This window comes from Cyclopterus lumpus, chromosome 12 (genome assembly GCF_009769545.1).
Source record: "Cyclopterus lumpus isolate fCycLum1 chromosome 12, fCycLum1.pri, whole genome shotgun sequence".
NCBI classification, from domain to species: Eukaryota; Metazoa; Chordata; class Actinopteri; order Perciformes; family Cyclopteridae; genus Cyclopterus; species Cyclopterus lumpus.
The window spans coordinates 5,092,370-5,205,684 of NC_046977.1; the positions used below are offsets into that span (position 1 = coordinate 5,092,370).

The following is a 113,315-nucleotide window of genomic DNA, read 5'->3' on the forward strand; positions in this document are numbered from 1 at the left end:
AAAAAAAGAAGCAGAAACACAAATCTACAACCACTATCATCCTTTTGTTTGGAGCGTCTCTAACTCGCTCTGAACGAGGGCAACGCTGCAGGTGTGATGGAGCGCGTCTGCTCACCTGAGAGAGCTTTCACTGCACAGAATACACCGCTTACAAACAACGTCTGTGGCAGGAGGTGAAGGTGTCACCTGCCAGACGGGAGGCGCTCATATCATACAGTTGAAGGAACATTGTAGCACAAATTTGTTCTTTTTCACGATTGACCTGCGTGGACGCAACAAGACCCCCCGCCCCGGCCTTGAAAGCTGAGGGGGTGATTATGAAGGCGTCGCAGGCTATCAGAGCTGCGTGTCTTCTTTGGCGTCTGTGCTGGACTCGTGTCTCTCTTTCAGGCTGCTTCTGTGGACCGGAGGCTCTTCTGGGACGTGAGCCAGAGGGTCTGAACGAATCAAGTACCTGAGAGAGAAATGTGAGATAGGCGTGTGCATCAAGTAAAAGAGTTGCCACATGAGAGCGATTCATACTCACCAAGCCTGCAGTACAGAAGTCACGCGAAGAAGAACGAGGAGCTGAATAAAAAGGACTAAACTATGGGATGCACTTTCCGCTCTCTATCGTGAACAGGAAACTGTCGTCGCCACGGATACTGATGGGTACTTTGCTCGCACAGCTGTTTAATTCACATTTAATCACATCCCTGTAATTGTCTATTTCCAAAATAATACGCAACACAATTGTCAGGTTATTTTGTGGGAGAACAGGCCAAGTTGTAAACATCGACATATTATCACTTTATGAAGTTCTCATGCGTGTTTAGTTTTTTTTTCAACTAATTACCTATTTACTCATCCAGTAGACACATTTGGAGTCGTGTTTCTGGGCACCTGACACAACATAAGCCCAACATTCACTCTCAGCCGGTTGTGTACAAGAGTGTTTTAAGAGTTTTTCTCTTTTTTGCTGGATAAAAGTTGATAAATTAACAAAAACAGCAACAAACAATATGTGAAATCATGTGACGGCTCTGCAGAGAACGGCCGGCTCAGACAAAACATTCATTAGGGCTCATTCTAAGTTTCAGGTCATGATGCACTAAAAAAAACAACATAATTAATCCGCCTAAATCTTACACAATGGCCATTGAAGTGAATTGGGAATGAATGATAATCTTTAAGAGCAAATTATAGTGACAAAGCGATCCGTTTTTTGTTTACCTATTTGTAGATACACTATTAATTTTTGTTGAAATCAACTGTGAAAAATCAAACCTCATTGTTTTCTAATGAAATGTGCAAAGCATTACACATGCAAGAACACCCACAAATAAGATACGCTTTGATAGGAAAGCTGCTAAATAAACAGTAGCAGCGGTGACTCAAATTTCACACGACAACGCTTACACAACATCATTGAGCTCCAGCCTGGTGTTGGGAGAAGGGTTAATCAGGACGTAGGACAGGGTGTTCTGCTGATCTTCTGCTCATCTGAAACACAACACACCAACCTCAGTAAACTGGAATATTAAAATCTGTATTACGGTATGATGGTTCCATCCTCGTAATGCACATCTTTACCTTGCAGGTATCCCAGGTTGACTCTGTTCATGACATCGCTGGCCGTCAGATTAGTTAAGTCTTCTACAAGAAACAGACCGACTCTTAAGCAGAAGAAGGACGTTTTGAGAAAGGGAAAAGCTCAGAGCGGAATGCGTCCGTCCTCACCGTATCCGGAGGTGGGGAGGCCCAGATGCCTCATGCGGTTGCGGACCAGCTCGGACAGCTCCTCCCTCTCGGAGCGTCGGTAGAGGTTGAGGCGCTGCTGGGCGATGCGCTGGGCGTGGTCCTTGCTCGGGTCCCGGCTCACCCCTTGCCACCTCACGCTCTTCTTGCTCAGGCGTCGTGCCCACTGCATGCTCTTCTTCCTCAGCAGGGGGTGATCCGATTGGTCGTTGCTGCGAGACTCGTCCCCCTTGTCCTTGGTGTCCTCGCATTCGTCGACACTGACCGACACCTGCGACTGGGGCGGGTGTACAGGAAGTTCTTCTTAATAGCCTCTGAGGACCATGAATGTCTGTGCGAAATGTCCCTTCGATCTATCCAATAGTTATTGGATAGATCGAAGGGACATTTCGCACAGACATTCATGGTCCCCAGAGGCTGAAGCCTACTGACTTTGGTCATCCCGAGCCATTTTCTCTACAGCCAACCAGCAGGTCAACGTTTTCAGCTATTCTAAGAATGATGAGAACAGCTTCTAGATACATTGGTGCACATTTTGTCCAGGCATTCATAGTTCCCAGGGGATTAATCCTAATTACTTTGGTGATCTCCTACCTCCACCCTTTGTAGTTTTCAGTAAAATGTCTCGACAACTACTGGGTCGAGCGCCAACATTCATGTTGCCCGCAGGCTTCGACATAAGCTGGATGTTCAACTTGATGCAATGTACAGCATCATCTCGGAGGTCTCACCTCAGAAGTCGGGAAAACGTGGGATTCTGTCCGATAGATCCCGATGGGAATTTCGGCACTCGAGGAGCAGAGTTTCTGGAACAGTCTTCCGTAAGTACTAATCCACAGATCTTCTTCTGTTATTTTCATCTGGAAAAACGAGATGCTGTGAGTTAGATAAACTGCAGCATTTGGCACTGTATCAGCATCATTTTACTTTACTCACAGCGCAAAGGAATCCTGATCCCGGAGTGGTGTCCAGGCCCAGCAGCAGCCTCGCAATAAGGATCATGTAGTCCTTCACGAAGGACTGACATGGAATCACAGAAAGGCACATTTTTATAACCAAATACACAGTGGACATTGAACACAAGGGGGCACTATTGCTCTCTGCCGGTGCTGCTGCTCCGTTTCTCCAGGTGACAGTTTCTCTGCTGCTGTGAGACACATTCATTTCTTGTTTTGAAAAGAGGTATTTGAGGTGCGTAGGTGTGTGTGTGTGTGTGTGTGTGTGTGTGTGTACACAAACCTGATACAGCAGGGTGTCCAACATGCTGATGCTGAACACTCTCCCCGCAGCGAAGGGTAGGCGAAACATGAAGGCCAAGTTGGAACCTTTATCACGCTCTTTCTGTGGGGGAGAGCCAGGACACACACACACACACACACACACACACACAGTCACTTTTCTGAATGTAGAAAGTCAAAAGGAAATGGCAAACGTATTAAGAGCATGAAGAGTGGCTGCATCGTACATTTTCCACATCTAGTCTTTACAATCTTTATAATTCATTCTATACACCCCCTTGTTATGTCTAACCTTCTCCAGCTTGGAGAGGGCCAGTGAATAGCAGTCCTTTGCTCTAAACTGCATGAATCTCATGTTGGATGGATGAGTGAGCTCTGTGATAATGCTGAGGCTGGGAAACAACCTGGAACGGGACAAGGGTGTGACATCAAAAGAAAGAGTCAGAGGATGAGACTTCATGAAGCTCAGGTGAAAAAATAAAGACCGTGTCATGATTAATACGTGATATATAAATCTGATTTAATTACCTGAACATCGTCTGCACATTGACAATAGTTTTGGCATCGGCCATGTAGTCCTCCTCGGCACTCATTGTACTCTCTTTATCCACAACAACCAAATTATCAGCGTAGATAATGCCACACTGTAGGAGGCTATCCAGACTGAACCACACACACACACACACACACACACACACACACACAAAAACAATGAGCATTTTAACAGCAGACACCAATTTGCCAGGGACATACTGCACTTCCAATTAAATCTCAAAACAACATATTCCCCTTGAATATATTTGAATGGAAGGATAATTGTAAAATACACGATACTAAAGTTATACTGAAAAGCAGGATGTTATAACGTACTTGTCTATGGTCCCAGCCATGTAGTAGACCATCGGAAAACAGCAGATGGCCTCCAGAAAGTGATTATCTGGCCTACAGGAAACATGATTTATGATCGAGAAAAAGGAGTTCCTTTTTACTCCACACTGAAAATATTTGTAAAAAAAGATTATTTTTCTTTTAACATGAATGATACGCAAATACTGAAATCACACAAAGAAACATAAAATATTGCCACTCGCTTGGAGAAAGCCTTGAGGGTAAAAAAAAAAAAACACGTTTCTTGCAGTAAATGTGAGGTAATGGTTGCTTGTTTTGTGTCATTTGAAGATTACACAAGCTTTTATATCATTTCTCATTGTTTTCAATTACCTCGACGTAAATAGCTGCGCTGCACCAAAAGGTACAAGAAACAAAGATCCAATCAAAGGACACAGCGTTCATTAGGTCTACTCTTATGGCGTCTGGGGGCTGCTTTTTTTTTTTTTAATGATTTACGCAATTGCAACCAAGATTTTTCAACTGAGTGACCATTAAAAACACTGAAAAAGACTTGATGTCGGCTTTAGAAACGTAAGTGTTCGTGTGCAATGTGCGTATGTCAATGTGAGGATGTGCAACAGGAAGCACCGGGTCCTCAGGACGCCTCTGTGGTCTCTCAACTCCCTACTTGGTGCGTCTTTAGGCCGAGGGGTGAGTCCGTCTGGTGCTGCGTATGCTCAGTGAGATGTCGTTGCTTCATCACTGCCTGTTCACCACCACACTACGTTATGCATCTGCCCAGTCCTGCTGACAAGAGACCCAAGGCCGTTGTAGTGCTTGAATTGCGTATCCAAGTGCGTGGGTGTTTGTATTTGAGCGAAGGGAAGGGAGGTAGAGAGAGAGAGAGAGAGAGATTTATGGGGGGTGGAGGGGAGTTTATTGTTTTGTGTGTGTTTCTATGAGAGTCCTAAGAGCTCACATGTGGGGGCTGAAAAGGGACACATCAGGGCTGTCGATGAAAGCCTGCTCGGCGTTCTCCAAAGAAATCATTTTTCACCCCCCCCCCCCCCCCGTAGCAATATATATATCATTCAGGTTCAAGGCAAAACAAGTTGCTATGGTTACTGTCTGGAGCTACAGAGTGCAGCGTTTTCTTTTTTTTCTTCTTTTTTCTTTGTCGCCCTCTCGAAACACGGCGTCACCGTGAGCGGCAGCGGTGACCTAACATCGGGGCCGAGGGCGGAGCACCACCTCCACAGCCCGGTCCTAAGTGAGCGGCTGCCGTGAGCTCTAATGATTCCCAGCGTGAGATGTTCAATGTCAGAGTGAGACTTGAAAAGAACGATGTGTGTGTGTGAGAATGTGAACTCACGGGTTATCTAGCAGCAAGACGATGGGGTTGAGTTCCTTCCTGGGTCTGTAATAAGCTCTGAGAGGCACGATGAAGTTATAGAGGCCGTTCCCCGCCGTCTCGGCAGACACAATGATGAGCTTGTTTTTAAAACCGTACGCCTTGGCGTCCTCGAAGCTGTTGTGCCTGCAACCCTGAAAAAAATTGACACAAACAGGGGAAGGAATGTAATGATGGAGGCAGTAAGACATTGAGTGACTAAGTTGGCCCAGCGACTGCCCACCTGGTCCAGACGTAGGCAGCAAAACGGAGCTTTCTCAGCCAACAGATGGCACAGGGTGGGCGAGCTCCCAATGTACGGCGAGTTAGGGGGATAACCTTTCACGTACCTGTAAACGAATTCCCCCCCCCCACCAAAAAAAAGCATGAATGACACATTTCATGGCAACAAAACGGTGTGTTTTGGAATTTATTGTCCTAAAAGGCTGAAGCTGGTTTCCTTAAATTCACTTATTCATTCGGGTTACTTTGGAAATTAGCAGCGCACTAGGGTTTCACCTGCATAGAGTAAAGTATTCACAGAATGATAACAGATGAGGAAATGTGTCTGTTTTGGTTGAGTAATCGGGGAGGTTAACATTAACATTGATACATTGTATTTTATTCACTATTAAGTTTTTACTTACACGTGTATATTTCACCACGACAAAGCTGACTTCTACCTGAGTAATATTTAAGCCAGGTAACGTCTGTTTAGTTCTTCTACTGCATATAAAATGTTTTCATCATCATGTTACAACCTGTATTTATTATCTCCGCCCTCCTCGTGGTTATGATTCGACGTTATGGGCATTTTCATGTAACAAACAAAGACACAGAAACCTTACTCGGTGGACGAGTGGCCCTTCTCATCCGTGAACACGGAGTCGTCCTCCGATTGGTCGCTGAGGAGGTCGCACGGCAGAATTGAGGCGGAGTCGGCGATCTCCTGAACCGGGGCGATGCTCGGCCGGCGGCGCCCTGTTCCATTTACCGTCGGCGGGACCAGTTTACCGCACGGGACGTCAGGCGGACTCGTGTTCTGGAGATCCATGGCGACGGTGCCTGTGATAAGGAACATAAGGAACCAGCCGTCAAAAGTCACGAATACCTACCAGGCCTCTTTCATCTGCCAGAGCAGCCAATCCCTCTCTCACCCATGCTAGCTATGATGCTGTGCACGGGAAGCTGCAGGGGTCCGTCGAAGACCCCGCCGGGAGTGCGGCCCTTCCTCTCCTCCTGGTTGAAGATGAAGGCCGAGTTCTCCTCCTTGCTGATGTTGATGTAGTAGCAGGTGTCCGCGGCGGCCATGATGTGGCGCGGGCCGGGGTTCAGCAGGATGCTCTTGTTGTCTTCGCCCTTGATTCCGATCAGACACACGCCGTACCTGCCCGTCACACACCTGCTGTTAGCGTGGACTGACGACACTTATCTGACAACACATTACATTTAAGGCTGTAAAAAAACATTAGACATTAATGGCTTAAAGGAAAGGCCAAGTGCATAATATTTGCCTTCTTGCTGAGACTGAGCTTAGTTTAGAATAAAATATAGCGAGGCAGCTTTCCTGGCCGTGTCCACCGTCTACCTGCACCTCTAAAAGCCCACGAAGGGATTTATTGTTATTAAAGTTACAGTCTAGAGATTGTTGTCATTTCCCACAGAGCGCCACTTGTGATTTTTCCTGTGAATGTAGCCACAGACACCCAGTTCATGCAAGGGCTTCATCGGAGGGCCATAGGCGCAGTAACTGTTGTCTTAATGGCCAGATATAACCAGCCCCTCGCCCCCAGAAATCTGGCATTTTTACACTTTATGTACAGATTAATCAATTCCATCAATTCCAAATGACATGCCTTCGGTGTCATTTCAACGCGTCAGCATCTGAAGAAGATGTCGACTCACTTCTTGTGAGCGTGGAAGGAGGCGTATGTAAAGCTTTTGCCGTTGTACTCTCCGAAGAACTTGCTGTCACACACTCGGATGTGGTAGACCTCGTTGCCAGAGCAACACCCGTACATCCTCTGCCACTGCTCCGGAGACTGTTGTCCTTCTCTGCGTTCATTCAAGAGTAAAAACAAACAAACAAACAACAACAACACAAGGACCTCTGATAATTACTGTAATTGCTCAAGCGCTTTGATGGAGTTTAATGGCCTACGAGATATGCTCAGAACAACCCAGAGGTAGCTTAGTACTCATTAACATTAAGACGAGATACATATTTCACACTCCATCCATGCAACTCAATATAAAAAGACAAAAACATTACGCTCATTATTATCACTATCTCTTGGTCCCTTTTAAACTTATTTCCCACTCAACTCCTCTAAATTCATGGTGTGCACGCGAGGACGCCCACACGTGCAACGCAAAGAGCCTGAGCACACTCCCTCATAAACTACAATGCATATTCATTAGTACAGCTTTTGTATGATTAATGTGTTGCAATTTAAAAGCCCGTTCGCTTTTCTCTGATAAAGATAACACACGCTTTCAAAAAGAGTTGTTTTTTTTCTTCCCAGGAGCGCAGCGGACTTCCCTTCATTGTGGTTTTCCTTCAGCCAGACGACATCGGGGGCTTTTTTTAAATTTTTTTTTTTTTTTTAAAGCGAGCCGTTTCGCACGCTGTGAAAAATCATTTTCCAACAGAATTTTTCACACTTTTCTTCTTTCTTTTTTTTTTTTTTTTTACAAAGAGCAAATCTTAAAAGTCCATTTACTGTGCTGCCTGGTGTTATTCCCCCCCCCCCCCCCCCCCCCCCCCCCCCCCCCCCCCCGAGCCAGTTCCATGAACACATCGGCAGACATGAACATGTGAAAAATGTTGTTAAACTTTTTTTTGACAAAGGACGCATGCAAGATTACTGACCGACCGCGGGAGGTGTGCACGAGGAGCGTGACCAAGGTGGAGGTGGCAGGACACACGCAGTTGAGAGCCAACATGGCGTACTTGAACTCCTCCTCACACACAACGTGATCTGAAAAAAGGATCCCGGTAGTAGAGGACATTTCTTTTAGCACGCGTTAAAACAGGAACGGTGCATTTATGAGAGTGAAAAACAAATCTTCCCAGGAATAGTTTCGACATTTTGGAAATGTATGCCTATTTGCTTTCTCACGGAGAGTATCTGACTCAATACCTCTTCCTCCTCCTCCTCCTCCTCTAACATGATCATGTATCTGATCGTGTGCGCAAATGCAGGAGAGCGAAACATCGCTGAAAGAGGTGATATTCGGCCTGAGTGTGGGCAATTCCAGATGGGGGTCAAAGTTCACCAAAGTTGAACTCCACCCTGATGCGAAGATGCAAAATTGCAATTTTTCAATGGAAGCTGTTGAGATGAAGCAACGCGGCGCCCGACACCTGGTGACGGGCAACAATAAGCTTCAAGCAATAATAATGTTTTGGTGTGTTCCGCTCCGTCTTCCTGGTGAACGACAGGCCAGAAAGCAAATAAGCGATTCACTTCAAAGTTTTAGAAACTCCCACCTGCAAATTTGACATGGAACTTATTTTCCGGTTTGAGTATCTGGACGTAAAGGGGGCAGTTTGGAGCAAAGTCCTTCACGGCCCAGGCTCTCAGGATGGTCTGATGGTCCTGTTGGGGCGGGGGGGGAAACCATGATGCAATTTCAATGTAATCTCCTTTTTTCCTAATGAATCGGTAATCGTCTTCACGGTGTCTGTAAACAATGGAATGACGACTCGTAATTGGAGTGCATTAAATTGTCGCTCTTCTCACCGCGGCCATGCGATCCACCTCGTTGCGACTGCTGAGAATGAAACAGGCCTCGGCGTCGTCCATTCTGACCCGAAAAGGTTGACGAAGAAGAGCGTGAAGGAAGATTACTCAAATATACCAACAACAACAACAACAACAACAACAACAAACAGCCGGAAGGAATCATCAAAACCTGCCTTCAAAAGTCAGCCGGTCAGAAGAGACAACGGCAACGTTTCTATTAAAAAATTTTAAATTGCGTACATGAAGACAAACACGCAAAGAGCAACCTGAAGGGGCCGTGCACTGTATACGTGCTGTAAACTGTGGAGCTGTTTATGCTTATGATTTAACGTAGACAGCAGACCGCAGAATGCACAACAAGCGTGGGAGGATTTCTGTGCCAGATGCAGGATGTGAGCGCGACACAACACCATGTCCTCTAGATTTAATCGCTCTATTCCCTGGAAAATGTTTAGTGTTATATAACCGATACTTTATGGTACAACTGTTGCACAGGACTATTATGTATTTTGTACATGCTATTCAGTTGTTTTTTTGTATTGCACTTTTATTTCCTGATACATTTAATGAAAATAAATAAATATTACTTAATTAATACAGGGTTTCTAATGGCATTTGAGAGCTGCATGCAAAGGTTATGGAAATAAAGTTGACGATGCCCAGGTTGACAGCAGGTACTTTCAACCCTTTCATCTGCGTTGAAATATTCGCTTTTATGATTCAAAAAGGGAACAATGGGAGACGGATCATGTTTGCTTTTCTCAGATAAAGAGGTCCATTTAAAAGCTGAGTCTTTTATATATATATATATATATATATATATATATATATATATATATATATAAAAATGAGCACAGCTTGAATGAATATTAACAATGTCGTCTCAGTATGAGGCAACTCGATCGCTCCGATAACCGTATTCACTCGGAAAGGAAAGAGGGAGTATTTGGGCGACATAAAAGAATGTAAGGTAAATACAGATTTATGTCCCGCTGATGGTTTAAGGCAATTATGTATACCTGCTTAAAATGCAATAGAATAATTAAACGTTAGCATCCAGTAAAGACTATTTGATCACAGCAATGCAGCTAGCGCAGGTGCATCAAAGGAATCCATAGTCTTTATTTATGTCAATCTGTCATCCATTCTGTAGGCCTTTTGGTAACAGATATATCAAAATGAGAGGATTTGTTTTAACTTTAATTATAGCAATTAGGCAGATCAATGTAATTATAGGCACGTCAGCAGCACTGCAGCAACAAGAGATATAATATTATACTATATCCTATGGTGAGATTCCCAATTCCCTGAGGCAACAGAATTACCCAGATACAAACAAGATATTTATTATTTCCCTATGCCATTGCCATATTTCTGATATTGCTTAATTTGCCCCCTAATTGCATTGTTAATAAATTACACTTGTATTTGGTCCTCCTGCTCATCAACCTGGTTCTTCAACATCCCTTTTTAATGTTTTCCCTTTATATAAAATGGTGGCATTACATGTAGCTGTATATGCATATTTATGTGTATAGGTATGCATATATTAATATATATTTGTATGTATTTTGTTGGGTATCATATACACTTTATTGTATCTGTGGACTGACCGACAGCCAGAACAAAGTGTCAGTGCCACTTACTTGGCTCTTAGCAGGTCCTGGTCTTTGAGAACGGACCCTTGCAGATAGATGACCCTTTGAGACCACAGAGGGATCTGCAACACTCTGCGCACCTGGAGGTCCATTTCACTGGGGCACAGGATCACCACGTAGTAATCCTTTGAGATGACACAACAAACCACTGTGGAGCGTACGGAGACACCTATTCACATCCTAAATGTGCACTCTAGAGAATAAAAAATCTTTTTTTTTTTGGTACCTGCAGTCTGGGATGGGCGTAGAATTCGTTGAGAAAATCCATGAGCAGGTCTATCTTCAGTGCGCTGACACACAGCACCACGTGTTTCTCCGTCTGCGCTCTGTGGCGGCTGTAATTCCCTCCAGACTTCTGTCTCTCCATCCACAAGTACATCAGCTCCTCGAACTGACGCGCAGCAGCGAAGCAAACTGAGTAAAAAGTCACAAAGGAAGCATTTCGGACGGCATATATTTGGGCATCTTCTCCTTCCCTTACCTGCAGAGGCAGAACCACCAGAGCCACACAGATCATGATGACCACCAGCAGCTGGGAGGGCCATATGCGGGGAGTGACGTCTCCAAAGCCCACCGTGGAGAAGGTGACGATGCAGAAGTAGAAGGAGTTGAAGAGCGAGAGGTTCTTCCCCGCTCGCTCCAGGTGCTGGATCCCACACGTGCTGCAGGACGAGTTCCATAAACAATGTGACAATGTGGCATTTATGACGACCGTGCACTATTCACATTAAGCAGGGATAAATTCAACCCTTTATTCTAACGGTCCAAGTATTTACTAATATATTATTTCCTGGAAAATAGCGATGTCATTTGGTACTAATTGCAGGGAATATTTGTTGTGCTGAGAATATCATTGTTTTCAAGAAGTATTTCCTTTTCAAACAAAGTAAAAAAATTATTCTATATTCATTTAAATTCAGAGAATGTTCTGTTTTTCTGTCAATAAACAAACAAACCTCCAGTGAATCACACTGAAGCTTATGCTGGCAAAACTTCCAAGGAAATTATTAGTAATTTATGGACCTGAAAAGTGTAACAACATTCCCTTATTCCCCCCCCCCCCCCCCCCCCCCCCAACTTTACTTGTAGCTTTTATGATGTTGAGATTGTATATAAGCGTTATCAGATACTAAGCATCATATACATTTCTAGTTGAGATGTTGATGCAGATAAAACATTACAACTTTAATCCAAGAAGCAGCCTCACCCGGTGAAGACCAGGCAGAGCAGGGTGCAGATGAGAATGAGGACCTGGTTGAACATGGCCGAGTTGGTCCTCTGGATCGCTCTGTGGACATCATTCTACCCGATAACAACAGCATACTTTACAATTGCAACTATACTCAAAGAAAAATAAGGACATAAACGTGCATCCATCACAGGTTTTCTCTGATCGTTGATGTCAGGAAAGCTTTAGAGATGATGAAGCATGAGATGACATTATAGTACACACAGAACTACTACCATTGACATGTTGATGGGGAAAAACCCGGTCGTTAACGGAAGCAATTAAAAAAACAAGTTAACGCTTCTCACTCACGATCATGTTCTCCAACGCACACTTGGCGAGCCAGCAGTTGAGGAACACGGGAATGAAGATGTTTCTTATTGAGGGCCAGAAGATCTGAGGGGGAAGCGAGACATTTCTCTACTCGTCAATAGATCAGATTTCATTCTGTATCCCACATTTAAAAAATAAAAAAAACTGTAACATGCTCTCGCAATTAGAATACTAACATGCTGATATTTAGCAACAATGTGTCCCGTGTTTACCACGTTAAATTAGCGCGTTAGCTACTTTTTTCTTTTGCCAATCAACACTATATGTATAAAATAATGTCCTGTAGGTACAACTAGTGGGAGTATAAAAGAGTATTTCAGTCCTGGTTACCGTAATGATGAAGGGAACTGTGTTGATCATCTCCAGAAGAAAGGACACCTGGAATATCTGCTCCCAAATGTTCCCCTTGAATAAAACATAAACGTTTTTGTTTTTGTTTTTTTACCTGTGAGCACACAATAGACGCTGAGTCACCGCAGTCAGAGATGCAGTTCTTAATTGCAGTCTGTCACGTTGCACGACCACTTAATCCTTCACCTCAACAAGAGTCCTGTAATTATCATCTGATGCAGCCGTGATAAATGACTTTGTCTAATTACACCGCATATGGATTGTCAATCTCACAGACAGCAAGTGACTAATGCACATATTGTATTTGTTTAGTCTTACCTTGTAGCTCAGATACATCAGTAACATAGTCTCCAGGAAACTAATGATGGCTACAATCACCTGCACAAAAAAACCGGAACAGGGATTAATGAACGCAAGCTCACGAATTATTAACAGAGCGAGCAATTCAGAAATGACACTCTAATAATTAATAACAATGCCTCAATGTATTCTCACTCTCATTCTGTCGCGACTCACTTGAATGGCCCACACGGGAACTTTTCTGTCCACCCAGAAGATCAGCTCCCTATAAAAGGCAGAGCACAACGACAGCAACCGTAAATATCCTTAAAAATCAATCAAGAATCGCATTATTATCTGTTCTGAAATAGATGAAACAGTCACACACACAACAAAAAAAAGACTTGCAGATGGCCAGCAGCCTCAGGCGACATAACCATGTTCTGTATACTGAAAGGACCCCGTTGACCGACATCACACCTTCTACTGCTTACCAGTTTATTTCTCTGTCCTGCACGGATCCGTTCCACTGGCAGTCGACACTGTTAGGAACAACAACAACAATTAGAATTTACATCCATCAGAAAACCTGAAAAACTGAATGTTTTTCTCATTTTTATTTGTTAAATGCTCGCTGTTGGACCAAAAAATAATTAAAATGTTATTTCTAAGAGCACTTAAAAACGTTTGTTTTCATTTCTTTTGGGGGGCATTTTATTGCCATTGCTTTGTTTACTGCGCTTTTATTGACAAACCATTTGTTGTTGCCGCTGGGAGCGTTCTGCTGTCCTGCGCTGTGACTGGTGCCCTGAACGGGGTTATCGGTGACCACTCGGATGATGTACAGCAGACAGGTGAGCAGCTTCAGGGAGAAGTTGAACACGCGAATCCGAAGGCCTGAAAGCGAAAAAGAGTGAGCCGTCTTCCACACGAATACTCACTACAAACAACACTACCAACATCAGTTTGTTTAAGTACTTACATTTGATGATTGACGTCTGCAATCAGGGATAATTATCATTAAATCTGTGGTTGCTAAGCGAGACACACATTCCTCTCTAGGCATTTGGTTCTGATTGGTCAATATTGCTTTTAATTAGTTGACCTTTAATGGAGCCTTTACGCAACCAGCCATATTCAGGTGAGGGAGAAGACAACCTGCACACATCCACTTACTTGATCTTTGGTTTTTGATGAAGAAGAGCTTCAGACGCTCCTTGAAGGTGTTTTCGTTCACATAGAACTCCACCTGGACCCTGACAGGGACGAGGAGGAGAGGAACCGTCACACGAGAACCAGCCGCGCAGATGTTCTTCCAGAGCAGTTTTGAGTGTATCGTGTTTCACACACAGCATGAATATTCATATTGATAATCGTCTGCTCGAGGAGAGTTTGGTTTCCCACTTAAAAAGACAGAGGTGATAGATGCAGAACTTTTCTGCACAGTTATAACTGACAGATAAACAAACACACACACACACACACACACACACACACACACACACACACACACACACACGGCCAAACGCATTCTAAAGATAAAAATAAATAAAAAATGACAATCTTATTTCGACATTTCATGCTTTCATGCAACTTTAGAATAGTGACAACCAACTTTCTTGTTGAAATAAAGAAAAAAAAGAATCCATTCATGTTTTTTCTTAATGAGTTGCAGGCTGTATGTCGCAATTCAATTCAATTCAGTTTATTTTGTACAGCCCAAAATACAAAATTACAAATTTACCTCAGAGGGCTTTACAATCTGTACACATGCAATATCCCTGACCTTTGACCTCACATCAGATCAGGAAACACTCCCCAAAAAATACAGAACAAAAAAATTTGTGTTGAATGGACAGATGCAATAGATAGTCATGTGTACAGATGAATAGCGTTACAACACATTTAATGAATATGACAGAATGAATGAATAATAAATAATAGGCATGGACCACGATCCAGACCTCCACAATCCATGAAACAGAAGGAGGAAGAGAGGAGAGGATGGGGAGGGAACATACATGAGGTTCTACGTGAGCCATCAGGACTAACTTTCTTGTAAATACTGCCTTACTTATTGTGAACCAATAGTACATGTTGGATGTTGACTTGTGAGACAGAACAAAGCACACAGAGAGAGTCAGTCAGAGAGAATAAGAACAACTCATACAGCAGGTAAAGCTTGGCAACACACCGAAAATATGTGCATGGCTTGTTATGGTCTTCACAGTCCTGTCTGCTTAGAGAGTGCGGACCGGTAAAAATGAATAGACACGAGACAGATTAGAATAATTTGAGGACGGTTTGAAAGCATGCGAGGCCGCTGCAGTAATCCCACGTTTCAGGGCGTGGTTGAAAGGTTCCCCGTGGAAAAAGGCAGTGATGGGTTGTTTGGATGCACAGACATCCTTCGGTGTGTGTGTGTGTGTGTGTGTGTGTGCGTGATCATAAAGCTCCACCAGGGAGATGAAACAGAGGGGAACACTAATGATGGAATCTGAAAAAAACAGCCGTTGCATCTGGCCAGCAGGGCAGAGATGAGCTATGGGGGTGAAGGCACTTCAACTGAAGGCTGTAACACACAAGGGTCCTCGAGATTGCTCTCTGTCAGTCTCTGTGTCTCACCCCTCCACCCACACACACACACCCACACACACACACACACACACACACACAAGTCAAGTAATGACCCTTAATCAGCTCCCGTTGAGCACACAATTACTAGCAAAGGAGGTCTGGCATTAGTCGTGCTGCATGTCAAATCGAAGTTTCAGGCAATGCGGTCGCTCTGGAAGTAATTAGATATGGACTGGAAAAGATGCCTGCTTCTATCAAGTCAACTCACCCGGAGGTGTCCATCAACACCAGAGAACGGCCGGTTGCTCTAAAGAGATAAAAGCTGGTGTTTGTTCATGTTTAAAGAGCTTCAATTCGTTAAGTTAATTAGTAGATCAACAGGAAATGAACTATTATTGATAGATTATTCAGTTGACAGAAAAGTACTTTTTATTTAAACACTTCTGTGTTAGTAAAACGGACAAAATAAGCAATAGAAAGACAAAAATGTGATCACTATTTTTCAGAATTCTCTGACATTTTGTAAAGCAAACTATTAATTGAGAAATTGAGAAGTGGAATTAATTGATTGTGGAAATAATCGCTATATACTTGCAGATCTAAAAATTAATCCACGGCCTGCAATCACTGAATGGGGAAGGTGTTTTAATTCATTGGATTTGTGCATTTTGTATATTGAATTGAGAGTGGACAGGATGTGAGGGTATAGAGAGAATTGGAAGGTTATGTTATGTAATCACGGTTCACCCCTCTGGACATAGCAGAGGTCTTCATGAACAACATACCAGTGTCCTTTGTATATACAACTTTAAGGATCTGCTTTAAATAAAGTTCAAATATTAGGAAATTATGAATATCATTATTTCTTTTTGGCTGACTTTGCCTTTGAATTTCTCAAATGCTGTACAGTAAAATCTCCTGAAAATAACCACGGACATAGCAGAGGTCCTCATGAACGACATACCAGTGTCATCTTTATATACACTCTTAAGGATCTGCTTTAATTTAGGTTCAAATATTGTGGAATTATGAATATAATTATTTCTTGTTAACTAACTTATTGTTACTAAAAGCTCGTGAAAATAGACGTGGACATGGCAGAGGTCCTCGTGAACAACAATCCAGTGGAAATATAATATAACCTTTTAAAGATATGCTTTAATAACAGTTCAAATATTTGGAAATTAACAATATCATCTTTTCAATTGAACTGACTTTTCCTTTACTTTTCAGTAAAATCTCAATAGAATAGACATGAACATAGCAGGGGACCTCATGAACAACAATCAAGTGGAAATAGAATATAACCTGTAAGGGATCTGCTTTAATAACAGTTATAATATTGTAAAATTATGAATATAATCATTGCATTTGAGCTGACTTTCAATTAAAAACAGTAGAGTAGTGTGACTTCATATGTTTATTATAATATTATTTCATAAAATGTCCAAATTAATGTTGTTTTTGACTTAAATAAGGGTCTGTCTCTGTGCTGTTGGGCCGTACAAGCCTCAGTACCGTAACACCATGAACAGAGGCGCATTACATTTCACTTTATAACGAGTATCCGCGGATGCCGGCTCACATGACCGCAGTCAATAAGTCGACCTGGAAATCGTTCCCCCCTCTTTTCTGCCTCTTAAAGAACCCGAAGGGTCAGAAAAACAAATCCATCATGACAATCGTTACTTTATACTACAGCAGTTACGTTAATACAATAAATAACTCACTTTCAGGTCACTCTATATGAATAAACATGCAGCCATGGCTGAGCATCTCAGCGGTTTTTGGGCACGCGTTTTGGAGGTGCGCACTTCCTCCTTCGCCCGTCTGAAAATGTCTTGCAGGATTTGCAATTGCATAATTAGTCACCGTTGAAAGATAAAAAAAAAAAAAATACCAACCATAAAAACTACTCATAGCCTACCCTTCGCTTCTCATTCAGAGCATCCAGCACCAATCCACTGACATTGAGCATCATGCGCACTTAAGAGGCTCCACGTGGCCCTACCTCTGCCCGGCATCACCACCAAGTGGGTCCGACTTCCAGGTCCCCACGGTCGGATTGGCCCAGGTTGGAATGATAATTCTCGGATCCATTGAGCTGGAAGACACCTGAGTCTGCGTCGCTCAGTCAGTTATTAAGCGGTCTAAAACAACACCGCTGTAACACCGCTCTAAAACAATCCAAACGAGTAAAAAAATAATAAAACTGAATTCAAGGACAAATCTGTGTTTGATTAATCTTTTATTTTGATGACCGAAGTGCTTATTTGAATATTTTTAGAAATGTATAAAATCTCTCTCCCTCTCTTGATGCGCGGCGGCGGGCCTGTTGCCACAGCAACGTTGCTACAGACAGGAATAGCTCTACATGATGTTGCTGCTGCAACGTGGTCCTCTCCAGTGGCTCTGCAGCTCCTGACGAAGCTGTGAGCATTCACTGTGACATCGGGGAGGAACGGATCGGCCGAAGAGAAAACACTGATGTGTCTTCATGTGTCATCCGAAGCCTTCATGCTGTTACACCAACGAAGCCCAAAATCTGCCTTTGTGATTTGCTCGTCTGTCAAGACAAAGCTCTGCTGGTGTGGAGGGCTGCAATAGAACCATTTTTTTCTTTTGGGGTTTTGAGAAATTGCAGACAAAAATAACCCATAACGATGCTCTCTTTTGCATCCCTCCCACCGGTTTGTCTTCTCTTAATTTGCAGAGTCTGAAGCAGTTATTTATAGATGACCTTCTCCATGAGTCAGTGTTTTTTTTGTTGTTATTTTTTTTTAAATACCAGAAGAGGTCACTCCACTTCAACCCACCTTCGCCCACATGCGGAGCCACTCAACGCGGAGCATGCACTCAACGCGTCTTTCCAAGTTCCACGAGAAGACCCTGACGCCACAACTCCCCGTCTGTGAAATATGGGACATTTTTCACTTGTGCATTATGCATTTACGTATCGCTACGTTTATCTCAGAGAGACTTCAGGTGTGAATTATGAAGACGTTTAAAAAGGAACACATGCGATGAACAAAGTGAATTGCACCGAAGGCGAACAGAAAGTGGAACGGCGGATGAAAGGAGAAACAAAGGGAATATACAAATGAGAGAAAAGACTATGCTTCAAATATGACTGATAGTTTGACAATACTGTGTCCATGCTTTTGTGTGTTTCTTCCCAAGCTTGCATGTCTTTTGAGAAAAGAACCTTTGGCAATGGATGACTCCATGGGAAAATGTGACCAGTGACATTTGGGAGTTCACAGACACACAAGCCTGCAGGCCTCCAACAACACGATCTACCGGGGACAGAGGACACGGTTGATTTGCTGCTTAAGAGCAGACAAGAGATAATAACCATCTAAAATAGGAGTTGAAAATGTAGACAGCTTTATCGAGCAGATAAACAGTGGTTGTCGCAAGGACAGCTGGGGGCAAGGTCACATCTGACTGAAAGCATTGGCAGAGCGTGTTGTTTTTCCTCGTCTAATAGATGTGTCAAATATTACAAACAGCATTTGCGGTCTCAAAGGTGTATGCATCTCTAAAATTACATCGGATCATCACTACCCTGAGGTCCATCTGGCAGAACTCAAGCTTGCATGCAGATTAAATATCTTTAAGGAACGCAAATATGAGCATATTACTAACTGCTCTTGATTGTTAAAATTCAGAACTCTTCCAGACCACTGCGATAACGCATGTTTGTTCTTTTCCAAGTTATTTTTCGCCTAATTCTTGCCGTACAGTTTTGAATCTATAGACAAAAACAAACAGATTCTCAAATAAAAAGAAGACTGTTTCTGATCTTGTCTTTTGAGCTCGGAGGCCGCAACGGAGTAGACCCCGAAGGTAAAAGAGGAGACAGTAAGGACGAGGAAAAGGTAAATAACAGAGGTACCGATGGCAAGATCTCATCTCAAATTCTTATTGTAAAATGGATGGTGTTGTTTCAAGTAAGACTTTTTGAAGTTTTGAATACATTCTTGTGGGAATGTATGAAACACTCTATCTGTCAAACACACACACACACACACACACACACACACACACCACACACACCACACACAGATGTATACTTCACACAAAAAATAGTGATTCAGATACGTCTTATTATTCAGCACCATGGACAGCACTCCAACTCTGACGCGCTTCATTTCCTCTTTTCAGGCTGAAGGAATCCAAAGAAAAGCGCCTCTTATATACTCCATGTAACGGGGATGGACAGCCCTTCAAACTGTACGTTTGGTGGGGGTTGAATGCTAATGGAAGTATTTGTCAGCTGTACAGAAAAGTCTAAATATAAAAAAAGAGTCAATCTGACAATCAGCACTGTATGTTTTGTTCATATGCCAAAGGAAATGCAGACAAATAGACTAACACACAACTGTTCTGAGGTTACGAATCCTTTAAAGTGTTAGAACTGAGACCATATTCGTTCTCATCTCAGTGAACCGTTCCTTTGATTACACATTTTGGTCTTTATAGCTGTCAGAAAACAGTGAAAAGATGTCAATCACACTTGCTGTATATAGATCCTGAGATAATATCTCTATATGTCTTGTTTTGACCAAACAAAAAGTCCAAAACCCTAAATTATCACATTTTCCATCACCAGAAAATTAGGTTAATTAATTAATTATTAAAGTAGTCGCCAATTGTTTTTCTGTCGATGGACATGGAAAGATTGTGAGAAGCTCAGCTATTTAATAAAAAAATCATAATCCATTAATTGCGTAAACTTTAACACCTGAACGCTACAAGCTAGCTAAAAGGTTTTGAATAAACAGGGGAAACAGTTATGTAATAAATGGTTGAAAGCGCTGCTTGAGTTCATCTGATGGGACTGTGGGGATATATTTTGAAAAAAAACCAGTCACTGGACTGTGTTAACAGTATATTGTTTATACAGCATCTTACAATGTTCCACTTCTTTTCCCTTTGGACCATCACGGCTGCCTACCTGTCATCATTCTGGAAGCTCTGGTCCCCGAGCAGCAGGTCTCTGAAGCGTAAGCGGAGAGGCAGCGGAGGCACCTCTTCGCTCTCCTGCTGCTCCATCTGCAGAGCGGAGATGTCTAAGATCACCCCGCTGCTGTTGATGTCGGTCTGGAGTGCTGCCGGAGAGGAACTGGAGGACGAGAGAGGGGAAAAGTAAAGAAGCAGAAGAGAAACGAAGGGGAGAACAAGAGGGCACATTGCTAAAGGGACGGGGAGGTGGAGGGGGCAGGAAATGTCAAACGGGAAAAAGGAGAGGATGCAAGGAAAGGAAACATGAGATGTTCACAGGATCCTGAAGAACCAGACCATAAGTTCATCTATGCATACTAACTGCTTTACTATGCAGATGCATTTAAAGTGCATTTCGTTGTTGTTACAACTCTGTTTAGGTTAAGTAGGATTCTAGATTCCAGACACAGTTTCATCTTAACATCAAATGCTACATTTTTTTTTGTGTGTGCATATTATCACAGTAATTACTCATTACAGATGTAACAGTTGCATTGTATTATTCAAATTAAGTGTGCCGTGGTGTGACATTTTCTTGATTAATAAGGAGAGGTGTTTTTTCTCTTCCACTGAAGATGAAGAAGAAGAAGAAGAAGATGATGAAGAAGAAGAAGATGAAGAAGATGAAGAAGAAGAAGAAGAAGAAGAAGAAGCTAAACACAAAATATTATCTATAAAGAGAGACTGTAAAGCCCTTAAACCTCTCTTTCCTCTAATTTCTCAGCTCTCCTCTCCATCACCGTCTGCATGTTTGCTCTCATCCATTAAGCTCGTCAAACATATTGCATAAAAGATGAAGGGGTTTATTTCCCATGTGGTTTATGAGAAACCGATCCGTCTAACTAAACCCAAACAATAAGCCTGCACCGGTCTCATAACAACGCAGTGGAGCTCACAGGTCATTTAAGGCATCCGAACGCACAACGAAACACATTGAGGGAGAGATTTTATGGGTTTGAGCTGGTGTGTAACAACACAACTGTGTGTCTTCTTTTGTACTTTTAAAATATTGACAATTCTCTTCGCAATATGTAGTTTTTTTTATTGAAAAGTAATGTTCCAATGAAGAAACACAGATGCAGAATCCAACAAATTACACTACTTCATGTGATGCACTATATGTCTGCAGTATAGATAATAACCAATACTGAAAGAGACAAATGAACAGCTGAATAGTGATGACAGTACATGAGCAAACTGTATGGATGGAGCTAAAATCAGCATGTTTACACACAGCACCAAAACTAACTGAATAAAAAACAAATTCAAACGTCCTAAAACTTAGATATTTGGCACTTTTCACTGTTTTTATTATTATTATTCTATGTTATTATTCCTCAAAAGCACTAAGTGGGTTATTCTTCATAAGTTTTCCTCCTCCCCGTCTCTCTTACCGTGCCTTGTGGTCGTTCACGGCCCCATTGTCGTGCACAAACGTCTGGTTCACGTAACACTCACTGCACATCTTGGCCGAAGATCCGGCGCCGCCGTCGGACTGGAGAGCGGCGGTGGTCGGCGCTGAGTCCCCCGTGACAGCGTCGTCTTCACGGCTTAATTGCATCGGAGGTGAGCTGCCATATAAAAGGGAGTGGACACCCCGGAGAGATGCACGCGCTCTTCTCAAAAGCACCGGCTGGTGTGTGTGTGTGTGTGTGTGTGTGTGTCCCCTCCTGTGTGTTGGATGGATGGATGGATGGATGCTCCGCCGCCCCCCCCCCCCCCTCCTCCTCCTCCTCCTCCTCCTCCTCCTCACCTATTCAGGTAAATCTTGGAAGAGTTTTTTTTTTCTTCCAGCCAACGCAGATAAAGAGGCTGCAAGCAAAGTGGCAACTGGCTAATGAACTCTTTAAAAGAAAGATGAAATATGCAGATTAAATCAAACTATAATGTTACAGCGCGAGAGGGGGATACTGATGGAGATGCAGAAGACAGGTCTGCAGCAGTGAGCAGCTTTCCTTCCGTACACCTGATGACATAACTGTTGAATATATTCACCTAACTGTTGATGAGGAGGGGCATTAGCGCCATCTGCTGGAGGCTCTGGGGCTCCGGGAGGAACATCTGAAGTTTAAGTGACTCTTTTAAGCCTAATATGAAGAATAAAACAATAACCACACCACTGAAAACACACTAAAATAAAAAAAAAGCTTCATTATTTATTATTATTATCGTTAAAGGATGTTATTTATGAGAGTGCTAGTTATTTTTAGGACGTTCAACCATGTCAATCATACATCAAAATAATCACTGGCGGGCTCAGATCCTTTATTTAACTAATACAATAAAGTACAAATACAACAATGTAAAAAAAACTGCATTAAAAGTTGAATCCATCCATCCATCCATCCATTATCACCCGCTTATCCGGGGTCGGGTCGCGGTGGCAGCAGGTTCAGCAGGCCGACCCAGGCTTCCCTCTCACCCGCAACACTTTCCAGCTCATTCTGGGGGATCCCGAGGCGTTCCAAGGCCAGCCGGGAGATATAATCCCTTCAGCGTGTCCTCGGTCTTCCCCGGGGCCTCCTACCAGTTGGACGTGCCCGGAAAACCTCTAATGGGAGGCGTCCAGGAGGCATCCTGACTAGATGAACCACCTCAGCTGACTCCTTTGGACACGAAGGAGCAGCGACTCGACTCCAAGCTCCCCCCTGATGTCCGAGCTCCTTACCCTATCTCTAAGGCTGAGCCCGGCCACCCTACGGAGGAAGCTCATTTCGGCCGCTTGTATCCGAGATCTCGTTCTTTCGGTCACGACCCAGAGTCCGTGACCATAGGTGAGGTTTGGAACGTAGACCGACCAGTAAATGGAGAGCTTTGCCTTCCGGCTCAGCTCCCTCTTCACCAAGACAGACCGGTACAGCGCCTGTTTTACTGCTGCAGCCGCACCGATCCGCCTGTCGATCTCCTGCTCCACCTTACCCTCACTCGTGAACAAGACCCCGAGATACTTGAACTCCTTCGCTTGGGGTAGGCAGTTTGCCCCCACCTGGAGGGAGCAATCCGCCGGTTTCCGGCAGAGCACCATGGCCTCAGATTTGGAGGTGCTAACTCTCATCCCTGCCGCTTCGCACTCGGCTGCAAAAACGCCCCAGTGAATGCTGGAGGTCACAGTCCGAGGAGGCAAAAGAGAGGCGATCCCGAGACTCCCGAACCGGATCCTCTCCGCCCCCTGTCTGCGCCTAGATATCCTGTCCATGAAGGTCACGAACAGGACCGGTGATAAAGGGCAGCCCTGGCGGAGGCCAACACCCACCGGGAACGTGTCTGACTTACTACCGAGGAGACGAACACAGCTCCTACTGCAGGCGTACAGAGACCGGATGGCCCGTGCCAACGGGTCCGGCACCCCACACTCCCGCAGCACCCCCCACAAAAACCCCCGAGGGACCCGGTCGAAAGCCTTCTCCAGGTCTACAAAGCACATGTAAACTGGTTGGGCAAACTCCCAGGACCCCTCCAGTAATCTTGCGAGGGTAAAGAGCTGGTCCACTGTTCCACGACCGGGACGGAATCCGCACTGTTCGTCTTGAATCTGATCTTGAAGCGGTCGGAGCCTCCTCTCCAGCACCCTGGCATAAGCTTTTCCCGGGAGGCTGAGCAGTGTGATACCACGATAGTTCGAGCACACTCTCCGGTCCCCCTTCTTGAAGATGGGAACCACCACCCCGGTCTGCCAGTCCATGGGCACTGTTCCCGACCCCCATGGGACACTGAAAAGGCGTGTCAACCAAGACAGCCCAACAATGTCCAGCGCCTTCAGCATCTCAGGGCGTATCTCATCCACCCCTGGCGCCTTGCCACCAAGGACCTCTGCCAGGGATATGGGTGAATCCACCCCAAAGTCTTCCGGCGCTGCCCCCTCTCCGGGGGACATGTTGGCCGGGTTTAGGAGTTCCTCAAAGTGCTCTTTCCACCGCCCGACGATGTCCCCTGGGGGAGCCTGGGGTAGACTCTGCTTTCCCTTCCTGAGCCGTCGGATGGTTTGCCAGAAGTTCCTTGAGGCCAACCGAAAGTCCTTCTCCATGGCCTCCCCGAACTCCTCCCAAGTTGAATCCTGCATTCATAATCCTACTTAAAACTGCGATTATGAGATGCATGTATACTTTAAGTATCAACATTCAAAGTATTTTCCCATGTGACATTATTAGGTTAAATTAATTAAACAGTTAATGCTGTTGTAGCTGGTCGAGTTGGAGCTATATTGAACTAATTAAGTTAAATTGTATACATATAGTCTGTTCCTGAAATGGCCTTACCTGTTTCTTTTCTAGTTTTAAATGTTCTCTTTTGTAGTAGTTTGCTTGTTTATGTAATTTTAAATTTCTTCGATTGTCTGTATATGTTTTATTTCGCTTATTTTTTTATTTTACAGTCTGTGCGCAAATATTTGCAACAATAGAGTATTGATAAGAGAGGTCTATTGTGGAAAAACAGATTGATTTGTGAATTACTCACAATAAACTAAGTGACTTATTTCCCTCTGATGTAGAGGATTAGAAGTATTAAAACAGCATAACATTTAAATACTAAAGAACAAGTATACCAGCAGCAGCTGTAGGATTCATCAGGTCGCACTGAGGATGAGAAGTAATGCTTACGTGGCATATTTGAATGAAATGCCAAAAAAAAGGATGATTGCAGCCCAGTCCGAGTTTGGTAAATATTACACCTGCACCAAGAAGACCACCAAGGTTTAGAACATGTCAGTCTGTGTTGTAATTGTCTCCTTCAGGAGGAGGACACTAACACTGAATGGTGAAAACCATAAAATGTGTGTCGGGAAGAGAAGCCGAATAATTTCCAGGAGTGCCAGAAGAAGAACGTGAAAAATAAGATGTCAAAGAGAAAAAAATTGACTGACTGGATATTTGATTATATATTTAACTGTTTATTTGATGACGCAAACCGGAGCAAGTGGAGGAGACGTGGGAGAGGCGGTGTGATTCACTGGGGTGACGCCGGTAAGAGGTGGTAGAGGAGTTTTTAACTGGTGATTAACTGGTGATTAACTGGTGATTAACTGGTGACTAACTGGTGACTAACTGGTGATTAACTGGTGACTAACTGGTGACTAACTGGTGATTAACTGGTGACTAACTGGTGACTAACTGGTGATTAACTGGTGATTAACCGGTGACTAACTGGTGACTAACTGGTGATTAACTGGTGATTAACTGGTGATTAACTGGTGATTAACTGGTGACTAACTGGTGACTAACTGGTGATTAACTGGTGATTAACTGGTGACTAACTGGTGATTAACTGGTGATTAACTGGTGATTAACTGGTGATTAACTGGTGACTAACTGGTGATTAACTGATGATTCGCTGTGACGCGGAGTGGGAAGTCCTCTTGTTTTCACTGCTGGAGAAGAGAAAAGCCACATCGGGGACATTATCCCTCCAGGGTTTGTCAGCAGATTAAATAAATATGTTCATACGGTCACATTTATGTGATTATTATATGAATAATCCAAAATTGCGTCACTTAAAATCGTCACAATGCATAATTGTTGACAAGATGATGAAATAGAAATACTATTTATATTTAAAATGTAACCTATAAGTAAAAGAACAAGCATCAAAATATGCTACGAGTAGACATACTTATTATGCAGAATGGTGTTTATTAGAATAACATATATTATACAATTGGATTAAAATTGCACATGCATTTTATATTGCAGCTGGTGAGGATGGGGCTGATTTGTATTACTTTATATACCGCTGAGTAGCTTGCGAATTTCCTCCCAGGGATCAATAAAGACTTATCTTTACCTATAATAATTCCTATTAGTGTCTGCAAAGTAAGTAGCGATTAAATGCATCAAATAAATGTTGTGGTATTAAATAAAAAAGTCTAATATTTACTTCTGATTTGTGGTGGATTAGAAGTATGAAGTAGCAGAACATGGAAATACTCCATTTAATATGTAAAGCACAGCAGTAGCTTTGTATGTGCTGCAATTCAGACCTAAATATTGTAAACTATATGTATCATTTTATATATATATATTTATATAATAAATGTTGATATCCCTATTAGTATAAATTAATAATAATAACAATAGATAATAGAAGTAGATACATTATAAATAAAGCATCACACGCCTTCACATGTGTTATGTTGGCCTAAGATACATTTATTTAAATTTTCCCTCATTAAAACCCACTGACAAAGCAAAAAAAGGATTTCATAAAGTTTTTTTATTGATCATCTTTGTTCCTACGCCTTGAGGGGAAGCCCACCTGGTCAATTCTTCTGATTGGACACACACACACACACACACCTGTCTATATATAAACAGTTCTTATCAGACCAAAAACCGAGCCATGAGGTCAAAGGAGTTCAAAGGCAGGATTGTGATCCGGGAAAGGCTCCAAGAAAATATTGCTGCATTGAAGGTTCCCAAGAGATGTGAGAAGTTCGGAACAACCAGGACTCTTTCTGGAGCTCATCAAGAGCCACGATGGCTGAGCCGCAGAGATCCCGTAGAAACCTGGATAATCATCATCAACTTGCCAGGCTCGTCTCGTTAAATGTGCTTAAACCGAGTCCCTAAGGGTCTGAATGTTAACGTGATTGTTGTCTTTAATTTAAAAATAATCTAAAACCTTGTTTTTGCTCTTTCATTGTGAGAGTGTAGATTAACAATCATTTTTATGTACCTTTAGGATTAGGGGTAAAAAAAACTTTTACTTAAGTAAATCTGAGCATTCCTTCAACTAAGTTTCAACAATCTGAAACTGTATTTTTGAGCCTTTGTCTGACACCTGATGGACTCGAGCGGTCTGAGGGGAACGGAGCTGAACTGCTGCCCTCTAGTGGAGATGATCTCAAATTCAGTCAGACCCATACACTATTTATCTATATCTACCAAGGGCTTTTTTTAAGACATCAAAAACAGCTACGGCAAATATTCCTGATGTGTGCACGCACATATCTGTAGTGAGAGAAGTTGAGATATGTTCACCTTGTTCTGGAAGGCCGGGGAAGAACCCGCTGTGGTCCATAATGGCCAGTTTCCAAAGAACCTACTTTGGACCAAAGTCACGCAGAGCTGAATTGTTGTATTGAATAACATATTACGCCACGTAAACATCATGTGTTTTCTTGGAGAAGTTTTCTCAAGGTCAGTCTCTGGTCTTGCTCATTATACCCTGCTGTCACAAAATATACTGACGGCCTCAGTGACTGAGGGCTGGAGTGGTCACCATCTCAATGTCCGTGGCTCACGGAGGAAAAAGACAACAACAGATTTACAAAAATGATCGAAGAGCAGAGATCGGGAAGTTGTCTGTTGTCAGCTGACACTGACACAACCGCATTGGCTTTTATTGTAAAATAACCACGGGGAGTAACTTAAAAAAAACATAAAAATGTCTTGCATGACAAAGAGTTTCCCACACGGGGCTCATAGCCAAAACATCGCCGCAGCCTCGTCCCTACCAACTGCCAACCCAGACTCCGAACTAGGCTTTATACTTCAGGTGTTACTCGTAGTGGTCTGCTTACACCCACAAGCCCAGTTTAGCAACCAGAAACTGGCAACACCACCTTCGAATGTAGCCCCCCCACCCCCCCTGCCCCCGGAGACAACTGCTCTCCCCACATTCACCACCTCTCTAGCCCCACAAATCAACTCCAGGAGGAACCTCGCTCGAAGGCCCGAAGAGAGACAGAACAACGTCGATTCACGTTGACCGTGCACAGTGCCACAGGAACTCAGGCACAAATACACACTCCTGAAACTAATCTACGACTTGTATTTCAAAGCAAAAAAAAAAAAACACTCACCCCGTCCATGTCTCCCAAACAACCATAATGCGTTAGTCATTCACAAAAAGAGGCACCCACTACTAAATCGGACAAGAACCTACTTGTCAACCGGCCGGCTCGAAGGCTGCCACAGAAATGGAACGCCAGGCGAGTTTACAGTCAAAGTAATAAATAGATGTGTTTGTTTACAACTTCCAAGCAAGGAGTCTCTGTCTAGTCTGTGGGAATGGGCCGTTGCATATCTGGAGAACCATGCATCTGATCTACACGTGGGAGCGCTGTATTGAATGCGGTGCAACTTGGCAGCGTGGTGGCAAACAAACCCCATGTTTTGGCCTGTGACGTTTGAACCGTAACAAAAAAGATATTTTTTCTTGTTGTTGTTGCTGCATCTCCTACAACCTTTGAGCAATCGGGACCAAATTCAGTACAGAACATCACTGGACCGAGACAGAAAAATATGACTATTTTGAATTTTGTAGGTTTCGTAAAGTTGTGCTATAGCTGGTCCTCAGAGTTCCCTCAAATGCTGTGGTCACTGCTTACAAAAAAAAAATAAAAAAATCTTCCCAAGCCTTTTGCTTTTGCTTTTGCATACATGTCATTTGGCCACTAGGTGGGACTGTAACAGCATCATCCGACAAAAGACTATATACATGTGGGAATGCTCTGCGGGTGTGTATGTGGATATGGATGGTCGTGTGTGTGTGTGTTGATATGGATGGTTGTCTGTGTGTATGTGGATATGGATGGTCGTGTGTGTATGTGGATATGGATGGTCGTGTGTGTGTGTTGATATGGATGGTCGTGTGTGTGTGTTGATATGGATGGTCGTGTGTGTGTGTGTTGATATGGATGGTTGTCTGTGTGTATGTGGATATGGATGGTCGTGTGTGTGTGTTGATATGGATGGTCGTGTGTGTGTATGTCAATATGGATGGTTGTCTGTGTGTATGTGGATATGGATGGTCGTGTGTGTGTATGTGGATATGGATGGTCGTGTGTGTGTGTGTGGATATGGATGGTCGTGTGTGTGTGTGTGTTGATATGGATGGTCGTGTGTGTGTATGTGGATATGGATGGTTGTCTGTGTGTATGTGGATATGGATGGTCGTCTGTGTGTATGTGGATATGGATGGTCGTGTGTGTGTGTGTGGATATGGATGGTCGTGTGTGTGTGTGTGTTGATATGGAGGGTCGTGTGTGTGTATGTGGATATGGATGGTTGTCTGTGTGTATGTGGATATGGATGGTCGTCTGTGTGTATGTGGATATGGATGGTCGTGTGTGTGTGTATGTGGATATGGATGGTCGTGTGTGTGTGTATGTGGATATGGATGGTCGTGTGTGTGTGTGTTGATATGGATGGTTGTCTGTGTGTATGTGGATATGGATGGTCGCGTGTGTGTATGTGGATATGGATGGTCGTGTGTGTGTGTGTTGATATGGATGGTTGTCTGTGTGTATGTGGATATGGATAGTCGTGTGTGTGTATGTGGATATGGATGGTCGTGTGTGTGTGTGTGTGTGTTGATATGGATGGTCGTGTGTGTGTATGTTGATATGGATGGTCGTGTGTGTGTATGTTGATATGGATGGTTGTCTGTGTGTATGTGGATATGGATGGTCGTGTGTGTGTGTGTGTGTTGATATGGATGGTCGTGTGTGTGTATGTTGATATGGATGGTCGTGTGTGTGTGTGTGTGTTGATATGGATGGTCGTGTGTGTGTATGTTGATATGGATGGTCGTGTGTGTGTATGTGGATATGGATGGTTGTCTGTGTGTATGTGGATATGGATGGTCGCGTGTGTGTGTGTGTTGATATGGATGGTCGTGTGTGTGTATGTGGATATGGATGGTTGTCTGTGTGTATGTGGATATGGATGGTCGTCTGTGTGTATGTGGATATGGATGGTCGCGTGTGTGTATGTGGATATGGATGGTCGTGTGTGTGTGTGTTGATATGGATGGTTGTCTGTGTGTATGTGGATATGGATGGTCGTGTGTGTGTGTGTGTGTTGATATGGATGGTCGTGTGTGTGTATGTTGATATGGATGGTCGTGTGTGTGTATGTGGATATGGATGGTTGTCTGTGTGTATGTGGATATGGATGGTTGTCTGTGTGTATGTGGATATGGATGGTCGCGTGTGTGTGTGTGTTGATATGGATGGTCGTGTGTGTGTATGTGGATATGGATGGTTGTCTGTGTGTATGTGGATATGGATGGTCGTGTGTGTGTGTGTGTTGATATGGATGGTCGTGTGTGTGTATGTGGATATGGATGGTCGTGTGTGTGCGTGTTGATATGGATGGTTGTGTGTGTGTGTGTGTTGATATGGATGGTTGTGTGTGTGTGTATGTGGATATGGATGGTCGTGTGTGTGTGTATGTGGATATGGATGGTCGTGTGTGTGTGTGTGGATATGGATGGTCGTGTGTGTGTGTTGATATGGATGGTCGCGTGTGTGTGTGTTGATATGGATGGTTGTCTGTGTGTATGTGGATATGGATGGTTGTCTGTGTGTATGTGGATATGGATGGTTGTCTGTGTGTATGTGGATATGGATGGTCGCGTGTGTGTGTGTTGATATGGATGGTTGTCTGTGTGTGTGTGGATATGGATGGTTGTCTGTGTGTATGTGGATATGGATGGTCGTGTGTGTGTGTGTTGATATGGATGGTCGTGTGTGTGTGTGTTGATATGGATGGTCGTGTGTGTGTGTGTGGATATGGATGGTCGCGTGTGTGTGTATGTGGATATGGATGGTCGCGTGTGTGTGTGTTGATATGGATGGTTGTCTGTGTGTATGTGGATATGGATGGTCGTGTATGTGTGTGTCAATATGTTTGGTTGTCTGTGTGTGTGTTGATATGGATGGTTGTGTGTGAGTGTGGGCATTTGTTGATGTAGATGTTCATGTATGTGGAGATTGGCATTTGTACGCGTTGTGGGCTGGACTATGGATACTGATACTACTGTTTTGATTGTACGCTGTTTGTTTAGTTGTGTTTATGTATTTACATGTCAAGGATTGCTCTGTTTTGTTGAAAATTAAAAAGTAAAAAAAGAAGTAAAATAAAGGAATACCCTGTATTTCCTCGTCCAATATTGACTTACTGGCGAAACAAATAAATAATTCTAGTATTAAAGGCGTCATAGCAGGTCAGCAGGAGCATAAACTATTCTCATGTTAAAAGTTTGACTTCTAAATCATCAATATGGTTTAACTCTCAGATTGGAATATCCCAAAAAGCCCTTGAGCCGGTTGTTTACTGACTTCCCCGTACCAACGAGGACATCTAGTGCCGAACATGAGGCACATACATTCAGTGTGCATCCCTAATCTTGGCTCTAGCCTGTGAGGAAAACTTACATAAATGCTGTGCACACTTTGGCCTTAAGCCCGCTAACGGGAGCTGACCCAACAACATGTTTGGATGTTCTACAGACCTTCTCTTGTCTGTTTTTACTGCCAGTGGTTCACACTTCAACTCTCTACTACTCCGCCCTTGGCCGGGTTCCATTGTGTCTGCAAAGCTGAGCCCGGCTGCCTGTCTCACCTCATCAGACGAAGGTATTCAAAGAAACCCATCTCAGCATGTCTATAATCATTCTGGCTGGCAACCAGTCATAGCAACAATTTGTCTGGCATACGTCGGAGTAAACTGGGATCGCTCTCCAGGATTAATCTGGATTAATTAGCATCAACACCTTGCATTCGTGGCTTCAGCACAACCTGGCCTCTCACATCTGGACCTGCAACGCCACAAAAATAGAAGCTTTCGCATAAAACTAAACTGCACGATAAATCCCAATTTTTTTTCCCCCGGATTACGCTTGCAGTTGTAAACGGGTTTGAAGCATGTGGTTAATGTTTTAAATTTTAAAAAAAAAATGCTACAAAACTATAAGGGAAAAAGAAAATCAGTGCTGTAAATGACAGAAAAGGACGCAAATATGCAGCAGTCTCCTCGGGGAAAGTCCTGTGTTTACCTCGTTTACCTCAAAACTTTTTATTTATTTATTTATTCTTACATGAATACATGAATATCACAGTGCAGGAAGAGACAAAAAGCCAACTGGGCTTATTTGAAGCCTCCACCTATATAATATTTAAAATGTTACAACATTACAAACATTCACACTGTTGTTTTTCGTTGTATGGGAGTATAATGTTCATTAAGCCTGGCCTTGCTGCCTTGCCGTGATGCTTCGGTTTTAGACCTTTTACATTTTAAGGTTGCTACCATCCCACTTTTCTTTCTTTTTTTTTGTGAAGCTTCAGTCTTATTTGTTAGTTTAACTTATGGGAGCTGGAAGAAACTGCGAGTCTGAATCTGTCCAAGGCAGATGACGGGAAACACCATGAGGTCACTGTGCCCAGCCAAGGAATAGTCCAGCACTTAACCCCCCCCCCCCCATAAAACCTCAACTTTAAAAAATAAAATACGGATTAAACAAATGAGAACACATTTTAATTTCACTGATTTTTCTTCTTAACCTTATGATAAAGTCAAGTCGGCCAATGCAACCGTCTCCTGGCTGCAGGATCATATTTAACGGTCAGATATGAGAGTGCTGTCTTGAATGGTGAATCGGCATATTTCTAAAAAAATGTTGAACTATTCCAGTGAATGTTTTTGATAGTGCAGAGCTTCCTGGCTGTGATCCATGAGGTCCATCGAAAGCTCTAACTCGTGGCTGTCGTGTCCACACTTACAGAAAAAACACATACACCAAAACTGATATTGTGAAATTGAGACTGTTGCCAAAATATTTTGCCAGTGCATTTTTTTTTTTTACGCAAAGTCGTCGACATAACTCAAAAAAAAAAAGAACAAAAAAAAGCTGTCGAGTATTGGAAGGACTTTCCAAGAGAAAGTGGAAACAGGATCTTCAGTGCGGGAGAGCCATCAAACCCCCCCCCCCCCACCAAACCGCATGTACACATCAATGCATGCACACCACACACACACGTGCACAGACACACGCTCCTAATACGGCCTGGAGAGATTGTTAATGTGAGGTCGAGGGGTCGGTAAACTGCACGTGGGTGGTGCAGTGCTCTGATGAATGCCTCTCCTCAGAGACACGCATCTCTGAGAGGAGGACTCATCAAACCAGAGAAAACATTTTATTCAGACAAAACCGGTCTTTGGCTCCACAGGATTTAAAGGGAGAGTCAACGGGAGTTTCAACTGATGAAAGAACTGATTGTCATTTCGATGTTGCATGTGTGTGTGTGTGTGTGCACGTGTCATGCCATGAGAACCTATACACACGTGTGTACAATCCTTATAGTATCTGGTGAGTTTTCATGTTCAGACCAGAGGCTCAGTGTTCATGTGGCCCAACAGCCCACGTTCATTTACGTAGAAGCAGCAACCTCAAGGATAAACCGGGTTCCTTTTGACGACATCTGTGGTTCCTTCTCCTTTCCCTTTTTGTAAACTCCATAATCATTCCTATGAGGTTTTGGCAACATTGCCAAACCAGTAGTGTGTGCTTCTCGTACAGAGCAGTTTGCTTTTGACTCGTGTTTTAATTATACATTCTAGAGCTTCTGGCTGATCGTACAAAAAAAACTCCATCTGGATGACATCAAGTACATCAAACATTTAATATTTCAGTATTCTCTCTGTAACAGATCTGAACCCGTAGAGCTGAAGACTTCTCATAGTGTTTAAAATCTCTATAAAAAATATTTTGGATGACAATAACATTTATTCAGTAAGCCTGCTATCTTGCTGAGAGATTATTCACAATCTCTGGCTGTACAGGAGACTTTATGTCTGTACCTTTATGTTATGATACAGGTGAACAAAACATATATAACCTCCGGGGGTCGCTGCCAAGGTATTAGGAATACTGAGGTCATTATTCAAAATTCCTGCAGCAGAATCAAAACTAATTAAGAAACCTTTTCGCCATTATCCTAATTGTGTAAGAATTGCAGAGTACTTATAGAAAAAAATATCTCAAATGTGTTTTTTATGCATTTCACTATGTGTTTTAACTACGGTTATGATTTAATCCAAGTTTTCTTTTGCTCGACAAGACTACAGCCATGCTAGCGGCTCTGTGAGGCTGCACTCGGTGCTAGCCGTAGAATACAAACGTGAACAATTATGATGTTAAGATGCTGATGCTAAATAGGTATAATGTGTAACTTGTTCACCATCTCAGTTTCATTTGTTAGCATGCTAACATTTGCCTCGAAACCTTGTTCACCATCTCAGTTTAGCTTGTTAGCATGCTAACATTTGCCTCGATCCCTTGTTCACCATCTCAGTTTCATTTGTTAGCATGCTAACATTTGCCTCGAAACCTTGTTCACGTCTCAGTTTAGCTTGTTAGCATGCTAACATTTGCCTCAAAACCTTGTTCACCGTCTCGGTTTAGCTTGTTAGCATGCTAACATTTGCCTTGATATCTTGTTCACCATCTCAGTTTAGCTTGTTAGCATGCTAACATTTGCTTCGATACCTTGTTCACCTTCTCAGTTTAATTTGTTAGCATGCTAACATTTGCCTCGAACCCTTGTTCACCGTCTCAGTTTAGCTTGTTAGCATGCTAACATTTGCCTTGATACCTTGTTCACTATCTCAGTTTAGCCTTTTAGCATGCTAACATTTGCCTCGATTTCATCATTTTGGTTGTCAACATTGGTCGTTGACACAAGAGGGTGGAACTAATTACAACCGGACACTAAATAATATATTTTAAAAAATGTAACAAATAACTTTGCGTGAACTGAAAACATTGAAATGGTTAACGGTAATAACTACTGAGGTAATAAATCAAGTGAGAAGTAAGGTCATTTTCTCATGGACTTCTTTTGGCTTCACTTTTCAGATTTGAAACCAAAGTACAGGACAAATTAAAATGTTGACTATGGCTCATGGTCCCCATTTTATAGTCTATAACCAACTAACTGACTCCCGAGTTGTGATGTTAGCGTGGCTAAATTACCATTTCAAAAAACATGAAGCAACACAAAAACATGTAATATTTTTGTAATTGCAAAGTGAAAACTCCTCCTTAAGTCATTATACGCTATTTCCAAGAATACTTCCAAGGCTCTCGGTGTCCTAAATATCCTTCTTTGCTCTTAAACTTCAGGCAGATCTGCATGTGGTATGCTTCTACTTCTGTACTCCGATGGGCGGGCTCGCCAGTGTACTGAGGCCCTGAATGATTTATCAAAGGGATCCTCAGTCCCTGCTGTCAGGCTCAGTGCTGGGTGGAGACTCAGTCTGTAATAGAGCATATCAGATCGCATGTTATTAGAGACTTGTACTGTATTTGTTGATGGGCTCTGGCGGGGTCATGTGGCATCTTCCCCTCTACTTTGCCTCCTACGCTCACTGCCAGATGATCAACATATCTGCCAACATTATAATCCTCAAATGTTCTTTTTCAGCTACTTACTAGCTTTACAGCTTATTTTGCTATTCATTTTCAAAAGCATTAATATCCTAAATGTATTTAATCTGCAATTAAGACGACAGGCGATCAGTTTAGATCATTTTTGACTTTCTTTTATAGTTTATTCATTCACCATTAGTTGTTACAAGCACTCTTTCTAAAAACTATATGGTGTATTAATGACAAATAACTTTTACATTAATACTATGTAAAGTAAATTAAACAGATACAATTACCATTACAACCACCGCCATGTAATTACATCAAACACATGACATACAGCCATTCAATTAATAAAACAATTGACTGGAAAACAAACAATTAAAAAACTGTATTTCATTTGCACATCAATATATGTTATGTTTATATACTAGACTTTAAGTAAAGTGTTCTTACTATTCCATGATGATTTTTCACTTCTCTGGAAAGAGTCAAAGTGCGAGAGAGAGCACGAGTGTCTTTAAGTGTTTTATAGGGAGGCTTGACTTGTAATATCAGTTATTATACAGCCACGTTTCCCAATAAAACCATCTTATGCTGCAATACATCTCATTACAGCTTCCTCCTCAACAGCTCCCCAGGATATCAGTGTCTTAAATCCATGACAGGGCCAAGGATAGCTGTCTGTAAGTATGTAGGTTCTGCATATCAAACCTTTTGTGGTTACGGTTGAGGTTTAGACATCCGATAAAGTACACTTACCACAGCTTTATACTAGGCCTACTATTTTTCTGTGACTATTGGAACTAGATGCATCCTACAACCATGTCCTACTGTATACTGTTGTTTTGTGGTCAAAACCTCACATAGGAGATCCTTGGCATTTACTTGGTAGTAGATCCTGAAGGGTAGGGTGAAGTAAAAAGCAAAAAGTACAACGTTCTGTGAAATGTGCTTTTTTCATTTTCTAGCGGAGAGCTAGCCGAGACTATTGATGCCGAAAATAAAAATGTAAAAATTTACGAGTCACCGGCCGCAACCGTTAACTCTCTGGTTATCTGGCAATTAGTCTGACCCAATAAATAATCCAGAACACAACGCTCCTTCAAACAACAAATGGTCATGTTTACATCTTTGCTTTTTGTACGATATAAAAAGGTATAACATGTTAATTTGTGAGCTTTAGAGATGCAGTTAGTCTGATTTTGTTACCTTTGGACAGAGCCAGGGGAGCTGCTACCCACTGTTACCAGTTCTTGTGCTATGGTAATCTAACCGGCTTTGTGAATAATGAACATGTGTTACTAATCGTTCTCTCCGCCAAAAAGCACAAAGATATCAAACTATTCCTTTAAATAGTTTAAGAGTCAGGAGAGCGAAGCATCTTGTGGTCATTTGAGATCATTTTCTCTTATGCAGAACATAAACAGACGACTAAATATGCTGTAAGGAATCGCTGTCACGAACTAATCAATCATTCTGAAACTATACATGCAAACAAAAAGGTGTTTCATAGTCAGTTTCACTGATATACTTTGAGTGCAATTGGATCAATATGACTCCTTTCACTCTTATCAAAAAAAGCCTGTGAAGCTTTTAACCTCAAGTGTCTCTAACACTCTGGTTGCTTTGGAGCGACAGCAGTCGCCTGGAGGAAAGTGCATCTCAAGCTAAGGTCAGTGAAGCAATCTTCTCTATTTCTGCTGGCCCTAGATCAGTGGTCCCATTGTCCTCCCCTCAGAATGTGATCTTAATCTGACCTGAATAGAGTTTTGTTTGAAGGAGGACTTTCAACCGGCCAGACGTGAGTTACACACTGCAGTAAGCTGCTTTTCCACTGTGGGAGGTTTTCATAGCTCTGAGATTTGCAACTTCTGCTAGTCAGCGCGTTTTTTACGGGTGTCTTTTATCTGTGGGGATCGAGGGGATCTTAGAATACTTTTTTTATTGGTCCTCTTGCCAGAACTTCATCTTGTGTTTTATAATCTTCTTTTACTGAAATTCCTTTCCAGTTTCATTTGAAGGAGTTTTCAGTGGATGCTCACAGCTTGAGAACATATACAGTCTCTATGGTCTGTGAAGTCCATTGTCTTGAGAAAGAGAAGCAACTTTTCTGTAATGATAGCTCTGACTCAGCTATGCAAGCTGTATTCTTGTACCACATTTATCTGTCTGTTGCATTTTGCTAGCCCTCTTATTTACTCCCCCGTTTGTTCTCCGTTGCATCCTGAAGACGCTTTCTCACAGTCATTGCAACCTTTTGCGATGTCTGCATCCGGACACCAGAGACAGATAGACTGATGGACGGACCAGGCGCTTCCTGTGGCGCCGTGGATGTTTCAGGGCCCAGTGTGATGCTGCTGCCCGGTCCACTCCTCGCTGGTCAGATGCTATGTTAAGAATGCTGTCCGTGCATCTCTATTTTCAAGTCAACGGGTCTTCACTCCATCTCACTTGGCTTCCATCCACTGCAACCTGCCCGTTGCTCGGAAAAAAGCGTTGCAAGCCGAAAGAAGCTATCTAGTTGTGTAATTTGGAAGCGGACCAGGGACTATAAGTTATGGTATCAACACCTCTGGTGTCGTTGTAGTAGCCCTCTAATTCTAGCAAATTGTTTTCTGAATCTCTGAATGTAAAAAAAAAATAGCTTGATTGTTTCAGTCAGTATTTATAGGTATCTTTTGTAGAATAGGGGATTACTTAGAGGTCTTAGTTTGTCAGACACGGGGTGAATATGAGGCACGATAATGTTGTTCCCTTTTTAAAAATATAAAAATGTGTCACACTAGAGTTTTACCAGTAAATACACAATATAAGGCAACATGGACATTTACGATTTAATTTGGTGTTGTTTTTGTCCGAGAGGTTTTCCATATATTGTGGTTCTTTTGTAAACATCAAACTATATTTATATTCCAAAAGAAGAGTTGACAGTCCAGCTGCATTTTACTTACCACAAGATTTCCAAGGGTGTATAACTAGGTATGGAAACTGGATGAGTTATGGAGTTTGAAAACAGAGAAAACGTTGAAAATGAATGAATATTATCTCCTCCCTCTGTATTTTTAACCCGATAGAGAGAAATGACTGCAGTTTTAGGAATATGTATTAGAATTTATATTATTTTTATTATTTATATATTATATTTATTATAAATGTTACAAATGTGGAAGGTAAATGAGTTTTGAATCACAAGACTTCAGGTGACGTCTGCCGTCTCGTGATTCCTGAAGCCTCTGGATTAACGTGTCCCCATACGTCCACAACACTGATTGACACCTTGAGGACACCGCGTGCACCCACATTATCATAAACAATATTGTGGTGTGTCAGGAAATGACTATACATACACGTGAGAATATAGGGAGAGTAGGTTGCCATCCAATTACCTAAATCCCCCTCCGCAGGTGTGAGAGAAGCGTTGTTACCACTTTGAACATTAGTTACCCGTACCCCATAATGCCATACAGTTTAGTGGTATAGGAACTAATACAATCTTCTGTCTCCATGTGAGGTGGCACACACACACACACCACCATGCAGGTGTCGGCCTAACCACTGGGACTAATTAGGGTTCAGTGTTTTGCTCAAGGTGAATTTGAATCAAACACTACATTTAATTTAATCTACATTTAATTTTTTTATTTATTTTATCCACTTTATTCTATTTCTACTCCATCTGTATATATAATATTCTTCTTGTTTTTACTCTTTTATCTTATTTCTGTTATTATACTACTTGTTTTTTACTTATTACTGTGAGCAATGCTGCTGTAATCCTGTAATTTCCGCACTGAGGGCCTAATAAAGGATTATCTTATATTATCTTATCTTAACACATTCATGGCGGGCATAACCTCATTTCTTTACAATATTCTCGAGAATAAATGCCTTATTCAGTTCAATGGGTAGAATTCGAGGACAATATCGTCACATAATCTGAACACTAACCGTAAAATATAGTAGTCAAGAAAAACACATTTTCACACGCGCTCACAGTTGTGTTGATCTAGTGGTGGGGGCCATGTTTTTTTTCATCTTGTAGCAAATACGAGGCCTCCGTGCAGACTATCACTACTCATGTGAAGGAAGGAGTTTTCGTGTCGGCACGTAAACAGATGAGAAAGTCAACAGGCCCGGGCTCAGGGTAGAGGAAGGAGTTAAAAAGCCTCATGTTTCATCTCTAGTTAAATGAAGCCTTTTGATGGATGTTTTTCTGTGAAGCGAGTCTCAGTGATGCCTTAGTGAGTGCCCTTCATAAGGCTCCGGCCCCGGCTCTACACAGGCCTGCTGTTCCACCGGGAGGCAAACACGAAGAAGTCTCAAAAGTCCATCTGTCTCTTTTTGACCTGTTTGGATTTCTGCAGGAAGTTCAGCGGGCTGAATATAGGTGTGACTGACTGTACTATGATATTAATGAGTTTTCTTTTTTGTAGAAAGAGCCCCATTCAAAATAGTCTGTGAAAAAAAAAGAAGAGGAAAAAAGAAAAACACACATCCCCACCGGGATTTCATTTGAGCTCGCATCCTGCCTGCCTCTGAGAGAGAGAGAGAGAGAGGGAGGAAGGAGTGAAATCAACTTTTTTTTATTTTTATAAATTGCACACTTATCTTCTATTTCAGTTGCTGGAAGCAGAAACAGTTTTCTTCCTTTTTTTTTATGGATGAAATAACATTTTCTCTCCCCTCACCGGAAGCAAACACCAGGAATATAAAAGAAAACTGCGCATGAACTCAGAAAAAGAAGATATAGTAAATAGACACAAAAAGAAGTGCCCAGAGGCTCTTTTTTCTTTCTTTTTTTTTTTTTACAGACTCCAGCTTTAGACATGCCTGTAATTAAGGTTTGGTTTACTGGGACAAGTGTGGCGGTTTTAAGCCAGGAGGCTTCATATGAGACATGGCTGCATAAGACTCAATCTTTGTTGGGAAATGACAGTGGCCTCCGCCTGGTTGCTGGCACCAAAAATACACAGCTGGAGATGGCTAAGCATCGGGTTTGGGAACGTATATATAAAGTTAATTATTGTATATGCTCAAAAGTAAAATATAGTAGGCTGTTGCTAGCTTCTAATTTGCTTTCTGTCTCTCGACTATTAGACTTTCGGTAACAAGCCCCTCTCCATGTAAAGAAGCAGATTATTGGATTGTATTTGTTGAGTCGATTCTTGTTTTGGAAACATTGCATTTTTCCAGCCTGTTTTAAGGTTGTGTGTATCGTGTTCAACTGATTTCTTGACACAAATAATGTTTTGATATTTAACTCCAGCTCTTGAATGGACTGACTGATTCTGCAGCGTGCATCATGCACATACAACCACCGGGGGCAGCATTGTTCTTCTGTAGGCCCGTCACTCTGGAGCGTCGCATGAACATGTCTAAAGCAAGTTTTTAAGTTTTTTAAAAATAAATTCTGGTTGTGATGCTGCTGGTTTGTCGGTCCACATGGGGACAAACATCTTATTCCTCCTCCACTCCCACCTTCACGTGAGGGGATCGCAAAATGTTACGTTGTGGCGTGGGCACAGTCGCCAAACTGTCTCTCGGAGCCTTCATTTACCTGGACGCTGAAGATAGTGACAGGTTGGATTACAATGAATGAAACGAGGCAGCCTCATAGAATGAAAGAAAAGGGAACCATCTAATTAGAAAGGAAGTGAGTGGGAGATTAGAGGGACAAGAATAACCATACGAGGAGATATCTAAGTAAGATAATCATATAAAAAGTGACAAAGAGCACATGAGAGGCAGCACTGTGCCCTTCGTCTCCTCCTCTACACCTCAGGGCAACTAACCATGAATCCAGCTTATGTGATGTAACAGTGTATTGACCCTTGGAGGGGCCCCGGGACCAAAAGAGGGTGTTTACTCCGAACACGCAAAGGAGCTCTAAGCCTTTCACAGCCTCCTGTTCTCCGACAGGGCCACTGGAAATGGCACTGGGTCTCTCCTCGGCTCCCCCTCCCTCCCACAGAAATAACAGAGGCACATAGAGACCTGTATTCAATGTGAGTGTAAGTCACTCCACCTCCAGTGGGGTCACATGTGCCAGAGCCGCAGATTAACGTGGCTCCGTACTCTGGGAGTCCGGTCCAACGCGAAGCCGAGCCACGAGCTCCGAGAGAGAGTTGTTTGTTTGGAGGAGAATCGTACTGTCTGTCATTAGCCCGGACACTTCTCTTCCATAAAGACCAATTCACTCTTTAATCGTACGTAGTGTATTATCACCACGGGGAGGATGGCAGTGGGAGCTGATTTCATGTCTTGAAATATCACAGAGGTTTTCGACAAGCTCAGAGAATAGACTTAAAAAATGCTGATTATTGTGCTACGGCATGAAGATGCAGAAAAAGTACACTTCTCTCGATATAAATTTGCTTTTAAAAAAAACGTTCAATAATGCATTCACTTTCTTTGTTTGTTTTCCCATCACTATTTAACTGGGTTTTTTTTACAGTGTGTTTAGCTTGCTACGTAGCAATGCACCTGCACACATGGTGAGGGCAGAAGAGCCCTGAACACATGAGGATGGTTGGGATGCATACATTTTAAATTTTGAATTTATGATGGCCATTAGAAGAAAAGTCAATAAGGAACTGGAACCATAAATATCTATCCCAGATTTAATGGCAATCCACCAATTAAAAAGTAGGTAAAGTTATGGATAAACAGCCACTGTGGCGCATTGTAACCCAATGCACAGACTTAAAGGGTCATCAAAATGGTTTTATTCAGATGAACTTGGATGAAACCAGCTCAGTGAAGACAAAGTGAGGCAAGCTGGTGGAAATGTGCAATAAAAAGCAGTTACAGTGATGTTATGGAACAAGTTATATTTTAATTCCAGGCGCGGAAGTTATTCATAGTGTGTTGTAATTATTTCCTAAATATTTTTGATGATGTATTTACTCGCCTCAAAACTTGCCTTCTGTTTTAATGCTGAGTTTTAAAAATGATTATTTATTATCGAGCCATAAAAAAACATTTAACAATGTTTTACCGAAAGGACATTTTTGCAGATTTAACGTGACCACTGCGGGGCTTTGTGTTTTTAATATCAAAATGTGTATCAAAATGTATATATCATTTGACTGTGGTCATTTCCTGTTTGCTAATGCATGGTTTACCAGACGTGGGAGGACGAAATTGGAATAAGTGCTGTTGCAACGACCCCCCAAAAAAACGTGTGAAAAACAAACAAATTAGTGCAATTGGGGCGCTTTTAATCAACTAAAATAGTGCGTCGTCCTCCAATCCCTGCTCTCACGGCAATGTGAAAATACGTTGCTTATTTTACAGCAACAGCACTAAACATTAGAGGAACTGTTTTGTTTCATGCTCAAGAACAGCACAACAACAAGACCAAGAGTGTTGTTGTTGTGCTGTTCACCGCAGTGCTTTGAGCGCGACGCTAACATCATCACTACAACGAGGACCCGCCATATAAATAATGAAAACTCTGACCTTTGGGGACTTTTAGGGTTAATTCATCCAGCCGTCATGATATTTCACCCTGACCCACAGACGTGAACCGGCATTACAGGGAAAGTCTGAATATCACCAAATGTAGGACACTCTGGGTCATAATGGATGTTCGTACACATCCACGGCGATCAATCAATAGTCGTTGAGATATTTCAGTCTGGTGTACCAACCAGCAGATTAACATTGCTGTCCTTAAAAGCCCAACTGTTAGCGTGGCTTAACACAAGACGTAATCCAGGGAAATGGAGGCCATGTCTAACAATCGGACCTTGAAAACGGGACCAGAAAGCTGCTCGGGGCCAAAGGTGCAGCTCTCAGATTAGAAACGTTAAGACTGAATGAGCGAGAGCAACAATGGGCGCATGCAGAAACATAAGCATACAGCCTGAAGGAAACGTTATGTTCCTCTTATCCTCCAGCCATCCCACATGCTGGGGGTGATGGGGAAGCAGCAGCATGGAGCATGTCTGTCTTTTCATACCTAAATACACTGCGGGTCAATGCAGGAAACCTAAGTATTATCATTACAGGTATTTATTCTGGCAGGTCATTTAATGTTTGTTGGGAGAATAATTGACAGTCTGGCACCAAGAGGAGGAGAGTGTGAAGGGTCCCCTGTGTTAGTCCAGCCAGAGAGGTGGTAGAGCATAAATATGCTACAAATATCTGCTTTATTAAAGCACTATTGAATTATTGCTTGAATGACGTGGTTTCTCTTATACTGCCCCCCTCCCCCCCCCAAGGTATGGAAGAAATACCTTGTATTTTTTGTTATATATATGCTCCAACTTTACAATTTATGGTCATTAAGTTCAGCTAGAGGCATGTGCATGGGACACAGAGGGAGGATCATGTCAAGATGATGGAAGACGAACGGAGCACGGTTTCTCCTGACGTACTTCAAAGTGCCCCAAAAGTCTCCCAAAAGGATAGATTTCTTTTCGTGGTCTTTAATCCCACCACTATGGGATGTGTGGCTTGGTTTGGCTCATGCACAGAAGTACGGATTTTATTTTTTTTTTTAAATGACAGTCACCCAAAACAAATACCATCTGCCAACCAAACTCTGTAATAATATTTAATAATAGTTAAGGGTTAGTAAATGGTCTTTTTAAACAGGTTGTCAAAGGATATATACTTAAATTGTTTGGAATATCACATCAGACAGATATAGTCAAGAAAGGTTTTGCTCAATGTTGACAGTAAACAAAATGTGTACGATTTCGTTGTCACATAAAACAGCTGAAAGAAAAGAGAAAAGAGAAAGAAAGAGCTATGAATATTTATTTACTGCCTTTATTGACCTAAAACACAACATTGCTTGCGTGCTTCATTGACCCTGTTTAAATGATGGCGGTTCTTTCCCTTTGCAATAAGATAACCAAACGTCCTTCAGAATGAAAAAGACCCTCCGTGCAGCAATCCAGGCCTCCAACTGGAGGAATGAACCCGGCCTGAAAAACACAGGTCGCTATTTCTGCTCTTTTACATGATATAAGCCTTCCTATTGCTTGCCAGAGGAAATTAAATGTTTATTATATAACCCCGGGGGCTTCTGCAGCAAGAGTTTTGGTGGACTTAAAGAAAGGATACGCTCTTCCTCTCTTCCCTCCCATCTTGGCTTCCTCTCGTGGCATGTGAGAGGCAGGAGGTGGAGGTAGGGTCACGTAAATAGTAAAAAGAGAACAAGCAGAGCGTATGAAGAGGGGGTAAAGGGGTTATACGATTGGTTGCAAAGTCCTTTACCCTTTAGGCTTCGACCTACGTGCTCCGTTGGCTCCAACAAAGCATGAGCACGGGGGCATCTGCCCCAAAATTAAGCCCTTCTACTCACCAGGGACACCTCTGCATGCAGCATGGAGGATTTCAATGGATGGATCCCAAATCTGTTCAATCTTCATTTTCCTAGAGGTTTTGATAAAGGGAAAGCAAGCTGGTAGATTTAGAAATAAATGCATTTAATGGGAGTGATGAAGGAAGGATTGCCCGAGGGCTTTTTTTTGCTGCAGGAATTCATTTTTCAAGGTCTTATCTGTAAAAGAAAACTATATGATAGAGATATCGTTAGGCTGTGCTTCAGGCTCAGGACTCCAGGCTCCAAGTTAAGGTTTCTTTTTAAGAAGAAATGTTCTGCTTGGCCATCGTAACAGTGGCGACTTGTGTCGCCGTCCGGAAGAAGAAGTTATCTCACTGCTGTGGACGGCACACGGGGTCATACGGCCTCATGACTCGGGTCCATAAGGAAAATTCTTCATTTCCTGCAGTCCACCGCGACCACAGTGAGTGAGATAATATCGCATTATCGGAACCATCTGAAAGTGATTCCAAGGCACAGCCACTGGCGTGGAACAGTTTTTCTTTTTAAACTTTAAACTGCACCAATTCACCCACACACACAGACACACACACACACACACACACACACAGTGCACAGTGTGGCTGCACACAAATAAACACAAGTGTATTTGCATGTGTGCACACAAGCAGCAGCATTCACCTGCATTCACTAACCCAGCCTCCAGTCCCAGTCCCGGTCAGAACACTCATCAGCTGTCATTTGAAGGAAAAGTTAAAAGGAACAGTGTGTAGGATTTAGGGGGATTTATTGTGAGAAATGGAATATAATATTCAGCGGTGTATAATCACCTGAAACTGAATATCGCTGTGTTTGTGTTACTCTACAATGAGTCTTTCATATCTCCGTACGGAGCCGGTCCTGTTCTCAAAGTTCGCCGTGTTGCATTGCCATGTTTCTACAGTAGCCCGGAAGGAACAAACCAAACACTGACTCTAGAGAGCCTTTTTGTGTTGTTATGTTCCCTGAGGAGTTCTCCAAGGGGTATTCAGTTGGCTGCAATCTGCGACCTCACCACTAGATGCCACTAAATCCTACACGCTGCTCATTTGTTTTACATCTAGGGGAAATGTCTCTTCCCTTTCTTGATGACGAGAGGATTAACACCACACTTATATCTCTCCTGTGCTCCAGAAAAGAAATCCCAGTATGTACAACATGTTGTTTGACCAATTCAAAAAAGGGTTTAGTTGTTCTGGAGAGCCGCACACTCAAAAGGGAAAAGCCGGCCGGAATGGAAGAGATTATAATTTTAAAAATGTAAATAACTCCTGGAAAGCATTCATAGTGATGCACTAATTTGTACACACACAAACAATTAATTTGTTCTACGTAGAATGGGGAAAAAAAGGGAGTTCAAATTCTGCTTCCTTTCTCACCTCCTCTAGCACCTATAGAGGCGACATCAAAGACATATACAGATTCAGGTTGGAGAAAAGCTGTCTCTATCTGGTCATTGGTGGTGTGTATGTGTGTGTGTGTGTATGTGTGTGTGTGTGTGTGAGAGTGTGCAGAGGAAGGTGGGAGGGAGGGTAGAGAGGAGAGTAGTGGAGAAGGTAGCTTTTGAGTGAAAGACCATCTGTTTGGAGGGATCTGGGGGTCTCGGGGAGTGACACTTCCTGACTACTTCTGAATTATGTCAGAAGGATAGAGACAGAGGAGCTTCGGGGTAAATCAAAAGTTGAGGTGAGCTTGTCCTCAAAGTATTAAATACTCATACGAACACATATGATGTGTGCGCCGTGATTCCCTGGAGGCAGTGTAACACACTTCTGTTCTTCTGTTGTGGAAATATTATATTTCTTCCCTTTTTGGCTCGAGACAGGAGGGAGACGGAGAGTGGCTAATGGGGTGTGGGGGGTGGTGGTGGTAGGGTGAGCCATCTCTGGGATGCAGAAACACTGAGCCTGGTGTGGGACCTTTGGGTTCCATTGGGCGGGTGGGTGGGGGGGTGGGAGTGGATACAGCATCATAATGACCAAGCCAAATATTTGCGTAGTCCCATATTCTCAGAGCATAATGAAGTCCTTTTACAGAGGGCATCGTTGGAATCTGGACACTGATTTTATGCCAGAGAGAGAGAGAGAGAGCAGGTTTCATCGGCCCGGCTGTTTCCACTTAGGCTACCCGGGTCTCCGGTGGCCCGATCCAAGTCCAATACAGAGCCCTGTGTCCCGGAATAAGAATGAATCCGTTTGACAGATGATACGCAGTGAGTGGATTTCAGGTGGGCTTTCGTTAAAACTGCGAATAGAATGGGAATTTAATGTGAGGGTTTGTTTTTTTTCGCCTACTGTGCAACCTTTTTTTTTTTTTTTTTTTACGGAGGGAGGAGCTTAAAAGCAAGAATTTCACAAGCACCCAATCCAGCCCAATTTCTCTCTCACATCTGAGACGTTGCATGCCATGTGCACACACTTACAGTATATATGTACAGAGCATCTTCTATACACTCACACAGGTGTGGACTAACTTTCTTGTGTGTTGCGCCAAGTTGGTCTCGTGTCAATATTCTCCCCGACTGCCAAAGAAAGTGTCAGGGAGGAAAAGAGGGGAAAGATATACAGCCCAGGACCTTTCTGCTCTAACTTGAACATATTGTAAGATACTTTTCCTGCAGGCTTACGGAGCCTAACCTGCCACTGGTGTGCATTAACACAGTGTTTCGGAACAGGAAAGTATAAGTGACTGGTCATAAATTATTAGGATGGGTGGGAGTGGGCAGAACATTATGGTTAACCTTCTTTTTTTTTTTTTTTTTTCAAAGCAAGGCCATCCTTAGTGTTATTAATATTTTCTTTGGATCCTCCCCCTGACTTCAACTGGAACAGCCTCCATATTGCCACAAAATATAATGTATAATTATTTAAAGGCTACAATTTACTCTACCATTCAGAACCAAAAGTGCACAAAATAAATGAAAGCAGTTAGAACATATACATATATATATATATATATATATATATATATATATATATATATATATATATATATATATATAGTACAAAAAGTCCAGCCTTTCTGTATTTTATATATATATGTATATATATATATATATATATATATGTATATATGTATATATATATATATATATATATATATATATTATAACTGCTTTCGTTTATTTTGTGCACTTTACTATATCATGTCAGTGTTCAAATCACCTATTGCAAGTTTATGATGGTGGCCTTCAATTTAGCCCTCAATATTTTAATGTAATAACAATTTTCACATGGCCACCAAATTGCACAATTATGGGCTAAAAAAATTCTGCATCCTGTTTTCCAAATAGTCCAGCCTTTCTTGTATTTTTTAAACAAGAGCTGTGTGTTATGATTACAGTAAACGTGCATCATTTTAGCGCCTTCCAACCCCTCAAACCTGGACACAAAAATACGAGAAAAAAAAAAAAAAAAAAAAGTGCAAACACTGCAGAAATGAATCTAATAACAGCACAGAGGAAACTCCATTTTTCACACTTCAACAAACTCGGGTCTGTGTATTGTTGGCACTCTGAATCCAGAGTAGAAAGATCTGTTGAGCCTGCCCCCCCCCCCCAAAGGAGCTTGTCTCCCCCCCAGCAGGTTATTCTGGTGTTATTATGAGAACTCAACATGCTCATTATGGTTGTGGCACAGCTTTCGGGGTGGCTGTCTACTGCGGTGTGCCAGCAATGGAAATTCTTGTGGTGAAGGAATGACAGGGGGAGAGAAAGGAAAGAGAGACGGACGTCCAGGAGAGAGAAAGGAAAGACAAAAAGAAGGTATGTGACATATTAAAAGAAAAAGAAGAGACAGACTGTAACATGGAGCGTAAGATAAATCACATCATCACCGGAGCTTGTTGGACCACTTTCCTTCCACCCCCCCGCCCCCACCCCCTCCACACACACACACACACACACACACACACACACACACACACACACACACCGGTGCTTCACCAAACCATCACTACACACACCGGAAGGAGACAGAACCAGAAGCACAAACAAGTGGACACAACCACCTGTAAAGGAAAAACACACACCACACAGACACTCTACATTCACCCACTCGGCACACACACGCACACACACACACACACATTCCTCTATGAACAGTCTTCTTGTGTGCAGTGGAGCTGAGAGAGACAGCACTGTCTGGTTCACCGCCACCACATAACCTCTGCCGCTGCCCAGAGTGAAAACACATCCACACAGAGGTGACTGTCCTTACAACCTATTTATTTGTTGGGTGACAACAAGGTTATTTTAATGTCCGCACGTGCTCTGAAAACACCGTCACGTTAACTTTAATAGTAAAAACTACTCAAAGAAGGTAATACGTTTAAATCCTCGTACTTTTTTTTTTTTTTTACATCATTTCACTATTTTTTTTTTTTTTTTTTTACGACTTACGGTCTTTGTCACCTGCTACTTCTGTAAAACATCCAGATAAATACAAACCATGAGAAACATGTGAACACCCAACCAAGTCCAGCGCCCAATTTCCTCAGCTTTTAGTCTGCAAAACACTGTATTGGTTGTTTATGTGTATGTACAGTACACAGCTCACTGTAAACACTGATATCCAAACGGCCCGTGTTGCTGTTGCTCTTGCCCGTGCATCAAAGACCGGTCTTGTGTCCTCACTAGGCCCAGGCTGCAATTTGGGCTCAAGGCGTGGCCCCGGCACCCTTTGGGCTGTGTCCGCCCTGCGCACCAGTAATGACCCCTTCCCTATGGGGCGCGTTTGATCTGGGCTGCCGCCTGTGTGCTGCAGTGGAGCCTATTTCTGGAGCGTGGGGGGGATAAAGGGAGCTTTCAGACTTGGTGCCAATGACCATAATTAAGACGCTTTAAGGGGTGGCAGTGAGCGCGCTAGCAAGCGCAGAGTTTGTAATTTGGGAAGAAGGGGGCAGAGTCGCTGTGGCTCATTGGAAGTACATGGGAGGGTCAGGGTGGCACCCGGCGCTGAAACACAAGGGACGGAGTGTGTAAAGGGGACCGTAAAGAGCATGTTAATGACCCTCGGACATTAGCAGGCTGGCTGGCCAACGGGCCTTAGGCTGAAATGGAGAGAGATCGCCCTAGCTGCCCCTCACAGTGTCAATCAAGGCGACCTTTCAGTGCTCAAGGCCTCCGGCCAATCTTATGGACGCTGGTCACCGCCGTCGTTATTCTGTAGCCTCCTCAGCTCGTTGTTTGTCCACTGGTGTTGCTGTGTGCAGCATTCACGTGAACAAGCAGTTTGCTGTAATATCTGTTCACTCAGACTTAAGGAGTTTAAGGTGATAAGATCCTTCTATCAGGAATCACTCACTTATCCACTTCAAGTTGATTTAATTACAACAAAAACAGGATTACTACAAATTATTAGTCCTTTTTTAGAAAAGAGTTGATGGGCTGAGACCCAAGCAGGTGTGTGTGTGTGTTTTCTTTTTCTTTTCCAGAAATGCCTTAAATGTGTTTTTGGTGCCCGCAGCATTGAAAAATGACCTTGAGTAGATTCAGCAGCAACATCTAATCCACCTTCCCGTGAGCAGTTTTCATCTGAAACGCTCGAAACACATGCAAATGGTCCTCGTGAAAACGGTTAACTTCTTCTTTTTCACACATTTCCCGAGGAGCACATCACGTCTCATGATTCTGTGAAGCATGCGTCTTCACGAAGCTTCTCAAACAGATGTCATGTCGTATGCATCGTCTCTGGTGGCTGTGCGGAGGTCTTCTTTGGGATAGGCCTGGTCCTGCAGCATGGCCGGGACTCCTCTCGAGGTAAAGGGAGCTGATCCAGGTGCTGCACCCTCTGCGTTGACACTTCACTCACACGATGGCCGAGACTGATGTCGACAGTCATATCTCAAAATGACTACTATCAAGACCTTAAACATCATTGTGCTTTGCAGTGGGACACTCACATCTTTTCATATTATAAGGGAAGACGAGGGAATTAATAAACCCCATCTCTCCTTCAAAGAAGTGTCTTGAAAGACTCGCCGTCATAGATGATGTACAATCCCTCACATTGATCCACACATCGAGGGGATGCTTGAAGGAGAGTCTGTAGGCGTTCCTGCGTTGGCACCGTCAGTGTGTGCGGCGCTGCCCACGATGTGTCACCGTGGTTCATTCATATGGTTTACCGGTGCACGGGGGGGGGGGGCTCTGGGTAAGAGCCATGTGGCCACCCCCCCTGGAGAAAAGGAGGCGTGTAGTTGCACGACGCAACCGCTGGGTGGGAGGGGGTGTAACCGGACACCTGGCCGCGCGGTGCATTTGCCGTGGCTTTACGCACAGAAAGCCTATTTAAAAAGGAAAGGGATGAGTCCAAGGCTCCTGACTCCGTAACCCCCCATCCAAAAGAAACCCAGCTTTACTCGCCGGCAGCGCGTCCCTCAATCTGGATCGGCATAAATGAATGAAACACAGGGGAATATCGACAGACACTCGCACAGGAAAACTCTCTGTCAACCCAGCCTGCCAGGAGGAATTTATGTCGGGCTTTGACAGGCCAATCAACATGAGTTTTTTCCTGTGGAACTTCATCCCCAGCTTGTCAAATGTGTAAAACGGCGACCGGTGTCTTCTGCCCCCCTTGCAAAGGAGTCACGCTGTGATTAACGGTCAGGTTTTTGACTGCCAGGACAAATGAATACAAATGAATTTAGGCACCCGAAGGAGAGATTGCAGAACCTCTCATCTAGACACAAAGTGAGTACCGTTTCCATTTGTTAGACCGTGTGTCTGTGTGTTTGGATGAGAGGCTGTTTTTTGGAAAGAGCTGAGGTGATGGCGGATCACTGGCGGGGGACTGAGTTACATTTTGGAGGAGCTGCATGAGCCCCCCCCATGTGCGTTACCTGGGATGTGCCGGCTGGCTGTGGTCCAGGAGCGGTGTCCACCTGGCTTTGTACGGGAGGTCTGTTGGGAACCATAGTCTTTTCTTTTTTTTCTTTTTTTTTAAAGAACTTTGACAAAAGGAGTCAATTTGTGTTCCCCCCCTATTTGTTCCCCCATTTGAAATGGACAAAAATAGACCAATCGTAATCGCCAGGTTTAAAAAAAGTTGGACATCTTGTGATTGTGCAAAAGAAAAACGGTTCATTCAAGTGTTTGCATGTTGTGTTTGGAAAATACGCAACGGGAGCATGCGGGGGAACTTTGCCATGTACTGTTTACTAAACTGACTCATCGGAGCAAGCAAAACAGGCAATTATTCAGAGCTATAAAGTTTCATGAGAAGTTCAGATGCTTTGCATGTTTTCCTTTTTTTTTACGCACGCAGACTCCTCGGCCATATTTACGCAGGGCAATCTTTTTTTTTTTTTTTAAAGTGGAAGACATTAAACCAAATAGTTGTACTGATAAAACTGTGACGTATACACAACAGCCAGACAACATTCACTTATCAATGTATTGAAAGGAACAACAGAGTTTTACAGTGAAGCATAAAATGCAGATGTTTTATGCACGTGTTTACAGCATATACATTTTATTATAATATACTGACGAAATCACGGTGTCTTCTCTTGGCTACGGTGTTGACTATGTTAGGGAAGTGCGTGCAGCAGCCAGCTGTTGCACAATTCACGTTAAACAAAACGCATAAATCCATGCATTCATTTTCAACGTGCATCAGTTGTTCTTGTTCGATATTTGTTTTTACTGCGCAGTGAACATCTGGATTAGGTGGGGAGGAGGTTGGGGGGGGGGATGCATTCAGTCATGGAGAGAGCAGGAAAGTCCGGAGATTTGACTCTCTGTCCCCAAGTGTCTCAGGAAAGCAAGCTGGCCAAATGGTATCACCTTTATGCACCTGGCACCTCGGTGTTTTAGAAACTACCTTTCATTAAGAAACATATGGAGGCGCATATCCTCACAGCAAGAGTGGCACAACAACATCTGTAAACATATAGGTGTGCATGAGTCTACCTGCGAGGTGTGAGCTGCATGGAACATCAGACACACACGTGGCCACGTGGGGTCGCCCTTTACGTCTCACTCCTGGCTTTTTTCTTTTTTTTTGCATGCAATTATTCTTTGGCTGTGTGTTGGCATATTTAAAAAGAAAAGAAAAGTGTAACACTACAGAGTTTAATATTTTAAACATGATAAATAGCCACTGGGATCATTTCTGGGCCAGTCCCTCTCCAACCTGAATAATAAGTGCAATATCCAGTTTTACATGTCGTTTAAGTATAATAGTTGGAACCAGACTGATGTAGCTCATTTGATGAGGGGAAATTGGTCAGGAAGTGCATCTTTAGTATAAGTAGACTGCAGAACGGATGATGAACATTCAAGTACACAACTTGTCTTAAGAGATGTCAATGACCTCCTCTTCCTCATGAGCCTCTGTTAGTGTCAGCCACTCTGTAGGAATTTTCCACTGTGTGTGTGTGTGAGTATTTATTTGTGTGTGTGTGTGTGTGTGTGTGTGTGTGTGTGTGTGTGTGTGCGTGTGCATGCATGCTCAGGAGGCAGGATCACCTTAGGGGAATCCTTTCAGTGAATCATTGAGAAGTCCACACCAGTTAAAAGAAACGGAAACTACACAGGGGCTTCTCAGTGTGTGTGTTTTTTTTCTCAACCTTTGACTGGTCACCGGCCTACAGACGTGCTGCTGTTCGAGTGGCTGTTGGGCGGTGGTGTTTTTTTGGGGGGGGGGGGTGAGGATTCATACATGAGCAATGCATAGGTTTAGGAAAAAGAGATGCAAGACGCCGACGCCGTGGAAACACAGCACGGAAAGAGAACTTCGGCTTTGAGGAAATGACCGTTTTCATCCGTCGATTGCTGCTGCAGATTGTACAATGTGGCACCGGATATCTCGATGACTGAATTGCAAACATCCAAATACTCTCTGACTCACTCTTTCCATCAGCATGTTGCTCAGACACACTCCTTTTTAGCCACATTTTCCATTAGCCGACTTCACTATTTGATAGCGAAGGAGATGTGTGTGAATCACACTCAAGATAAGAAGATCACAGAGTAGAGAAGGATGTTACCAGTAATAAAAAGCAGCTGTGAGTTTAGTGGCTCACAGCAATATAGGTTATACTGTCTGCTTTAATGGATGACTTAGGTTATTGTTCATCTGGACGGTATTTTGTCCACTCAGCTTAGCTGAGAATTCCCCAGGGAGTCCCGTCAGAGCTCACTGTTGCAGTATGAAAACCACACCGGACTGGGTCAGTGTACAGCTGTCAGCCAATGCTGATTTTAAATGTCCACTCTGCACAAATCCACCTCCTTCACATGTTCCACGGAAGAAAAATCCCAATACGTCACGTACACTTCAAAAAAAAAAAAAAATCTAAACAAGCTACCGAGAACTTTAAAGCTGAAAAGCCAAAAGGAAGCGGCGCCGTTTCCCAGGGAAACCTGGTCCGGTTTGCACAGATGTAAACAGCCCAGAGGGACACAACCAGAGGCGCTTACACCGCAGTAAAAAATAATCTCAGCATTCATGACTCATTTTCAGAAAGCGGATCTCTCCTCCGCTGATATGACACTTAATGAGACTGCAACCAGCTGGGAGTCTGGGAGAGAAACACACACAAACACACACACACACACACACACACACACACACACACACACACACACACACACACACACTAAGCATCCTGAGTAACCACAGCCAGCTGGTTGATGGTGATGAAGCTGTATTAGCAACAAGGAACTGGCAGACATAGACACCGTCACACACAAACACTCGGATATGTACACATTGAGACCAGTCGGGGGAAGCAGCCACTGGTTAGTGCGGAGGTTGTTTGCAGAAATATGTCATAAGGGTTCTGATCCTGGTGATGGTGCAGGTAAATATGTTTATGCAAAAGTTAGCGTCTTTTCCTACATTTTTATTTATTTGGAGCCCACAAACCCGACTGCCTGCTGTACTCTGGCCCTGCAGCTATAGCTGCTATACACATTTCCTCCTCTGATGTGTGTGTGTGTGTGTGTGTGTCTGGATGACCTCCAGCGGTAAACAGTGGCTCCCCTGCCTGTCACCGGATCTCAGTCCCCCCGCTGAGCCCTCGGTCCACTTCCCAATCAGTCTCCTCACCTGGAAGCGGTGGAGGTGTTGAGAGAGGCCGCTTTGTTTTTCTGGAGTTTCTTTGTGTGTCGATGGAGAAGTCTACTATAGTATTTCTGTCTTTTCATACCACAACCTGAAACTGTGTGTGTGTGTGTGTCTCACTCTGGTTCATGATGTTGTGGTCTATTGAGAAATATTTCCTAATAAGATAAATACAAGCAAATCCAATATAAAGGGCACATTTTATAAAGGGATAAAGGGATAAATACCACTGTTTTTTATTGATGGTTAATAAACCATGAATGCTTTGTAGTTTTTAACAACCTTGCAACCCAACATGTGTTTCTATTAATGACTTAGATGATAAAGCATTCATGATTTCTGGAAACCAATAAGTACATTAATTGCTTTTTAAAAGGGTTTCTTAATAAAAATGAAGTTAAAAGTATAATGATGTATGAATGCTGCCTCTTTCTAACGTCCTCTCTTCTCTTCCCCCAGGAGAGCCCTATTGCTCTGTACCGTATTATATTGTACTTGTTACCTGGGACTTACACAAGTACACTCTGAAGGTAAGACGGGCCTTTAAGTCACTTCCACTTCCCTTAATCCCTCTTTCTTCTTCACTGAAAATGCACCGGTGGAAACAAACTGTAAACTTTATTCTTCGCATACTTGGTCATTGCCCAAGCACGTAAACACGCGTAAGCTACGAGAATGGGGCCAACGGTTGTCATGACGACAGGCGTTGAAGTAAGCTGAGCGGCCGCGGGACGCTTAATTAGAAGCTGACCATCATAGAGAGATGTTCTCTAAACACGTCTTTGATTGAGGAGTATTCAGGAGACGGACCGTGATGGTCATCGTCAAGACACCAGGTGACCTCTATATTCTATAATTTATCAAATGACAACGTGACGAGGCGGAAGGAGTTACGACTCGTGGCTTCCTCGGCTTCACGGAGCTTCATAGCAGCTCTCAAGCTCATTGTTTACCTCCCTAGCTTTAACCTTTTGGTTCTCATAGCAGCTGTTTTTACTGCATGAGCTCTAAAACGCCGCGGTACACGACGACCTGCTCAGCAGGCAGACACGTGTAGCGACTGGCTGATGAACATAATGCAGCATTTAGCAGCCACATCCTTCCTTCTGGAGTTTGTGGAGACCAAACAGAGCTAAAAAAAACAAAAAGCAGGAATATTAAACTTCCATCAGCCCGGTGGTCAGAAACACGACTCTAAATGAACGATAACGTCGCTCTATATAACTTCCGGATGTTTAAATAACCAACTGCGTGCTGACAAGTTTGTCATATCAAGTTAAAATGTGACGATATGTCTCTTTTTTAATTTTTATGTGATTGTGCAGGTAAAAATAGTTTGTTGTTTTGGATTGTGATCCCGCGAGTTTCTTTTTGTACCATTTGGCGGCTTCCCCCGGATGAAAAGTCATAGATACAGTTCAGTGAATTGGCCCCTTCTCTTCTCCAATCATCATGATTGAGACTGACAGGCGGTTCAATGGGCTCGACACGCCGCCACTGAACACCGGTGACCGACAAAACCAAATGTCATCTCGGTTCATTGCGACAAAGATGAAACCTTTTTTTTTTTTTTCTTCATCTTCCCCCAAATCAAAGTCAAAGCTCTTTAATAAAAAGCCTTGCAAAAGCATCTGTTATCTTTTTTTAAGTGCAAGCTTTTGAATTCTAAAACATAATTAAAAAAAATGTAAACGGGACATCTGGCGTGTTGGTGGTTTTAAGTTGCATTACATATTTTACCTTTGTTGCATGCGTCTCTACTGTCACCATCAGATGAAGGCGAAATGATCATCGAAATATTGTGATAATTCTTGTATTGCTGTGGGAATGGATTTTCCTCTCACAGATATCACAAATGGCTCAGTCAGCCAACGAGAGGTCTTGTGAGTGTGTCGACGAATCGGTGACTTCATCCTTCATCCGGGGATAACATTACACACTGAAGAGCCTTGGACCTTCTCTCGGTCCTACTCGAAAGACTTGGCGCACAGCAAGGCTACGAACTCCAGCCATGTGTTAAACACAATTCTGCTGTGTGTGTGTGTGTGTGTGTGTGTGTGTGTGTGTGTGTGTTCAGGTCCATACAGTATTCTGTATACCTAAAACCACATGGTTAATGGATGCCCCGGTAATAGTAGTGGTATTTGAATAAAAGGGGGTTTGGAGACAGGAGTCTACGTACAGAAGAGATACATGTAATGAACCCCTTCTGCCTCTCTGCCAAGCCCTGTTGTCCTTTACTGCAGAAGAGACCACACAGAGAGAAGAATTCACTGTGTGGATGGGTATACACTATATCCCATGTAGGTCTTGTTTCTTCTGGCTATTTTATAAAGCCCTAAAAACGTACAGCCGTATACAGAGCGTGGAAAGCACGATACAGGAGAGGCAACTGTGCAACAACAACAAAAAGAAGAAGATGAGTACCGTATTCTATGAAATCTAATTAGAATGTGTTAAAACCTGGTTTTCATCAATAACGCGTCATAATTCCAGACTAGACGGATTAGTTCACATTTTTTGTTTGACACGGTGCATGTGAGAGCTCAGCCGCTTCCTCCCTCAGGTCTAATTCCTTGATCACCACCACCACAACCAGGGATCAAATTCACGGTCTTCACTTTCTTTTCTTTTTTTAACTTTCCGTGCAATTATATAAAGTCTGAGCCCCCCAAACCCCCACCCACCCCGTCAGCCGTCTAATGAAGCAAGCCTTGTATTATAGAAAGACAAGCATCTCATTGAAGTCCTTTCTCTCCATAGCTTACCAGTACAGCGACGGTTGGGACATCCCATCGGTCCCACTTTGTCATGTCATCACCATTGCGGGCCCACGTTTCTATCTTTTTCACAAGCAGGGCTTCTATAGCATGTCCCCCCATTAGACAAGGCCCAGTGACCACAGGTCAGCGTGAGCCCAGAGACAATAAAGATGTTGAGGCGGCCTGGGTCTGAGATCACAGGTCATATATAGTGAATGAGCGCCTGGGAACCCCTGAGACCGAAATCCTGAATAGAGAGTGGAAGTTGGCGGAAAGGCTGGAAACTGTATTCTTCCTCCGGGCAGAGTGATGCTGTACTCACTTGTGGTTACTTGTGGGCATGTTCTGAATTTCCAAAAAAAAACGTGCCCTATTGATGAGAAAGACTGAGAGGAGCAGTGAAGAGGGGAGGTCTTCTGATGATGCCGATGGCTCATTCATCCCCTATAGCCTTAACACAAAGAGGCGAAACGGCACTTATGCTTTAACATACACAGTAATTAGTAATGTGCTAATTGGTGTGGAGGTTATATAACGTTGTCAATGTATTTACATTTAGAACCTGAACCCTGTCCCCTGTGCCTCAAAATTCACAAAACATATTGTTGGCTCTATACAGTATCCAACTGTCCCTCTTTCTTCTGAAGGGGTCCAGATGGTTACTAGGAGAGGATTAGGTCCTTTAGCCCGATAGTACTGGCTGCTGTGGCCTTGGCTGAGCTCCCACAGTCACAATTACCTCCACCAGCCGTCATATTTCCATCGGCACATGGAACATTAAGGACGTTCTTGCCTCATTTATGGGGATGAAGGGGTTGGCTATTGGCAACGGAGTCCTTACAGAGAATAAGGCGAAGGTGCGAATATATTACCGCCATTGTTTTTTTCTCTGTCGTATGGAGAATTACATTTTTTTGAGACTTGATTATCGGTAGAAAAAAATCGGAAGCTGCGCGGTCATTATTCTTGTTCGAGTTGCTATTGCTTCACTTTGCATGTTTCAAGTCAGAGTTATTATGTTTACATATAATGTTTATTTTCTGCTCGATGGTAAAACAAATATTTGAAGTGTACGGAACATTCATTTAGGCTGCTCAAATAGCCTGACGGCACGGCACTTTCTAGAACAAAGATTCAACAACCCGAAAGACCAGAAGGCAAAATTAGTTGAAGATCATAAATGTGTAACCACAATGCTTTTGGCTTGGAACTTTTGTTCTTGCAGGTTGTGGTGAGCGGCTCTTTTAGGTATTTGTCGGCCTCAATAGCAAAAAAATCCATCTGTTGTGGGCTTGCTTAAAGCAGTTTTATGTCACATGGTCAGACGATGCCACAACAGAAGCGTGACGCTGCAAACCGCTGACATTTGAAACAAAGGTCCAACGCAGCATCTTTTTTGCAACTACCCAAGGTCGCTTCATAGTCCCCTATCATCAGCCTAGTTTTATGTCCGAGTAGACCTATACATAGTTGTTTGCTTTGGCCGTAAGTCACACTAGACAGCCTACAGAAGCAGTTTGGTCACCTCAAAACGCAGGGAGTTTATTATCCTTGTATTCATTTTTTCTCTCCAAGCAGTGTTTCAGCTCCATTACTTTGTGAACTGCTGTTCACAGTTGGCTGAAAGACCAGTCAAACATGATGTATAGCTATGATGTTGCCATGCCTGTCATGTGTAACACCAACAAAAAAATATTGGTTTTATTTTGTAAATGGAAAGTCTTTGGAAAGTTTGCTCATGAGCCAGTGTAGTCAATCATACCATGACCACTGGCAAACACAGCAAAAATATTTAGCAGTCTCCCTCAGCGTCCATATCTGCTCACTGTAAATGGTTGTGGGTGTAATTGTAGCTCAAGTGGCCATGTTCTTGAGTATTTTCCGTTCTAATTCACTCCCGGTCAGCATGTATAATTTCACTGTCTTGTGGAGGGTTTTGTTTAGGGACAACACATTTTGGACACATGCAATAGCAAACGTTTAGCCAACCCTAAAGCTTACTAAACTTACTTCACGTTTCAAGACATTTGAAAAAAACGTAATGAAATATGATAATAATTATTAAGCATCAACAAAACCGATTCCATCAGTAGGATAATGTTAAGTCTTTCAACTTAAAATAAATTGTAGAATATACTTGCAAGGTCCTAATATATGTATTGTTCTACTGTACTGATGTGTGACCTTCATAAACAAGCCTGCCACGCTAATTTGCCCCTCTAACGCTATTCTTCCTTTTTACGCAGATGTGGACATCCTCCAAAAGTTGGGGCTCAAGGGAGAGAAACCGTGGCGCTCGGTGCCAGCGGGGGTCATTCCATTCCGATCGGGGATCATCCTCAACCAGCGGGCGCACATTGAAACCCCACTGCGCTCAGTCTTCCCAGCGGCCATCTGGCCCAACCTGGCACTGGTCCTGAGTGTGCGCTCACACCGTGTCAACAGCGCTTTCCTCTTCACCCTGCTCTCAGGCCGCAAGAAGCTCCTTCTCGGTCTGCAGCTTACACCGGGCCATCTGGTCCTACACACGGGACCAAACACCTCGGTGGCGCTGCCCTATGAGCCCCATGACGGTCAGTGGCACCAACTGGCGGTGGGAATTAATGGACAGAGAGTGACTCTTTATGCCTCCTGCGGAGAGCAGAGTGTTCATGCAGACTTTGGGTGGGACAGTGAGGAGGGACTGGCTCCAGAGCTCCAGGGCTCCTTCTTGTTGGGAAGGACAAGCCAGCAGCAGGCCTCAGCACACTTCGAAGGAGCCATCTGCCAATTTGACCTGGTCCCTTCTGCACAGGCAGCTCACAACTACTGCAGGTACATTAAGAAACAGTGCAGGGAAGCTGACACATACAGGCCTAAACTTCCTCCCTTGTTGCCTATCCTACCACGAGAAGCAAACATCACAGCCACCGCTGCTACCCCTAAACGTGGTGGCTCAGAAACGCCCAAGAAGACCGCGGGGAAGAGCCTTGCCAGGAGTGTCGCTGCTGCTGCCTCGGCAGTGAGGTATGTGGCCCCCACCCAAACAATAAAGCTTAGCCCTCGGACCATTCCTACACCCTTTTTGGGAACCTTGATGCCCGTCACAGTCCAGCTTGGTTTGGCCTCCCCGCCACCCAACGCCAGGACTGAGACAGTCACAGCACCACTCAGGACAAGAGTACCCCCAACTAAACCCCCAAACCCAAGACCCACCACCTCTAAAGCTTCAATTTATAAACCCTCCAAACCGACTACCCAAAAGCCCACTCCTCATAACAAAAAGGCAATTGCAGGAACGGACACCAAGAAGAAACCTACTATTCCAGCCACTACCACCAAACCCTCCAAGACAAAGCCGGACTCTGCCTTATCAGAACAAGGTGCACTCCTAAAGAAACCACAACAACAACCCACCGCATCCAAGAAAATATCGCCCAAGCCTAAAGTTACGCCATCCAAAGCCACTCCGTCCAAACCCAAAACAAATTATGTAAAAGTTGTCCCTTCCAAACCAACGATATCCAAAGTCAACCCTTCAAAACCAACGATCTCCAAGGTCAACCCTTCAAAACCAACGATCTCCAAAACGGCAACTGCTAAAACCTCCAAGCCAGTCACCAGGCAGGTCATCAAACCAACAAAGCAAGCCAAAACCACCAAGGCTACAGTCACCCCGCGACCAACCAGATCTTCATACAACCCTGTAACGCCACCTGCTACTGATGGCTTCCTGAGCTGGGAGGTGCCACCTACTCAGTTCTCCCTGCTGGCTGGAGATATAGGACAGAAAGGAGACACAGGCCCATCGGTAAGCACCTCTGGTCTGTTGGGTTGGTTACCAAGTATGTTTGTGTGTGTCTGTGCCACAAAAAAAGGCAAATGAAGTAAATGTGCTTGATCACTTTATTGTGATCAAGGGCTAGCTAACACTACATGCTTTGAGAATGTATATGTGCCTGGTGGACTGGTGGAGAGCACAGAAACGTAGCAATAATAAGGTGTGACTGGAAAAAAACAGGAATATACAGTGAAGGAGCATTATTAAATTGTTTCTGAAGCTGACAAGTTGCCAGTGTAGCACAGCTAAGATTGACGCATTATTACTTTTTGACACTAAAGGTTCTGGAAAGTCAAGAAGAAGAAAAACATGCAGTCTATGTCTGAGCTGTTTATGCTAGCAGTTGTGGGTCTCTCAGTCCATGCTGGTCTTTGTAACCAGTGTAAGACCAGGTTTGAGTCTAGTGCTCTGGAGCTGAAAATAAGTGACCGAGATATGTAGGTTAATGTAGCTCTATCTCCTTTCCCACACAGGTTAGACATCCCATATGTTCCTCCCTCCTTTCCTCCTTCCTCTGTGCACTGAACCCTCCAGGCTGGGTGTGACGTGTCAGGTCTGACGCCTTGCCGTCTCTGCACCAGATTCCTCTGTCTTAGAGGGCTAGTGGAGGTCTCATGGCCCTCTTTCAAAGCCAGGTCAAGGGTCAAAGCAGTCAGTAAACACCATCATTCTTCCCAATTCAACGCTAAAGTATGCATGGCCTGTATCACAAGGAACGGGAACACTGAGGCAGGCAGGTCTATTTTCACCCTTTTCTTTCACACCAACCACCTCAGTTGCATCTTTACTGATTCATACTAGAGAAAATAACTACGTTAGCTCAAATAAAGTTGTTAACCAAACCACACATCAACTGTGTTTGGGAGTTTTATCACGTTAAGAGCTTAAGAGCAAATGTGGCCTGACCAATCAGACCTCAATGTCTCACCCAGCCCGCTCTGGGTGTGTTTGTACTTGTATTTAAAGCTTGTGTGAAGGAGTCATTGTAGTGTAAGGTGTGAGCGGGGAGTTGTGCGTTTGATACGTGTGCGTTGCTTAGTCATTGTAGTGGTCTGTAATTTGCCGCTGTAGATTGCAGAGGGCGGTGCATCAAGGGTTGGCTAATTTGCATCTCTGCTGATGTCCACACCAAACCTGACTTACATTGAACCAAATTACTGCAATTCGGAAAGCACTGCCTGCAATCTCAATATGAAGCGCGTAATCTACCACAGGAAATAGACGATTTAAGGGAAGTTATAAGGAACTGCCCAGTGCTGATACTATGTTGAGGCCAAACAACTTATACCAAATATATTTTGTAAATAACACCAATCTGAGACTGTGCCTTGATGTTTAACCATCGAAAACGATGCTACTTCTACGGCTCACGAATATTTACAATCTGTATTAATGTCCATAGGCTTTACGTGGAAATGTGTATGTTTTGTCTGGGCTTCGATTCAAACGCATTAATCTGATGTGATCACACATTTAGACTGAGAATATTGCTGGCATTATACCAATTTGTGTGTATTTGTATGCATACGTGTATGTGCGTCTCCGTGTCGTGTCTCGGGGAGATCCCAGATGAACCCAGTCGAGCTTCCTTTTCAACATAGTTTGGATTTTATAAACACACACGCCATGTGCGCGTCTCCCACTTCGTCTCACAGCACAGTCTTGTATAGTAAATACACACACACACACACTCACTCTCTTATACATACACAGCATTGCATTCATTGAGGTTTCAGCCAACGGCGTTCTCATTCATCACTCGTGCTGCCTGTAGCATTAATAGTCTCCTACTGAAAGACACAATAGAATCAGGATTTGGACTCTTGTTTCCACCGTGCAGATTCTGCCAGGAGAAACATCCAACTCAGGCACAAATATGGCAAAGTTCCCTCCGTCTGAAGCACTTTTGGCTCCTCGCTGCTGCTTTAAAAAAAAAAATCTGTTCCAATGCACACCTGAATGTGGTTTATATGTTCTTGAGTTTTTATGTGATTGCTGAAAAGTGAGAGCTGGAGTTTTATTCTGATTAGATTTTCATTGGAGCTGCCCTGGCTGTAAGTTTAATTTTGATTTAAAGCCAAACTCTTATAACTCACATAACAGGGCATTTGTATTCAGTTCAATTCAATGTTGCAAAAAAAAAATTAAGATTATAGTGGAGTTTGCAAATGTGCACTGTGCATTCCAGTACTTTTGAATTATAATTGTTAAACGAAAGCCAAACAAGAAAAAAAAGTAATATATTTCCTTTTTTAAACCCTGAAACAATTAATCATGCAGATCTTAGCACAACTCTTGAGTACATAATTCAAATGCAGTTGCCAGGTGGCAGGAACCATGATCCAACTTCCTCACAGGCACAGTCAGCGAGTCTAAACCTCATAACTGAAAACAGCCTTTGCCATCAGACTGTGTTTGAAATCTGGTGATTGGAAAATGCGAACTGATGTGGGAATATCGTGAGACTGCTTCCTCCCTGTCTGGAGAGCAGTCGCCATATTCTCCCAGTAGGAAAAGAAATATGTGGAAGATGGGCAGGTGAAAAGAGAGAAAAAAGACAGTAGAAATAAACAAAAGAAGTGTAAGCAAGGAGGGGGGTGAAGGTGTGGAGATAAGAGCATGTGTGGATGTTGACCGGTCCTTAGGCCACCAAAGAGCACCCCACCTGTAACAATGGTGGTGGTCTCACCCCCATGGAGGTCAGTCCCAGAGAGGATGGAGGGGGTGGGGGTGGGGGTGGGGGTGGGGGTGGGGGTGGGGGGGGATTATAATCTTCAGAGCGATACACCAGATCGCAGACAGACACGCGATACTCACAATACATACGGCTGATCACGTTGCCCTTTTGGGCTCGGGTCGGCGTTGTTTTGAAGTCAAAGTTGTTTTTGAAGTTGTTTTTTTTTGGTTTGTCTCTTTAAGTTCAAAGCCTTGTGAAAAATGAGCTGAGGAAACTGGAGAAAGGGTAAAACTTTCACACCGCGCTTTATGGTAGATGCTTCTGCCTTTTTACTAGATCCCCCATATCTTTGTTATTCCAGGCGTCAAATTTAACAGCGTCGTAAAAAAAAAATACTGTAATTCATTTACATTTACAGTGAAGCAATTTGAAAAAAAAAGTAATGTAGTGTTTAATACAAATTTGCATCAGCGTCCGTAGCACTGACGGTAGCTCGCGTTAGCCCCTCTGTTTTTCCTCACTTCTCCTTTTTCCTCTTTTTTTTTTTTGATTAAAGCAAACGAACGAGCACAAGGCTGATAAAGCCACACAGGGGCATTGAGCGGCTCAGGAAATGACCTGTTATTTCTAGTGTTTCTACGGTTTCCTGCCACTCAGGGCTCAGAACTTCCTGATGGATAAGGCTGAACTCTCATCACCTTGAGATGGAACGACTTCAGCTGGGCCGAGGTGCCACAAAACACCCTCTTAGTGACCTGATGTGGTTTTGATTGAGTACGATAGAAAGGAATAACACCATCTCAATACACTCTTTCTCTCTCTCTCTCTTCTCAGGGACTGCCAGGACCTCCAGGGAAGCCAGGTCTGCCGGGCAAGAGGGGTCCTCGGGTAAGTCTTCCAAGTCTACACCTCCAGCCACATCAAACACACTTCCATTCGACCCCAAGATTTTCAATATAAATGGAACCATTTTAATAAGTGTGTCTTTGTTTGTTTGTTTACTGTGAGTGTCTCTCTGCGTGTGTTGTTTGTTTTTTTTGTTTTTTTGCTACTGCTGCTGACGTACATGTTGACGAAAGCTCACACACAAACAGACCGTAAATAAGGCCCTGTGGCAGAGAGGTGGAAGCACAGAGAGGACTGAGAGTACCTGTGTGTTCCAGCCTAGAGGGCAAAGTCCTGGACCATTTTATAAAGTTACAATAATAACCTGCCAAGCCAGGGCTCCCACATCACTTTTAATCCCTCCCATCACCCAGCTCACACACACACACACACACACACACACTCACACACAAAGTTTTCCTATGCAGGCAGATTGACCGTATTCAGCACGGGGCTGCGAGTGCTGACCTCCCAACCCCTAAACATAAACAGGAAAACTCCTATAAAGACGGCCTTTCAAAAGGCTGGCTGTGCCACAGGATGCCTAATAAAAGCACTGTAAACAGACAGAGAACACATGGCTCCACTGGACTTTTCTTCTCCTCGCTGAGCTGTTGCAGCAGGCTGCCCCCAACACTTCATAGGAATCCCATTCCGGGACGAATGAAAGGCCTCATTCTCCGAGGCGGGTTGAAGAGATAAAGTCTCATTTCGTGGGTCTTTCTTTGAAGGAATTTCTCTCTCCGTATAGATTCAGACAGATTGTCAACAATTATTGGACGAATGGCCATGGAAAAAAAGGTGAACCCCTGAATTTGACCTCTAGCGCCACCAGCAGATTGACATTCAAGAACTATTGCCATGGCTTTTGGTGCAGGAGCTCCCCTCGGGATGAATTGCTCAAACTTTGGTGAATCCTTTAATTTCCCTCTAGTGCCATCATCAGGTCAACATTTTAAATTGCTCAAACTTTATGACAAAATACCAACAAAATTAATGACATTCCAGTCAGCCGCCGCTGGGCTCTGTGTTAAGCAAATGCATGCTCACACACTATATACTATGTAAGATAGGGAACATGGTTAATATTATATCTGCTCAACATTAGCATTAGCATTTAGCTCGAAGCACTGCTGAACGTATGCACAGAGTTGCTAGCATGCAGATCGACTCCCTGTCTTGGTTTCTTTCAAGCTTTTGACTCCTTGTTTTAAGGATTTAACTCGTGGTCAAACACCACAAACACGCTACTCATCAGTCAGCCTGCGTGCTTGTGGTGTTTTTATTATTATTATTTTTTATTATTATTACTTACTGTTTGTGTCTGTCTGAGTCGTAGAAATGTTAAGTCTGTGTGATCCCTCACCACTACAGATGTATAAGGAGGTCTTTGTCTGGCTCTAATTTAAGCTATTCAAGCCCTTGCAGCACCTCCCATCCCGCCTCTAGTAGCAGTTCCACAACAATCAGGCCCACTTAGGAGGATTTCTAATGATCCAAATCGTTAATTTACCACCATTTTATTGGGCTGAAAAGTCTAAACACGGAGCTGTGTAAACTTGTTCAAGGATTATAAGTATGACTGCGAGTGGAACTATTTTTTGGTTTGACAGCAGCAGCTTTTCTGAGAATAAGAGCGATATTTAACTAGGAATTTCTCTTTTTCATGACTTAAGGTTGGACCCCGGACAGGTTTTGACTTACGGTTTTCGACTCGAGCTCGTGGACCTCATTCATCAGCAAGTACACATCACCTCCTTTTTGATTTATATCCCGACGGCTCAGACGTGGCCTTTGTCAACCACGGCAAAAAAAACAGCTGTTGAACTGTCAGTGGAAGTGGTTGCTTTGCAATGTGCAAAGAAGCACTTGTAAAAAGCCTTTTCGTTCTGATGCCACTTTAACAGAGGTCGCTTGCAAAACTCACCGCCAGTGTCTGACTCTGACCTCACAGTCATTTTTGTTTAACGCTCACACGAGTACACACCAGCGCTCATACGTGCTACGGCACTAATCCCACGCCTGTGTAGCGCAGACATATGTGGCCGTGTTTATGACCCGCCTATATAAAGAGTGACACAGATTATGGAGCTTTCCTGTAAACAAAAGCATTTATCACGCGGAATTGCTGCTGCCATGTGTGTGTGTGTGTGTGTGTGTGTGTGTGTGTGTGTGCAAACACATGAGCTCGCCACACACACATACTTTTCCCCTTTTGGTGAGATGAGACTGAAATAAATTGAACTCCAAATCTGAATTTACGCTGCAGGCCGCTAAAAGCTGCTAAAAGCTGCTAAAAGCTGCTAAAAGCTGCTAAAAGTTGCTAAAAGTTGCTAAAAGCTGCTAAAAGCTGCTAAAAGCTGCAGGCTCACTGGTGGCGTGGCATGATTTGATCACGAGCATCATCTCTCTCTTCAGGTCAGAAAAATAAATTCCAGCGAGGGTGTTTGCTGAAGAGATGAGACAGTTTTTTTTTTTTTTTTTGTGAATGACCTTTCCGTAGCATCGGATTACTGAAAGTCTGCATGATGACACACAGAGACACCATTGAGCCCACCGAGCACCACCCATGAACCTTGACCTCTGATCCCACACATGTGAGTGTGAGACGCCGTCGCCGCGGCAACCACCGTCTGCAAAGAAGCCTTTTTCGCTAGGTGTACGCGAATAGTCTGTGGGGGGGGGGGGGGGGGGGGGGGGGGGGGGCGAGCCTACGGTGGTCGGAGGGTGTGAGTGGAAAACGTGCGGTGGACGCATCGCGGCTACACATGTCGGGATCTAAGAATGGCTGCACGTATTCGTCTGGAGCCCCAACTGGGTCAAAAGGGTCTTTGTCTGAAGGGAGAAAAAAAAATATGTCGGCCATCTTTCCTCATGCTTCTCCTTGAAACCTTGAAACCACGAAATCCCCCCCTCCCCCCCCCCTCCCAGCTTGCTTCACCTGCAAGTGAAGATAATTCAGATCCCAGATGGACATTTCATATAGAAACCTGGAAAACTATTAGGAATTAAATGAGTATACTTCTTAAGACTTGGGCGACAGCTTTTTTAAGAGTCTTTATAATTCCCAAGGTGAAGTGTTTATATGGATCTCTCCTCTGGAACATTACTGTAATAACGGTATAATGAGTCACTGTCGATTGCTCCAATTCATTATTTATGAAACCTCCCTTAAGGCACATATTTTTAATACCAGATTATAAAAAGGTTTCCATCGTAATTTGAAAACTGGTCATGGCCATTTTGAGCTTATTGTTGTAAATGCCTGAATGATACTTCTTAGTTCCTTTTTTCATTTGTATTTAGCTTTTTATAATGTTGGCTTTTGAAGCAAACAAATTCATACGGTTGGCTTTTCACCTCAGCTCAGCTTAATAAGTCTCCCCGTAATTTATATAGAATTGTGCTGTAAATTCAGCTCTTTTTCACTCTATTGTGACTTTAACGAACAGTGAAACATTTTCCTCGCTCCTCAGAGGCATAAAGAGTGTGTGTGTGCGTGTGTGTGTGCGCGTGTGTGTGTTACCCTCGTATCTGTCATTAAAAAGACGTCCAGTGGTTTCACATGCTCTTGATCTAATGTTAGTTTATCAGACATTGCCCCTTCGGCTCCCATTTGGCACAGCATCATACGGAATCTCTTTTTATCTTTAATACGCTGACTGTACATACATTTAAAACTGTCTTTTACGAGCCGGTGTTGAAAGTCAGACTGTGTTTACAGCCATTTCCCATTAAAAGGCCTATGGTCTAAAATATGTGGGAATGTAATCTCTGGACTGATGCGTTCAGATTTAAGATCCACAAGTTTAAGTTGGATTTTAAGTTGCACACATGGCGTTGATATATAATTCTGTAAATCCAAGCACAGATATTTATATACCCCGGAGCAAGCAACACGCATGTTACCGTAACAAAACTTTAGGATTTTGACCATTTTTTTGTCTAAATTTAGAATGGTAATGAATTGCACAGAGCTTGCAGAATTATTACCACATCAGCCACAGCGACGCCCTGTGTCGCCGTTCAGGTTGGTGGTTTTTCATTTGATTTGCCCTCAGCTTGCCGCACCCTGGTCTTCTCTAATTAGGCACCTGTTGTGCCGAGAGAGGGACACGGCGTGGAGGCGAGAGCCCAGTACCGAATGTCGGTGCCAGCCCGTGCCTACCAGTGTGCTGCCCGAGCTGCGGTAAGCCACGGGGTTCATTTTGAAGTAATTGAAACATGCCTAGTTTAAAAAAAAAAGTTTATTTAGGGCATCGACAGCCTCCCGTAATCTGGACACTCCGAATAAAAAACCGAAAATGAAAGGGGTCAGCGTTATTTTGTCATTTGGATTGTGTGGAAATGGCGTCCTGTGTGACACGTCAGAGATAACGACAACCGCACACGCGCTCCGTAAACGTCCCGTTCATTCCTGTCTGACGTGACCGTCGTCAAAGCGCCCTTTGAAGCGAAGAGCGGCTGCAGCAAAAGGCATTTACGTTGTCACGTCTGTTTTTGAACTTTGCTCAAAGGGCTTTTTTTTTTTGTTGAGCTGTATAACCCAGCCCAAACCCCACATTTCTTTCTTTTTTTTCCCTTTTCTCTGATGCATAATAAAGAGCTGCCTGTCTGGATGTTTTTAAAAAAAAAAATTTATGCTGCAAACCAGATCACTAACGTAATTCCTCCCTCATTTGTTTTCCCTCACCTCACTGAAACTTGCCGACCCCGGCTCTTAAAGCAACTGTGACTCTTTTTTCCGCCCTCTCTGACTCGCTCGACCTTTGACCTGCTCCGGGGGTAGGTGAAGGGGCCCAAGGGTACCACAACACGTGGAGGGCAGGAGTCGAGGTCAGAGATCCACGGAAAAAAGGCCACTCAGAGGAAGAGAATTTAGACAGACGGACAGATGGATCGATGGCAGAGGCGGAGCAGCAACCCCACCCCCCCACCCCTTTTTCTTTTTTCGTCTGACGGCTGCAGTTTAAACCAAAGAAACATTGGTGCTTCTGGATGGGGCGAGATGGTTCACATTACCAATATGCTGCTACTGTAGATCTCGCTCGGTGTGCCTTCAGACGCAGTTGTGTTCATTTCCTCGGCAACAGCCAAATGCGGGCAGAAACGCACACCGGCAAAGGAATTCAAAATGTTATGATACTAGATATATCTGCACTACTCATTAAGAAACCTGGCAAATGTTTGTGTGTGTGTGTGTGTGTGTGTGTGTGTGGATGGGGGGTTGTGGATTTCGGAGGCAACAGGGGGCAGGAAAACCACATCCATATGGTGAAGCCACTCCACAGAGCCCCATTTTCCATCAGCTTCTACCCCCCAACAACAACCCCAAATACCTCACCACCCAACGCACACACGCACAGCTGATGTATAGGAAAATAGGTTAAAGCAGCATGAAAGCTGAGGTTCTCCAGACTGACTTTGCACCCCCCCCCCCTCCCTTCCTCCTTCACAGTAGCAAAGCCACAGTCTGCATCAGCTTTATCCCAATATGATGATTGATTGAGATCTCGAAAAACCATTTGATTGGGGTTTTCTTCTCTCTGGCTTTTCCACAGGGCGCCTTTGGTCCCCATGGAAACCCTGGCCGAGCTGGTCCCTCCGGGCTCAAGGTATCTAACATCACTCTTAGTCTAAGATCACAAGCCCTGCAGCCACATTGATTTTTTTTTCTTCCATTGCATGATTATCTACCTCTTGGACTAATTTAATAAGAAGTGTACGATCCCCTCCTGCCTCTGATAATCCCATGAGGATGTGTTAGATTTTTAATTTTCTCGATATCCGCATGGAATCCATAAAGAGGGTAATGGAGAGTTTCGGTTGGAGAACCAAGGCCATCTAAGTTCACGACAGTCACACCGGTTTGAGACTCCACAAACACCACTGTATCACTTTAACACGCGTTGCCGAAGGTGAAAAGTCATTTATATTTAAAGGTCATCGAGGTCGTTCAGATTTTTAGGTGAGGTCAGCTTGATAAAACGAATGGGAGTCTCGTGTGCTGCAACTGGAGCGGAGAGAGAGAAGGGTAGTTGGACTCCCGGGGTGGAGAAGTGATTTATCAGAGCTCCGGGGGGGGGGGGGGGGGGGGGGGGGGGAAGATGTTACGAGTAAGAAAGTGAGAACTCCAAATAAATCTGTCTAATTTTAACGTGAGAACAGGCGATGACCCTGCCCCCTCAGACAAATCCTCTGCGTCCCGTCATCTGATTGTCTGGACTGATGTGTGCTTTAGCAAACAGCCTTGACCTCTGGCACTGTGTGCTCAGAGCACATAGAGAGGAGCGCTACCTGTATTCAAACTGCATTATAAACACGCCTTTCATAAATGACAACCGCGCAGAGCCCCCGAACTCCTCCCCCCAAGGTCACCCAGAGGGAGTGTGTTTGACCTTGTCTCCTTGATGTAATTTATACTGTTCCATTGTTCTTCACTTTTTTTACAACCCCTTTCTCACCATTATCTGCTCCCTGCTCATGTTCTTGCTAAGACCGCTCTCAAGTCCTCATGTCGTCGGACGGTTAGCTCAATCCGCACGTTTCCGTCTTTATGCTAAGCTAACGTGCTTGTCTGTAGCTTCATGTTCGCCGTACAGATAGGAGAGCGGTATCTATATTCTCCACTAGGAAGAAATAAAATAAGTTTTTTCAAACTCTTCCTCTGAGAGTTGACAACATCCAACACTAATAAGGCTCAAATAGAACACGACGGTAGAGGTAGAGCTTACCTGGCTCTGTCCCAAACCAAATTAACCAAATTAACTTACCAGCGCCTCTAAAACTCACGAATTAACACATTATATCTGGTTTGTTGAATCCATACAAAAAACTTGTGTCGGGTTGTGTGCCAGACCTTTTCTTGGCAGCGAGCAGAGAGCCTGCAGCCTCTTGGAAGTCACGTCACCTGGCCGACACAGTTATTAGCGAGCTTCATTGTGTTTCGCAAGTGGACTTTTGTGTTCGATTTTGTTAGTAATAAAGTAAATAGAAGCGATAAAAAATGAGGTTAGGCCAGATCCAAGAGCACTCAAAGAACACAAACGGAGGGATAATGAGAAAAAAAAATGAAAAAAGGTACCGTAGACCGACTTTACGAGTCAAATATGTGAAACCTCAGTGAGTGAAGAGTAAATTCTCCACACAGTGGTGCCGAGCGGACTTCTCCTACCTGGCAGGTGTGTTGAGAGAATGATTCCGAAGGGGTTTGATGTCTGCGCTCTTTTTCTCTTTCATCGTTGATAAATGGAACAGGGTTGTAAATGGCAGGGGGTCCGTGCACTCAGCACTCGGTCTAATTTCCGACCCAAAGCTTTGATGGTTATTGTTACCTGCTGACAATGAAGCTCGCTGTGTGTGTGACCGGAGGCGCTCCGAGCCCACGTAGTACGACCGCGACTAAGAAAAGCATCCGCAAGGGGACTTTATCGTGTCGCACGATAACTCAATCCTGTTGTTTCTCATCAATCGGAGCATCCTTTTTTTAATCTAGCATTTGGATTTATAGAGGCAAGCTTTTGTCACCTGAAACCCTTTTTTCTTCCAAAGGCCAGAAAGGTCTTTTTTTGTTTATACAGTTCTTTGGTACGTTTTGGTTGATTTCCACCAACACAAAGTCCTTTCTTCTGTGTTTTTTCTTCTTCTTTTCATCAGGGGAGAAAAGGAGACCCTGGCACGTCACCTGGGCCAGCACCCAAAGGAGAGAAGGTATTGTGTGTCTCCTTTTCTTACGCGCTTAGGCGAGCTCCTTGCAAGTTTGTGATTTTGCTTTTGTGGAAGCCGCTCATTGGCGAGGCTCGTTCACGTTTCTCTCGCCTTTCTGTTGCAGGGAGACTTTGGGATTCTTGGCCCGGTGGGACTGATTGGCCAAGAGGGTCGGAAGGTAAGATCAGACAATACACCTGGATGCCCTTGCACCAAATTCCTTCCAATGAAACGGTTATTAAATGCTGGCCTTAGGAGCTCCCATCAAAAACCACTCCAAACTGTGAAATAGTGAAACGTTTGGGAAAGCCCAGGAAGGAAAGTTTGCATGAGTAATCATCACCATTTTTTGTTTCTGGATTGTGTCTGTTGTGATGTTTTAATGCATCTCGTTTTTTTTTTTGCGTGCGTGCTCGTGTATTTAAACCCAAAGAAAGAATTCTCTCTCTCTCTCTCTCTTCTTGCCTCCTCCTTAATTCTCTCCATCTCTCTTTCTCCTTTTGTGCTGTGTTCACCATTTCTTCCATCTGTGTCGGCTGGATCCAGCACAGAGGTTTTTTTAAAAAAAATGTTATGTTGGCAGGAAGGATGTCACGAGGGATACAAAAAAAAGGGGGCGGAAGGGTTTTTGGTCATCAGGGAAATGAGGATAGGGATCATACACTCAAACACAAGATCACCAGTGTCTTAGACGTCAAGTTGAGGGATTCACAGCTGTAGGAAGGAAAAGTAGGAAAGACCAAGAGTGAATCCAAGGGGAAGGTTTGAGTTGTGCATGTGTGTGTGTGTGTGTGTGTGTGTGTTCCTGGTTGTGTGCTTGCTTGTCAGTGTGTGTGTGTATGTGTGCACATGAAACACACGTCAATCAGATACAATACAGCAGTGATTCCCAACCAGGAGTATCCGCAGTTGTAGAATAGCTCTTTTAATATAAAAAAAAAAAAGAAAATAATAAATAAACACAGTTCAATTGCAAGCTTGCCAACTAGTTAGTTAGCAATTTAACAATTTAGCAGAGAAGTCTCAGCTATAGTATAAGACACGCTTATAAGTAGTTGAAAAGCTAGCGTTAAATGTATAAGATTACGCGTTGTAATGGGTACAAAGTTGTACTAAAATGTAGTTAAAAGTAAAGGATTTACATTTAAAATATACCTAAATTACAGTTGAGAGGATTAGCTATTTGACTACACTGACTTATATCTTATATCTATATATTGTTAATATTGTTAAATAACTGAATTAAAATCAATTGAACTGTGCTTGTGAACCAGAGTTAGTCAGACCGGGCTGGTTCTGTAATAAATGTATTAGTGACTCTTGTGTGCTCCTCAGGCCTGAAGTAAAAAAAAAAAAAATCTGTTTCACTTATTCTGAAACAATCAGATGTAAACACACACCGTCTCGCGGCGGCAGAAGACGATCTCGTGGGCTGCGATCGCATCCCGTATCAACTGGAATTGAGACCCGCATGTCAAACAAAGTAGAAGAATTAGCTGAGTAATCGAATGGAGCAGGTAGGATTGTATGCATTTCAGCAGTGGTGTGAAGTGCCTCAGCATGGATCCACCGACTTGCCAGAGCCACAGAGCTCCAGTTGGAGGGCTGCCTCCAGTCTAACATATGGCTTTTGTTAGGAGTCGGCTTTACTCTGTGCGTCTGTGTCCAGTTGTATGTCCTCGTCTTTCTCTTTTCCACACACACACACACACTCAGAATGGAAAATGTAAAGCTGGTGGAAAACATTCGCAGATTTCTTTCAAGCTCAATGGGTCTTGGAGGGGGATTTGACGGCCCATCAGAAAGGTAGAGCTGCAGGTGAGAGTGTGTACTACAGACACACGTTTATTGTTTGGCATATTGGTAATATTACCTGGCAGGGACAGACAGTGCCCACCTCTTTAAACTTAGGCGAGCGGTGCAGATGCTCATTAAACTGTCTTCACGACACCCAGAGTGCATTACAGCTGCCCCCAGAGGAGTGCATCGGCATACATCATCATGTCGAGAGGTTGTTGCTATGGCAGCGTCATCAAACACGCACTCTGACATCATCGCAGCGTTGCCTCAGGTATCGGTGAACGAACCACAGACACGATGACTGTGGAGGAAACTTGTTAAAAAATGAGTGGCGAAGCAGTCGGCTTCCTTCTCCCCCACCTCAAAAAAGAAAAGAACCCACAAGGTCTCTCGCTGTTCTTCACATCGGTTTGACGCTAATGAATCTTGATCCCACGTTGCCCACACATTGCACCGACGTGACAGAAATGTGAGTCAACGTCCAAACTGTTAGACAAGGCTTTGTGTTGTTCGGATTTCTGCGTCAGCTCAGGTGGAAAGTCCGAGGCGTGTCCTCTCCCGATTCAGGTCTCTCGCTGCAAGGGTCCATGCGCAAAATTGCGAAGCAGTGATTACTTTCATTGCAATTACATGTCAGTAAGAGGCCCACCGTGAAACACCCATGTGTGGGTTTCTTCTTCTTCTTCTTCTTCTTCTTCTTCTTCTTCTTCGTCTGCTGTTTCTTCTCCGCTCGCTTGGCTCGCTACTGTGAAGCTGTGGTTTAGGAAAACGGGACAACAGCAGCTTGTACTCTGTTCTGCTTTGTATTTCTTTTTTTCCCTCCACCTTCGCTGTCTCTCTCTCTCTTTCTCAAACACACACTCAGAGACACACACACACACACACACACACACACACGCAGGCTCTTTAGCAGCCTTAGCTTGACACTTCAACCCGGGAATTCTGGAATTTGGCTGCTCGGTTTCCATGGAAAACCTTAATGGGGAAAGCAGTGGACGCTTTGAACGTGCGATGGAAGAGTGTGATTTTACGCCGCCAGAACAAGCCAAGCATGTTCCGCTCTGTACAACATGTGTTCTACCAAGCAGACTCTGAATGGCTTTTCCGTATGGTAGGCAGGGTCAGGGAGAGGGGACACACACACACACACACACACACACACACACAGACACACACACAGGGCCAAACCTCAAGGACAAGGCCACATTACAAGCCACACGTCTTACCTTCTTTCTTCTAGCGTCAGCTTCAACTGCTAGACGATCTGTCTTTCACAAACAGTCCTGAACAGTTCTAATTAAAAAATAAATAAATGTCCATCATAACCATGTCAATTGATGTTAGCTATCTGACAAATATGTATTAGGTCAGAGTTGCAAGTAGTTATGAAGACTACAAAAGAAGTGGTCAGTTAGAAAGTCAATGTGCAGCTACAGGGTCAACTAATCCATAAACACTTCAGTTATGCTACACAAAAATATGGCTGTCTTGAGACACATGATGTTGGGTCTTTGTTTATAAGAGGTGCATAAACGTCCATGTGCTTTTCACACGTGTGCCAGGATTTCAGGGTCAATAATTAGTGACATTCAGCCTCTTTGCACACAGTGAGACATTTGTGTTTGTATGAATTAATCCTCATTGTGTTGATAGTCCAGTTGCTAATTATGATTTTCTACAGATAAAGTTCCTTTTAAAAGTAAGTCCAAACTTACAGTTCTCTGGTTGAGAACACCCTACAAATACAAAGCGGAACGATCTATTATAATTTACCTGAAGGGGCTTCACAGTGCGTTAATCATATTAGTTCCCCTTATTTACAGTATGTGATACAGTTTATTGTACACCATTAATCTCTCTGAAGCTCCCCGAGAGCGGCTCCAGAGCAAACTCTCTCCATTTCTCTCCAAAACTATCAAATCCTCGGGCTCATCATCGTCGTCCTAATTATGGGAGCGTTCAAATCAACCATCAGTTTTATTGTGCCGGTGTTTCACGAAGAAGAACAACAAACCCTTGAGATGAGGGATGTTTTTCCGCCGGTTAGATTTCAACCAATTTGTCCAGATATAGCTTCATGCTGTTGTTTTTTTTTACGTCTCTTCCTACCAGACATCCGCATGGAGGGGGTTTACGTTATTGCCGCGCATGCAGCACATGCATGGAGCCAGACGATTGCTCCGAGCAGAATGAAATTGTAGAGAGAGAGAGAGAGAGAGAGAGAGAGAGAGAGAGAGGCTGAAAGATGAAAGATGAAAGCAGAGATTAATGAGGTGAGGGGTTTATTTCTGCTACCAGGGCGCTGTCCGGCGGAGGCAGACCGTGGAAGACACACATTCATCATTTGCGGTGCGCAGTCGTTAACAGACGCGAGGCTTTGGCTCATTTGAACACCCACAACGTTTTAAAGTGTGTACAGAGAAGCTGGCTAACGAGTCAGAGGAATGACATCTCTCCTGCAGACACAATATGTGCCTCTACACACAGTGGGGGGGGGGGGGGATTTTGAGGTGTTAGAGGTGCTACCGGGGAGCAAATGAAAAGCATTCTAGTGGGTTTATCTGATTGAACCCATATGCTTGTTAAGCAAGTGGCACTAAACACAGGCAGGCCGTGGGAATGGCCGCTCTCATTAGCAAGCTCATAATGAGTGAGATAAGGATCTGAGATGGTCTGGCTGGGGTTGGGGAGGGTATGGTTAATACAGTGTGTGTGTGTGTGTGTGTGTGTGTGTGTGTGTGTGTGTGTGTGTGTGTGGCTTGTGGACCTCACAGCACAGCTTGGGAACATAAGCCTCTACACATGTTTGTACTATAAGTAAGCCGTGTAATAATACGGTGTACATGTAACTGTGTGTGTGTGTGTGTGTGTGTGTGTGTGTTTGTGCTTGTGTTTTTCTCTTCCTGTCTTTGCTTACGTGCACTCGTGTCGTATCGTACATCAGGCTAACGGCGACGTACGGATATTGAGATTCAGACACGTGTAGGCGAGTGAGACGAGCACGAATTCATCAACACTTTATTACAACAGGCCAACAATCAAGTGGACATGTTTAAAATGTCAGACTGTGAATGACAGATTTGAGAATGGGTGATATTAGGGCTGAACTATTCTGAAAGAAACATCAAATTGCAATTATTTTTGACTGATATTGCAATTGAGAGTATGATCCGATGTTTGACGATATTATTCAAATGTTCTTTGAAAACATATTAAAAATGATCATGGTGGGATTTTTGCAGGGTTCCAAATGTATCAAGAATAGTATTTTGACGCACATATTTCACCGTTAACAAATATTGCGCCTCTTGCAATTTGAACATTACAGCTGGCCCTATTGCAATTTTGATAAAACGTTAATTCATTTTGCAGACCCAGGTGTGATTTATAAGTAATAACCAAGTATTGAATGTGGAGAGTAATGCTGACAATGGCAGTATTAAAGTCTGGTATGGAGGTGTAAGCCAGTGAGAGTGATCATGTAACCAAATGAGAGGAGGGATGCTGCTGTCAGATGTCAGGGCTAAAGGATGGTTTACAGGAACTCAGGGAGCCTTGGCTCGGTACTCTGGAGCTGTGGTTTAGGAAAACGGGACAACGGGAGTCTTTCCCTTCTTTACCCTTTATTTGTTTTTAGTTTTTTTTTCTCCTTCTTTCCTTTCCTTTCTCTCTCACTCTATCAAACTGTGGTCTGGAAAGGCTCGTCTTCCCACTTTTGATTGAGTTCTCCTCCGCTCTTTGTTTGGGGGGGGGGGGGTCTGTGTTGCTGGAAGTCAGCAACACAGACCCTCGTTCATAACCTCGGAAATAGGAAAAGTATATCCTCACAATTCTTCTATGAACACGGCCAGTGGAAAGTCTGATCCCTCGACAGAAGGGCATGATTGATTCCTCGCGTATGGCACCCAATCTGTCTGCCGTCGTTAACATGCATATTTCATATTTCACTTGTTGCTCGTCTCCAAGTTTTTACAAACCGTGTCGGATTTTGAAGTTGTTTTTCTTTGACCTCTCCGTTATGATACGCTTCAACTAACTTCCCACGTCTCTTTGTGTTTGTCTCTTCAGGGACAGAAAGGTTACCCTGGTCCACATGGACTCCCTGGAGAGCCTGTGAGTATCCCTCTCCATCCCATCGCTACCTTTTCCCCTGGCTTGCACACCATGTAGATGTCGATCTCCCGTGCCACTGCTATTCTTCACACTTCCAAAAGAGTTCAACATCCCTAAATCTTACAACTCGTGCTACGATGATGTTGTTATTATTGTCCTTGTTTCTTGCTTTCAGATATAACAACCCATCCTTTATGCATTTTCCTTCACGAGTGCCTACACGTTTTCATGGAGGCCTTTCTCGATGACTAATCCCTCATATTCTCATTTCCCCACCTCATTCTTTAAAACCCAGTCGTCATCATCTCGGTGTGTGTGTGTGTGTGTGTGTGTGTGTCCACGCACAGAGCATGCCTGCAGTGAAGCCAGATTAGATTAGTCTGTTATGAAGCACTGGTGAGGACAGACATCTGGTCAAAGTGCTGCGCTGTAGCGATGCTCTCCAGGATATCAGAAAGCGATGCCAAAGAGAAAGAGAGAGAGAGAAAAAATAGAGGGAAGAGAAAACGGGAAGGAGCCAACTAGGCCAACAGTGACACGCTCGCTATCACGCTGCAGCTTCGAGGAGAGTTTTCCCTTTTGTGTGGCTGTCTTTCTCTGGACCCCCCCCCCCTCCTCCGGCCTCTTTACCTTGATGCTATCTGAATCGTGTGTGCGCATTACTCTCCTCCTCCTCCTCCTCTGACTGCCCCTTCTTCGGGGATAGCAGCTCAATGAACGCCTTTATTCACTGCTCCAAGTGGGAGGATACGGGACTCTGGGCTGGTTTAGTCCAGCCCAAAAGGGGACTATTTTAAGTTGGGAGCTTCCAGCCTCGTGTCCAGAGCTATTTTCAGTCAGGATACTACTGTTGGTGTTAAGGAAAAGGCCTGAGTCATGGAAAGCAGCACGGAACATTCTCCTCATTGTCACCCTAGTTTTAAGTAAATCCACATTCTCTCCACGTCACCGGTGCACAGGGAGTTCCCGCACTACTCATCGTGGAGAAGGAGTCCTCTTTTCTCGCTCGCCCCCCCCCCCCCATCGTGTCCTTCCACTCGGCCCCCGTCCTCGAACGCCCCCCTCTTTCCCACAGAGCTCCCCTGCTGTTGCTCTTCACGGCTCTGGGCCGCGAGTCTGATTTTAACGTAGCACCGGCCGACGGAGTAGCTAGCGCAACTGTTTGGCAGCGCGTGCCCTCGCAGCTATTGAGAGTCCAGCTGGTGTGCATAACGTGTGGATGACTCTTTTGTTGCTGCAATACACCACGAAGTGGTGCTCAGAGCCGGCCGGTGAAAGATCCAAACCATACTTAAGCCAAATTCTTGTCTGGCTTTAACTGGCCCTGCATGATGCACTATATTTATCCAAGAGAGGGGAATGGCAAGCAGTGCACATGGCTGCACGTCCAGACTGTGTCAAAGGAAGTTATACATGAACACTTGTTCTGCAAACATTGTTGGAATACAACCTGCTACACACACACACACACACACAAAGCAAACTCTTAATTAGCTTGTATAAACAGACCACATCTCGTCAACTTTCAGCAGCAACCACGAGTAACTGGTATGGATAAAACTCGGTATATGGACGATATGCGGTGGTACATTTACTTGAAGTACATATTTTCCTGACACTTTATACACATCTAGTGCTTTTTGCTCCATTAAATGTATTTAACAGTTACATAACACATTAAGATTGTCTGTCGAAACGTAACATCGCTCTTGTAGAATATTATGCATCGTTGAAAATTAAAATGTTTAACAGTATGACCTTCTCAGGGACCTTTAGTTATTTACTTTACTTTTGAGTCTTGCTTTTAGCAAGCGAACACATGCATCTCCTTAATATACAGTCGTTGGCTCTTCGATCCGTAGTCGATCTCCTTCTCTGATAGTGTCTGTGCAGAGTGGTGTGTTTTGTTACTGCACTTTTGGTCACCCACCCAATCTCTCTCTCTCTCTCTCTCTCTCTCTCTCTCTCTCTCTCCCTCCCTCCCTCCCTCCCTCCCTCTCCTTCTCTCTCTCTTCCCTGCAGGGAGAGCAAGGTCCAGTCGGAAGCCCAGGTGCCAAAGGTTATCCTGGCAGGCAGGTGCAGTAAATCCTCTGCTGTGACTGGTACAGTTGTAGTCAGGGCCATAGTGAGGGCAGAGGAGCAAGTGGGATTAGGTTATGTCAGCTGACTTGGGAGGACAAATATTTGGGTAAACACTGTGTGTAGAGGAATTGGAAATAGTTGTTCCAAGTGAACAACATCTACAACTGCAGCCTCAGAAATGACCATGAAGCTGAATGCATTGCACAGCTACAACATTGTGCAGGATTTGCCTGTTATTGTGTCCAATCCACTCAAACAGTATGTGTGTTAACTGGCATCTTTACAACGATTTGCACAATTTATTTAAGGACTAAATATTTTACATTTTTTAAACAATCTGGTGGCATTTTAAATTGTACTCGTCAATGCCGTCATGATGCTAAATGACAAACACATTCCCAGTGCATTCTGGGAGAACATTCTTTCAGGTATAAACCAGTAAAAGTTGAGCGCTTGAAATAAAGTTCCTCTCTCTCTGTTTTTCAGGGTTTACCAGGGCCGGTAGGACCATTGGGGCCTAAAGGCGTTCGGGTAAGTCCTTCCTTCAAATGTGCTGCTCCAGTTTGATTTCATCATTCTAAATGACTAACGTTGGTGCTTTGACAGGACATGTTTATGGGGGCCGGCGGTCAGCCTGACAGCTTTACGACACTTTTCATGACGCAATATTTAATATTTATAGAAGGAGACGCTCAGAGAGCAGTTTAATGAAAGGTTGCGAACGTGTTGGTGTTCCGTGCTGCGGAACCCCCGATGTTGCACGAGAACATGCAACATCCAAAGTGCGTGCACGACGGCGTGAGAGCGTGCACGCACTTTGGTGCACCCTGGCGTCCACCGCCGCACACATGAACGCATTCATACCCACTCGCCCCAACCAGCGTGCGCCACTATTAACAGTATGCTAAACACAGAAGTCTTTATATGCAATATAAGCATTACATTACTGTATACGGACGCGTACTGAAAGAGTGGCTGTCGATGAGCCTTTTCCACCTGCAAACACGCACCCTGAAAGTACACAAACAAAGAAACACACGCTCACGGACACCAACAAGGATTTGTTTATGTTTGAGTTCCAATAAAGGTTCTTTATCAGCTACCCCTTGCTGCTCCAAAGCCTCCCCTGCCCCCACTGGCTGGAATTTCCTGTTTAAGCTCCGTATGAGGCCCTGCTGTCTTAAGGAGGCATTCTAGTCCTCTCGCTCTCTCTCACCGAGCCACCTTTCCGAATATTCTGCACTCTCTTTTTTGCAGCGTTACTCCATATCGTGTGTGCACGTTTTAACCTACTCAACTTGCCTGAAACCATCTACCTGTATCCTCCAGTGTTCTATACTGTTGTGGTGTTTGTGCTTGTTGTTCCTCTATGTTTGTCCCCCCCCCCCCCCTGCACCGACAGCTCATTGAGATGTCCCGGCTATCTTCAGAGATCCCTGGCGTGAGGGTATGTGCCCTTGGACTACATCGTGGAAGCCAGCACCATGCAGTCCATGGGCATATACACTTGCCTCATGGCTTGGTTCTTCATAGAAGCCCACCCTGTCCATGCTGGACCCACGGCTCCTGAAAACCGACCCTTGTTCTTCCTGCTGCATTTATAGCGTCCAAATACTCACATCCCATATTCCTCTCCTCTCTTCTCCTATGTCTTATCTCCTATCTCCTATCTCCTCTCCTCTCCTGCAGGGTTTCATTGGAATCCCGGGGCTTTTTGGCCTGCCCGGGCCCGATGGCGAAAGAGTGAGTGTTCTCTCGCACACACAATAATTGCAAAAAACGACCAACTGAACCCAGTTAATGGGCCCTGTGAGAGGAAAACATTGCCTCTCTTGCCATTTTTTTTTTTTTTCAGCTGTCTTGTTGTTGTTATAAAGTGGGAAACGTCCCCCAGCTGTCCCAGGTGCTGCTGTGTGGGAGTGTCGATGACTCATACGATAAAAAAGCCCCCTTTCTTAGGCGCTTTGAACTGCCTGAACTCATCAAGGCCTCCTCCTTCTGTACAGCCTCTAAAACATGCGGCGATTAGCCTACTTATGAGACGCTCCAGGAGGTTTCGTCAGCGCGGGGCAGACTGTAATCAGGACATCTCCTGCCAACCAGACACCCAGTTAGCAGGAACGTCACATACCTTCACTCCACACATGAGATGGCGTCTTCTCCCAGGAGAGACTGGTGTTTATTGAACATACAACGTATATATATCTGTATGAGACGGAGGCCTAAATCCCTCATAATGGGCTGGGAACATACTGGAGAGGCTGCAGTCAGCTGTTCCTCACATCTGTTGAAGCAGGAGTTGATAGAAGCTTAAAGCTTTTTAATTACCGGTATGTGTTTTGGGCTTGAATCAGTTATGCTCAAGAGTGTTATGCTTTAGTTTTGATATGGTTTGTATATAATGTCTGCCTTTCTTCTTCTTTCTTGAACCCTTCCCTTTTCCCCCCTTCTGCTTTTGTTTTTCACCTCCATCTCTGCTCTCTCTCGTTTTTTTTAAAAATTTATTTTCAGGGCATTCCCGGCGAACCAGGGAAGAGGGGCAAGATGGGTAGGCCGGTAAAGTTTTGTCTCAACATACTTTACAGATAATCTTTTCAAAGTGTGATGAATTGTGCTCGGCTGATTGCGAATGTACCGTCCCGTTATTAATTAACTTTTGAAAAGATAAGAGCTGGGGAGATGGCGATAGATATTCAAACGAACGTTCAAATGACAAATTCAAACTCATCCTTCTATTCGGTCATATCGAGAGCTTCTTCTGGTGCAAAGACTCCCGACACCTGCACTACACATGGGGAAATTATAAGGTCTGGATTTACGTCATTGTCTCGGCTCAATATTTCCACGGTGGCTGGAAGGGTTAACGACAGCCTGAATACATGTGGAGACCCAGCAGAGGCCCATTGGAGTCTTGGATGTAACAAGAAAAGGGCTTTTGTTGGGGGGGGGGGCTTTTGGTCCCACTCAGCATGGAGCCGAGCCATTTGGAGGAAGCTGTGTTTGTCAGATAGTGTTCAAAGTCAGTTTGACAGAAAGAGTGTGTAGATATGAAACTCGCGGCTGAGATCATTTTGCAGCTGTTGCTTATTGGCTCTTCTGTAAATATGTCATTTATAGACCAAAAAGTCGGATCACGCGTGAGGTTTTTTGAGAACTGCGGCCTATTCTGGAATTTTATTAAAACTGTTTGGGAAGCAGCTGTGGATACAAATTCGCCATGTTTTCAGGCTTTGGATCCCGTTTTTTCCATTCGTTTTTTTTTCGTCGCACATGAACGTGCATAATAAGAGCTGGTCTTGCGAAATTACAAGTATTCAGATAGAAGTGCTGTCATCACAGCTTGGTCTTCTGAATGATTTTCATGACAGCCGCTGCACTCATTAAAGCACTTATCGCAATCCGTAACGTTGTCGATGCCGCTTATGCAGTTCACGCAGTCATACTGAAACAGAATAGCAGTTATTTTTTGATGATTCAAACCAGTAAACCTAAGTGGAAAACAAACATATATCATCATTTGATTTTTTGTGCTCCTGCGTGGAAAATAGAAAAGGCTAGACCACTCGCAAGACGCTCCCTGAGAGATCGTCCTTTCTCCTCCCTGATGGAGGACAAAGAACAGAAGAAGCACCTGAACTGCAGCCAGACATTTTAATGGTCGCAACCACAGCGCTACAGCGCTGTGTCAAAAGAAAACGCACACGCACGATCAGTCCGCCGCTCCCAAAGAGTGATGAGGGAATAGATCTAAAGCAGAGAGACTCAAAAGTTTCCGAAGGGAATCGCCAACAGTTCTGCATTTCAGCTTAACTCCCTTTTTTTCTTCTTTTCGTTACGCTGTTTAAGATTTGGCTTTTGTTTGTCTTTTTGAGGTCGACTTTTATCAGGCTCATCGGTAGCCGTTCTTTCACATGGACTCGGAGACAGTGAGCGCCGCCGCTGTGTTTTTTTCACTATTGCAATCGCATCATGTGAAAGCAGACAGTCTGTTATGACTCCTTTGCATAATGTACGTTTTCCCACATTTGTCCTTCGTTGTTACGGCAACGGCGACAGATGTGTGATGCATCCTTTGGCACACTGTCTTAGAACCGTAAAGCAGTCCCATGCACTCTGTTGGTCCTAAATGTCATCCAATGGCAGGAAAACAAAAGAGCTTTTTGTTACACTGTACAATTACTGCACTTACGTTCGCGTCATTGACCCGATGGAGATGTGTCGGTAGACTGAATGATGATAGGTGTATATTAACATACCATTAGTCAACAAGCATGTATTATTATTTGAATATGAAGTCAAACTTATCCCCGCACTGGGTAAAAGAAATAATAAACTGCAAATACAAAGAGTTTCATTTAGTGAGCAGATTCCTTTTCTAAGCCCAGTTTAAAAATAAGCTTAAAATAAACATACATGCCGTATATATTTAAAACATCTCCACTTTTACAAAAATAACTGCAATTTTCTAAAAAAGTATGTGCAGCAATTAACTATTATGTAGCAGCAGGAGCTAGTCATTACGAGTGTTTCTGGACGCTCTGGCCCTCTTGCTTTCTGCAGCACCACCAGCTGTTAGCATAGCTCAGATTAGCATCCCGTTTACTGCTAAATGGACGGAGTAATTACTCGGCTTATTGCATTTAGAAAGTGCACTCAGTCTAAATAGAACAGTCGGCTACCTACACCCTACAGCCGAGGGATTTAATGCATATAATGGGGGCAATTATGCTCCTGTTTTGTACATTTTTCAGATAACTTTGTGTCTAATGTTTGAGTCAGTCAACTTGTTAAAATTGCCGTGCAATTACAGTAGCAGCGCTCTCGGTTGTGTAACAGTCAGCAGTATTTTTTAAAACACATCCTTGTATGTTTGACTCCACTCTACATTTGCGTTAGTGGTACCTGAAGGTCCATAATTTAAAGAACACCCTTCTCCAATAAAAAGCTAATTTTTTTACATTTTAATTTGATTGAGTTTCTTTAATTCGGTAATTGAGGGATGTGATTTTATTTGAGGCAGTTTTTGCACAATAAATCAAATTAACATTGCATTTAACTATGTTTGCTGGACTATTAAGCGACTATTACCTTTAAAAAAAAGTATATTAATCAATGCTTTTATCTAATATATGTTCCCATCCAAATCTATAGAGATTTATAGCATCTTTAAGCTCATTGTTTTGGTTTTCTGGTCCGTAACTACTGTTTAGTTTCACTCTCAAATGCTCTCATAGTTGTATTCTCGGATGCAGCATAAATAAGCAACTGTTTGCAAACAAAGTGTCCCAAAAAAGAAAAGTCACATATGTAAAAGGACCCGTGAAATGTAATGCATGTCTGAAATTGATTGTCACTGTTTGTGTGCAGCCGAACATAAAAGCTAGTCTCTCTCTCTCTGTCCTCAGGGGTTTCCAGGGGACTTTGGGGAGAGAGGACCACCTGGACCAGATGGAGAGCCAGTATGTCACACACCTAAATACATAACCAATCCATGTGCACACACACACACACCCCTGCCGTTTCACTACTGACGTTTTGGCAGTGCCGGCGAGTGTGCATGTTTCTTTTACTTTAAGTCAGTTCTTTGCTCCGGAGTTTTACTGCCGTATTTAATTCCGTCTCATCGCGATAATTTACTCGGCGCTTGTTTTCCAAAACATCCAATGTTATGGGGGGTTAGCCGGTTAACTGGCAACCTCTTCCATTCACCGATGTAAAGTGTCCACCAACACACACATACATGCAGTATTATTAGGAGGCGATGTCCAAGAATAGTACATTATATATTAATATATTGTTTTTAAATAAATGTCAGTAACAGCAGGTCTGTGGCATACAAATGTAGCACTTCATAAGTCATACAAGTAACTCTAAAAAGAAAACGTTGACGCATAAGCAAGTTGCTCTTTAACAAGCTCATAAATATAAAGTGTATTCATTGAAGAAAAACTTTGCAGACACAACTCAGACAACTTTCTAAAGTAGATCAGGCAACTGAACTCATTAGCGTGGATTATAACCTTTGACAAAATCTATTTAGACAAAAAATATGTTGGCCTACAAAGGGTTCATGAAATCTATTTTGACATATTTTACATATTTCATCCAAAGATGAGCGACCCTTAGCTGTCATTCTTTTGCTTTGTTCTTTCACCTGCAAAGACTCTCTAATCAGGAAATGTAATAAAAAATGTTTTATCCATGTTTCATCTTGAATATTTACCAAACAAGACTCTACAGCCGTGCTAGCGGCTCCGTGACAACGAACTTAGACACAGTGGCGCTTTCTGCTAAATGCTAACATCAGCACGCTAACATGCTCACAATAATAAGGCTCTGTCATGCTATGCATGACATGCTAATGTTAAGCAGGTACAATGTGTATGTACGTCTTCTCAGATTGGCTTGTCGTGATGCTAACGTTTAGTAAATAGCACCGAACGTAAGAATAGCCTGCAGCTAAGTCTGATGGGAAGTCATTAGTTGTGCAGGTATTTGGTGAAATCATTGACAAGATAGCAGAATAGTTGGGGGAATGACTCCAGTAATAAGAAGTCCTAGATGCCGATACAATATTCTACCTATGGTTTTCATTTTTGAAGACAGACTTGAACCTACAAGTTGCTAAAAAGCCTCAGTGGGATCATCACAACCCCCTTTACCTTCACATCAGTGACACACACACACACACACACACACGCACACGCACACACAAACATGCACACAGCCACCCTCTCATAAGCCGTGATGAACACTGAGCCACTCTTCCGAGCATGTTTGTTTTACAAAGAGCCAATAACCCCTGAAAGTTGCTCCTTCTCCCTCTCCCTTCATCTCACTGAATCTCTCTCTCCTCCTCTCCAACTAGGGGGAGCTGGGAGCCCCCGGTCCAAATGGAGTTCTTGGACTTATTGTGAGTAGCAGTTTGTGTGTCTTTCTGTGTGTTCTCCTCAGTCCAAACATCCTGTTTTCCCACACACTAATGCTATAAATACATAGTTGCAAAGGACTAAAATAAGAATATGCCTTCTTAATTGGAAAGAAAAATCCCTCAATTAGCTCTTATCATCATTTACACTGCCAGTCGCTTCGGTGGGAAACTAACCACTCTCCGTAGGTTCTTTATTTACCACCGTAGACATATCTAAAAGAGGGGAAATGGATGGTTTTTGGAATCCAAGACGGAAGAGAAAAGTTATTTTCACCATAATCGTAGAGCTCGAATTATGCATTTTTGTCCCTCCCACATCCTGTCTTTGACAAACACGACAGTGATCCATTGGTCAATCACCCCCCTGCCCGCCCACCCATCACCTTACCCTCCATGCCTGCTCAGCACAACGACAGCCACATAATTGTGTCTGATTATAACGTCTCCCTAGTCCTCATCCTCATTGTGTCTGATTATAACGTCTCCCTAGTTTCTCTTGTCGTGTCCCGTCCTCATCCGTCCCCGCCGCTCCTCCCGGTCTATTCCAGGCCACCGGTGGCGGTGGTAGGCCTGTAATCGGGCGGACTCTCTGATTACAGCTCTTCTCTGAGCTCCGCGTCCTCTGCATCAAATAACTCCACAGTTTACTGTACGGTGCACGCCAGCAGGAACGGGCTGCACTGCAAATATGAACATATAAACACCCTCCCTTCAGGCCTCAGTTGAAGAAGGGAAAGTGTTGCATGTAGACAACTTATCAAGTGGAGGGGTTCTCTGAACAGCAGTGCTATTTTATTTAGTTGTTTCACTCTATATTTCTAAATGTGTGTCCGGAGACGTGGCTGTGTTAGATATTTTTAAACGCACCATCCTCTTGGAGGATAGGAGGTTGAAAAAGGTTGTTTTGTTGGCCAGGATTGGAACTTGGCGCCCCCTGTGGCGTGCATTCATAATACACCTCGCAATGTGAATTCAATTAAACTTATTAGTGACAATAATATATCATATTTCTTCATTTGGACAGGTACGCAGGAATTATGTGTTAGATAGGGACCAGCCATAGAAAATATACTGTGTTTTTTTTTTATGACAAATCACTTGAATCTCGAGTACAACTTTTTGTTCTCACTTATTATAATTAATTAGATGTTCCCAGCTGAAGAAGAAGAAGCTTATTCTTACATAACGTGTGTGTGTGTGTGTGTGTGTGTGTGTGTGTGTGTGTGTTTTGTTTGTTAATTAAAACTCAAGGGTTATGAAACATGTATTTATCTTTACTCTGAGAATGATCACTGAATCATAATTTCCTATTTGTCCCTTCTTCTGGCGGCAGGGTGACATGGGACCTTTGGGAGAGATGGGCCTTCCAGGACCTACTGGACTGAAGGTAATGCCACACACAGACACACACACACACAGACAGACACACACACACACACTATAGTACAAGATAATGAAGAACAGTTTGTAGTCCCCATGAGGGGGAATTTTAAGGTGAGGTCAGGTTTTGGGGGTCCCTTTCTAACCCATCTGTTGGTGCTTGTTGCAGGGTGTGCCCGGAAATCCAGGAGAACCAGGACTGAAAGGTGATAAGGTGATCTGAATATTCCTGTTATTGGCCCGTGTTTGAGCAGCATGTGATGGATATAAACCTTTGCATCCCACTGTAGCCAACCCTCAGACATAGAGCATGCTTTTATTAGCTCCCACCCTCAACCACACAGATACAAACTCGATGATTCTTTTACTCATATGAAGCATGATATGTGATTCTCTAATTTCCACTAATATGAGTCCTTCCTATTTCTATGAAATCTTTTGTGTGATATGTTTTCTTTTCGGGCAGTCATCGAAGAGGTGGTCTGTTGAATAAACTTAAAGAAATAGTTTGACATCTTGGGAAATTGATACCACTCTCATATCTGTGCGTTCAGTACGACTGAACTGGAGCCATGAGGTGCTTAGCTTAGCTTAGCATAGCTTAGCATAAAGACTGGAAACAGGGAAGCAGCCAGTCTGGCTTTGTCCAAACTTAACAACATTTGTTTGAAAGACAATGGAAACCCAAAAGATGGTTGAAAGAAAATTAAAATACTGCAAGATAATCTAATTTAAATGAATTAAGATGATGTCAGAAGAAGACAAGGAAACAGAAGATTTGATAGAGTTTAAATTTAGTCCAGCAAAACAGCCCGCTCACCCTTGTTGAGGCCAGTACTGGGACCTGCTTGAAGGTTTCTGAATCTGAAGCGCCGATTCAAGCAAAGGTCCTTTGCATTAGCTGTTGTCAGTTGATGTTTCTCCTCCTGAAACCAGAAACATGTGCGATACAATGATTGAACCTTGAGGAGGTAAAAGATCTGCGTGATGTGCCAATGAGTTGCTCATACGTTGACTAAATGTGATCGCACCACTTTACTATTATTACGTGAGCCTCTCGTGACTGGTCTTAATAAAATAAGACACAAACACAGCATTTTTACATTTGTAAGAAGGCTACTTAAAATAGCAAATTGTCTGTAATTACTCTGGCTGAATACTGACTTATTCTACAAGACTAATTGCCATCAGTGCCTTTCGTAAAACAGATTGACACCACGTGAAGAACTTGGCCAATGCGACGAACTAGTCTCATTGTGTGAGAATTTTCACCATGTACAGATCCTTAAATAGTATTATCTGAATGTGATTGACAAAGTATAAAGTTGCAATACTTCCTAATGTTCTTTATTTCTCTCTCTTTTGGTCCGTGTGCCATCCGCCCTCCTGTTCGACCACTCGTCTCTCCATCAGGGTGACGTCGGGGTTCCTGGAGAGCAAGGGGAGATTGGGTACAGTGGAGACAAGGTAGATACCCTCAGAAAAAAAACACATGTACATAAATGTCTGCGTCCAACACACACCTCCCGAGTTACACAACTTTTGTTGCAGAAATGTGCCTTTGCAAAATGACCTAAGCAGATGTGTGCTGTCTAGTTTATGGAAACTCTTGTGTAAACCCTCCTGTGTGTGTGTGTGTGTGTGTAAGCAAAATCGAACCCTTTTAGCGTCACAGAACAGAGTGTTCCCAGAGAGATCACAGCTATACTGAGCAAAGTCAGGCATGTCTAATGTTTTTTTGAATTCCCTAGAAAAGAGATCAGGGCTCTGCATTTTGCTCCTGAATACTGTCTGACTGTGTGTCTCGGGTTTTGATGTGTTTGTGTTTGTGTTGGACAGGGCATCCAGGGGGCTCCAGGGCTACCAGGCACCCGTGGGAAACCAGGACCACAGGTTAGACCCCTGCCTTCAATCAGCAGAAATACATTCAAATGCAAAACATGTGGATGTAATACTTTTCATGTAAAGGTTCATTATGTTCAGTGCAAGGCTGCAGCCAGCAGCCGGTTAGCTTAGCTTCGAATAAAAAACTGTAAACAAGGGGAAACAGCTAGCCTGACCGTGTCTGGATCAGCACCTCTAAGGCTCTACAAGCTGTATCCTTATGTTGAATGGACAGATATGCAAACGGGATGAATATCTCAAACAAAATATCCAACTATTAAATAAAGACATTTCTTGTGTTCTCGTTTGTCTCAGGGCAAGATAGGAGAGAGAGGCCCCGATGGCACATCTGGCCCGCTAGGTCCTGAGGTTTGTATTTTCATTGCTGCATTAAAATGCGCGAGTCTATATTTCAGAAAGACGATAGAACATCTTTTTTTAATTGATCGTGGCAGGGTTTCCCAGGCGACATGGGACCTCCGGGCGAGAACGGCTTTGAAGGACCAAAGGTGAGTAAATCCGTCATCTTGGCTTTGAGTAGTCTATCAACGGGTCTGTTTCCAAACATAAACCAGATCGAGACAAAAGGGGGTCCATGCGAGCAGGTCTGTGAGGTTTTACTGAAGCGCAGCAGAGCTTTGAGGATGCCGATAGGCAGATAGTTTGCATGTTAAACGTGTTCACAATCTTACTTCAGTTAGCATGCTAACGTACAGTTGATTTGTCCAGAGGTTCGTCAGGATTCATGCTTTTTGGTCTGTAATTGAACAAAATGTTATGATAATCCATCTAAAAGAAGTTGAGAAAGTGTTGGACTGACCAACATTCATTTTCTTAAAGCCTCACCACTCATGGCCAAAAATATGTATCTAAAGATACACATTAACCTTTATACATTAGCATTAATTCAACTGCTTATTACCCATCCAGGGAAAGCTAGGTGCCAGAGGTTTACCGGGACCACGAGGGGCATCAGGCTTGGAGGTAAGACTGCCATACACCGCCCACATCAGAACGACCACAAAGCTCCAAAGGGCATTCAAAGTTTTATAGCTCGAGCCTTCTCTTTCCTGAGGGCTGCTTCATGTCCCCAAACATAAGTCATGCTAAGAGCAATATAATATCTGTTTTCCAGGGAGACGAGGGCCCGATCGGACCACCGGGCCCGACAGGACTGGAGGTGAGTTATAAGTTAAACACCTGGTGCTGCCTGGCTGGTGGAAAATAAAGGAGAGAGAGCGAGAGAGTGGTGATAACAGGCATCACTGTTACCAGTATAGCATGTGAGAACATATCACTTGTGTGTGTGTGTGTGTGTTTAAGTTAGTTTAAACTGCAGGACAATCGAGCCATCTATTGTGTGCATCGTAATGGTTTCATTCCATATTCTTTGCATATCTCTGGTAAACAATCAAAGAGGAAGCGATGTAAATCTTTCTCTATAGAATAAGTCTGTGGAAACCCAACTGCAGAGGGAAGCTGAATATGTTTTCGTGCTCAGCAAACTAATTCACGGCCTTGTATTTAGCAGAACAATGAAACCCTTTGCATGGTGTTCTGCAGTGTAAGCCCACCAATGTAACTCTACACGAGGCCTTGAATGTGTGATATCAGCCTCCGGCGATCAGCGTGCTGCTTATTATAAATTACGACTCGCTCACGTGTCGTCTCGACTGTGCAGTTTAATTTAAGTGCTTGCTTTTAATTGCACATTCAAAAGTTTGTTGTACCACAGTGAGAGTTCGTCTTGATTTCATTCGATAAATTGAGGTTCTCGTTATGGATTGTTCTCGGTTTGCGTTGGAAGAGAAGCTGAAGATATGCAGGGTTGGGAGTTTTTATGGAGGTTGTTATGGCTCGTCCCTTGACGGTTGTCCTCTCACAATGAAGGCTTGCCTGTTGTTCATACTCTGGGCCACCAGGGGGCGATAACTGCCATCGCCCATGTTTATAGGTGGTAAGATTTATAGCTGCCATAAAGCTGCTAGAAGATGTTGATTGCAGAAATAAGATATTTTCTTACTTTTATTTCTCATAAAAGACGCACGACTAGTACAATCATAGACACGCCTCATACCCGACTAATCTAACTTGAGCAATGTTCTATTTTCGCTATTCCAGACCCTAATTGTTATTCTTCATCGGTTTATCTTTTACTTCTTCCCTATCACTTTCACTCTAAACCCCCCTCCCCCTTGTCTCTGACCTCCCTCGAGTGGAAGTGGTGTATGACTCCCTCTGAAGCTGATTGATCTCTGGCCAGGTGCAACAGGTCCTCCTACTCCTCCACTTCATCCTCCTCAGCCAGCTGTCTTTTAGCTTTTCTGCTCCACTCAGAATGACACCCTCGCTTTAGCTTCTTCCTCCCTTTTCTTTGAACCATCTCCCTCACCTCCTCAACTACTCGTTGTCCCTTTTTCTCTCGGTTCGACGCGGTCCGTAACAGACGTAAATCTAAATGAGGTGATAAGAAGTCACAAATCCTACAGCTCATAATAATTCTCGTGTTACTACGAGAATCAGCTTTTACTGTGTGTAATACAGTGTTCGCCTGTACTGTCTTATGAAAGCTGCCAACCTTTCTTTGAGTAAAACGTTGGAATTGTTGAGTCACTCAGTCTTTAGGAGTTTGGCAAAGACATCTCTGACCTGGAGTTATTGCTGGTATAATAATTTTTTTTTTTTAAAAGCACTTAGCCCCCCTCTTAACCTCGGGAATAACTGTCCGTGCAAGAGGAACATTACAGTCATTTAACACTCACTCCCCAGCCTGCCAAAATGTACCATCAGCATAACCTAAATGTGACGCCAGAGCACATTTCAGCTGCATGTTCAGTGAGCTGCAACAGCTGTGGACTACTTCCCGGCTCACGCCTCAAACTGTCATCTCGCAGGAAGCAGATCATTTACATTCATGGAGGATTTGTGATAAACGTTAATGATGCATAAACTGGTGGAAAAAGTGGTACATCTTGAACATCACCAAACGTTCTTGTCCTTTTTTTTTTTTTGCAGGGTAGAATGGGCAGAAAAGGTTTTCCTGGGAAGGTCGGGCCAGAGGGAGTTAAGGTGAATCAAGTCATTACTCACAAATTATAATTTTTTTTGCGTTTTTGCACAAAATATAGGAAATATAGTTTTTTTTTTCATTATTTTAAACAAAAGGTTTATATATTTGTCTCTGCAGGGAGAGTCCGGTGTCACAGGAAAAGTTGGAACCATGGGGGAAAGAGTAAGAAACGCTGACATGGCCTATTTTTTTTCCTCCAAAATGTCTATTCATCCAACCGCCAAGCACTGAGCCCTTTGTGTTTCAGGGTTTGGTGGGTTTCATCGGAGCCGTGGGAGAGGCGGGACTGGCAGGAGAGAAGGTAAAATAACTTTTTTCTCTTTCCTCGTAAATGTATTCATGCAAAAAAAATCCTCACAGGGGAACTTTGAAGACTTTTAACATTGCGGTCATTGTGCATTTTTAGGGGGATCGAGGGGAGATGGGTCATCCCGGACCACCTGGAGAAAAGGGAACGACGGTAAGGCCCAATGACGGAGAGAGAGCGAGCGAGCGATCGGAGGGCTTTTAAGTTCGATAACTTTTTGAGAACGCTTACAAATGATTTTCCGCCTCTGCAATGTCAAAAAGAAAAGTCTAAGAAATGGTCATCTCAAACTAAATGTGTGTGTTATTCCCATGGGAATATACTGACTAAGTGGGATTAGGTCGTGAGAAAACGCCAAAAGGGAAAGGAGGCACACCGACGTAGACCATTTAGCACCATGATTCTTTTAGCAGCGGTTCCAATGATGCCACCTCCTTGACGGTAGTTAATGGTTCACAAGGAAGCGCTGACTTCTCATTCTCAATGCCACTGGGATTCGCTGAGAAGAATAAAGAAAACGAAGAAAGCCCGTGATCCATTTCCAGACATTGATTCATATTTTGTATTTCAGTCTGCAGGACACCTCTAGTGCCCCAACGAAGGTCTCGTGTTTGATGGTCCTTGCTCTACCTCCATCACACACATACCTCGCTCTCTCAAACAGAGCAAATGGGCCGCTCCGTCATGTCTTTATCTGTATCTGATAAGGACCAAACGTATACTGTATCACCGGCTGGAGTAGAAAATAGTGTAGCCGTCCTTCTTGCTGAAAACAGAGAGATGTTTCCTGCCGGCTCACAGCCAGTTGGATTTGTCTCAGGACGTGACGACACACACACACACACACACACACACACACTTATAAGGAAGTTGTATGCACCCTCAAGCTGCAAAACAGAAACAGACCCTCTGGAAAAGACTGCATCATACGAGCTGTTGACAGAGAGCTCATACTGCAGGCTTTATGATTTCTTTTCCCCTGGATGCGTGAGATCAGAGCTTGCCGACTGCGCTGTTTGCGTATCGGTGAGATTTTTATTGCACACAGCTGATCTGAGTGATTTGGCTGAAAAATACAACCCCCCCTCATTACATAGTTATGCTTTTTTTTCAAATGGTCCGGCCAAAGAAAACTTGTGTGTGCATTACTTGAATGTAGAATTCAGTGTTTTCTGTCTTTAAAACCCGTCTAATAAAGTCACATTTGATGTTTTTCGACTATACCTTGAATAGGGAGGGTAGAGCCGTAGTAGCACTCTAGTAGCACTTAAATGTCCCTTACCGATAGCACTTTGTTGTTTAGCACTTTAGTAGCACTTAAATGGCTCTTACGGATAGTACTCTGTAGTTTGACGTTATTGAAAAAATTGTACTTGCTTGATTCTTGTTCTGAGTTGGACTCATGGTTTAATGCACTTATTGTAAGTCGCTTTGGATAAAAGCGTCAGCTAAATGACATGTAATGTAATGTAATGATGTGGGTTTTTTTTTTAGAGCATCATAGTATCGTTTGTATAATAGGGTTTTCTGTCGGTTGTAATCGATGTGTTTGTGTCCGTGTCCATATGATAGGGTCACCCAGGGACACCAGGGGAGACGGGGCCTACAGGACCACCAGGAAGAACAGTAAGGCGCCACTCCTTTGGCTCATTTGCACTTTTCTCTCTTCTTTCCATCACTTTTGCAGAAGATAGCAAATAGTCAATGAGCCGTATGGGTCAGCAACATCTAGGTTCAGCGAGTATGACTGAACGATAACAAAACACTCAAACGATGACGGCTACAAGGTGAACAGATGAACAGAGGTGTCTTGGCGTCTTTGTATTTAACGGCATCTTGTAGCGTTAACAACCCACATTTACAGTCTGCAGCAAAGGTTCCTTTGAGCGTGATGAGAGCTGGCAGTCTCACGCCGAACCTGCATTACCCTTCTGTCAGTCAAACGCGCAACACCTATGACCAATTAGGAGCTGCCCCGCCTCCCCTTGCCACGGTTCGGGTTTGACAGAGTGCGGACTGAGCCTTGGTTGAAGGTGGGGGCCACCGAGCCACCAAAACAAACATAAATATGGGGCTCCGGGGTTCAGCAGGACAGGATTCCTGAGCAGGCCCGTTAATTGGTGTGAGTGACAGATCTAACAACAAACCCCATAGTGTGTTCCCGAGGTCAGGCTGCCCCCCCCCCCCCCACCTCCTTGGGTCAACAACCTGGGGGCTCTGTGGTCTGTCAATGTAAAAAAGTGTTTTATCTCTCCTTCCCGCTTTCCTTTCCCTCTTCATCTCCCTTTTCCTTTGTTCGTCAGGGCTCTTCTGGAGCGGCCGGGCCAGCCGGTACCAGAGGAACCAAAGGCTTACGGGTAAGATCCACACCTGTTGTTTTTGCAGCCTAGCTGTTGACTGGTGTTCTGCAGACAGCGTGGCGTAGCTCCCAGCCCTGAGAACCGATCATAAACTCTGCAAAAGAGTTGAGATATACATCACTTTGCTGTTTTTGTGCATGCTGTAATGTGTGTGTGTGTGTGTGTGTGTGTGTGTGTGTGTGTGTGTGTGTGGACATGAGCCATGAGCCACTGCTGTTGTTGAGCCATTGGAAAAACTATAGTGGGTGATTATAATGAAGTGATATGGGGCTGCCTCCGCACTGAGGTCATGTGTGTCTAACGGACACGGGCGCTCGCTTTGCATAACACACTCTCGGGTTCGGAGTCAAAGCACGAGTCTGTTCCATCTTTTTCAGATGTCCGTGCTCATTATAACAGCAGGAAGAGCTCCAGTGACGTAAAACAAACAGCTCTCTTTTTTTTTCTTTTTTTTATTCCATATAAATGGGACGATGACTATTCGGCTGGAAAGACCCTCCGTCAATCCAGCGACATGACATATGTCTTGGAAAATGTGAATGTGGCTATTCTGGAGTTTGCTTTGCAGATAAATTTAATACAACTCGGGGAAATGTGATTTATGGGGGAGATTAACAAGAGCAAAGTTTTAATTTTTTTTGGGGGTTAGCAGGAGGTTTTCAAACCAATAAAACATTCGCAAAAAAAACACAATATCAGCTTTTAGACCTGTGACCTTTTTGTTGAAATCCAACCTAAATGTGCTAAACCTTTGAAAGGACTTTTAGATAATAATTTCTGTTGTTTTTTTTCCACAATCGTATCCACCTGATTTAGACATTTTATTTCTGAAAGCCTCCAGTGGGCTTGTTTCACATTGTGCATCATATGCTGCTTTATCAGCATGTATATGATAGCTCATATGGTAACCGAAATGAATACATCATAATGTCAATTGAACTGTAGAGTTCACAGGTTTAACTATATTCATTTTGGCATCGTTCCCTTTCGGTGACTCACCGCCACTCCTAAAGTGAGACAATTAGTGTTATTCGATACACCTGCGTCTGCTTCTCCTTTTAAAACGTAAATATTAAATAACTCAAGAGTGTTCAACGAAAATAAAACAAATACACTGTAGATGCAGACGCCAGTAATCGCCTTGAGATTTGTCAAACAAAAATCGTAAACCCACTCGTATTTTCTGAGACATGAAAACAAGGAAATAACAGCTGGAGTTTTAGCTGCTAAATAGAAGAACATGCAGGGAATGAATTATTGTTCACGGAGGCCATTAAAGCTGATTCCAAGAGAAAGTAGTGGCCGTAATTAATGGAAATAATGACTTTTTGACTATGACGATGACGACTGTAACTATGGCGATGATGCAAGAGTCATCAGGACACCGTTAAATGGATGTTTTAGGGGTCAGCTGATGCTGGTGTTTGTAGTATTATCCTCTGTCCTTGTGGAGTTCAGACCTTTTCAGAGTTAAAAAAAAACAAAAAAAACATTTATTTTATTGCTACGGGCCACTGAGCCAGCTGGAAAGTGGAATTAAATCACATTGAACTTCTCAAAATGAGGCGTCCAATGCGTCGGTTGGCCTGGACGCACTAAAGTCTGAAGGTGTGCTTTCAATTAATACGAATGTCTGCAGCTTCCAGTGCCAATAAATCTGCCTCCTGCTTTCCTGATTTAAGTCGGGGAGAGTCCAAAACTGAGAAAACCTGAGTGTGTTGCGAGCCAGAAGACTTCATGTAAATGTGCGCGACCACAGATACACACTCTCACATGTCTCGTCGCTGCATCCGCCAACCGCACGCGAGCTGTGTCTGACACAGAAGATCATTTCAGTTGTCATGCATACGCCTAGACAAACAAAAAATGTCCCTTTTGTTGAACGATACAAGTAAACAACGAAAAGGATTTAATTTAAGACTGTGGGGGAAGGAGGGGTGGGGGGGGGGCGGGGGTCCACTCACTGGGTTGTCTGTGAAACCAAAATGCTATAAAGTCTCGGTAAAGACGGACGGTTTCAGACGGCTTCTTTTTGATTTGGTGTCATAAACGAAGGCCTACGCCATTTCGCGAGATGATTTTTTTTTACTCAATTTAAACAACCATATGTCTTTTAGACGCGACCCTGAGCCACAAGGCCTTAATGTCGACAGCGATGTAACATCTGGCCTCGCTCTCCGAAAAACATTGGCACGGGGCTGTGTTCTTACATGGAAATATATTGTGGAGTCAGAGAGAAGAAGAAAAAAAAAAACACCGGCATGTTGACATCGGATCCCGCTAGGAAGCGCCTCTCTGCTTCTTCTTTACATTACATGTCATTTAGCTGACGCTTTCATCCAAAGCGACTTACAATCATGTTACATTCATACACCGTAGACACAGCTACAGGGAACAACTCAGGGTTAAGAGTCTTGCTCAAGGACACATCGACTAGGGCGAGGATTGAACCGCCAACCCCCTGATTGAAAGACGGACTTGCTAACCACTGACCACTGACCCACAGTCGCTCCACATTCTTCTGTTTCCTTTGCTCGACATCATTTGTGGATATCGAGCAATGAGAAATCGCCAATCGGACTAACATAATCGAATAAACTCCTCGTGACGTCCAGTCCAGAAGATCCTCGGCTAACGTTGAAGAGCACATTTATCTCATCGCATGTTTTTTAAATCATACTCCCGGTGTTCCTTTTTCTCCCAAGTCAGTGTAACTCAGTGTAATTCATTAACTGCGAAGCGTAATATTTGAGTGGACGTGTTTTTTTTCTTCCTGCGGCCCAACGGGGTGAAATATCTCCCCTACACACCCCGTTAATCCGCCTATGTAAACGCAAGCAGCGGGTAGCAGGTACCCCAGACAGGAATGTTAATGAGCGCTGCTTATCCAGCTCTATGTATAATAGGCTTATAGCACTTCGGCTAGCGGCGTTCTCCGCGGGCCAGACTCCCCACTGGGCCCAGTCACCGACCACTCGCCGCAAAACAAGGCCTGCCTGTGTGGCTGCGTCGTGTCCTATTTTGCTTCCCCCCTCAGTAAAAGATTTTTTTTTAATGATTACGAGAAAATCTCTCGTTATTTATGTGATCGCGGAGGAGCCGGGCATCCGCCACGCGGCGTAGATGAGGACGGTTGTGCAGGTGCAGAGCAGATGGGACTTGAAGCTGGTCCACTGCCTGCCCTCCCATTTATTATCACTGCTCACTAGACTGGCAAGCCGCTTTAAGCGCTTTAGATTGATTATGTTTGACAGCTGCACCCGTGTCATCTAAACAGTCCGACTGCTCTGACTGCGTGTGTGTGTCACACACTTTGAGCCCTGACTGTTTAATAATGCAAGTCATAGACTAGCAGTAACTTTAGCTGCCCCCCCCCCCCCGCCGAGATACCTGCAGCTATTTCTGCAGTCCTTGTACACACACATTAGCTTTTACACGGCCACGTACAACATGTGACTTACTCTCTTTGATCATCCTTTAAAAGTCAGGTTCACAGGCCCTTGACCGTGCTCCCGGGCATGGGGGGAGGGGGGGGGGGGGGGGGGGGGGGTTATTGGCATCGGCGTGCCATACCGAGGTGTTTATTTACAGCGTGGCTGTCTGGCTGTGCTGCAGTGACCTCTGTTGGTGAAGTGACGGCTGTCTCTTGTGTTTCAGGGAGCGATCGGGCCCGACGGTCCAACCGGAGAGATGGGTTTAGAGGGCAAGACGGTAAGAGATCGGACGTGATTTTGTGCATTTGCTGGAAGGTCCTTGTTGATGTATTGAAACTACGAAAAAAACCTTCACAAAGTCAAGCTGTGTAGTAATGAAAATAAAGTAGCATTCATTGCTGTCAAAGTGATATCCTCCTGCATAATAGATTCTAAATATGCACCACAAGAGCAAGCTGCACATCTACTCAGGAGGCCGGGTAAATACCACAGTGAACTGTCTCCGCACCATGGCGATCTCTCATCCTTTCCCTTTCTCCACAGGGTACTGAAGGTCCTCCAGGAAAAATAGGTTTCCCCTGGACCACAGGTAAAGCACTGGGGGTACTTCTCTACTCTTCCCTTCTCCTTCCTCTCATATATTATTGGTGGTAATGTTCCTCTGGAGATGGCAAAGAATGATTTAGAGGACCGACATGATGCCTGCAGAGTGGAGGCCCACGGGCAGATACAATAATTTACTTTGGTAGGAGAGAACTGTCCTTGGAAGGTTTTTCTACTCACTGTGAGCCAGATTTACAAAGTGTGGACACCTGAGCGCACGGCTCATTGGTGGGGTTTTGAGAACATTTACTCAGCATGCAATTAAACCCCACTTTCTGGGAATTATTTGGGCATTTGCAGCTATAAAATACTATCGATATTTATGGACAGAAAGGCTTGTAAATCTAATGTAGTAAGGGGGTCATTGCGTTAACTCACGGACAAATTAAAAAGAGATGGAGAGAGACATGGAATGACAACACGCACTTGTGCTCGGTGAAAATCATGTTTATTGGCCAGACGTTCCTCTTTTTTGTTTGATGTTGTACAACGGTCAGATAATGTTCTTGTGTCATATTATTACTACATAAATAAACATGAAGATAAGGCCTGCAATTACCCACAAAGCCTCAGTAAATCTGGACTATGCATGCACTTCCTTTGTCAATTACAGTATCGCACACTTCTAAATCCTCCTGTCTTAGAAATTCTTCTTTTTATTGTGTCCCCCCCCCCCTGTAGGGGAAGATCGGAGAGTTCGGGGGAAACCGGGCCTAAAGGTTTTTCTGTAAGTTCCCTTTGCTCGTACAAATGAATATTATACACATCTACGACTTAATGAAGAAGTTATTTTGTGTGAACAAGCTGTGCTCTTATTTGAGCTATATTCTAACTAAAACCTTCATAAAAACTATACATGTATGTAGTGTGTTACGACAGTGAGCATGTACATGTGTTCTGAACTCACTTACCCTTCTGTCTCCAGGGTATCCAAGGACCCTCGGGACCTCCGGGGGACAAGGGAATAGCAGGCGAACCGGTACGACCTTCCAACTGCGTCTCCATCGTTTCATTTACTTCTTGTTTCTCCATCTTCTCTGCATCCCTGGCATATATTGACTTCCTCACTTGCCTCTATCCCTCTCTCTCTCTCTCCTTCTGTTATCTTTTGTTGAGGCTCAATCTCAAGCTCGTCAAACTTTTCCTCTGCCCCCTTTTTCATAAGCACGCTTAATAGTTTTATTAAATTCCCTTTGGCAACAAACAACACCTTGAATCTCTCTGCCCAGCCCCCTGTTGGTTCCAAAATATCATCGCCAGGAAGGACATTTATGAGACAAATTTGCTGGTATTAAATGTTTCCTCCAGAGCAGCCAGAGACTTGTCTCGTGCGTCACACATCTGCTCCGCAGTGGCCGGAGAGGGAACTGCAGGCGCGCCGGGTGACCGACTGAATACAGAATATAAACGCTTCTGAAAAAATAAACCGGTTATTAATAGAAGTGCTGAATCGCCGAAAAATGACAGGGAAAATGTATGTGCCGTGATGGATAAAACCGTAACTGCAAAATATGTGCTGTCCTCCTTGTGTTTTTCTTATTTAACGCACGCTAAAAGAGGCAGAACAGGAAAAACAATGTTAGTTAATGTTAGAGGCAATGATATTATAAATAATATTTGGAGGACTAAGTGATGTTTCCCAGCAACCGCCTATAAATATGAATCCTCCCTTATATACAATGTTGAAAATCACCTTTTTCCCTCTCTATCACTCTCCGTTGTCTCATTGTGCTGCACAGCTGCTTTCACTGATGAGACAATATGCTTCTGAGCCCCGCTGCTGGCTTTTCTTTGATGAATGATATGAATTAAAGACCACACAGATGACTTCAGTTATATCGTGATTATTGTTTGAACTGGATGCAAGTCAACCAGGGAGCAAACTGAGAGTAAGACGTATTCATGGAAATGTGCCGATGTTTAAGAAACATAATTAGTGACAGTTAGTCTTTGCATTTGGAGCCATAACTGTATACAGATGCTTTACTGATGTATCTGCTAGTTGGCTCTTCCACAATAAACATCAGCCAGGGATTTTTTTCTATTTTTCATACTTATGAAATGTTCATCTGTGTGAAGCATCTCCAGTTTTTGGTCTGATTATGATTCAAGTATGTGTGTTATCGTCTCATAGGGATCCTCTGGGCCACCGGGGACCGTGGGACTGTTGGGAGAAGTTGGTCAAAAGGTGGGACATTTTGCAAACAACACACACACACACATACACACACACGTGCGCACAAAGGGTATCGTGAAGACTGACTAAATGATTAAATATGTGACATCTGTTTTTCACCAGGCCCCAAGATATCAATAATTCTCTGATTGAAGTAATCTGTCCAATTAAACTAATTAACCCACATTACGAAGGTGTCCTCTTCCTTTTTTCTCTCTCATGACAATACGTAATGGCACTCTCCCCCTACAGATCTAATGCCAAATACTAATTTGCCTGTAATTTCTGTCCAAAACATTTTCCTTTCCTCCATCTAGGGTCCTCCGGGCAAGTTGGGGGAACCAGGAATAGCAGGCGAGCCAGGGGAGAAGGTGAGACAATACACTGTTGAATGTTTACCTCAACTGTTGCACGCCTAAATGAAAGAGAATGTCTTAAACTACATGAATTAATATCAAAAAAATACCCAAGTTAGACATAATGACTATCGTCTGTGCCCTGTTGCCCATGTGTGTGTGTGTCAGGGAGCCATTGGACCTGTCGGGAACATCGGAGAGCAGGGACTAATAGGACAGCGGGTGTGTGTTCATCAGAGTTACACCATCAAATATCGGTAACATGGTGGAGCTGTTTGTTTCATTAACCTTTGCATCTGTGTGTGTTCGTATAACAGGGAGAGCCAGGCCTAGAGGGAGAAGCTGGTCCAGCTGGTCCCGATGGAAGCAAGGTGGCGTCTCTTCCTAATTAAATAAAAGATCTGAGGCATCGACTCCAACACGTAGCCATATGCTACGCGTGTGATCTTCGATCAAGTAACTTAAATAGAGTCGTGTCTCTCTGTGCGTGTGCTCAGGGGGAAAAAGGCGACATGGGTCAGGAGGGCGACAACGGAGAAAAAGGTGAAATCGGGCTAAAGGGAAAAGAGGGCCCACTTGGAAGTCCTGGACTCAACGGTGTCAGAGTAAGTGGGCTGACTTTCTGGTCAAATCCATAGCCACATATTTTGTTTTCGGCTGTTTCCTAATTTTGTTTTTTCTCTCCAAAGGGTCCAGAAGGGAAACCTGGCAAATTCGGGGAAAGAGGCAAACAAGGGTCAAAGGTATCAACATCCTCTCAATGGCAGATTCATCCTCCAGACAACGAAAAGCATCCACGCGCCATGACAACGAGATGCTCTGGGTTCAGCTGTTCTGTAACTTATCCTTTGTGCGTGTTTAGGGTACCAAAGGTCATCAAGGTCACCTTGGTGAGACCGGGACGGTGGGGAAGACTGGACCGCCAGGTTTCACTGGGCAGAAGGGGTCCAGAGGAACCATTGGACACGTGGTAAAGTGGAACAGTAATGATTTCATTTTTAAAGACATAAACTGTTTTATAGATTGTAAGTTTGAATGCCATCTAAATTACGTGTAGTGAAGATATTTGTTTTCATTAGGGAGCTCCTGGTCGAATGGGTCAACAGGGGGAACCTGGTATTGCAGGTTATGAGGTAAGATTACTTTAGAATACATACGTGTATTCATGTGGGTGGCCATTAAACATTATTTATGTGCATTTTGGTGAATCATTTCACGTAACATCATGTCTTCGGTCTGTCTTTGCAGGGCCATCAGGGACCACAGGGCCCCATGGGGCCTTCAGGACCAAAAGGTGAAAAGGTACACCTCGTTCACTTTATGTGTAACACTGATCTCCTTCTCTTCCTTCTTATTAGTTCCCAGTATCCATCCCAGCAATAATCTTGATTGGCCACAAATCAATCCTGAACTCGTTTTAAAAGCTGGATTAAGTGTATTGAAGCATCTAAATGTGCATTGTTCTGCTTTTCTTCTGCAGGGCGAGCAGGGGGATGATGGGAAAGTCGAGGGTCCTGCCGGTCCTCCCGGTGACATCGTAAGTCACACCTGACTTGCCTTTCTCCATCCTGGTCTGCTGTAAGATTGCATTAAAACAAAATTGATTTGCTGTGAACTATTTCTTGTTTTATCAGGGTACTCCAGGTGACAGAGGAGAGAGAGGAGAATCGGGAGACCCGGGGTATAAAGTAAGTACCATGACATTGGAGCGATTTAAAAAATAAAATCATATTTGGGTTCATGTGGTTTATATTCTGTTACTCTTTTCTCAGGGTCAAGTTGGTCTGGATGGTCAGAGAGGCCGGTCCGGAGCTCACGGACAACCTGTGAGTTGTGATTTATTTCCGTACGCAGTCCAGTGGACATAAACAAACACACGCGCAGGCACCACACAGGTCGTCTTTATGTGCTTTCAGTAACACGACTGCTCATTTCAGGGACTGTCTGGACCTCGCGGGCAACAAGGACCCAAAGGGGCCAAAGGAGATCAAGTAAGGATGTCGAAAAAACAAAAACATTTTGTGCGCATGTTTGAGGAGTTATAAGGATATGCACTCCTATTTATTGTCTGAATGCATCATCTTTAGTGCATGAGAGCTTTAGATGATATATTCAAGCTTGTATATGGTGTAAGTTGAATGCCTGAGTAATGAACTTAACAAAGATCCAACAGAAATGTCTAGTTAAGAGGCCATTATTAGTAAGCTGCTGTTAATAAATGTCTTGCTGTTCACCAACACCTGCATAAATGTTACTGTTGCTAATTCACAGTGACCAACAATGACGAGCAGAAGAGGGACATTGATAATTAATACCGTTAAAACATTTTCTCTCTCTCTCTCCAGGGTCAAAAGGGCAAAAAGGGTCAGTCAGGACAAAAAGGAACCAAGGGACTGGAGGTAGGTTAACGGGTCTCCATACATCCTCACTCCTACAGATGTTTTGTATACTGTCAGCCTTTACGACTAGAATAATTGGAAACGAGGCGCATACAAAAGTCATAAATTGGATTAAACTAGACCTACGTATAGACGGATGTAGAAGAAGCCGGTAAACACGAGCTGTCACGCTCGGTGCAGGTTTCTGAAAAGTCCTCTCTTCTCCTCAGGGTGAGGGTGGTCTCTCCGGTCCCAGAGGTGTGGTGGGCCGAGAGGGGCTGGAGGGTGTGCCCGGGATGGATGGAGTCCCAGGAAAGGACGGCAGTAAAGGCATGCCGGTGAGACGAAAAACAAAGAGATCTCTTGTTCATATATCTTAATTATCTTATTTATCCTATTTACACAAGCCCACGAGTTTTGCCCGCATGCCCAATATGCTTAAATATCCCTTATGTTACACAATGAAAACGTATCGGACAGAGAGAAGCACAACTTGATGGATTTGCTATGTTTAGAGACGTATCTGTAATTGGGCTGAAATATACCAGATGTGCCTGGACGAGAGTCATTAAACTGTAAAAGGTTTATCCTCTCAGAACCATGAATGTAATCAGCATATTTCACATCTTTGTGATGAATCTTCTCCATTCGCCCACCATGATGTTTATTTAGGGAGAGCATGGTGATGATGGGGAGGCTGGTCTTCCTGGCAAAGGGGGCTCACGTGGTAAAACTGGCGGTCCGGGACTCCCGGGAGTTCAGGGGACCATTGGACCAAAGGTGAGAGGGATGAGTAATATGCCGTGTATTGATTATACTGAACTATATAATCATCGATAGAATGGGGTTTGAGACTGCTTTAATTATCAGATGATAACCAGGAATTATTATTTAACACCCCATCATTTATTCATCCATCCAGGGTGAGCAGGGTCTTCGAGGCCAGAGTGGACCTCCAGGGAAAAGAGGCTTCAGAGGTGGAATGGGACTACCGGGGACACAGGGAGAGCAAGGACCCAGAGGACAACTTGTGAGTAGCAACTGTAATGCAATATGTGATTTGATTTGATATGATGACATATTGGAGATTCTGTGTTACTCATTGTGTCTTTAATTCTTGTTCAGGGTTACGCAGGGGAACCCGGTTTTCCAGGAATTTTGGGAGTGTTTGGACCAAGGGTATGTTCAGCACCAAACAGCCACAGACAAACCCACGTGTCCATTAAACACCACCCTGTGTTATGATCCTAAGTATTCACATTTAAAAAGTAGTTGTAGTGTTTTGCTAAACAGATGTATGCAGACACACACACACAACTGTATATATATATATATATATATATGTGTTGAAAGAAAATGGTCACTGTTTTCAGGGGGCTCCAGGAGACTTTGGGCCAAAGGGCATACAGGGACCAAAGGGGCCACAGGGCACAAAGGTAAGCAGACTTGTGGTCTACTTTACACTGACGAAGACACGCCGGACCTCTTTTTTCATTGTTCTTCTCCTGTTCCTCTCCATCAGGGCAGAGGAGGAGTGGGTGGCCCCGTGGGAATCATCGGTCCCAATGGAAGCGCAGTATGTATTAAACAGATCGAGATCAGCTCCATTATTTCTATCTGCTGTTATTCTGCCGCCGACTGACATGTGTACGTCTCTTTACAGGGTCCTAGAGGGGAGAAGGGCAATTACGGAGAGACTGTAAGTGTCAATTTATAACCACATTGACTCTTTTCAGTTTTTTTTTACATTTTATTTACACAGTGCTGTGTGAAAAGCAGATTTGATGACAATATTCACACTGAAAATATGTCTTTTCTCTCTCTGCACAGGGATTTCAAGGCCCAAGGGTATGTTTGCATAGTGTGTCAGTTTCTGTTGCTGCATATCATTTTGTATTTTTCTATGGCCACTTAAAACCTCATCCTGCATGTGTGTTCTTCTTTTTTTACTAGGGGTCTCCTGGACCTCGTGGACTCCCTGGACTTCCAGTAAGTTGTCCATCTTTAGGCAGCAGTTTAAGCATCTGTCAAACAAACATAATCATATTCGAGTTGCGTGAAATAACTTGTTCTTTTTTTCTTCCTTCAGGGTCGCCCGGCTATCCCTCTATCATTCGTAAGTCGGGTTTTGTTTGCTGATTCAACTAAATCCAAAATGTACTGAAATGTGTTATCCAGAAAGATAAAATCACCCTGGTGAGATATTTTAAGATTCTGTTACTTTCTGCAGGAGGAAGACGGCGTTTTGTTTATGGATTCATACTCCCCACTCAGGGCTGAGGTCAGTGGAGTATGACATCGACACGTCTCTGTACTGTTGCTCGTTGTCTTATCAGACTCACCGTATCTCTTGGTCTGTCCTCCAGAATAAGCTAGTGATGGACCTGCCGATGCTGGACCAGGGCGCAGAGATCTTTAAGACCCTCCACTACCTCAGTAACCTGATCCAGAGCCTGAAGAACCCGCTGGGCACTCGGGACAACCCCGCCCGCATCTGCAGGGACCTGCACAGCTGTGAAGAGAAGTTAAACGATGGTGAGGGTGTTCGCATGTTGTGTTGGAGGCTGACACAGAGAGTGCTTTTATGCTTAGATGGACTTATTACTTATTATTATTATTATGTGTTTGCATTTTCAGGCACTTATTGGATGGACCCCAACCTGGGCTGCTCGTCAGATACAATTGAAGTCTCCTGCAACTTTACTGGAGGTGGCCAGACTTGCCTGAAACCAATAACTGTATCCAAGGTATTTAAAACACAATAAAAGCAAATAGTATACAATTTAAAGGACTATTGCAGACTTGTTAATCAGCAGTCCTGTCCTGCCCCCTTTTGAGCAGACGGCTATCAGCGTCGGTCGTGTCCAGATGAACTTCTTGCACCTGCTGAGCTCAGAGGCCGAGCAGCACATCATCATCCACTGTCTGAACGTCTCGGTTTGGAGGTCAGCTGAGGATCAGCTGGCCCCTCAGAGCGCTGTGAGATTCAAAGCCTGGAGTGGGGAGATGTTCGAGGTGGGAGGAGATCTCGAGCCAGAAGTCATAGAAGACTCCTGCTGGGTAGGACCGACTAGATGTCATCTGGCTTACTGCCCTTTTCGTCGACACCATTCTTGACTTGCCCCGGTTGAAACGTTCACGCTTTTGGACTATAAAATGTCTTGTGTATCTGGGTTTCAGGTGAAAGATGGCCGCTGGCACCAAACCCATTTTGTCTTCCACTTCCTGGATCCCTCTCTGCTCCCCGTGGTTGACATCTACAACCTCCCCAAGACTACACCTGGCTCACATTACCACCTCGAAGTAGGTCCTGTATGCTTCCTGTGAGGGCCGACGTGTTAAGTCTTCTGAGCGTGGAGGGATGGATCCTCACCCCTCGGTGACACCTTCATGCGGGCGTGGAGATCGGAGGGATCTCCTCCGATCCGTGGTAAAAAATAATCCAAGCGAGTACAAGCCTCCCCTCCAAACAGATCCTGCTTCACTCCCATTGGACTGCAGACACAGAGGGAGGAAGCACGGGGGGTGGGGGGAGCTGGAGGGACAAAGAAGAGCTGAGGAGGAGCAGGGGAGTTCTTGCACTAATAGCTTCTCCACATGGCAAAAGCTTCTTCAAGCTCTTCAAGAAGGATCTCCACATGTACGCCCGCTTGGAGGAAAAAAAAAGGCTTCATGCCACACAATCTCTCGAGAACATTGCTAAGTGAAGGGAGACCATGGCCAAGTTAATCAGCGGACATTATAGTAACTTATTTTGTAACTGTATACATCTGTATACTGTGTGTACTTTTTTTTTTTTTTTTTTTTTTTTTTTTTTTTTAAATACCAGAAATCAATTCTGTTAGGAGAGAATAATTAAAGTAATTGGGATCAGTTAAATGTACATATATATAAAAATATATATATATATAATATATGTATGCTTATTATTAGCTTTTATATATATGTATATCTTATGTAAAGAAATAATCTTCAAGTGCAATAGAAAATGAGAAGATAATTGATATTTTAAACTCATATGGAAGGATTTTTCAGGGGTGCCATTTAATTTTCCTTTGGTGCTAATCTCCATTTTTTTTTTCTTTTCTTGCCGACGTGTGAATAAATCCAGAGGCAGGTTCATTTGCTTGAATCGAGCAGATATCACATCTGTATTTACCAGTGCTCCAAAATGGGAGATTGTGGCTTTTAGTCTCATCCCAAAATGTGGGAACCAGCGTAAACTCTCAGTAGGAACGTCCAAAGCCACACACACACACACACACACACACACATACACACGCACACAAGCCGTCCGCACGGAGCGTCAGTGCATTAAATACTTATTATAATAGTTATTATTCATACATTATTGAACCAGATGCCACTGATGATTAGGGAGAATATCTGTGGTATAAAGGTTTTTTTTTTAAAAAGAGTATAGAGCTCTAGTTTTCAGTAGTGTTTTATTAATTTCTCTACAACTCTGGAAGATCAGTTTCATGCTTCCTTAAGTACGATAGGAGGGAAATTATTATTATTTTCACGGCACCGCATGGTACCAGGAGTCTCTTCTTCTACCCCACTTACAGTAGACAGACTGCAGGTACAGGCATTCCTTAGAGGAGAACTGAGCCACAGGAGAGAGGAGAGTGGGTCCATGAATCCAAATTAAACCCCCCATCTTCCATCCCATCCTCTCTCTAGTACATGGTGCTGAGTAAATTATCTAAGGTGCTAACCATAGTGCTGTAATTACACCACTTTGCTGAAATATTCTGATGTTCATAGTGCATGCTTGCTTAGATTAATACAAAAAGTCAATATAATATATTGCCATAGCTTCCATAATGCACTATAATGATAATATCCCATCACAAACTACATAGTTTCCCTAATAGTCTGTTTTTGTTCAATGCTGCAATTTACAAAAATGCTTATAATGATTTAAAACATTTTTAGAGGTAACTATAACAACTTTTGTATCCAGTATAAATCACAGGGTTTGAAGTATTTTTTAAGAATAAAATGATCTTATACTCTGTACAAAGCCCCCCCCCCCCCCCACATCCCCCTCCCCACAGCGGTATGTAATATTTTTAGAAACAACTAGTGGAGGATAGTTTTAATTAATTAAAAGTTTCTTTGTTGTAGCTGGACACAAGTGTGTGTATAATTGTGCAAACCTTGCTGTAAACAGTGGATCCCATCTTGCTAATTTAATGTTATTTAATGTTGTTAACGTGGTTGCTGATTGAGCAAGTTCTGTTGGTTGAAGCAATACTACTCTTTCTGACAACTTTATATATCAGTTTGCCCAACTGGTCTTGGAGTTTATAGATTTTTTTTTTAATGTGTAAATTTGGGGCTCCGGAGAACAAATTTATTGCAATGTTAATTATCTTTTATTTTTTTAATTTTTGTTCATTTGCTTTATGTTGTTTTTTCCTCTATGATAATCAGCCATGTACTGTACCAGGACTCTGTGCTATACTATAACTTTTTTGTTTCAAATAATTATGCAAATATGTGAACATGTTTTCTTCTTTTTTGTAAATCTGTTGTAGACATTAAAACGAGCTAAGAATACCTCACATTTTTACACATGACTTGGAGCAAAGATTTTTCTGTTGCCTTTACAATTAAAGCCTGTCTGGAAATATCAGCCAAATACATTCAGTCATCAAAGAAGACCATTTCTGGTGCTAGCATCCTTTATTTGTCTACTTGTTCAATAAATACTTTTAATTTTTGTGTGAATTATTAATTTTCAACTATGGCTGAATGGCTGGAATATCCACAAGCATAACAAATGAAAAACATGGTGTTTTTGAAGACAGATTAAAAGAAATGCAAAGATCTAAAGCTTGATATTTACAACAATACAGTTAACAATTCTATATGTTTAACATCATTTCACAGTATTGCTCACTCATGGTTTTATATAGTGTACTAAAAATGCAATGCGTTGTGATGATGGCCAATAGTTTTGAAACACACCTCTGATACGCGCACTTTAATTAATTATTATAACATAATTATTGCTGAATTGTGTGACTGCATAAATGGTGCAACTTTCCCTACAACACCATGTCCAGTTGATTCAAGCAGTCGCAACAGAGACATAGATCAAGATCCAACAGAAAGCTCACATCCCAATACACTCAGATACAATGACCAGGGTTGCCTTGTTGGGGGTTGAGGATGTGTTGATCCAGATAATCTGTTAGAAGGCCCTCGAGCAAAAACGGTCTGTGTGGCCCCAAGTGACCCTACACCTACCTCCCTGTCTGCAGTGTGCATGTATCATCTGCTGCTCCAAGTTTATTTAAGTCCAGTGCAAACTTTATGAAGAATATGTACCATGAGACAATAATACAAATGGTCTTTTTTAACTAGATTTTGACACAGGTCTCATTTCCATGAAAGGGCCTTGAATTCCAAATAATACTTTGTTAATATTGCATTTTACTTATCGTGCATATTCCGTAACGCATTTGCAATTAGTCAAATTAACCCAAACCAACTGACACACATGCAACCGGAGGCTTTTGGGACCCCTTGGAGTCTGGGGGACCGCCATTGCTCAATTGGTAATCCTACTTTGATGTAATCAGTTTTTGGAGAAATCGGAGTTTTGCACACCAGTGTCAAGAGAGTGAGTGTTGTGTGCAAACAAAGAACCACACGAAGGACTGTAACTTGTTTAAATTTAGTACGAAAGCTCCTTCGAGGCACATACGTGTGGTAGATGAACAACTAACACGCTGCATCTGCGGGAAGAGGAAGCATACCATGATGGTCTGCAAGATAAAATCACTGGGATCAAAACTACAGTTGTATGTCTTACAATAAAAGACAGACCATTTAACACCATATACTTGCTAAGTGAAACTGTACCCCAGCCCGGTTGAAATGAGAATTAAACCACTTGATGTCGCTATTGGTGTCTGGATAGATTTCATTTGGAGCTGAACCAGCTGTATTACACCAAATAAGTAGATGTCCCTAAACTCGGCTAAATGGATGGAATACAACGATCTGTGGACGTTTTTGTCCTCTTAACTAAATGTTATAATCACACAGCAGCAAGTGTTAATTAATCCGCGACACCATGAACAACACCCACTGTTACACTTGCCACACACATACAAATTATGTTTAAACATACCCTTTAATTAATATGTCAGAGACACACACATTGAAAGGACGCTCTGACAAATGATCCAAGGCCCTGATAAAAGTGATATTTGTTCTGTACTTATGTTAAGGGTGCATGACGCACACTTGACACAAATATATGTCCCTCTCGAGTAACCAATGTTGTTACCGGTATGCTGCTTATTTATATCTCCCTTGGTGCACTTTAGTATCAAGACAGCACATTCTAGTCTATGGTCTATACCTGTTTTGGTATTATTGTGTGTAACATGACCCCTGTCTGACCGTGATGATGCTTATATGTGAAGAATAAGTGGAGTATTGTTCTGACTAAATGAAAACAACGTCAGCTTTTTCTTAAAAGTGTGTTGTCAGTGATGGTAACATGACGACGTGCCGGGATACCGATGAAGCATATTCAGTATTTTTGAGCCTCTAGGTCCCTCCCTAAAGTGTTTGTCTTGGCCAATCGCTTTGTCCCGGTATCCACCCTGTTTTATGCCGCC

General features: G+C 43.5%; 2 protein-coding genes across 3 annotated transcripts; one reads left to right on the forward strand and one right to left on the reverse strand.

Annotated features, from left to right (window-relative positions):
• Positions 1–336: 336 nt before the first annotated feature.
• kcnt1 (potassium channel, subfamily T, member 1) lies at positions 337–20,429 on the reverse strand. Of its 2 annotated transcripts, XM_034546902.1 has the most exons (28): positions 20,332–20,429; positions 13,971–14,050; positions 13,588–13,691; positions 13,032–13,076; positions 12,834–12,893; positions 12,495–12,569; positions 12,144–12,227; positions 11,811–11,905; positions 11,085–11,265; positions 10,830–10,994; positions 10,592–10,728; positions 8,943–9,006; positions 8,690–8,798; positions 8,069–8,177; positions 7,102–7,251; positions 6,354–6,583; positions 6,045–6,261; positions 5,441–5,546; positions 5,179–5,351; positions 3,846–3,917; positions 3,504–3,638; positions 3,268–3,379; positions 2,977–3,078; positions 2,674–2,757; positions 2,469–2,597; positions 1,720–2,014; positions 1,399–1,477; positions 337–454 (listed from the first exon to the last, which is right to left on the reverse strand). In XM_034546902.1, exons 1-28 carry the CDS (start codon positions 20,427–20,429, stop codon positions 337–339), a joined length of 3,408 nt encoding a protein of 1,135 aa, XP_034402793.1. The 2 variants fall into 2 exon arrangements, with proteins under 2 accessions (XP_034402793.1, XP_034402794.1); XM_034546903.1 differs by lacking the exon at positions 3,846–3,917.
• Positions 20,430–51,150: 30,721 nt separating this feature from the next.
• Positions 51,151–109,475, forward strand: LOC117740810 (collagen alpha-1(XXVII) chain A-like). Its single transcript, XM_034547383.1, has 61 exons — positions 51,151–51,565; positions 55,404–55,474; positions 59,953–61,496; positions 65,038–65,091; positions 70,650–70,703; positions 72,745–72,798; positions 72,920–72,973; positions 78,664–78,708; positions 80,731–80,784; positions 81,277–81,321; positions 82,480–82,533; positions 83,302–83,346; positions 86,196–86,249; positions 87,659–87,703; positions 89,055–89,108; positions 89,271–89,315; positions 90,515–90,568; positions 90,941–90,994; positions 91,301–91,354; positions 91,441–91,494; positions 91,916–91,969; positions 92,121–92,165; positions 94,001–94,054; positions 94,173–94,217; positions 94,303–94,356; positions 94,462–94,515; positions 95,935–95,988; positions 96,666–96,719; positions 100,380–100,433; positions 100,700–100,759; positions 101,454–101,486; positions 101,685–101,738; positions 102,894–102,947; positions 103,253–103,306; positions 103,460–103,513; positions 103,609–103,662; positions 103,789–103,896; positions 103,981–104,034; positions 104,154–104,261; positions 104,371–104,424; positions 104,540–104,593; positions 104,772–104,828; positions 104,926–104,979; positions 105,064–105,117; positions 105,229–105,282; positions 105,637–105,690; positions 105,900–106,007; positions 106,342–106,449; positions 106,592–106,699; positions 106,795–106,848; positions 107,043–107,105; positions 107,192–107,245; positions 107,333–107,368; positions 107,500–107,517; positions 107,623–107,658; positions 107,759–107,785; positions 107,900–107,950; positions 108,036–108,204; positions 108,307–108,416; positions 108,511–108,729; positions 108,850–109,475. Exons 1-61 carry the CDS (start codon positions 51,513–51,515, stop codon positions 108,994–108,996), a joined length of 5,331 nt encoding a protein of 1,776 aa, XP_034403274.1. The 5' UTR covers positions 51,151–51,512; the 3' UTR covers positions 108,997–109,475.
• The last annotated feature ends 3,840 nt before the right edge of the window (positions 109,476–113,315 follow it).

Excerpts from the sequence above, each read along its gene's own strand:
- kcnt1 (XM_034546902.1), bottom strand. The coding sequence starts at position 20,429 with ATGGAGCAGCAGGAGAGCGAAGAGGTGCCTCCGCTGCCTCTCCGCTTA. Across the intron at positions 12,228-12,494 it reads CAGTTCCCTTCATCATTACG|ATCTTCTGGCCCTCAATAAG; the intron begins GTAACCAGGACT and ends CTTCCCCCTCAG. Across the intron at positions 5,352-5,440 it reads GCTGCCTACGTCTGGACCAG|GGTTGCAGGCACAACAGCTT; the intron begins GTGGGCAGTCGC and ends AATTTTTTTCAG.
- LOC117740810 (XM_034547383.1), top strand. The coding sequence starts at position 51,513 with ATGAATTTAGGCACCCGAAGGAGAGATTGCAGAACCTCTCATCTAGAC. Across the intron at positions 89,316-90,514 it reads CAGGACTGAAAGGTGATAAG|GGTGACGTCGGGGTTCCTGG; the intron begins GTGATCTGAATA and ends TCTCTCCATCAG. Across the intron at positions 92,166-94,000 it reads CGGGCCCGACAGGACTGGAG|GGTAGAATGGGCAGAAAAGG; the intron begins GTGAGTTATAAG and ends TTTTTTTTGCAG.